Source organism: Sparus aurata, chromosome 22 (assembly GCF_900880675.1).
Source record: "Sparus aurata chromosome 22, fSpaAur1.1, whole genome shotgun sequence".
Classification (NCBI taxonomy): Eukaryota; Metazoa; Chordata; class Actinopteri; order Spariformes; family Sparidae; genus Sparus; species Sparus aurata.
In genome coordinates this window covers 21,084,269-21,228,447 of record NC_044208.1, presented here as the reverse complement: position 1 = coordinate 21,228,447, position 144,179 = coordinate 21,084,269, and the positions used below count along the sequence as shown (strand labels likewise).

The following is a 144,179-nucleotide window of genomic DNA, read 5'->3' as shown; positions in this document are numbered from 1 at the left end:
TCGTGTTGGATGCTGCAGATGAAGCCAAGATGTGGAGCTAGAAAGGGTGTTGAAATGTCGAGGGTTCAACAAGCTGAATTGTTATTTCTCTGTACGACTTAAAACGTGTTATCACTGAAGTCACGAAGTCTTTGGATGTTCTGCTATATGAGGTCTTGTACTGAAAACTGATCATCCAACTATCGAGTACAGGCCATCCTCTCTGCTGTCTGTCTTCTGTTCTGTATGATCGTCTGCTGAAGAGGGAGGCATTGTTTGGTGTACTAACACATAGCTGATGCACTAATCCATAAAAATAAAGGGGGCCCAAACATGTTTGCCCAGTGTCTGTTTGCATCTAGATGTCATTCAAATGGCTAACATCTAGATGTGACCTTCTCCCTTCCGCCTGCCAACTTCACAACATTTAAAAAAAACTGTCCATATTTTGAAATATCTAGTTATAATTTAATTTCTCAAAAGGACTCCTTCTAGAAAGTCAAATGGAAATGATCAAATGCACTGCTGTGCTCAGTAAATAAATGCTCTCACTATATAAAAGACAACATTTTGAGTATGGAGATGAAACGTTGTTGGAGTTGTTGCTGAATAGCCCTCGTATCAATCCCTCCTCTGTCTCAGGGCTGCTGCAGAAACATGGCGGTGTAACATGGCAGACTCCGCGACAGAGGACCTGCTTCTTTTAAGGTAACAAAGACACAACTATTCTTCAGGGATTATGCACTAATCAAAACATAATTATGAATATTATGTATTCCATTTCTGCTAATAGAGCCTGCTGAATCCTACACGCTGGACATTTAAGCGAATAGCCGTACACATTGAGTTGAAACTTTTAAGTTCAGACGCAAGCATATCTTGTGTTTTAGAAATATTCTGGGATATTTTAATATACATGTTGAGTAAAGGCAATGTCTATCCTGCTTTTCTATTCAAAGACGGCATGTTCAGACTGAACAGATCTCTGGACGGTTTATCAGTGGGCTGAGAGGGTGAATCTAGATGAACGATTACTGTAATGTTGAAGGCTGCACATTGTTAATAATTCAGGGGCTAAAATATAAAGCCTGCCTCAAGTCTTGTCCCAAAATGACACACAATGAGTTACATCACAGATTACTTCCTGTGAGGAGCAATAATATGCGCAACAAGTGTGCAATAACCTCGGTTACATCATGCAATATCTGTGCTAAAGACCACAGGAACACCAATTCAGTTGCTGTGATCTTGCTTCTACTTTTTACTGCATGTGCCTAAGAGGCTTAAGACTGAATGAAACTCATGTAATGACTAAGTGGGGAACAAGTCCTTTGGGGAACATAACATTTTTTCATTAAATATCGTGCATATTCTTTTCTCACCTTTCAGCCACAGCAGGTGCGTGGCTTTATGGATGTCAATGTCTGTGGGTCAGTTGGCCAACACTGAAATACCTGAACATCTAAAAGTTGGACTGGCATAAAATTCTGTGCAGAAATATAATGTTTAAAGCTGTATTTTTAAAAGAAGATCCTGCAGTTTGGTCACATTTGAGGGTTGAAAAGGAGACAATTTCCTCTAATAACATTTGTTGTGTTAAAACTTGTAGACCTTATCCCTCCTCTCTGAACTGCTGACGAACATGCACTGCACAATTCATTATTCATGATATCTTCCTCTGAAAGTGTAAAAAAAAAAGTAAGAACATCCACATTGGGAGCAGGAGTTTGAAATCATGAGCATGACAACATTGTGCTGTGCTCGTTCTTCTTCTTCTCTTCTTTATTGATGGACTGCAGTCCAACTTTAAACGGCATGCCAACATTTACTGTATTGGAGTGTGTAAATGCTGCACTTTTTGAGTCAATGAAAGCAATTTAGCCTCATATTATCAGCTCAACTTATTGGCTTTAATTTCAGTAATGCTTATACATAGCCAATAATATACATTTCCCGATGTCGGATGTTGAAGATCCCCTCACTTTTCCTCTAGCGCCACCATCAGTTCGAACATACCTTGAGGATGAATTGTAACAACTTCGGTGCCTTAACATTCCTCTCGCTCTGTCGCCAGCTTAAAGTTTAAAGTCTAAAACACTTTGCTTTGCGTCTTAATATCAGAAAAACAAATTACATTCCCGTAAGCCTTGGCTGTACTTTGTTTGCGGTGCTAATCATGGTGAGCACATTAAAAAACTGCATCTTAAACATCAGCCTCACAAACCTCAATCTTTGTGAGCATGTTTAGCATGCTAATGTTAGCATTTAGCTAAAACCCTTGTTTCCTGACAGTGACCTCAACAGAATTAAATCAAATCTTCTCTGTGTCATGAGAATTGAGCCATTTAATAGATGTGTGATCTATTTTCTAATCACTATCCAAGGCCCTAATAACTTGAACAAATGCATTGCCATGAATGTTTTAAAAGCTTAACAGTAATCACAGAGTAAACACCTTTTCCAATCCCTCTCTCATGCCTCTTTGAGATGGATAGTCATATGATGTCATAATCTATAATCTCTGCTTGAGTTACAAAAAAAAATATATCTGAATGTGTTTACTTGGAGTTATATAAAGTCAAATACTTGCTGTTAGTGGACGTAAAATGCTGACACACATACTGTACGCACTGAATGAGTTTTGATTGAGTTGCCTGAGTCTGATCAGCTGCACAGTTATTTCACAGCGTGAGTGACATTTTGACAGTATAATTTCTACCACTGCCTTCGCTGTGTCAACTGCCATCAGAACCTAATGAGCCTGTGAGATAATTTGGGTAATTAGCCGCTCTGTGCCCTTTGAGGAATATTAATGTTCCCTCAGGGGAGCTGTGAGACAGTTATAAAGTCAATAAGATCAATCAAAAACACTAATTTAGATTAATGTTTGTGCTATTTTTATCAGAGAGACGTAACACCATTTGTGGGTCTTCAAACAGCATGAACGGCTCCCAGTTTGAATTCATTTGTTTTAAAATGCTTGTTAAAGATGTAATCAATCAAAAGCATGTGACAGTGGGTCATATAAGGGTGTTTTACCAAGCAAAATGGCAGTTCACTTCTTTTTGGTGTTGTACGTTACGTATATATCACAGATTATGGAACAAACATAGCACTTGTTGAGTTAATTGGAAATAATTTAATAGCAGCTGAATTAAACCCTCTGTATTACCGCGCCACTGATGTAAAACATTTATTTTTCATGAAACTAAACAGACGCAACAAATAACAACCACAAGTGGAGAGTACCATCTGACTCCTGGCTGCTCTCTTGTCTACTCACTGTAATTAAACTGTGAGTGGTGCTGCTAGGTTACAGGGATGATTTGCCGCTGAGCCGGGGGACCATCCAGCAAACACTTGAGTGTGTCCACTCATCTTAGACTGTTGTTTGTTCCTAATCTCTGCCCTTCAAAACTCACTGATTTTCAAATAAAATTTCCTTTCAGTGAGATTTTTTGAGTTTCTACTTCGCCCTCAGGAGACACAACTGCCAACCAAAAGCAACCCTCTCCTCTCTCTCATACGGAATCAATACATACCAAACTGACTGCACATAACCGGGGCAGACGTGTGTGTAACGATAAAAAGGAGCAGGCGGCGCGGCAGATGGGGTTGTTTCATACGCTGCTGAATCATTGTAATGAGAACGGGACACATCCGCAGCTTATATCCTGATCTATGCTTCTCACGACACAAACCGACAGGACAGATAAGGGCTGCAAATGAAACCAAATTCTGACAATAAAGCCAAATGATTAGTGCGGTCCCTTATGGTTTCAGGTGTTTCCATTCATTAGACAACAAAAGCCTTTTGTTCCTTATTGTTTTGCAATTATTTAACCCTTCAATGGACTGTACATTTTGGTTCAAGAGAATCTTTTCCTGACATTTTATCTTTACCTTTTTATGTAGGTAATCCCAGGAAAGTCTGGCTGGAGGCTGGAGACACGTTTGTCAGGAAAGTACGTGCCTGATCTGATGTGACCCCTCCAATCATCAAACTGTCAGATATGATTGAGAGGGTAGAGTCCACTGCTCTGACTGTATGGTATATCACTACGTTGGTGATATGAACTGTGAAGGTATTAAAAAGTGACACTTCACTATGTTTTGCTGAGGGCAGAAAGTGTGTATTTTTGGTGAAACTCGCCACTGCATGTCAATCCTTACTGAACACAAAGGGCAATGTTTTGAGCAATTGGATGACAGAAAATTATTAAGTTTTCTATTAGTGTGTATTTGGCCTAAAAGGCGATTAATCATTGTTTCTAAGGGCTACAGTTTCAGAATAACTGTGTTCACCCTGGAAGGCGGCATGTATCGTGACATATTTGAACTGTTTGATTTAAAATGCTTTTCACTTCATTGTTTGGCCTGTTTAGAATCTCCTTCAGTATTAGCAGCAGAGTGCACTTGTGTGGGAGCTTGAGAACAAAAGGAGATTCTTGCATATTCTGGGCTACACTTTGGTCTAAATGAACGCAGAAAGCAATGCTTCCACTTCCAGAGGGACTTCAGCCGTCCGATTGAGCCGACTTTCTCCATGGCTGTTCACACTCAACATTTATCTGATGTGACATAAGTGTCAACCTTCAGCAGCTACAGCCGTGTTATTGAGTGACTTTGTCAGTCATTTTGGCAGCCGCCACTGCTGATTCATGTCTCTCTCTGCAGAGCAGTTTGCACCTGCTGACAAAATCAAGTTTCACACATCAGTTCAATGTCAACTACCACTGCCTTGAGTCTTTATTTTAATGACGATCCTAATTGCAGGTGATGGTTATGAACCTGACGCTGACACAGTTAGTCAGCCGTGATGAACTGCACCGCAATTGGATAATGATGACATAATTAGTTTGACGAGGAGTTATCCCTTTTAATTAAACTTTTTCAAATTAATAATTCAACAGAGAATGTAAATGGGTATATCTCAGCGTACATATCATTTGTGCTCAGAGGATAATAGCCAACATATTGATAACCTCACCATCAATTAAAATACATTAAACCAAGAAATCATTACACTACAGTTTTACAGCTGACAGTTGAAGTGATTTAGAAAATAACTGCTGAATATACTGGTAAATAATTCTCTGAAATGCATAAAATTATAATGCATTGCAGAGCCAAAGTGGAAAATTTCCCCATGAGAATGAATGGGAAATTTTTTTGCAGAAAAAGCAGAATATTTTAAAAGCTTTAAAGGCAGAACGGCTGAGAAAGTTGTAGGGTTAATGGGCTTAAAAACCTGAACATTTTGATAGGAGAACTGTGGAATGGGGGAGAACGAATGAGTGGAACCAATTGGACCGGGAGAGGAGAAGGAGGGACAAGATGAAGTTGATTGAAGGCAAAGTGTGTGAATGTGTGAGAGAGAGAGATAGAGGGAAAAGAGAGACAAAAAAGAGGAAGAGAAAAGAAAGGCAGAAGAAGAAACAACTGAAATATACATGTAACCTGAAACAGATCAAAGTTTGACCTTATTAACAGTTAAACTGACTAGAAAGAGCTTAATCTCAGTCCACCAATCAGAACAGAGAACAGCCCCTTGGAAAAATGAATTGCCCACCCCTGCTCTGAAATATCAATGACATCATGATGACATCATTTATGACATCATCATTGGTCTTTTAGAATGTTGAACAGTCAGCAACATACGGAGGCATCAAAGCTTTTTGAGGCACTGATCTTTGAGAATGTTGCAAAGTCATTCTAAAAGATCAAATTCAATTGTGCATGAACGTTTCACCGAGCGAGTTTAACAAATGCGAAGACATGAACAGGCAGACAGACAACCAGGTGCCCAGCAAAGCTAGCACCAGCCAGAGCCAAACCAGCCAGGAGGAGAACCTCTTACAAGAGGATACACAAAGCCCAGGCTCAGAAATCTGTGAGTCATCTCACTTAACGGGAATGTCATCGCCAGAGATGACAGAAATGCCAAAAGAATCCTTAGGTGATCTGGAGGAGCAAAAGGACAACGTGAAGGTCTTCTGGGAGGAAGAGCGAAAGTGCTGTCTCGAACGCATAAGGCTGTTGTCCCATGATTTACATGAGCTTGAATTGGACCTGAAGAGGGCAAGGGCATCTAAAGCCCCACTGCCATACTCATCTCGTGTTGTCTGGAAGAAATTTAGAGTTGCCTTGAAGCACAATCTAAGGATTGAAGACAAATGCCAGGAACTGAATGTCTTCCTTGGAATATATAGCGAGCTCAAGGTGGACTTTGAAAAACAGGTGCAGTACTTAGAGGAGTTAGAGAACAATCGCAAAAAAATACAGGCTCTGGAGTCAGAGAAGATCAGGCTTGCACAAGCACTAGAGACTGTGACACCTAAGCCATCAGGATGGCGAAGATTCATTTTGTGCAGCAAAAGGAAATGAACAAATGATCTCTGTGCGAGTGAGGCGTGAGTGTGTTGTGCTTCTGGCCGCCTGATACATGCAGGTCTGACTGGGTCTCCTGAGTTGAGTGACTCGATGTTCTCTGGGTTTTTGTACAGGTTTTCTCCGGGGTGCTCTGGTTCATCTACTAGCATTCGCTTAAAAAAATAATAAAAAATTATAATGATAATCTGGATAACTAGCGGTAAAACTGGTGAGAGAAAAAACATCATGTAGTGATAGTAGTAGTAGTCTCTGTACGAGATGAGAGCAAATGTGCTGATGGATGGACAAACTTGAGAGCTCAATGAGAAAGATGGTCGAGAACGTGAGCGTCAACTGACCGTCAACTGGCTGTCAGGAAAGTTGAGATTCATACACTCCTGCCAGACACAAATACAAGAAGTGGACATTATACATAGACCTAAAAATGAAGTATATAAAAGCTCTGCCTACTGCATTGTGTTTGCCACAATTACAGTAAAGGAGTGTGTAATGAAGGGAATGTTAAATCAGTATATTAAGGGTGTGTTGGAGGAGAAAGTGAAGAGGAAATGGCGACACTGTGTGTGTGTGAAAAAGAGGGAGTGTTACACTCAAGGCTCTGTCTGTCATTCTGTCTCTGATGATAATTTTTGATTAAGTATTAACTTTGCAAAGTAGAAGGATGGGTAATGGGTAACCATGATTGAAAACAATGGTGTTGATCTGAGGTCAGGGTTATTAGCCAGTGAACAGAGAGATATTGAGAAAATGTCCTAATAAGGACATAAATCCAAGCCACTGTCCAAAGCAAGAGAGTATATAAACCGAGAAGCACGGACTAAAGTTTGTTCTTCCACTTGCTTAAGCCTTGAAGAAACACCTGAGACGGAGAATGTGAGCAGCCTAAACGTCGTAGAAAGGACTTCAAGAAGTCTTCAGCATAAACAGACCAAGGAATAAAGAGCACAACGGATTAACAATTTTTGCCAACATGCCGTGGATGACAATTTAGATATTGGAGTACTTTTGTTCACTCTGCTGGCGTGAAGTCTGGACTTTGAGAAAATTACGAGACCTCGGCCGGGGTGGTGATTTGCCTCAAGGGCTTGGACTTTCAGCGGGAGGGTAAAGGCAAGCCATGGAAAAACCTGACCCCCTCCATCTCACCTAAATTTAGGTATTTCAAACCAGGCCTCAGCCCTTTTAGATTAATTTGTTATTTAAAGTATTGTGATTTATCAATAAGCATTTTTGATAATGATTGATAGTAATTAAAATAAGTATTACGCTGTATGCTTTGCCCTTGCTAAAGTCTCTGCAATAAAACCTACATAATATAAAGTTGTGAACATTGATTTTATGTCTCTTTGATGGAAGTAAAAGTTAGGTGTTAAGTGTGCATAATATCTTAAAGGTTCTTAAAGGTTACTCTAGCCTACCAAATTGAAACAGTCCCTTAGGGTGTACCAAAAGCCCTTAAAATACCACCTAGCACCATAACAAGTGCACAGATCATTTAGAGGAGAGCTGCCATAACGGGCGTGGCTGGTGGCCATATTTGACTCAAGGGCTATTCATGTCAGGTGCCAAACGAGAAGAAGCAGGGTAGATGTTCGGATTCAGGCAGTGAGAAGCTAGGCGAGTCTCCTCACCACCAGCTTAAGAAATCCCTACTTCAATTCCCAGTTTTTAAGCAACCTTGTAGGTTTAGGGATCTAACCCTCTATAACAGAGAGCTGGTCGAGTGCCTCCCGGACAGGGGTAAAACTCTGGATCTAACAGTGCGCACTGGGCAGAGCGCATTCAGGTGTTCGTGGAGGAGGAGGATAGAACGCCGACAGCTCAATAGGGCGGCATGACAGTGTTGGGTTAAAAACCTTGGGCACAAACGCGGGGTAGGGCTTCAGTAAAACCTTTGAGTCCCCCATTAAAAATTGCATGTATGCCGGGTTCACAATAATGGATGTCACTCACGCACTTGGCCAAAGCCAACGTGAGTAGCAGAGCCGTTTTAAGGGAGAGCAGTTTAAGCTCTACCTGATGCAAAGGCTCAAAAGGTGGGCATGACAGTACATCAAGCACCAAGGATAAATCCCACGAGGCAGCCAAGCTCCTTGACACTGGTCGAAGGTGCCTAGCTCCCTTCACTAACTGACAAACGAGAGGATGCTGACCTGCCGTCTCATCTCCAAAGCCTACGTGACATGCTGGTATAGTGGCTAAGTACACTTTGACAGCGGAGAAAGCCAAAACTTTGTCCAGCAGCTCCTGCAAAAACGTCTAAAAGGTATTACCTCTGTTTTGACCAACCAATCCTCAAACATGCGCCACTTGCCATCATAAGCGCAGCTCGTCGAGGAGGCTCTGGCACTCTGAATAGTGGCAATGACACTCTGTGGGATCCCAGTAGTAGCCAGATTCAACCTTTCACGGGCCAGGCCCATAGAGCCATGCGCTCCAGAGTATGCGCGCCTGCGTCAGGAAATCCCTGCAGAGGGGCAGAGGCCACGGCTGTCTGTGCAGTGCTGAAATATCTCCGCTAGCAAGTGTTTCCCCTGCCAGCGGGGAGCTATCAGGATGAGAGTCAAGCCCCTCTCCCACACTCTGGCGAGAGTAGGAGTGATCAGCTCTAATGGGGGAAAAGTGTACAGGCAGACATGAGGTCACTCGTTCGCCAAGGCATCCACCCCCATCAGAGGAAGGAATAAAACAGAGGGCACGAGCGCTCTCTTCTGACGCAAAGAGATCTACCTTCACTTAGCTGTATCTCTCCCAAATCTGAGCCACCACCTCGCTGTGGAGTTTCCAATCCTTGTAGCGAGGGTTGACCCTGGACAGCAAGTCCGCCCCAGATTCAATACTCCCAGTAGGTGAGTGGCTCTCAGAGATGATAGGTGTGAGCTGCTCCACATTTTCAGTCTGTGTGCCAGCATATGCAGATGATGTGAACGCAGCCTTCCCCATCTGTTGTATGCCACTACCGTGGTATTGTCTGTCCTGACCAGAACATGCTGCCCTTTCAAAAAGGGTAGAGAATGTTTCAGCGCCAGAGACACAGCCTGGAGTTCCAGGCAGTTGATGTGAAACAACTGCATCTGTGAGCTCCATGTGCCATTTATTATCCTGCCCTTGCAAGTGGCTCCTCAGCCCACTAGAGAGGCGTCTGTACTAATGACCCTTCTGGACAGGATAGTTCCCATGGTAACTCCTGTCGTGAGAAAAGTTGTGTGTCTCCAAGGGTGCAAAGCCAGGATACACGCCGTGAGGATTAAGACCTGGCACTGTCCATGGCATGTCGGGTTTAGGTTGAGCTACGCCACCCACCGCTGAAAAGGTCTCATGTGCAAATGGCCGAGCGAAATGACCATCAAGGCCGGTGCCAGTCTGAGACATATTCTGAACTTTAGCCTCGCCCCCCTGCGAAAAAGTGTCGGACAAGCCCGAAAGGCTTCCACCCTCTCCGCTGACAGACGCCAGAGCCGGCCCTGGGCATAGGCAGTATAGGCAAATGCTAGGGGCACCGTCATCCGCAGGGGGCGCCGAAAAGGGGGGAGAAATAAAAATTGAAAGAATATATATTTTTTATCAGTGCCATTATTACTATTATTTCGAAATATTATATAAGCCCACAGCAATATGACGTAATGGCAAGGACGATCAAATAACAGAGAAGCCTTTTTTCTGGGTTCTGGCTCGGTGCACTGTACCTGTCTTCTGTGAGGGGGTCGGGTCGAGAGGCGAGCTGCCTGAATCTAACAGGTACCCCAAGACCAAGAGAGAGATCTACTGATACTGTAGCGGAATTACAAGGTCCAAAAGACTGAAACCATCTGGCGCCCAGTAAAGGAAAAGACGGAAAGAAGAGGAAGAAAAACGTGAAGAAGATAGAGGTACAGTAACGTCAATTTGATGAAGTGAATAAAATCAATAGTTTAATGATCGTTGTTGGAGCAGAGTGTTAGCTTGCTAGCTTACTTCGGACCATAGCAGCATCATTTACTAATCAATAAATAGCTGAGTCGACATGTGTTAATGTTACTCCACCTTAAATTCATCAGGGACGTTTGGAAAGTTAACGTTAGACCTGTTCAGGTGTTATTACAGGTGTCTTTACTGTTTGTATGTTAAAATGCTATTAGTTTTCCATCCCCTTTGTCACAGGGTAGATGTAAGCCTTTGGTTTATTGTGTCACAGTTTATGTTTGTTAAAGTTTACATCAGTGTTAAATAGGGGTGTGCCAAAATATCGATACTACGATATATCGCGATATTTCGTCTTGAGGTACGTTATCGATACACTGGTGCCAAATATCGATATTTAAAAATTGGCCCACCACCACCACCCCTCTTTGGAGGACAGCTTTATCTTTATTCAAACATAGGTATACAACCAAATAAAATTAAAAAAAATTGTTTAAGTAGCTCTGAAACCCACACATATAGATATTTAATGATAGTTGTAGTCAGTGTGTATGTTAAGAAGAGACACTGTGCAATATACTCTTTGTTTACTTGGCTGTCATTCATGTGAAATTGATTGACAATGTTTTGTAATTCCTGTGAAATGGATTCAGTGCAGTCAATAAATTCTGAATTTCTTCAGTGACACAGATATCGTGATGTATCGTGGATGAAATTCCTTGCAATATATCGATTATCGCAGAATCGCTGTATCGTGATATTATCGTTATCGTGGGCAAAATATCGTGATAGTATCGTATCGCGAGGTACCTGGTGATACCCAGCCCTAGTGTTAAAGTGCAGTTAAAGCGTAATACACCCCACACCTTAGCTTTCACATATCATTCATAGGCGAAATATATACACTGCACTTGTACTCTGGTTAGACTGAATTGCTTTTCAATGACAAAGTTGAATGAATCTCATCACATTTTCATTATTACTCTATATTAGTCTTATATATAGCACACATCAAGCATCTGTTTTTTTATTAAAATGTAACATGCAGTGGTCACATATACTTCTCTTCTCTCTTCAGATGCACTTTTCACATATTTCACCACCAGCAGCCCAGTGACACAGCATCAGGTGCTCCTGTCCCTCTACCTCAGCACAGCAGAGTGACACAGCATCAGGACTAAAGGCACCAACAGACCTGCTGACTGGACATCTCTTCTGACTAGTTCACAGAGGACCAGTTCAAATAAAAAAGCAGTTACACATTTCCCAAAAACAAAGATGGGAGAGTGTCAACATGACTTTTGTAACAGTCTTGCTGAAAAAATCAAAAGAAGCTGGCTGATGTACTCAAACAGAAATGATAGCTTGCACTGCTTCTGCTGCTAAATGTTTTCTCCAAAAGAGTACAGACTAAATAAGGAAGGACTAAAGGACTGGAACAATGCAAGCCACTTGCTGAAGGTTCATGAGGATAGCCGGGAGCACAATACCCACATGGCAACATGGAAGAAGTTGGGGGTCGTTTTGCAAAGCGGCTTACAATATATAAGCGAGAGACGGCACTCTGAGGCTGAGAGATAATATGTTTGTACAATGCCTTACTTATATTGTATTTTTATCACTTGTTTCTTTCCTCAGTTTTTATTTGGTGTGATATTTTTGACTTAAAAGGAATAAAATCTTGAATATATACATGCAGTTTCTGTGTGAGTGTATGAAAATTGATTGTGAAATTGACTGCGATGCAAGGGGGCACCACCTAAGATTTAGCCTAGGGCACCAAATTACTCAGGGCCGGCACTGACAGACACACTCTGAGTGCAACCGAGTCCAGAGACAGGCCGATGAATGTGATGTCCTGAGTTGGGAACAAAACACTTTTTCCCAGTTCATCGTAAAACCCAGGGTGGCCAGATGCGACGTGAGCAGACTGGTGTGAGCCTGAATTTGTTCGGGAGACTGTGAGGCTAGAAGCCAATCACCTATATATGTCGTTAAGTGCATTCCCCTCTCTCTTAGCGGGGCAGTGGCAGCTGCAGTGCATTTTACAAACACCCGTGGACTTAATGAAAGACCGAACAGGACCACCATGTACTCATATGTTATACCCTGGAAGGCAAATCTGAGATATTTTCTGTGCGGGGGATAGATAGGGATGTGAAAGTCAGGTCCATCGGGTCTATGGATATGATGCAGTTGCCTGTTGAGCCCACTCTGCTAGCGGACCTAATGGCGGTCTTGCTGCTCTGCTGTGCTGGGCAGCTGGTTGTGCAGCCGTGGCGCTCAGTCTGTGCTGTCCAGCAGGCAGACTGGTCCGCTGCACCACGAGTGGGGTCATATCTCCCCTCTGTGGTGTTATATGGGGCTTTACAGCCATGTTCTGCTTCTTTTTTGTTAACAAATGTGGCTGCTCCCTTGGCTTTAAGCCTGGCTGCGCACCAGAAAATATTTTTTTAAACATTTCAGGGGGAAGGGACACTGGTGTGTGTTTGTGCACTGCTGTCTGCTTTTGTGACACAGCTGCCGCTCCACGGAGTTCCCTGCTGGTCCAACCTTCTTCCTCTTCATCTGGCTGTGAACTGTGAGTGCTGGCACAGCCTCTGCACGCCTCTTGAGGGGCCCGGAACATGCCCTCTCTGAACATGGCGGGAACAGAACATCTTTCAGCGGATGTAAGGCAGTCATCTGACTGGATAGCGCACTAGTTGGCGTGTTGATCCCCGAGTGCGACCTGACAGGCAGGAGAGTAATGGTGAACCGCTCCTCAAGCGTGCCTGTCAGGTCGCACTCGGGGATCGACACTTTTTGTCTGGCATGACGGCGATGCGCAGGAGGTGCAGCAGCTAACGTGAGTAGTTCAAAAACCTTCTTTTTAATAAACTATGTGTACACAAACAATGTTCTCAATGCTCGTGTTCATGAGTAGAGTCCCTGGTGATGCTACGAGCAAAGTTTCATGTTGTGTCGAGCCTTCTTAGTGTTCTAAAAATAGCGATTTTGATGCTAGCGTGTCCTGCCCCTAGCTCTCCCGTTCAAAATTAACGTGCCCAAAACCAAAACTACGGTAAATCTTAAAAGTGCCTCTTTTGTCGTAATTATGCTTTTACACGAAGATTTGACTCATATTCAATCCCAAATAAAGCCTTGGTTCCTTTTTGGCGCGAGTTTCGCTTTAACTGAAATGCCGATTCAAAGACTGCTGCAAACCTCATGTAGAAAAACTTACAATCTAGGTGAGTTATTAAGTTAGTCAGTAAAGCAGCTGTTGCATTTGACCCAGCAGTCTGTTAGTGCTGATTAGAGAGGCCCCTTGCAGAGATTAAATCAGAATCAGTCCCAGATGGTTAGGAGCATTTACCATCTTTTAATGAGAGGATGTTTTCGCTAAGGAGGTACATATGTTTTTTACTGTAGGTATGAATCTCTTTTAAATGTGTTATTTTCTGCGGGTGGGGAAGTTTTTCAATGAGTGACCAGTGCCAATTTTAAAGGAATCTGATTTATAATATAGGAGAATGATGTGAATGCACAAGGACCTGTTGTTGCTCTACAGTGGTTTGCCTGATCAGACAGGTTGAGTCTGCTCCACGATGCAGGAAATGATCCCTGAAGCTGACGTGTTCTGTTGACGTAGTTTTCATTTGTCTGGCGAGGCTGTGACCTCTTTTCTGAGCTGTAACAAAAGCAGCAAGGAGGAGGAGGAGGAATGCAGCATGGGATGAGAAAGATGGATGGCCTGTCAAGGCTGAGGATGTGATTAGTGTGAGCGTGGAACACAGAGGGAGGGAACAGTACGCGCGACCTTCAGACCCCACCCCGAACCCAGCTGTCCATCATACTACAACCATGGAAACGCTTCACTGAGGGGTCATCAGGTGGCTCAAGGCTCCCTGCTGCTTGTCTCCTGTCAGAAAAACTGTGTGCCAAAAAGCGACGTGAACATGACTGATACACACTAGTTTACAGCTGAAACAATTTGTGAGAGGGAAAAAGATTCGCCAGTTATGTTGACAATCAAGTAATTCAAGTCATTTAACGTAATCTTTTCAAGCCAAGAATGTAAATGAATTGTCGTCTTTGTCTTGTGCGGTATTAAATTAAATATCCTTGGTCTGTTGAAACAAAACATTTCAAGTAAAATGGGATGAGTACATTCTGTGCCCACCGCGATGTCCACCACTGGTTTGTGGGCAACGGTCATAAAGCATCTTTGTTGGCATCACTGCCGTCACATCTCGTCTTATTAGAGCCAGAAGTGACCATATATGGAACCCACTGGCTCGCTGTGGTAGCGACTTGTCAATCACAAAGTAAACACGCAGTAAAGGATACCCTACTTTATAGTCTATTTTACTCTAAATAGGACCACAATTTACAAAATGAACATCATGCTGTATCGAAGAAGACTTGAAACTACAGATTGAGACCAGAAACTCATTAAGTAACAGTTCAGTACTGAGGTAATAAATCAAGACAGAAGTAGGCTAATTTTCTCATAAGCTTTAAAAACCAGTAGATTCGCCCCCTGCTGGCCATTAGAGAGAATTCAAGTTTAAGGTTCTTGGCACATTGGCTTCACTTTTCAGTCCTAGAAGCTTCATCCATATTTTATACAGTCAATTGTTTCAACCCCAACGCATTTAGCTCAACTTCAGTATAGCAATTTGTAAATTGAGGGATGGTTTGTAAAATGTTTTAAGGGGTTGTAAATGTAATTTCCTCTTTCCCCGATTGCATTCACCAGCTATTCTGTAAGGAGAAGCTTTGCAAGCAGATGGTAGTAGTGCACCAAGTGACTGCTATAAATTGATTGTACTACAGCATGCTGGGATATGCTGACTACTGATGAATGAGCCTTGTTTTTTCTGTTCTGCTCGCACATAATGTCAGTTTCCCCTGCCCTAAAAGTATGCAGCAGAAAACAGGGATTTACACAGGTAAAAGTCTGACCTTGTGTTTAGGTTTGAAGCCTGGGATTATCGAGCCTTTTCCTGATTTAGTGTGCCCCCAGACGTGACACATCAGAAAAACCCTCGTCCTTGGTCTTGGAAATGTCATCGACATAAAATTGAGAGAGAGAGAGATTTCGCCTGGTCCCATCCACAAATCTCGGGCACTATTTTCTCAGACCACTTGGGGGCAACAGTGTCTCATATGGTTAAGGTTGACTTCAACACAAATAGTGTGGAATTAAATAGAAGTAACTCAGTAAGACAAGACACATCAAGCCCATTGTGTTTCCTGCCAAAGTAAACGCACCACTGATGTATTATCACAGAGGTAAGTCTTACAGCTGAAACACCAGAAACCTTTCTTATTGGCAGTTCAAGTTAAAGATTGTTACATTACAGTGTAGTCATGTGGCATACAACATGAATGCATGACTCACACTATAGGCAGCAACGATCAGGGCCATTGTAAGAGAGTGGTACCACAAAAATGTAAGAGTGTCGTTGGAGGGGTTTTTAAGATTTTTCCACTACTCTGGCAAACTTAGAAGTAGCTCATGCAGTTTGGTCAGACGTCGCCATTTCCTTCTGCTTTTTCTGAGTCTGTCCAACTACTGAAAATGAAAAGTGCTGAAAGCTCTGAACTGAAATAACACATTACTGTATGTGGTGATTGATCACATTTTTTTTTTCTTTTGCCCATTTCAGTTTCCTGTGTTGGTTTTCAAAGCGGTTTCATTACCACTTTGCCTTCACAAATAAATTGGAAGTGTGTATACAATGATTTTTCTTTTTTCACCCATACTGAAGTGAGTGTTAAATTGATTTTTGAAGGGTTTTTTTTAGAAAATAATGGCAGATTGGGGCACCAGGGTAGCTCAGTTGGTAGAGCACACAGCCCATGTACAAAGGCCCAGGGTTAGAGCCCAACCTGTGGCCAATTTGCTGCATGTCCTCCCCCCTCACTGTAATCTCTAAGCACTGTTATGTCAATAAAGCCATAAAAAGGCCAAAACAAACCTGTGGATTTTGGTTATTATAATTACATTGAAGCATTAGAGTTTCAGTCAAAGGCTAAAGAAACTTACTGTTATTATTTCAAACTAGGGCAAAAGCCTGAATGAAAAGGACACAGAACCACAATACAGTATAACTAGAGGTTGGAGAGACTTTGTCTTTGCCACAGAAAACCCACAGAACTTTCTGAAAAAAATCATCTTCTAAAACAGGAAATTAGCTAATTTAATGGTCTTCTCTTCAGCCCTTTACTGAACCATCGCACTGAGCACAACATCAAGCTAATAATAGAGCTCATAGGAGCAACAGGCTCTCAAGAGTGAGTAATTACCAGCCTGTGGATGCAAACAACTCAATTATCCACCGTTTCATTTAATGCAAACCCGCTGTAACCTCTCCGACTGAGTTTCCAGCAGCATCACTGATATTTTATTTTGCCAACTCACATGTCATGACATTTTCTCTTAAACACTTCATCGATGAAACATGGCAACCAGATTCTTAAGTCTAAGTTCAGTGACATGGTTTCAGTCCTGTTTTATGCCTCCGAGATCTTTTCTATCCATTAGACGCTTTCATTTTACCTCCCTCCCCATCCTGTTTATCTTCACATCTCTTGTGGCCAAACATTTCGATTTCCAATTACGCTGCTTTGTCAAAAATTCTCAAGAGATACCAGTGCCACGGTTTGTTTTAAGCAACTGAAGCCTGACGAGATGTGATGTGTGTCAGATCAGTGTCATTGTTCCTGTCAGTGCACAACACGGAACAACAGCTCTAGAAACTCTTGCTTTTCAACTTGGAGCTAATTAAGTTAAGTTATACCACAATCTGAGTGTATATTCGATTTTGATTGGCCTCCGGGTATTGACTAATTCCTAATGAACAGACAACTACGGAACAACTATGCAAGAAGCAGCCTACACTGTCCTACTGCACTACTACAGTACACGTGGCCACCATTTGCTTGTGAGAATCTTGATATTGGCTGGTTAGCTAGTCTTGTTGTTACAAATTCCGTCAAAATTATATTTAACGTCCATGTTATTGACATTGAATCTTGCTGGCGTAATCTTAGCTTTATGGCTCTGAGCCACAGGTTTCTATTATCCGAGTGGGACTAGTTTTTCTCCATTTGCTGAGTTGTATGCATGTTGGTTCTGTTTACCAGAGGGGTGAAGAACACTTCCATTGAACTTGCAAATTTAACTAGTAACGATGGTCAGTAATAGCCGTGTATCAACGTATCCAAGTAATGTACAATTTAACCAAAGTTTGAGAAAATCAGCAAAGAAAAATGCAAATGAATGCTTGTTTCCATCCATTATATTAATGTGATTATCAGGAATTTGGTTCAGTGATTGGCGCCAATTTAGGAAGAGGCTGCACCATAACGATGTAATTACAATAGTGCCAATCAAATTAGAAACTGTAACCAATGATATAGAGCACAAATGAATATCACTTTGCTGTTTGTTTCATGTATTAATGTGTGGAAGGTTATATCAGACCTGTTTTAATGTACCACTATTTTTCATCTCTTTTTCAGAAGGGAAACAGGTAATCCTTCATGTAAGTTCAGAGCCTATTCGGAAAATGTGCTTTTTTGAAAATGGCATATAAAGCAAAGTTAAAATCTTGTTTTTCCAAATTGTGCCAGTTCCATCAAGCTATTCTAATGGAAAAATGAGAATGACAATATGTTAATAGAAAAATGTTCAAAACAATGAAGACAAAGTTTGACATTTTGGGATAAACTCGTGTTCGCTTCCTTGCCGATATTGGGGTGACGATACTTTCATAACTGTCTGTTCAATATGAAGCTAGAAACTGCAGCCAGTTAGCTTGGCCTAGCTAAGTCGAGTGTACATAAACAAAAATATAAAAAGCACAAACAAGATACAGTTCTTTCTAAGTATACTTTAGAGGGGCTGGTAGGTGGATTTTGTTACTTTTAGACATAGACAGGCAAGCTGTTTCCCCCAGTTTTCAGCCTTTTTGCTAAGCTAAGCTTACAGGCTTCTGACTGCAGCTTCATATTCACCATACATGAGAGAAAGCAAATAAGCATATTCTCCCAGATTATTTAACTGTTCCTTTTAGAAACAGTAATTGCAGATGGAGCTAAGCTGCGCTTCAGGAACAGCTTGAATGTTAATGTGTTAAGCCAATATTCAAGTATCGCTGATACATTTTTCTCCTCTGGCCCACAATTTTTTCTCTTCTGAAATTAAAACCATAACAACACTGTATTCAAACAATATAAATAAAAAAAATCTATTGGATGTGAAACATCAGTGTGTTATTTGCTCCGTACGCTCCCATGCAGCAAGCCTATATGTAGAACAGAGCCATTTTTCAATTATGTTTTGATTTCAGTACAAGAGCGTATTAGAGTGAGTAGAGGGGGAGCGTGTGGGAGAGCGGATGTGATAAAGGAGAGGGGTGACGTGAGGTAATTCACCAAACTTATTAAACAACATCCGGATCTATTGCAATCAGCTCTCTTGGCCTGCGTCTCAGCCACCTCATATCTATAAACTATCTGCTGAAGATAGTTTCTTGGCATTTATAATCGCATATTCAGGAATATCGCCGCACACTCCTGCTTTCTCAAAACTGGCGATAGAGCCTTTTCCTTCAACAGTATCAGCAACAGCCCGTGTGAAGAGCGAGATAGAGACAAGAGCGGCTGATTACGAAAGACCTTGATGCTTATTAAAGTTCACTCGTCTCACTGGAGACTATAAACTTTTTAGAAGTTGAACGTGTGAATCCGAACTTGTCGAGGGGGAAATGCCTGTTGTTTATTCAAACCCTGTTGTGGGGGATTCTCTTATTCAGTCAGATGTATCGATTCAAACTAGAATCAGGCAGCGGGCACGTCCAGATAATTTTGACTGGGGTGGCAAAATGTGGGCCGAGGACTAAAGCAATGCAGAATCACGACACAGAAGCTGCTGGCTTAAAGCTGGCAGTGATGGACAAAGGATTCAGATCCTTTATTTAGGTAAAAGTAAAGTAAGTCCTGTACTGAGAACCCTACTACTCAGACTTGTGACTGGAATTATTACATATTACATCATTAGATTGTGTAAGAAGCATTTAAGAGTTAGTTATAACTACTTTACATACATTTTTATATAAAGCTATGTTGTCATATAAAAGCTGGGCCCCTACAAAGGGTCCCAAGATTAAACTCAGGGGTCGTGAGATGGTTAATGAGAGAGAGGAGAGAAGATGTAACAAAGTTCTGATATACACATGTCTATTAACTTTTTGAGCCTTTGTATAATCCTAAAAATATATAATACAATACAATACAATACAATTTAATATAATGGATATAAAAAAGCAGTTAAAGTCACATCCTTTGGACTGTCGTAGAAAATCCAATCCGGATTCGTTCACTAAAACAAAATCCACAGTCCATCAGCACTAAACAACTTAAACAAATCCACCACAGGCACCTGAGAGACACAGGGCAGTCTCATTTTTCAGGCTACCTTACAAACCACTCACATGTGGCCAGTAAAATGTGATAAACATGTAAATGACCTCAAATTGTTACATAAAGCTCCCTTAAAGGAACAAAATGCCATTTTAAAAGAAACCATTTGAGAGTGATTCTTTGGTGAACCGCTCGCAAATCCTAGACAAAATGACAAGCCTAGACACTGTTCACTGGTCACAATCCAAAATGCCCGGTTTAGTCTAGGATGATAAATTGCATTCTTAAGCTTATCATATGGCTCTTTAAGCAGATTTGCTACTCAAGAGTAGCTAGTAACTAGAGCTATCAGACAAATGTAGTGGAGTAAAAAGCACAATGTCTCCCTCAGTAATAAGTAGCATAAAATGGAAAATACACAACTACTAACCTTCAGTTTCTGTGTAAATGTACTTTCAACCTATGGAAGGTTATCGGGTTATGAAAAACAACCAGAGAGACAGCCAAATATTCTCTATCCATCACTGTCTCCAGTAAGCGTATTATTCAAATCATACCAACATAATCTCATTCCATCATCACCGTGTTTCTTCTGGAAAATGACAGTTTGCTCAGATACTTTTTTGTTGTTTTTTACACAATATAAGTGACTTTAAGGAAGCATTTCCCAGCTGCTTCTTTTTTAAAAAAGAGTTTATCAGTTCTGTCTGGTTTCATCATTGGCAAATGCACTTGACAACCTCTGCTGTTAAAAAGTGCACCCTTGGGCTTCTGTGATACAATTGCATTTAAGTGCCCTGACTCTCTGATACACAACCCACCTAATCTGCATCGACTTGAGACGGAGGCTTCCGACCGACAAACACCATCTGAACATATTAGCAAAGAATAAATTACGGTTAATTTCAGAATCATAAAACAGGGCAGTAAGACTGCTAAGACAGAGAGAGAAGAGGCAGATTTGGGACATGCTGAGAGAAACTTTAAAGCATGCTAAATCCTCCAGAGTGTAATAAATGTTTTATTCCTCCGTTAAGATCAGCAGATAGCGTCTGATGTCAGAGACATGGTCCTTTTATGGTTTAATGAGGCTGCTTTAGATGGCCGTGACGATAATTCACTTTAACACCTCTCTGATATTGATTCTAATAGGGATGAATTATCTCCCAGACTTGTTGCACTCTTCCTCTGTCATGAATGTCAGTGGCACAAAACAACTAAGGACGCTGTCTGGCACACACAGCAATACAAAGTGGAGCTGCAGCGTTCACCTCCCGACCACCACAGCTACTGTGACTGAAGTCATCCACATCACATCTGCGCACTTTGACCTCAAAGGACATTGTTACTCACCTCAGAGGCCAATTAGTTGAGAAAATGTCACTTTGTAATTTTTCCATACGAGCTGATTCAAAGCATTTGTATTTTGCACGTTATAATGCTCCTAGTTGATGTGAAGGTGTGCTATACATGTGCAAGTTTTGGACATATTATAGAGACGAAAAGATAAAACCACAGGTGAATGTTCCAGCATGTGGAAGACAATTGAGTCATACAATGGCAGATTGACGAGCCTCACCTGCGTGCCACACACACAGTGTAGAAGGTTGGTCAGAGCATGTGTGGATTTGGATTTTGTTTTTTTCACAGTCAGTGTTGAACTCTTGAGTTCTGAAAATCTGGGAAGTACATCCCCAGACAAATTGTTTCTGCACCTGGGATGTATGAATATACCACATACAGCACCTCCTACTCCATGATCCTATACATTCATGTTCGTCTGTCCTTCCTAAAGGACAAAGCTCTAAAATGCGCAGACGTTTTAATCTGGGGAAACATAACTATACATACAATTCATCAATAGTACGACCTAGAAATGAGTTCTTTCAGAAAAAGAAACGTAGCATGGAAATACCCTCATCAACTGGATTCCACTCTGCAGCATTTTAGTTTTTCCTCGGCCCCTTTTCAAACTTCCAGTTCACCCGGATGAATGTATTATCTTTAAATAACCATGAACAAAAAAACAAATTAGTCATATGGCGGACGGAGGACCTTAACCTTAACTGTGTAACAGATTTCACAGTCCGCGCGGCTCTGCTCGGACTTTAAAGCAAGTTAATGCGGCGGCTTTGGGACAAAAGCAAAGAGCAAAACGAATTAAAAAATAGACATTTGGTTTATTGAATGAAAAAGGAAAGGGGGAACATAATGAGGAGAGTGATGGATGGCACCTGTGCTGAGCATTTTTTATTCCTTTGAAGCCCTTGGTGTCAATAAATTGAAATCACCCCGCTGCCTCTAAAGTTAACAGCTCAAATCTTTTTTCACATGTTGCATATCCCTGTGAATTTTTTTTTTTTTATTAAACTTCCAATAGACAACTTTTTTTGCTTTAACTTAGTATTCTGAAGTAAATACTGATTGCACAGTGTAATGGTTGTAGAAAAATGACAGCATCGACAGGTATGCCATTGCTAAACACAAACAGGTAGAGGGATAGTTTTCCCCGGTCGCTGTCCCCGGTGCAACTGGAACAACCGTGGAAACCCCTCACTGCGAAATAAAAAAAGAACCCCACAGAGGCAGAGAGGGCGGAGAGGAAGAGTGATGAAACCATGGTATAATTTCTGCTACATCAGCAAGAAGACCTGCCTGCTTATGTTGTTTTATTGTGTGTTTTCATAGAACTGTGATCGGCATTTCTAGGTCAAATTGGCATAGCTGATGGCTGAGTGGTCCAAAACTTTGTTAGAAAAGTGTACGTTAATATGAACATTTTGTTATTTTCAGAATGCAGAAGAGTAGACTAAGAGGATCGAATCAATAAAGTTAGGTTATGTTTGTGGTTGTATATCTGTTAAACTGGCCATATGTACTCAGTTTGAAGTCTTAAACAGAGCAGAATCCTCCATCAGTATGAGGAAAAAAATAAATGTTTGTGTCACGGACTTGTAATGCTGATTCATGACGTTTATCCAGCTGTACCTGCTCATAGATTACGGCTGCAGCTCATGTCACGGCACATTTTTCTGTGTCAATGTTGTAATATTTAATGTAAAAGTGGCTGCCTGCCTTCAGCTGTGAATTATAGAGCTTTCAAAAATCACATGATCCCACCCGTTGAATATTCACTATCTGACTGATGTATGTGCTGGTTTGTAAATGCATGTAAACCAGCGGAAAATTGGCAATTCTTTTTTTTTTTAAAAAAGGCATAGACACCTTTATTTGACAGTAGATAGATGGGAAATGGGAGAGAGAGGGGGTGTGACATGCAGCAAAGGTCCTCCGGCTGGGATTTGAACCAGGGTCTGCTGTGTATGTGGCATGCACTCTTAACCACTTGACTATCTGCGTGCACAATTGGCAGTTCTTCCATCCTTTCCCATTGCAGCAGATGAGGTTGCCTTTCTGTTTTGTTTCACACTCAATGTCAAAACCTATGCCAGAAAACACAGGACAGCGGAAAGCAGCATGGAGTCTAGTGACAGTGTTCTTTCAGTCTTCTCATTCCAACTAAATGCAGACAACTGAACAGTGTTTCAGCGGTGCTTGAACGTGTTATTGACAAAGCCGATCAAAGCTGGAGGCGGTAAACCCCTACGACTACTGCAGAGCCATTTGACCCAGGAATGAATGTACGCTTTCCCACTGAAGACAAAAGCCAAATGTTAGTGGGTGTCACTGTTTTTTTTCTCCCTCCAGTGTGAAAGGGGTTTTTGTTCGCAAACCAACAACTCCTCATTGCGCTGTAACAATGGTTGCACTGCCGGATCGATGAGAATGATCCTTCCATTATCACTCTTAATCCGACTGATCTGAGGTTCATTATTAAAAACCTGAGTTAATAACACTTCAATTTGTGGGTGAGCACTTGGTGGGATAGCGAAGGGTCTGCAGCCATCCAACTGTACAAAATCTCATCTTTATCTCACCCATCGCTGAGCTCGCTCGTCATTCTCCTTTAAGAAAGATGAAGTAAATGTTGTGCAGAGCATACACATCACTCTTCTCGCATATATGTTGTTGACCTTTTCCCAGGGATTACAAGCTTTGATACAGTCCTACTTCCCTTTGGTGAAAAACCCAGACTGTAGAAAAGGTCACTATTTAACTGTCGGGCAAAGCGCTTCAAACATTAAAGAAAAAAACATCTCTTTGATTATCATTCACTAGAAATTATGAAATAAAACCTTACAGGCAAAAAATTTCAACTTCATTGCAGACGACAGCTCCTTTTGTTAAATCCGCGAAAAAATGCTGCCAGGTTTTTAAAGAACAATCAAAGAACCCGCTTGTTATTGCAGCAGAAACATTCGCTTTCTCTGTTCCATTCATACCTTTCCTGGTTATCATTTCCCAAACACAATAGGCCAGAGGACATATTGTGTTCGTGATACAGTGGCTCCCCCGAGGAGTCTGTAGATGTTTGTGTGTTTGTTCGGCCAAAACACAAAACTCCCCCTCTTGGAAGAGAGCAGCTTTCAGAACCAGAAGACTGCTGTTCACTACTGTACTGCAGTCACGCTCTGTGCTGAGAGAGTTCAACCTTAAATGAACCAGAGGGAAGGGAAACTAGACAAATATATCCTAAAATGATTCTTGAATATGTTGCAAGACTCCTATAATTATGGTTATTCTTTAGAAGACGGATCATTAGAGACATTAATTATTCAAATCCGTTTACATTCATATCCTGGGTAGTAGTTTGAGTGACTTACTGCAAAACAATGAGTTACTTTCCATTAAATATTGAATTTACAATACATAAGGCCAAGAGACAAGAAGCAGATAAAAATGTTCCCTTTCCTCCATGAGTGAGAGTGAAGGAGAGGTTGAGAAGGATGTGAAGAGCTCCCTGTCCCCGCAGAGATGGCTTTTCATGCTATAACAGGGAATTAAAGGTGACTGCAATTGGTCGGATGGGGGGTGGGGGTCATTCCATCTTGAGTGAGCCGGGGGGAAGAAAAAAGTCCAGTCTGGCCTCTTCACTTGCCCATTAGCAGTGGTACTGTAGAGACAGGACGGAGGCTGTGGTGTGGGGTTAAATCTGTTCTCGCAGCTTGCCTCGTAGGTCTGCATCTGCCAGTAGCAAGGTTCGGAAACATGGATACACCCAACCACGGAGAGCTTCAGGCAGGGGAGCATTTTGGGTGAGATTAAGAATTAAAAACAACATGCTCATTGCGCCCCCCCCCCCCAGAGTTACATATTTAAGTTTCTTCATCTGACACCCACTGTTGAGATGTACAGCACAGGAACATGGAGCCCCTCTCCAACTGGGGCTCCTTTAAAGTTTAATCTATTGAAGAAATGGATCACCAGTTAAGCTTCCTTTTCCTGGGAGACTGCGATCCCAGTGGCTGGCAAAATTGTATAGTGAGGTTTAAAGGCAACTAATGTAAACGCTGATGTTTTCGTTATTCTATATCCAATCAACATTCACGTCATGATGATATGTTGAAACAGAAAACTTGCCTGTTTAAGTATAATTCTAAAAGCAGAACTGTCACAGTGTGTGATTACAGTACTTTTACGTACGTAAATGATCTGAATACTTCTTCCACCACTGTTGATAGCCCTTCAGCGGGGCCACATTGTGTGTCAGTGTCTTAGAAGACTTATAAGTGATTGCTGAGAATGAAACTGTTTTATTATCCCACAAATGGTTATGGTTTGATGTGGTTCTGGCACGCAGTTCCTTGCACGTTATCCACCAAAAGGATGCTTGTGGTTGAAACACTTTGGTAATTTGTACAGATTAAACAAATTAGTTATAAAATGATAATCACCAAGCTTTAGAAACACTGGTAAGTGTATCCTGTTATCTTTGGATGGAGCGAAGCTAGCTGTTTCCCTCTGTTCCCAGTCACTGTGCTAAGCTAAGCTAAGCTAATTAGCCATTGACTGTAGATGTATAGTATATTAATGGGATTGATGTGAGACTGTTATGTGTTGCATTATGTTGTGTTGTGTTATGCAAGACTGTGGCTCTGTAACACCATCACACTATTGCCTCCTTTGCTCCCAAAAGTCATATATTCTACATCCACTTGACTTCTATTTTGGGTTTGTATAATAACTGACTGACTAGAAGTATTCTTTTAAAATATCACATTATTCTTTAGGAGACACTATAATTTTCCTTTTCAAGCCCTCACTGATCCCACCTGTTTTACCGTTACAACATACAGCAGAGAGAGAAAAAGGTTTGCACTTTTATTGTACTTACGTCCTGATCATTACACCTGACAAGAGCTTTATTTGTTATCCACTGTATTTATACTGTCGCCTCTTTGTAATGGATACATGAAGTACTAGGCAGGAAGGAAAGGCCACACTCACTCTTTAAACCTGGAGCGAAAGCGCTTTAGTGTGCATAAATAAATTCAGCTCTCCTGGCTGGCGGCTCGGTGTGGTACGAAAGCCAAGAGCGGCCGTTTTCAGTAATGAACAAAGGTGCTGCAGAAACGAGCTCCAACCTCACGGTGCCAAGATGTGTCGGCACATTTGTTGCCGTTCTAATGGCACTACTTAAACTAAATGCAGAGTCATTTCAGACAGTCGACTCTAATAATAGCTCATGGAAGCTTTTTGAAAGAGAAAACGCTTAACTTTGCTGCTGCTGACGGCACACTAATTCAAAATAAGTCATAAAGCATCCCAATTAACCGCCTGGATTTCAGATACTACTACTCATATAATAATAAGAGATGATGTGCTAATATTATCAATAGGCTATCTTATTACTTAAAGTCTGAAAAGCCTGGCGTCCAAGACAGAAAATTAAAATGACCTTTTAAGTAGCCATTAAGATAGAAGACAGAGATACAACCCAGCGTTTCATTATCTTTTATTCTGCTGATTATTTTCATGATTAATATTTTTTTTAGTCTATAAATGCAAATTGTGGAATAAGATTGCTTCTTTTGTCCAACAGTCCAAATCCCAAGGACTCTACATTTAATAACACAAATGACAAATAAAAGCAGAAAATCCTCGCATCTTAAAATCTGGAGCCAGCAAATATGAAAGGCAAAGGAAGCAGAGACACTAAAACAGTGACACTCAGCAAACAGAAACCTAACAGGCATCAAACAGAATAGATCCTGATGAACAGCCAGGGAACACTAATGTACCTTCAGTTCCTCTGTGTATTAGGTCAAATAATAGCTAATGATGTTTTCTATCACATCGAGCTTTGATGTGTCAAGAGCACCAATACTCAACGTCTAATCATACCCTCCTGCTCCTAACTACTGTAATGGCTCTAAAAAACCCTGCTCTTCACTTACTTTCTATCACTTTTCTCTGCAATCCTTCTCTTTGATCATTCCGTGGTCTAATACTGTCACGACACAAAGGCTTTTACTCTTGGACCTGCTGTAAATGGTTACTTATAGATGAAAAAAGTCTGCTAATTCAAGCTTATTCTGGAATTCGGTCTTATTACAAAAGCCTATAGAGTACTATGTAAATACCAAAGTATTTTCCTCCATATAAATAGTTTTTGAGCATATTTTGGGGGAATGTTGGGTCGCAGCAACAGGCGTACTGGACCTCCGCCATACTGAATCATCACTGTTCCACTGCAACACAATTACTTGGTTGGGTTTAGGACAGGATCGCGATTTGGTTTAAAATTAGTATGCTAGTTATGAAACTTAAAGCGAAACTCTCGCCAAAAAGCAACCAAGGCTTTATTTGCCTTGGTTGCTCGTAGCATCACCAGGGTCTCTACTCATGAACACGAGCATTGACAACATTGTTGACAGGCAGGAGAGTAATGGTGAACCGCTCCTCAAGCGTGCCTGTCAGGTCGCACTCAGGGATCGACACTTTTTGTCTGCCATGATGGCGACGCGCAGGAGCTGCAGCAGCTAACGCGAGTAGTTCAAAAACTTTCTTTTTCATAAACTCTGTGTACACAAACAATGTTCTCAATGCTCTTGTTCATGAGTAGAGACCCTGGTGATGCTACGAGCAAAGTTTCATGTTGTGTCGAGCCTTTTTAGTGTTCTAAAAATAGCGATTTTGATGCTAGCGTGTCATGCCCCTAGCTCTCCCGTTCAAAATGAACGTGCCCAAAACCGAAACTACGGTAAATCTTAAAAGTGCCTCTTTCGTCGTAATTATGCTTTTACACAAAGGTTTGACTCATATTCAATCCCAAATAAAGCCTTGGTTGCTTTTTGGCGAGAGTTTCGCTTTAAGTGACGTAAGCTAAGCACATAATGCAAGTCAAAATATGTCAACCATGACTGCTGATTTTCCACTGGACATGAAACCCAACCTCCTCCATGTGTGGACTTATGTTGCTCGTTATATTAGGTTCGCTGACTTTTCCTCCATTGCTCCTGTTGTAATTACATCGGCCACTAGAGGGCGCCCACCTCACAATGAACATAAATATGGGTTCGTAAACAGGACTGTGTTATAGACCTGCGACCCCCAAAAACATTTTTCCTATAGATTGACATTCTAATAAAGACATCCATATAACTGTTGACATGACACTGTGAACTGCAAAAAGATTTCCTATAGTCAAGAAAAGCAATTTAAAAAAATCTGTGTTGCCGTCATAATGTAAAGTCTATGGGCTGAGCGGGAACTCGTAGGTGAGACTGTGCGAGAAACACTACTGCACATATTCAGCAGGCCGCATAAACCGGAAGTAAACCCAGAACATAGAAAACATTTTTTGCCGTATGCACCAGATGAGCAATTCTTACTGGAATGAAAGGGTCTGTCATCATAATAAGCTGTTTGCACACAACCTATACGACCATTTTTCTGGCGAGGATGGGCTGAACGCTACACTACTGAACACTTTACTTCTCAGCACTTCCTGTGGCGTGGCATTTCATAGACTTTGCACGTCATTATTGCGAAGACATAGTGACGCTGTTTCACTCAAAAGTCACTCTCTCTGGTACACATTTTCCCTCAGCAGCAAAATCAATACAACACAAGTTAATTTCCTTCAGTCTGAAATGCCACATGTCAAACAGTCTCTGAATTCCTCACTACGATCCGAGTGTCGCAGATCAGTTTAATGAGATCTTTCGATTTACATGATCAGCTCGGTGTGGGGGTCACACTGATATTGTAGGGCATGTGTTCTGTTCTTTGACACAGACATGTTGACCCGTGTGGATTTAAATGCTGCTCTGATCTTGTCCCCATCATAGACTGATAAATGGTTTGATCGCTTATAAGTTTTCTACAATGGATAAAAGCTGGTGACACGGCAGCTTATACACTTTAAATGTTGTGTTTTATAGGCGTGAAACCACAAATGTAGACGTTTGAAAGTGTGAGAGTCGAGACTAATCCTTAGCCCTTATTGAATTGTTCTCTGCATCCACTTTAAAAGCCTTGAAAACGCTGTGTGTGATCACTGCATCTCCACTGAAGTGTTTTACAGAAAATGTGTCTGAATATTAATTGAATCTGCTCTCTAGAACCCTGTGGCAGCGATTAATAAATGCAAATGACTGAATGAGTGAGAGGCTAAAGATTGTCACTTCATTGGTTAACCATCCCACAATTACAAGGCTCTATAAAAAAAAACACGGTTCACCCACCTGTGACATGAATGGTCTTATAAAGTTGCCATGTGGCTGTGAAATACGACCCATTTACGTGCAGATCTGAGAAGAGCCATCGGTCTGTGTGGGTTCAATTAACCTACGCATGCAAGGTGGGGAATGGGCCAGGGGAAGACGGAGTTCAATTAACCGAACATGTCTGCATGGGAGAGGCGCAGTTGCCTCGGTATCCACCCAATCCATCACATCAACACGGATCGATTCTTATCGTCAAGGATGGCGTGTTATTGTGCCAAAGTGAACATTAGCCTCCAAGTGTTTGAAAATGTGATCCGTCTTTCTTTCCAATAACTTTTTGATAATTAACACAGAGCACAGAAGCTATTCGTTTGTTCACAATTATGCAGCAGGGTACAGTGACAAAGCCCTGTCCAGTGTGTTTCACTGCGCATGCTGATAACTTACATTCACCGAGTCCTGAATAACAATAACACAGGTGTTATGAGATGTGGTTAGCCAAGCTCACAAAGTGTCACACACACAAAAAAGAAAAGAGAGACAAATCAAGGGCAGCACTTGTCTGACATTGCGACAAGGAAAGTTTCCGGCGCGCTGCCCTTCTTCAGCGTGTATTCTGGCAATTTCACAATCAATATCAACAGGTGAGGTAATTATAGGTATCCATAATCAGCACGACGTTTGCATCCCAAAGAGGAAGAGCCACAACCTTTAAAAGCACAGAATGTGATAATATATGGTATGTAACCTGTAAAATCACAACAACACAGCAGGAGCTGCCACACAGGAGATTAAATATTTAAATGGGAAGGCTGTCTTTACCTTTCTGATTATTCAATACATGGATTCGCACCCAGTATTTGGGTCTTAATGTGAGTTGAGCACATTCTGCCTTTTTTTTTACATTTTGTTTTTTGATTACAAACAGGATTTCGCCTGAAAATGGTGTCCCTGTTTCTATTCATTCAATCGATAACCAATTGTGAATGGAAAATCTGACTTTTTAGATCTTTGTTGGCATTTTGACAAAACAGTTCAACTTGTTTGACAATTTTGACTACAAACAAGAAACGTGTCCCCTGCTGGAAAACAGGCACATGGAGATCGCAATTACACAACATTCAGAAAACCACTGGGATGTTTTTGTTTGTAATTCATTGAATTAATGTTGTTTTTAGGATATCTGTTTGCATAAAACATACACTACATCCCCCTATGAGTCTTTTAAAGCATCCTTTAAAGATTAAAGACAATGGAGTAGGGAAGTGTTTTTGTTGCAACGCTTCCACCCATAAAAACGCTCAATGCCATTTTATTAAAGTATTATGACATTTAAAGAGCTTTAGACTCATTTGGAAACTAATACCCCAGCTTACTGCTCTCCACTCATTTCAGACCATCAGGTAAGATGAGAGGAAATACCGCCATGTGAGACTCTCATCCTGAAACATCTCTCTGTCAGGAATGCTTGTGGAGAGCTTTGGGCGCTGCACGTCTAACAGTACTGTCTAATGTTGCCCCTAAGTCTTACCTGCAGCGACAAACTCTTACAGGCACGTCCAGATTCAAGTTTCTGACAAGAGGATGAGATACAACCCGCAGCACATCACACATCACTCACCGTACTTCCCCCTTCTGTCACACCTGATATATTGGGTGTGCCTTTTACAGTTTTAAAAGTGACAGATGGGAGAGGGAGAGGAGCTCTTTAATGTTACTGAAAGGTAAAAAGTCCTCTTCTAATTGTTTAGCTACGAGTGAGCAGCACTTAACTCGTTTGGATTCCTACAGACCCGATAAATTCTGACCCGTGCAAACTATTTTACACCTTGTTTCCGGTTCAGGCCTTTCAATGTATGGACGATGTCTTCATTAACACTTTGTGCCCAGCCACAGATGATACATGAACATTTGCATCACTGTAAAACAGAGATAGCCAGTCCTGGCTGCTTGAAATTTAAAAGTGTCTTTGGCTGACGACAACATTACTTTTGGCCCAACTACGCTAATAACAGAGTGCCTGTGCACTATTGAGCAATCAGTGTGATGCAATCAGGAGGGAAATCAAGGGTATCGAAGCTCCTCATATCTCACCCATAACCTGATATTACAGAGGCTCTGTGTGTGAAGATCTGGGTTCTCTTTTTCTTTCATACTTCATAATAACCCTTTCCAGGGTTGGGGTGGATTTGTCACTTGACCATAAACGTTTTTGGGCACTAAATGAAATGACTGATGTAGTCTGTTAATCCATATGATCTAATCTATAAAATTGAGGGCTGCATTATATGGTAAAATAGTTTTTTTTATATTATTCATTATATTGACAGATATTGTGATTAGGATATGATTCACGTGCAGCCCTTATTAAACTGAATGATTAACTATACAATTATAATACTATGGTGAATTAAAGCACATTCCACTGTACATCCTGAGTATTTGTACCTGTTCTGAATGGTAGCTAATGTTTTCACACTGTTAATGTAAATATTTCTGAGTCACATAATCAATCTACCTTTCTGCAGCATTGTGTGCCTTCCAGCTTCAATTTCTCATAATGAAAACAAAGTAATACATTTGCTCAAGAGACCCTACAAAGTTGTCGCTCCTCTTGATAAATAATTCATACTGTTCATATCAAAAGATAATCAAAAACCCAATTTAAAGCTGAATAATTTAAAAATGGGCCTCCCAACAGGGGCTTCATACCTCGAGTCGAGACAGAGATAATTATGAGTAAACCCTGCACACTGGTCCCTGAGTCAAGTCAAACATTTACCTCTGACGTTAACAGGCCAAGTGGAGCATTTTACACTTTGACTATTTCAATTTGTTTTTCTTATCTCACAAAAAGCTTAAACGACTCCTAAGTTCAACAACTGAAACGTAATAGTGTGAGCTGAGTTGGTAAGTCAAGTTACAACTGTTCTTTCAAATATTTCATGAAGGAAGGTTTCTTGCTTTTGTAAGGAGATGTCTCATAACGTACGTGCAGTTTTATCTTCCACGGCCACAAATGTCCCAGAATGGCTGGTTAATTAACTTTCATCACCTTGAACTGGCAGCTTCATGGTTTGACCATTATACTGAATGGTGACATCAATCATAGCCATCATGGGTTGTGGTTCTCAGCACTGTGTCAAATGCAAACCCACAGAGACTCTGCATGAAAAACCAACATTCAGTCTGAATCCAACACTAACCCTATAAACCCACTAAAATGAAAAAATGTTGATCAGCAACTTATTTTTTTGCTCTTGGTGAGAAGACATGTGCAAAAGCTCTTTCTCAAACTTGTATTGCATTCATGGAGTGCTGACTTTGTTCCCACGATTTGACAAAATGATTAGAGTTGTCTGTCAAAACAAACTATCAACAATGTGTATTGTAGAGACTTCAACAGAAATGTCCCCCCCATCTCCAGTTCACATATCATTTTTCAAAACACAAAGCTTCAGAAAAATGAATAAAAAAGAAAACTGGAGCACAGAATAATGTATAGGTCTAACAGGGTCACTCAGAAAAGATAAGTGCGAACCAAATTCTTGTCGTCGAATGACCATAAATTGTATCCGGCTCTTGTGTTTGTTGTCAGACAGTTTGAGTGACTGTGGGAGACAATGCTTTGTCACTGTAGAAATGACCGTGGACGTTTCAAGGACAGAGCTTCCGGCAAGAGTTTAACCAAATGATGGCTCGAGTGGAATCGGTTCTTAAACATACTGTGACTGTATTGCTCCAGTCAAAATTGACACATTTACTGCATGTTCAGTTCAATTATACTGAAAAAACTGAAGTGAATTACTCTGACAACAAATAAATGTAGTCTGGTCAATCTCAGCTCAACCACTAAAGCAATCATTCCAGGTTTTTTAAGTTAGTGAAACAGGCTGTAGTCAAGACCGTTCAGCTTCATATCAGTACATTACAAAGTCTCTTGAACATATTGGATCCACCCCCACAACATCAACAACCCTGTGTGTTATTGCAGCTATATCACCGTAATCCCCATTGTGTAGAAGGGGGGCTCCGTTCAGCGCGGCTGCTGATTTTACTGTTTGCCCACGAAGCTTTAACTCTCAGAAACAGGCCGGTTTTATTTCTGAGAAAAAGAATGACATCTAATTCCCCTCGATTGCCCAGTGGGGGCAAACAAAAGCTGCTTTGAAAGGGCACTGATCTAAAGAGCCTCTGTGATAAACACGCGCTGGCTTATTTTCTGGTTTTGATCTATCTCTTGGTCGCAGTGGGTCTCTGAGAGGGATTTTGTACATTGTTTGAGCTGACTGACCAAACGCTCGGCCCTCAAGGTATTGTATGTAGCATACTGTGCCGAAGATGGAAAAGCATTCTCCCTTGACTTTTTGAATAAGAAATGTTGATTCGTGACTCAAGTGAAGCAAACAATGACATTTTAACATGTTTCCTTCTCTCATTTAGCCATCATATTCACTTAAGTGGTGCAGATTTTAATAGTAGCACAGACAGGGTATCTTTATGGGTGAGCATGACCACCAGAGTACCTAAATTGGAAGTCAGCATTTGCTTAATGTATAGAGAAATTGCATTTTGTTTTTTTAGTCCAAGGATTAACAATTGTGCATTAAGCTCAAGGGGAAAACAGCGGAGACAGATAATAGGCAACCGCTCATCACATGATTTACTAGCAGGCTTAACGTTGACTGGGTTATGTGATGACACGGGGGCCTAGAACATTAGCCACCTAATCACAAAAATTGTAACTGGAGAAATGCCCTTCTTAAGCTTTGGGGAGGGGAAACACTTCCAATCATCATAATTTAATCATTCTGAAAGACCCCTAGCATCTTTGTCTGCATTACGTTCTGTAAAAAAAAAAGAAAAATACATGTTTTCATTTAGGCACAAATAGGTCAACATTGGCTGATAATAGCTGCTGACAGGGTATATTGGTCGTGCTCAAGCTAGTACCACTTTTAATGGTGTTGCCGTGTGTCGCTGACCATAAATCCTTCCTAAATTTTCGCCTGGGCGTTCGTTTTTTAACCCTATTCTCTCATTCAATTCTTTTGTGAGTCTTCGAAGACTCTGTAAAAATGTCTGTCTTTACTTTATACCCCCCCTATTAATCAGGGAAGAGTGTCTCGCACTGAGCTCAAGCAGCGTGACTAAACAACATTAACGCTGATGCACTGGCAGGAGATACAGTAGAAGCTGTAAAACTCAGAACTGAGAGCAACAATAACACTGCTTCTTTTAAAACGTAACAGATTTCCTTCCCGATTAGACTATTAGCCAAACTTGCTGATTAATAATAACTATGTTACTATGTGATAAATGCCCATGTGCCCAGTCATTCTACAACTTCAAAGTGCTCTATCCTACGAGACTGTCATCCAACTTCAACAGCAAGTTTGCTACAGTCAGTTTCTTAGTTTGACTCCTTGAGTTGGATCACAAGTTTTGGGAAGCATCAGCCAAAAAATTAAAAGGAATCTTAAAATATTCTTGTTACATTCAAATTGCAGTAAAATTAAAATTGGATAAAAGGAGATGTATGCACACACTGGGGAGAGTGTTGCATTATGAGTAAGCCTACATTTTTAATTGAGTTGTCCTTCTCTTCCACTTCATATCTTGAGACAATATGCACTCAGTGTAAAAAGATTCAACAGCTGATTCATATCAGTTTGATTTTAAGTGCACACAATATGTTTGTCATGACTTGGTTTGAAACACCTAACAATGAGCAGAATTAGTTGAGATTAAATAGATTTTAAGGTTAAATTCAGAGGTTGGAAGTTGCTTTTAGACCAAGGTTTTTGCATCTTTTCCATTTTACCTGGGACCTTCTTTAATGCATGCTGACATTATTATATGTTGGGCTATAGAGGGCACTTAGGACATCAACAATGTATTTATGAAAGCTTACAGATGATGAAGGCCATTTGACATTTCTTTCTTATCTCATCTCTGTGGCTTAAGACTGGAGGGAAATACGCCTGTGAGTAAACTATTCCTCCCAGCCCTCTGTTCTCGAGACCGAAAAACCCCTCAACACCTGTCTTGTTACAGCCCTGTTGTGAAAAACTTCTTAAGGAATCTACAATCAGTTGAGTGAAGCTTCTGAAAGACCAAACAGCTCAATTCACACAACAGTTTGGCGCAATCACTTTCCTCCATCCCATACTGATTGCAGAGCATCGTAGCAAACGGGATTGTTCTGTATATATAAATTTTACATATATACAGATTATTATGCAGAGCAGGTGAAATCCAAATACAACATTTGTCAGTAACATTTCTTCCATTATTTGCAAATATTTGCAAATCGTACAATAAAATTTAACACATTACTCCTGAAAGCAATTTTGTAAGCAGAAAAAGTTATGTTCTGTTCCCTCAGAAATATCCTTCACCAAGAGTAACACCTGAATAAACCTTTTCTCTCTGTTGTCAGGTCACATCTAAAATGTGTGTGACAAAAGCAGATTTATACTCCAATAAATGACATTCAGAATAATGATGAAAAACTGCACACACATACAGATGGCCCTGACATATGTTCTCATTTTAGACTCACTGTCTATCCAACATACATCCCTAACTCTGACCAGAAAATAAATAAATGCAAAATAACAAAACAAAAACAGAATAATTCTTAACCAGGAAAAAATGCTTTGCATATCAGTTGGTGTCTGTCCAATTACATTAGATCTTCTTGGGGCTCCACCCTTGAGGAAAGAAAAAAAGATAGACAATTCACCAAATCAGTCTCAGAATAAGGCAATCAACTGTCAGTCTGTAACTCTGATTAATAATCAACTTAATAACTATAACCAATATTACCATAACAGATACTAATGGTCGAAGGATTTGAGTCCTTGACAGAGTAGAGGTCTGCAACCTTCACTCTTGTACAATATCAAATAGAGAGCATAAAGGTTCAAAAGTCTTCTATTTAACACAGAGATGAAAATACACAATCTAACTAACGTGTTATATACAGGTGTGATCAAATGGAAATATACGACAGTGACCACACTAATCATACACACGTCTAGGCGTATAGCTTGATAAATCACCTGTTGAACACCATATGTAAAGATAAAAGCTGGATTTTTACAGGATCAAAACATGTGTCTCTTTGATTAAAGATTGAACAAACAAATAAATAAATAAATAATAAACATCAAGCATTTTAATTCACAACCTGCTCCCTCCGCTTTGAAGCCAACAGATGCATTTCACCACAGGGCCACTTGCTTTTTATTACAAAAGATACATTTCACACTCATCATTTGTGATTTATAAAAAAGAGTTGGCTGATTTTCAAGAGAAACAAAGGAAATTATTTGCTTTATATTTGTCTTTACGGCTGCACTGAATGTACTTGTGTACTGCCCTCATCTACTCCATTTTAAATGCAATAATTATCGCGCCAGAATGCTGGATCAGTTGGTCTCATTTCTCCACTGTGAACACTGGAATTGCCAAGTTCATTCTTATTAATTTTCTATCAAAGAATATAGCATGACACTTTAAGGATTTATTGACAAATAGTTGGGCCTTGTTTCTGTTTTAGCACTAGGTATTTCTCCCCCTGCATGTCCGTGACACAGTAAATGTATGACTGAATTGTTCTGAGTATTATTTTTGTTGTTGTTCCTCCTCTCTCTTAAAAATAGGACATTAACCTTTATGCTGCGAATAACCAGATAAAGTCTGGCAGTCTGGCATTTTAGCCATATTCCACATATTATACGAGACCAACAAGAAGTTTATCTGCTCCCTGTCTCTCTTATGTACTTCCCAGCAGTAGGAGCCAGAGAGAAAAACCTGAAATATAGCAGCTTGTGGTTAATTAGGTGAATGGTTAAAGCACTGACAGGCTAGGAATGGAGGATGTTTTAAAAGTCTGTGTACCTATAAATTTTTTACAGTTTACGAGCCACTTGAAGACGATGCAGTGTCTTAACGGTACAAATAAAGAATGAATATGGTTTCTTCCAACAGTGGGTAGACATAACCAGCAGACAGCAGGGCGGTGTGAGATGGCGCAGAAGCCAAAACCGTCCTCTGAAGTACCATCCACAATCAACCATCATTGTCTTCCCTTCACCCAGACCTCCAAACCACACTATAAATCAATGCATGCTTAAATGGGGTCTGACTATTCCACTTTTTTTGGACAATGATTATGATCACCTAAAAGGTACACACGCTCATGATAAAAGACAAAAACCACTGATGAGGTTTTATTTTTCCTTGAGAAATGTGGAGCGGCCGTGCCTGCAGGACGCGATCAAAGCCAAAGTCTATCAAAGACCAATTAGAGTGTCCAGTGCAAACTGAGCAGAGATCAAAGACGGAGCTGCATTACATGACAGCCACTAGGATAGAAAGTAACTGGAGCCTATTATTAGTGCGAGCACATCCACTAATGGGGCTTTGAATAAAGCCATCCATTATTATTGCAGGGATGGTGCCAGTATCTGTTGAGGTGTCTTGGCCAATCTCTCGGATCAGTGAAGCAGGTAGTAGGTTTTTATTTCTCCTTTTTTAACATCGCTTTGTATTGTGATTGTTATCGTTATTTCTGATGAATCACTGAAGGAGCAGTTGAGATGAATTCTACACTACAATCTCCACCAATACAGTGAAAGTCATACTGCAGAACAGCTTCCTTGTTATTGCAGTGACACAAACTGTCTCATCTAATCCAGAAACACATTATTTGATGAATGAAGGCGAATTTCGTAAAAAGTCTGCAATGTTGTGTATGAGAATTATGTAAGTCCCAGGTGACCAAATATGAGCAGAACTGGATTACAGGCTGGTGTGTGCCCTTGTTCCACAAACACTGTTTGCGAAACAAGGCGATATGGGAAAAGTCAGGGTGATGCCACAGTTTTACTTTGTTTCCTCAGAATCAGGTATGTGGACACAATTTCAGCAAGGTCACACAAAATTCAAATTGGTCAAAAAGAAGCCAAATTTCTAAAAATGTGGACAGAAAACATTTTTTCAGTGAATAAACATTATTTTCAATTCAGTTTCACACCATGACGTTAAAGCATCTATGACATCACTTTCATTATGTTCTTTCTGCTGACCCCTGTGGACAAAAGTGGTCTGAACGTCACCACCTGCTGTCATAAAGATTTGGATCTGGCAACATATTTTTAATACTATTCTTCAGTTGTTTGCATGATGCATGGCAGTGAGGTACAATATCTATTTTTGGCTATGTAAGATTAATAACTGTAATATGACAATGACAAACCTACATGGGGCCTACAGCTAACCGATTTGTTTGCTCAGTAGGGAAAAATAATCTCTTGTAATGATGTTGCGGGGGAATCTAGCCCCTTGACGTGCATTAAGAATACTATAATACCTGTATAGAAATAGTCAATCTTCTCACTAATGGTCTTGTTTGTTTATGTAGGTCTTTTGGCAGCATCCACATTAAATTGAGACCGTTTCATAACCAGTTAAAAAGTCATTGCAGGACGTAAATATGGTTATTTTAATGCAGTTTACATATTTCCATTCTCCCTAAAACCATTTGGTTGGAGGGGATGTTACGTTTTGAGATTGACCAATCTGGTATGCTATAGCAACACCATATGGATTTTTAGAAAAAAACAAATCTACATACTGGTATGATCTCAGCAGATGGTAATTACCACTGTAGTGGCTGCTCTGTGTTACAACTCAGTGGCACTTTTTAAATTAACATCTGGCTTCATCAGTAAGTCAGACACACATGAGACAAATAATGTTAATGCCAAGTCATGTTCGACTTCAAAAAAGGTCCATGTTGACCATGTCAAAGGCAAAGCATCTTCCTATTTAATCACTCTACCAACGCAAACGTGTGATGATGACTCACCTCAAAAAAATCTCCCTTTTGTCATCCATGTCAGATGGTGCAGTCGCTGGTGGAAAACAAAAAATGCAGAAGACATGTAGGTCAGGTAATCAGGGCAAAACATCTCACATCTGTATTCTGGACCCGTCAAATTAAAAAGGCACCCTGTGGGGCTCCAATTCCTCACAAATAGAATTCTGTTTGCATTTATCTCTCCTCATGAGAATGCATTGTGTGTCTTTAGGTCTTACAAACACTGAATGCATTCCTCAGAAACCTGCATCATTTGAAGGAGTTTGCTGTCTCGTTTGTCTTATTGGTGCACTACTGCCTTAGTGGCTCTTTAATGCCTCCAAATGACAATAGTTGATCTGTAGGTGACCTGCCACCTTTGTTTTAGTGTAGGTAATAAAATATCTTGGTTGTGGTTAAAAGAAGCCAATATTCTTGGTACGTGACAGGATTCAAACAACAGTCTCTGGAGTAAAATGTAAAATACCTTAATATAAATCTGTATATTTTATTTATTTCTACTTTCCTACAGAGAACCGGAACTGCTGAGAATTGGTTCGCAAATTGTCCCATTTATTGGAAACATCATGCCACATGCCAGATTTCTTCTTTGACTGACAAAATGAATGCTTCAAATACTAATTTCTTCCATTTCAGATGATGACAGATATGATGACTGTTGCTACAGTTAGCTTTTGGGCTACAGCAAGCTCAACTAAAACTGATCTGGTATCATTAAGGTAACTGATAAGGACTCCTTAATGGCAAAAGTATCAATGAGATCATCTTATCTAATTAATAAAAGTGATACAAAATTCTGTTACCATTAACACTTTGCAGTTCTGATTTTGAAACCAGTGTCATGTCTAAACGAGTTTAGCTGATATCTGCATGAGCCATCGGCATACAGTTAGAAATAATTACATGGTTACCGTTGAGAGCATGAGATCGCTCTCAAAAAGAGTGCTAATTAATTGAGTCTGTACCACAAATGCACTGCGCAGAATCTGTACTGTACCACAATATACACGTTTTCGGTGTATACTGTGTTTCAGCCTGTAAGCCACACTAAGTTGTATCACTACAACTTAGTGTCATGTGTATCTATTAAACTTTAGCTCAGATGGTGCATTAAGTGACTGCATTACAATCTAAACTCACAGTGTCTCTGAATGTGTGTGACTACAAGGATGAGACAGCTATGAATGATGGTTCTTCAGTGTGTTGGCACAGGTGAGCTCTATCAGTTGTGGTGGCAAGTCCCTACTCTGAGCGCACCTGCTGGCATCAAACACGGCGGCCAAACTTGACGCACCACCAACAGCCGCTGTTAGCCAGCCGCCAATCAGTCTTTGAGGTCACTGGAATCCATGAAATCTGAACCCTTCCAAGTTTCCCGGACAGACGATAATTAATAATTAGATCCCCCGGGAAATGGGTCCTTCAATCAACCTCCATTATTGTGCAGGGTTTGTGAGGGTTTCTGGCCATCAGCACACTGTGACTGATCATCTGAGGAGCATAATTACCATCAAGGGAAAACAGCAGCTTGTTTTGTTTTGTCCACCTCCTCACCCCAAACATCCAGAAGATATGACATCTGTCACATCTGCAGGAATGAACTTACTTTTCCATTCCATCATCTTTTTGTCACAGACATTCAGATATAAACGAGGGTTAGTGGGCTGGGTCACCGCTTAATTTAAATACACAACATTTCTTACAATATAAAAAACCCAAATAAATCAAATATTAACAGTCACTGCCAGTCAGAATAGCACACGGTTTGTACCAAGTTTGTCACTCCATGGTTGTTTCCACATGAATCTGCTGCAGAGGAAAGATTCTCTTCACTTCATATAAGAGTTTAAGACGTGTATGTACCTATAAACCAACCAGGGTCTAATATGTAACTTACACATATGTGGAAGCTTGAATCCTCCATTGTAGATACACTGAGAATAAACTTATTGTGCACAATAGCTTAATAACCTTGGAAAATATTTGCAAAAAAGAAGAGGCTGTCTGTGGTGAGTTCAGAATCTATATGATGTGTTCATAGAAGAGGTAAAGTTTTAACATATATTCATCTTATGTTTGTCTCGTTCACCACTTTCCCTATCCCAGAATTAGTGACAGGTGACAAAATTAAACACATTGCTATACTGAGATACCTTTAGGATAATGTAGGTACCCAGCTCAAAAAAGTATACACACTGGACCACGGAGCAATGGAACAAGGTGGCCTGGTCTGATGAATCACGTTTTCTTTTACATCCCGTGGATAGCCGGGTGCATGTGCATTGCTTGCCTGGGGAGCACATGGCACCAGGATGCACCATAGGAAGAAGGTAAGCCAGCGGAGGCAGTGTGATGCTTTGGGCAATGTTCTGCTGGGAAACTTTGGGTTCTGTCATCCATGTGTATGTTACTTTGACACGTACTTCCTATCTAAGCATTGTTGCAGACCATGGACACCCTTTTTAATGTAAATGGTATTCCCTGATGGTTGTGGCCTCTTTCAGCAGGATAATGCGCCGTGCCATAAAGCAAAAATGGTTCAGGAATGGTTTGAGGAGCACGACAGCGAGTTTGAGGTGTTGACTTGGCCTCAAAATTCCGTAGATCTCAATCTGTGTGATGTGCTTTTAAAGAATTTTTTTGGCCCTTATATGGCTTTTATTGATAGTTCAGCTGAAGATGTGACAGGAACCAGGTTGAGAGAGAGGGGAAGTGACACGCAGCAAAAGGCCCCAAGAGTTGAACCCAGGTCCGCTCCAGCAAGGACAAAGCCTCTGTACATGGGACGCCTGCTCTACCAACTGAGCTAAATGGCGCACACAAGTTCGATCCTTTGAGGACCCAGCTCGCAACTTACAGGACTTAAAAGGATCTGGTGTAAACGTCTTGGTGCCAGATACAGCACACCTTCTAGTGGAGTCCATGCCTCCACAGGTCAGGACTGTTTTGGCAGCAAAAGGGGGACCAACACAATGTTAGGAAGGTGGTCATAATGTTATGCCTGTTTGGTGTATATTTGCTATATGGTGTGGCATGAGACCTCTGAGACTGCTAGTACTGAGGGATTTCTCAATCCTTTACACCACAGCACTGTCGCACAAGGTCAAATAAAGGTACGAGTTTAAACCCCTTTTTTAGTTACAAATGATCCACAGTCATAAGATGGATAAACGCACGTAATCAGCCTTCATATTCCACAATACAGTTTTTTAAGAAACAACTTTCCAGGCTCGAGTTACTGATAACAACAATGCTGCCACCAAGAGAATTCTATTCCCTAAAAATAGCTGCAAAATGGGAATAAGAGTGAATTCCGACTGTAGCCAATCCTTTTGGCACGCAGTGATAACTGCGGAGGACGGGTGGCTCAGCTGTGCAATAAAAGTGCAGAATTTAGTTAATCTCTTCTCATTGTACTTGTATCAAGCACTGTCTGAAGCAATAATCTCTCATAAACACACTGTCTATCGAGAGGTGAAAGGATGAAGTCGTGTTTAAACATGCAGAGGCCCTCCTGTCACCATATTACTTATGGAGCTAATAGAAATGTTGCTGTGTTCTGTTCAAAAAGGATGTATTACTGTTGGATTGAACACACTGAAGGCACAGGGATCAGGATCAGGAGCAAACTAACTTAACTGTCCATTAGCTTTGCAGGCCAGATGTCTCCTATAGCAGGCAGCTATGACATTATATCAACCAATTACCAGAGCTTCTTAGACTTGCTGAGGAAGAGGATGGTTTCTGGGAAAACGTAAAAAGAAAAATGTTGTCATTAATTATATATGAAAGAAAACCATTACACAATGATTTTGCATCAGGGCCAAAACTGTTAAAATACATTTGTGATATCAAGTCTTGAAAAAACATAATTCCCCCATCAAATCTAACAGTACACGTACAGTAAATTGTCTATTTTACTTGTTCTGTCATAGTGAAATATTGCTTGAACCTTAACTGGGTGGCCTGGGCAAATTAATTACTTTAATTCTGCACAAGCAGTGTGTTTTATGGGTGTGCACTTCATGATTATTAACAGCTCAGCAGGCTTTGCTTTTGCTTTGCAGAACAATTTTCATTCAACAACAGTAAAAGCTATATCATCCTCTGGCTAGCAATCCAATTCAATTCAGGTAATTTAACTCAAATGGTGTTATTACCTAATTCAGGGGGGGAAGGATGATATGACATAATTTGTTTAGGAAATTGGCACCAGCTTCCCGTTTAACAACTCAGTGGCTTTGAAGTGTGAACAGTCATATTTTCTTCTGAGGCTGTCAGAAAATACAGACAAAACTGGGAGCTTACACTTCAGGGAATAATCTCTTTACTCCGGTTGGCTCAGAGGAATCTAATTAAAATTTTATGGTCAGGGAGTCTGTTTTCAGTCATTTTTGCTAAATCTGTTATTCCAAATTGAACATACTGTATACTATTCTACAAAACGTTTCCTATATTGAGTAATAATATAAATCAAGAATAAAAATCGTACAGTTCTGAGAAAGATCGTCTACTCCTTATGTGCAGTATGTGTTGGTATGTTCTTCTCTGTTCATGATTTGGTTTTGTTGCTTGTATCTCCACAGTGGAGGCAGTTATATGTGCACAGCTTTGGAGTTCAAGACAAATGTACCTGCAGGGACGTTAAAGTATATCGTATTGCATCATGTCCTTATGTTACAATAATTTATTGTTGAGTAATGCTGCATGATTAGTTGATTAATTGATAGTCATTCGAAAGAAAATAATAAATAGATTAATCATTTCAGTTGTTTTTCCAAGAAAAAAATGTTTAACATTCACACATTTGCAAAAAAAAAAAAAGGGGGCGGCTGTAGGTCAGTGGATAGAGCTGAGGACTAGTGACCAGAAGGTCCACCTTTTTCAAGGTGGTATAAAAGCGGTAACATCACCCGCGACCCGCATGGATAAAGCGGAAGAAAACGAAACGAAACATTTGCAAAATTTGGTTGGTTTGATTACACAAAACCAACTGAACGGACTTAATGATACTCGGCCCAGAATAGACTCAAAAAACCTTTGGTACGGATCAGGGAAATGTTTTCTCACTTTCTCGAACATTTTTTTATTTTCTAACATTTTTGTTAACTTCTCCGAGAACAATGCATGGATCTTGATGATCAGGCGTATTCGGGCTTGAAGGAATAAGGTTAGAGTTAGAAACTCGGATGCTGATAAAGGATAAAAGGAGGGATCCAAGACTTTCTTTAACATTGCGAGGTAGGGCATTCTTCAACATTTTTGTTCATTTCCAAAACAATCAGCCACATTAAGGTGGCTGGTATCTATGACTGAGTACAATTTGAAGTGGACAAAGGGGACTGACAGTTAGCAGAGGTATACACTCTACTTAGTGCCATCCTATGATACATGATACCTATAATACATGACAAGTCTCTGGGATTTGAACGAAGGAAATACACGTTTGGCGTTCTAAAAGATTAAACAAATTATCCTAAACGGCAGATTAATCGATGTTGAAAATTATCATTATTTGCAGCCCTACAGTTGGGATAAACTACATATGTGCAAACTCATCAAACAGCACAGAAACAGCAATAACGTTGTTGGTAGGATGAAACATTGTAAAGTCTGCACTATTATGAAGGACTCATTCAGTCGAATGTCGTTATTGACCTTCAACACCCATGTATAGGCTTACAACATTCATCAAGTAGCACAGAGATCAATAGATAGATTACCTTCAGAAACACTAAACTGAGTGACACATGCCAAGGTCAAGCTATTTTTACTGGTATGTTGTAGAGGACATACAGGGTAACACAAAATGGATTTGAATAGCACTAGATTATGTGTCTTTATGTTGTAATACACACAAGAAGTATTTGGTCCTCTAATGATGAATGAAATCACAGCTGAAGTTTTTTCCATTCTCTCTTAATATAAGAGGACAAAATTGTGGATAGGAGGGAGATGCTGTAAGGCATCAGGTGTGAAGTTAAGAAACCACTTCAGGGAAAGAAAAAAAATAATAAAAAATAAAAAATAAAAAATAAATAAATAAATAAATAAATACATACATACACACACACACACACACACACACACACATATATATATAAATAAAGGATCAGTTCCAATCCGTCATCCAATCAGGGGCTTCCGCTATTTGAGCGCCAGTCTCATTTGCCACTCGCCAATTCAATCCCAGCATAGCCGCTGCATTCAGAGGCAGGCGGGCAGGTTGTCACTTTGAATATGTTTATTTATTCTCACTTGAGGAACATGAAGACAGCCGGTTCAAATTGATTCTCCTGTACAAATAAGTTGGGAAACAGAAAGGGAATGAACCGTCAAGAAGAAGCATGCCGGCTGCATCCACTGTGCTTTTTCTGCTGCTCCTTACAAAACGAAAAAATGTAATCATTCACAGTATATTGGCCTATATGATTTTTTTTTTTTTTAACAAATACTTGCAACATAAAGTCACATTTTCCCTGAATAATTTATACATTTTACAGATAATACATCAACTTGTCAATGCTCTGTAGTGGCACCATGTAAGATCACTGTGTGCTTACTATGTCACAATATGAGCAGATCCTGTGTTTAATACATGTGCACTCCACTTGTATATAGTTTTTGTACTCCTTGATGTTGTTAGTTGTGTTGAAAGCCAGAAGAAGCTGCTGGTCCAAACCTTGTATTTGTGCACATGTAGTGTTGCCCGTGTTTCTGCATTTAACAACTTACATCTTTTATTTTTCTTTGTCTACATTACCATAAACAATCTTCAGCAGTTCTGTATTATCCACCATATGCTGATACCAAATTCTCTGCAATTTGCTAATAATTATCAGTACATTTATTACAGAGTAGTTTGCTCTGGAAACCGGAGGATGACAGAAAGTACTGCCGAGTGCACATTTGCTTATAAATCCATACCAATTGTCACGTAAAAAACAGGTAGGGCTGATTTCTGCGAAGCTGAGGTTATAATGCTCAAGGATCCCCTTGGGGACATTTCATTTGTGAGATAAGCCTCACAGTATGTGGCAGTGTACTGTAGGCTCTGAGCCTTCAAGACCACAACCATACTGGCACTGTCCATTATTAACATTGATGCTTTATCATCTTGTCACTGCTGTGGATGTTGGTATTGAACAGCTGTCAGGACAGACAGATGAGGAATTGTTTCTCCTTTGAAGTACAGCATCATTATGCACACCTAATGATTGGACTTCTCGGTGGAATAAATAATGTATATTCTCAGAGAAATAAGATGAATAATGCTCTTTCATGCATTTGCACCTTATATACACATTGATTTTTGTACAAATGAGTCCAAAGTCATGCAGAACATTGAATATTTCACAAGGTAAACAAAATACTGAATAATACTCACAAAATGTATTATTTATGATTGAAAAGCACTGTTTAATTCTGTCCAAAATGCTACAAACAGCCCCGCTTTTCTGTCAAACAAAGACCATGGCAGTGAACAATAAATGCAAAAGTCAAGCTGAAATAAACTGACAGAATTTTGCTTCTTCAATCTTTATTTCACCTACTCTATTGTGGGTACAGTCTGCTCTGAGGTTAATTCATATGCAATCAATTTTCTAACAAAAGTCCTGAGTTAAACTAAGAATAAGGTTTTGATAGACCCCTGTGTTATCTATAAATCATCTGCCACTTTTTCTTTTTTTTTTACTCCAATGTAGCTATGAAATATCACAGTACGATGGTTAGTAGCCCACAACTTTGTTTGATTGATTCATCGAAAAAAAATTAAATATACTTGAAGTGTAAATGACCGACATGTTCTTTAGCAAAAAGCAAACATAGCCAACAGTGTTTAATATGATTGAATGAGTGCAACACTTGAGGAACTACGTCTTCCCTTATTTGACATTGTCGACTTGGCAGTCCTAATAGACTTCAGGACAGATTGCCATGTCAAATGACTCAGCAGGGTGGCTCCTGCTTAAGTAAAGTGTGTGTGTGTGTGTGTGTGTGTGTGTGTGTGTGTGTGTGTGTGTGTGTGTGTGTGTGTGTTACTATTGTGGAGAGAATGAGCGCCCAAAAGGAGAAAGGAAAAAGCAATAAATCAATAGCAGTTATTGATGCAGAGCCTTGACAAAAGCGTTCCAATTTTTTTGGCTGCACTCTGTTAAGGAGCTACTGTAGCTGAGGGCAAATATTGATCACACACAGTAATCAGTGATTGGAAATGACAAATTAGAGCGTGTCAATAGATTCAGACCAACATAGGGAGATGCCAAATGTGACTTTGTGTTAGTGTGAGATAAGAGATCTATAATGAAGGTGAAAACAGAGTTGTTGTTTTTTCATCCTATCTCCTGCAAATGATATGCAACTTGGATTTAATTCATTTTTGCAAAATATATTTTGTGAGAAATATAATGCTGCCCAGATTGTTGTTCTTCTGTATATCCAGCAAAATGGATTACATAATTTTGACCATATTGCAGAATATGTAACTGCCAATATTTTCAGTTGGGTATCCATCTCAATCCAGGACAGTATGCCCCAATTAAAGTAAGTTTAAAGCGACTGTGGTCAATATTTTTTATTTAACAGAGGATCAAATAATAACATGCATGTAAAACTCTGCAGCTCCAGTTCAATTGTATGTATTGTTTCAGTGTCTTACTGTTTTACTGAACTGTCACCATACTCAGCAACAGCAGGCTAACCTGATGTGGCAGATGTTTTTTTTTTTTTCATACAAAACATCTTGAAAAGGGGCGGACACATGGCAGGTGATTGGGGTGGCATCTTTTTCAAGGAAAAAGGCCTTCAGTGACATTCTTTGCTCGACTTTCAATTAAATATTCTCTCCAGTTATGATGCTATAGCAGTTATGCTAACCTCTCGAGCATCCGCTGTTATTATTTTCAAGCATTATTTTCAACTAACTATGCCGCATCTCCGCATCTAGCTGTCAGTACTTCCTCAAAGAATGTTGATAAGAACAATGCCTGTGTGTTCAGCTATAGTGCATAGCTTAAAGCTTGGCAGGATTGATGAGACACTATTATTATAGTACTATTATTCACAAATCCAGCTGCCTTGCAAGATAAACACCAGGCAGCTGTTCAGCAGTAATGGAGAATGCAGTGCAATATTTTAAGGCGTTGATGGTGAACAAAATTGAGCTACAATGAGAGTGAATATTGGACTTAACATTCATAAGGTGGACACCAAATAATTGCTGGCAGATAACAAGTATGCCTTACTAAATGAAAATGAAAAGTGTGTCAGTGTGGCTGCATAATGGTGGAAGAATAACACTGGGGACATGAACTTGTACCACTAGTTGAAATATTTCCCTCATTTCCCTGGTTTTGTCAAATGCAGTCCTGAAATTCACATTATAAGCGCAGATGGCATAAGATACAGTAAACAGCTTTATTGTCCAACTCGCATGGATGTCCACGACCATCTGTCCTGTATTTCAGATTATCATGATGTTTAAATTACAATATTTCCATCACTGTGACCTCACATTATCTGTAAACAAGACATGAAAGTTTGCCACCTTATTTCTTCTCCTACTTGCCTGTAATTTATGTAACATACTACATACAAACTTTTTTTCTGTCATTGCAGAGATTTAGGGCGCTGTTTTTCCTACATTCGTTAATCATCTGATTACAGTTTATTGTGAGTGAGGACATATATATAATTTTTTCGGCAGGCTGTCAATATTTCCTAACCACAGCCCTTTATGTGAGTGTCTGATGCTGAAGGCCTTTCAGTGGAATATTTCATGTCATCCACAAATGTAAGAGGGATGAGCCTCACAGTAATAGGTGATGACTGGCTGCTGTCAGGGCTACAAGGTAACTAATTTATCTTTGTAGACATTCTCAGACATGCGGGTCACGGGACTTCACCACTGGCACCATGTTCTTTGAAAAGCTCAGGTACCCATGCACACAAAGTCAAGACCTTGCAAACATGCATACACACTCACACACAAACCATTTTAATTATCATACTGGCTCAAGTCAGAACTAAGACAGGCATTTGGCATTTTCTGACATTTTTGAAATTTCCTACACAGTTTTTGTTCTTGGATTTCTTGCACTTTTCTTTTTTGGGCATCTCAGACTCCATGCGTTCAGTCAGCCTCCTTTACAACCATTTCTCTCACCTTTCTGAATTGCAGTGACAGTGTGGTCTTAAATCATGGCCCCTGGCAGTAGAATTATAAGTGGGGCATCTGCAGAGGTGACTCAAGGCTGTGGCCTGACCTTGGGGCCAAGCACCACTCTTGTGTACATGTCACCCAGGCATTACTGATGTGATTGGTTGTTTGTGTGTCATGTGTGAAGACAGGTCATGACACCTATTTTTCAGCCCTTAATGCTTTGACCCTATTTAGCTTGAGATGCCAGCTTTTTGTTTTCTGGACTACACTTTTCACTTAAAATGGACAAAGAACTACAAAACTGCAACCCATTCATGAGAATAACTGTAAACAAAATAAGTTTCTACAAAATAAGTTAAAACTGGATTTCTCAATACCACAGATAAGTCAGTTTGGTTGTTTAGGTTGAATTTTCTATTTCTCTTTTGACTGAACGGTGTGCTTATGCTCTTTTCAGGTTTGGGCACAAAAAGCACATGGTTTGGGTTAGGAAAACATCATGCATCATGCTTAAAATACCAATTTTTCTCGCCACAAAACCCTGTCAGAAATCTCTGCAGATCTTTTGAACAATTTTACTTTGACGTCACAAAAACAGACTGAAATGTATCCTCAGCTGGTTAATAAAAAAAACACTGAAAGAAGTAATAATAATGGATTGGATTTGTATGGCGCATTTCAAGACACCCAAAGCGCCTGACAGGGTTCCAGGTTCCATTCATTCACATCTGTGGTGGTAAACTACGATAGTAGCCATAGCTGTCCTGGGGCAGACTGAAGGAAGCGTAGCTGCCATTCAGGGGCTACGGCCCCTCCGACCACCACCTCAAACATACAGCATTCATACACATTCACTCGAGGCAAGGAGGGTGAATTGTCTTGCCCAAGGACACAACGACCATGATACAAGTGGCAAGGACGGGGATCGAACCGCTGACCCACTGAACATCGGCCAACCTGCTCTACCACCTGAGCCACATTCGACCCAAGTAGAATTCATATCTCTCAAAGACATCCTTATATTAATATTTGAGATCACAGTAATCATCCCCTTGAGTTCTTTAAGGTAATAGGATTGTTTATCTGTTTATACTTTATTCTGTGACTGTATCTGACGGAGACTTCCTGTCAAAGTTGATGACATATTTCTATCCCTCGGGCAAGGTTATATGTGCTCCGGTGTCTGTGTATCAAATTACATATTAGGGGACGCTCCTGAAAAGGCAGCTGGGAATACGGAGGATTTCTCTCTCTCTCTCTCTCTCTCTCTCTCTCTCTCTCTGTCATCCCAGCCCTGTGATTAATACTGACTGAAAGTATCTGTGCCAGGGTATTAAGGATGTTGGGCTGGACACTGTTTCATCTGTTAAGTGAATGATAGATTAGGAGCTGCCTAGTGTTAGCTGTTGTTGCTCAGGGGCTTTGTTGCCCTGTTTCTAAAGACAAGAAAAGGAACAAGGGTCGTCAAATGTAAATAAAAATCACAGTGGTTTGCATGTTTTTGAATCGAGCTCTCTCTCTCCAACACTCCTCTATGATCGGGACACTGAATCGAGGTACAAATGCATTGATTGTCCTGTAATATATGACTCCTCTGGTTAAGCCATTGATTACTGTCTCAGCAGAAATGTGGGTATGGGGTGATAAAATATGCCACCATCAACATATTAATTATGCTTCATATCCAAATGGCCCTCCTCCTATTCGAGCAGTAAGTCATATCACAGCCACAGGACATTCCACAGTGTCGCACTGGTGATCAATAACAGCAAACAGCTGCTTCAGAGCTGATTAATATTGAGCCAAAGAAGTGTGGTCAAGGGGAATATGTGAAGAAACTTCTTGTTGCAGACTCAACATTGCACAGATTTACTTTTTTACACACTCGTTCTCTTCCTAACAACAACTCTTCATTGGAATTGACACATCATAGAAGTGTCCAGAATCCACTGCTCCTAAATGGCTTTGACGGCACGGCTTAGATTTATATTGTAATTGCATCACAGACGAATAAACGTCAAGAGTTTTGTTTGGCAAGGTTGAGCGGGTGAAGTATTAAGTCACTAAATTTCCCCTTGGTGAATTCTGTTCCCCTTGTCAGCATTGCAAACAAAATGACAGCTAAGCATCTCACATACCTACAGCAAACTGCAAACGGCAGCAATTTTTTTAAAAACAGCCTTTAGACGGGGGCAGTTTTGATGTGGGGTGTTGCTATGACACCAGTCACCTCGCCGGCTGACTCTGATGTCTCCCCAGATGAAACAGCCTGCTGGCTGGTCAATATTAACAGCCTCCCACGTCCATTTCAGAAAGACGCAATTACCTCTAATTGTAATCACAGCTGTCTGCATGTCAGAGGGAAGCGGAAGAAGAAACGAGTGGCCGGTGACTCAAGGTCTTCTAATTTAACAGCAGCATGAGCCTCAAAGTTAAATTGACTAAGATTACAAACAGGTTGGATGAATTACTCAGATCAAGAGTAATCCCGGCCCCAGGTTATGAGGAGAAGTGGACTGTACATCAATCATTTGTCTGCCCAGTGATGAGAAATGTGTTTAGGCTTGGATTCAAGATGGTAGTGATAGCTGTTTGTTGGGGTGTTTATGGCGGGTAGCCACATACAAAATGGGTGGATGTGGGAGGGAGGAATAATTGACATGTCATTCATGAGATAGTGCCTCATCCTCTTTCTCCCCTCTGAAGTTAAGAGATTTATGATGCAGTGATTCACAGACATTTACAGGTCTGCCATCATGCACTTATTTTGCAGGAGACAGCCTCCCACTCAAGGCTTTGCAGTAAAGAGAGAATAAAAAAATATTTGGCAATGCTGTGCACACGTGACGGCAGAGAACATGTTCTGTTGTCCCTGACAGGACGCCGTACACTAACAGAAGGTGTGAGGTGTTTCAGAAGGGGCTACTTTTCTCATGTCCATCCATTACTTTTTCAGCAGTAACACATCAGGTCATCTCTGTAACACTAATTAGACAAACTTCAAGTTGATGGGAAATAAGGAGTGTCCTTTGTCAACACATCAGTACAGTGATTTTAATTGGATGAGTATCTTTTGGCAAGTAAATATCTGCTGACATTCTGTCCTTGTTTGAGATGCAAAACAGATCAGTTATTAATTAACACCGCAAGATGTATGTGTGCAGGCTAGCATCGTGTCCTCTGTTTAGACTCCATTTAATAAAAGCCATTATAACCTTCATAGGCGACAAATATGGCATTCAGAATAATGGCCAAATTCCTCAGTGTTGACTGCGGCCATAAAAATCTATTGGAAAATGTCATTTGGTCATGTGAATGGAAAATATGGCTTTGTTAATGGGTGTGAATATTACAAGGGGGAGAAAACAGACAGCGTTTTAAACTGCATCCATTTCAGACGAATGACTTGGATAATTAATAACAGATTTGCATTAAGACCTCATTCAGGAGAAAGTAAAATTAGCTGTAGGTCATTTGTACTACTCAAAAAAGGTACATAATATTTACTGTCATCATAAACTAACTTGCTGCCTCCAGTGTACATGTCAACCTTGAATTTGTTTTTAGTCAAAGAACATATTTAATAACAAGAGTAATGCTGCAGGAAATGCATCATTTGGGATTTAAAACAATGATTGCTAGTGTCACAGGAAGATTGTCTATTTGTGGAGTACAACACTGTTTTCCTTCTGCCCTCATTCTTGAACACATTTCCAATAAGTTTTGATTAAATCAGTTGGCCTTTGAAGTCTTTGCTGGGAGCAAAAATAGTATTGGACAGCAAATTCAATGATAGTGAGGGCAAATTAAAAAAAATAAAGAAAAAAAAGGTACTATGCAATAAGCGTCTACAGCCCTGCTAGCGGCACTGTGAGGCTAGACTGTGGCACAGCTGTGCTTTGAGCTAAATGCTAACATTAGAATACTATCTTGCTTACAATCACAATGCTACCATGATGAGTTTAGCAGATATAATGCTGTTAATTTGTACATATTTGTATAGACATCTATTCTATTTCTTACCTTTTTAATTATATTGTTTATTTTTCGCTATTGGTTTTGTCTTTTGTAATATTTCTGTCCTTTGGCTGCTGGGACAAACAGATGTCCCTGTTTGCGGGACATTAAAGGATTTCTGATTCTGATTCTGATCAAGCTCAACATTTAAAATGAGCTTGTTAGCATGCTAGCACAAAACACAAGTGCTGCTAAGGCTGATGGGAATGTGCAGGTATATGGTCACAAAGTATAAAAAAAATTGGAATTTGGACCTGATTGTTTTGCTGTAAAGTTAAGGAATTACTTTGCTTTTTCATTTTCTTGTTAAATATTTTTGCTGTTTGTTGCAGATTTATCCTAACATTAATATGTGTAGAAAATGTTATGACAACCCATTTCAAAGTTATGCTCATTTCATCTTGTTGCACCCTCTTCTTCTGCAGTGGTTTCATGGTCCTTGACTGGAGAATTACTGCCACTAGCTGTTTATGTTAACTATCTCCTTATATCCACAACAAAGTAGTGGACGGAAATAATTCACATTTTACTTTACAGAAACAATGGATTTGTGATAGCTAAATACGTGATACAACCATTATTGATAATTTATGGTAGTTTTTCAGTTGTTTATTCAGATTGAAATAACTTTCAATCTGAATTTTGATTTCAAGTTCGGAAACGAGCATTGGACATTGTGCCAGTGCCAGATCTGGTGTATAAATCAAGAAACGATGCAGTAATGGATGCATGCGCTGTTTTCAAAACCACTTGTTCCTTCACTAAATCCCTACTTCCTATCCCAGAGAAACTCACTAATTCAGTTGACGGTGAGCAGTAAATTTAAACTTCTAACACGAATGTACATTTTCAATGTCATCGGTGAAGTTAGCACGACAACAAAATGAGACTCAGGGCAATACAGGATTAGTAGCAGTAGTAGTAGTTGCACAGTGGACAATACTTGATATTTTGTTCACACAGATTTCATATTCTAAAATAAAAATGGTTAAAAACTGTCTAGTGCACTTTATTGTACACTTTTTTTTTTAATTACCTCTTTTTCTATTCTAATACTGTAATAAGTCATTGAGTCGTCTATAGTGGAGATCCCATGTTTAATATATTGTAATTTATACTTGTGCAACACAACAATTACTGTCACTCATCTAAGGCCTCCTTGCTTTAGTCATCCCTTACAGGACATCAACATCCAATTACCATGAATCCTATTCAACACATCATCGCATGTCTAATGGGGTTCATTACAACTGCTACTATTCCCTTTAAATTATGGTTCTCATTGATCAGCCAAGAACCATTGACCTTGTATCGTGAAAGGACACAGGCTACACAGATAAGGACTACCAATCAAAGTAAAACAGGGACCCTGGTGTGAAAAAGGCTACAAATGTCTTTATTAAAATGTTATATTGGATTTTAAGATAGAAGTATATCTCAAACTGTTTTCTGTCACTGTTCCATACTCCCATACTGTGAAGAAACATTCAACACAGGTATTCAAATTACGATAACAAGGTGAACTTGCTTTTGAAAAAAATAAATTAATACTTTGTTTGTCCTTGGACATAAACACCGTCATTTATTCTGTTTTTTTCCTGAAATGTAGCAGAATAATGATATCCTGGTCTAGGACACGGTTAACGAGATTGTGACCCTTGGCTAGTCCAAATGTATTTAATTTCTGGTCTGGAATATTACACTATGGTGCACTGGCAGACCGAGATATGATACTGAAAAAGAGCAAATTTCAATTTCAACCTCTGATTATTATTATTTTGCATTTCATTTATTATTTTCTCCACAGTGTTCATTATTTACATATCCACTGACAGCGGAAAACACACCTAGCTAATGAGAAACCGTGCTTGCCATTCTCCATCTCCACTGCTTGAGGCCAGGTTTAAATTGGCCGAGTATAACTAGAAACATATACACATATTGTGGCTTTCCTTTTCTTTCATTTACTTTCCCCCCCGCATCATTACTTCTTTATCACTGACTTGTGCGCTGCATGCTTTTCTACGATTTTCAATACACTGCTACATAGCTAAAAAAAAAACAAAAAAACAAACAAACCCTTAATATCCTTCTTTTAAATGTCTATAACACACAACACATATCCATAAATTAATTTAATGGTATATTGGCTGGTCTGAGCCAACTTTGATGCCTCATGCATATTGCATGCTGGTTATTTTAGTGTTTCACAAGCATTAATATCGTCATCACTGTTGCATCCACGGCACAGATTTCTACAAGATACATCAGCTGGGAACAAATTCAAATGCAGTCCACTGAACATTTACATTTATCTGCAAACGCAAAGACCTTGTATTGATGTTTGTGTAAAAGAGACAATATAAATAATGCATTTTATCTGAAATGAAATTGGATTCCCATTCATAGCGATGGGAGCTGGGACGTATCGTCCTCTAATCTCTTCGCTGACTCCTCAGCAGCAGATACGCCTGGTGTTGGAGGGTGTATACCACATCTGATTAGTACAATCACTCTGCTGCGCCAGTGTAAACAATGGAAAGGAGAAGAGTCCAGGACAGCAAAGTGGATTTTAATGGTGCCAACCCTGCATCAGCGGGAGAGAGGGCACAGAGTGTGTTTGTGTGTCTTTGAGGCTCAGAGTTGACTAAGCGATGGTGAAAGGCTGCTAAAAAATTCCCACCTGTGATGAACTGTGTCTACACGTCTTTGCTATGTGCACCTGAGGTACACTCAAATGTGTTGTCGTGCTGTTCAGGAAACAGCTTTCAAGATAACTGTGATAAAATCTATGATAACATCTGTGTTGTGAGATCCATCATGTGCAGAGCCAAATATAGCAAGACACACTGCATGTTTACAGTGACTCTGGTGAGCTGGTTCATCGCAGTGTTACACACAGTTTCTTATGTTAGAGGGATGTGAGCCTTTGGGAAACAGAGATACAGGAACCGTGTCTATCAGGCGCAGCTACATTAGAGATTCTGCTTCGACCCTAACCTGACATAGATATGAGTGTACTACAAACGTGGAATTTAGAAAAAGTGACACAGCATCAGATAATGAAGACATGTTACTGAGGTAAATACTTGACCACAGTTGTGTCATTCTCTGTGGTCTGAGTGAGCGGATCAATGACTCACAGTAACTATATCCATATAAAGGGTTCCTATTGTGATTATATGACAGATTTTGCAATTACACTAAGAGGCAATGATTTATCGGGAATGGAAAGTTTTGCATTTAATCCTTCACTGAAAAACATAAAAATTAAGATGATATGATTGTGTTTTTATATTCCCTCTAGTCTGGAGAACATGATTTGTAGGCCAGGACACAGTGCCTCATTAATAATACAATGTTGTGACACATTTTACCGTCATCAAAAAATTGCAGCTCCTAAGATTTGAGTATTGCAATTCCAATAATATTTCAATTAATTGTTCCGCCCTTTATATATGAATCTGTCTCATACCAAGTTCCAATCTGCATAGTTGTTAGAAAGTGAAGACTGATTACTGCGGTGGACTTTAGAACTCCTCATCTAATCAGCTGGCTATCAACAGCAGCTCATTTGAGATGCACTGACAGTTGGACAGACCACACCAGTGTGCTCTTCTGCTACAGAGAGGTAATACAAAGTGGCATCTTGACTCACAGGGCACAGGAGAAATGTGAAATCACCCATACCACCTGCCCATGGTCTTTGCCACGCTTGCTTTCAAGATAATGAATTTCTGCAGGCAAACTCATTGAAGGGGCGCCACTTCACCACACTGCACAGCTGCAGCACTTGAGCAGCAGAAATATTTCTAAATAGGCTCATTTGGCACAGGTACTTTTATAGGAAAGTCCATTTTGTCACACTGCGAAAAAGTTCAGAGTCATCATGTCGGAGCAAAACTTAAACAGGGGCAAAAAGGTCAAACGTGTCCTATAGCAAAATGTTCTGTTCAATTATTTAGTATTTAGCTTTTATTCTTATTATCTATACTCGTGTCTTTCCAATTACAACTGGAGACAGTGGAACATGGTACAGTTAAACACCAATCAAAGTAAAGATAATAAAAATTCAAGCTCATTCAGTAGCACATAATGAGGGCTATTTACATAATTTAGGTTATGAAAACAAGATTAGTCTGCAGCCATGTTAGCAGCTGTGTGAGGCTGTGCTCGCACAGAGGTGCTTTGAGCTAAATGCTACCATCAGCATGCTAACACACTCACATGACTATACAAACAGGGTGATGTGTAGCAGGCAGTTTATATAATTTGATAAAATTATGAGCATGTTCACCATATTAGTAAAATGTGTTAGCAGCATTTGCAATAACCACATTTAATTTCCGTTCATCTTTGTGGGAACATGAAGGTCTGTGCCAGACTCAATGGCAATCCGTCCATTAGTTGTCAAAACAGTCCTACAAACATGAAGCTGTGTCTACTTCCACATTATGACTGCTTCATCCAGGAAAAAGCAGATGAAGATGTATATAATTGCGGCAAAATAATCACTTTTTAGCATGACCGTCCTGCCCTGACAACAGCTATGATGGCAGCTGGGCTGTCTGCTTGTGAGGAGAGCAGCTGCAAACACACTCCTTCAATCAGGTTGTGGGTTGTCGGGTTGTGGGTGAAACTGTATCAAGTGTGTTAACAGACATAACATATATGAAGAGTTTCCTGGGGAGTGTTGGCACGTCTGTTAAACCACAACTGTCAGTCTCACAGTGGTTCTAGAGGAAGAATCAGAGGATCGCCAGAGTCATTAAGATTTATCCTCTGGGAACCAAGAACGTTTGAAACAGATTTTATGAAAATCCGTAAAAGGTCTGTTAGAAAATTTCACTAAAACCCAAAATATCAACAACATGATGGTGCGGCTGTCACCAACATCAATAGAATTCATCCTCTGGGCACAATAAATAAAAATACTTATTGCTACGTTGTTAATGGAAAACAGAAACTAGTCAGGAAGCAATGCTGAGTATAACACATAAATGCAAATATCCTACATAATTTCAAGAACACACTGAGGCGACAGAATACTGAAACAGAGTGTGCACTCGTGCCTCAATTTGTCAGTGTGAGGACTGCCTCAGGCCTCCCAACACAAATAATACTGAGGCTCCAGAAGCCTGCTTAGTTATTACATTTGTGAAACACAAATACTAGCAGAGAGAAACAACTGTTCGGACGACTTCTCCATTGTTAGGGGGCTCTTTCTGAGTTTAATTCATTTCTCAGCCCTGGGAGAATAACCTTTCTGGGGTTCTGGGAAAAATCTCTATTGACGGTGAACACTGGAGGCTATCGAAACTGTCAGTCATGAGCAAGACTTAAGGGCTAAAAACATTATTAGTCATGCTCCCTGTTTCTCCTCACAGTGGAAGTACATCCTTCACTCTGTCACTGCTTTCCATCACCTTAATCTAGGCCTAATTAGCGCCTAATAGGTCCATTTGTCACACTACAGGAGCATGGAGACATTTGATAGACTGTGATTAATCTGTTTTAAAAGAGCAGTTATTGGTGCCTCGTGGTCTATTTTCATTCTAAGGTTTGATACATCAATTATTTGACCTCCAACTACAAAATTTGTTGTTTCTGCATTTTTTTGTAATTCATTTTTTAGTGGACAACAATTTTACATGATGTATTGTTTAAAAAATATCTCTTGGTGTTCAAACTTAAGTAAGGTTGGATGTAAACTATCCAACTGCCAGACTCATGTTAGCAAATTATGTTCCTGCCATCCACGGATAGGTTGAAACTTTACATTTCTTTATGTTGCAACTTCACGTTTCTTGTTCAACATTCTGCTCATGGTCTGATTAGGTTTAGTAAAAAAAAAAAAAAAAAACACCACTTGATTAGGGTTAGGAGAAGATCAAGTTTTTAGTTAAAATACCTGCTTTGGTTACCATAATCACAGCTGGAAATTGACCAGAGGTCATCTTAAAAATATCAAGTGGTGTCATGCTAACAAATGTTGAAACACAGTCTTGAACTGTGGTCACTGGCTTGGCATATAACTCCACCGCCATCGCCTCCACCTCTTGTCATTAAGGTCAGGTCATGTACATGAAATACGAACTTGATATGTTGATAATATCACACTCACAAATGAGTAAGCGTATCAGGATTATTAGAAGTTTCAAAACAAGTTTGAGGCTGAGCATAATACACTTCACACTGTACATCTGGTACTTTTCTACTAGAGAAAAGATGAACATGTCTTGACTTTACACCCTTGAACTGTTTGTCTTGATGTTTGTTTTTCAGATCAAGAAAAAGGTTCAAGGGTGTAAAGTCAAGACATCTTGGCCTCTGCTTCCTCCTTTCTCTAATTTGTCTCTTCTCGAATTGCTGAAGTGTACAATGTGTGCTCACATCAGGCAGTGTTGTACATTCACTATTCAAATTAAATAATATTTTATGCCATTATTTTTTTATTTCAGCCCCAAAGACACATCGACTGTTTCACACCGCTTTGCTATAGTTACCTGGAGATTTTAAAGTTTTACTCATTAAGCATAAACCCTGTAACTGAGACAATAATTTGCCATGAATTACTCTATCAAAGTAAATTTTTCATTAGTATATGAAAAATTATTTCTGGAACTTCTCTTGAAGGAGTAGCATTTATTTGCATACAAAAGCTGTATTTATTTGGTCTAAATTAGATGCGCTTCATACTTTGTTCACTTACAGTTCATTTGCCCAATTGATTGAGACATATGTTGATAGGATCAAGATGTTTCCTTTGTCAGAGGGAGATGAGATTGATGGATTACAGTTCACAGTTCAATTATCATAAATCTGTGTTTTACTTTGTCATAAGCTTTCTTTAGTGGTGGCTGTGAGACAGACGTCCGCATAGTGCTGCAGAAGCATTTACGATAAAACCTATAGGCTTAATTAAAATAAGTTGTAAAATTGGTGTCAGATGGGAAATATAAAATGAATTTGCAGCGGACAATAAATCATCCGGGATTCCTTAATTGACTTTCCCTTTAGGGGACTTAAATGTCCTCTCACTTTCACTTACTGTGATGAGAATGAATTAGGGAATTGCACTGAGCTGCGGACTGCTCCCTGAAAGTCCTCCATAAAGTGTGTGACTAAGAACTGCTGATAAGAAGTTGGGGATCTTCACAGATGTAAATGCACAAAGCCAGAAGAAGCCATGAATACTTTTGTGCTTCGGAGCTCCGGATAAATTACTGCACACCATTTTCAAAAGCACCGCAGCTTTTAGATGAATTAATCATCTTCTTACCTTTAAGACAGCAGGTGGTTGCACTTAGCAATAGTTCAGTATGAAAATTTCAAATTCAAACTTTTCACTCCAGCATCTCTGTTCCTGAATACAAGCCAATTATCTATTTATGACATGTTGAGTTTAAAACAGTTTTGCATTATCATTTAGCTGTTGATTAATCCACTGATCACTTCCTTGATTAAGCAATTCAACTTTCCATTAGTTATTGTCTCCAAATGTCTTGTTTTGTCAAACCAACAAGAGATAATTAATTCCTTACAACATCAGACAACAAAAAGCAGTACATTCATTATGAAGCTGTATAATAATTATCATTCATCATTCAAACTGCAGATTAATTTTGATTTATCACAATCGGCTAAATCTTTCAGTTCTAAATTAATGCACACAATATTTTGCCTTCATTTTCAGTATTCCTGGTGTTCTATGATCATTCAGATTGTATTAAGATAGTTTGTGTTTTTTCAGAGAAAAGCCTCCACCACTATTCACCTTGTGCCTCTCTCATCTACTGGAAGTTTTGAAAAGCAATGGCAGCACTACATACCTCCAAAGAATTTCAGGAGAGACTCCTCCACCTCTGAATAACCTTTGGCACTAATATTTCCACAGAAATGGTATCTCCTTTGAGTGGGCCTCACTCGCCTCTTTCCTGTCATCATCACTCCTCCACATCCATTTGAATGCATTTCTAAACCATAGTGGAACATGCAGAGAGGGAATTTGAACTGTGACTTCATAGAGCTCCAATCTTTTCTGAAACACATTGGTCCTGATAAATACATTTCAAAACCGATTTAATGAGTCATTTTTGTTTTCAAAGATAATTGCCCACAAGCTTATGGTCCTTTTACCAGTGCATTGTCTGTGTATTTGACATTCTATAAACAAACCCAGTTCATACCCTTCAAGGCTAATAAGCTTGTGTCCTATTTGCATAATTGGAACGTTTTCTGTGACTCCAACTTAGGGCTCAAAGCGATGAAAAAACAAAATTGGTAAACAGAAATGACACCGAACAAAGTACGGCAACCTTGCCAGGTTTAGCCCCAATCAGCCGTGAATTTGAACAACTCCTGCCAAAAGATATACCCTTGTATGGAGTCAAATACTCGTCGCAGTTCTTTTTAAAACGATGCATTCATGCCGTTTTTCAATGCCGGTTTTCATTAGAGCATCTGTGCTGTTATTTGATGCAGACGCTTCTGTAAAATGTTACATTAAATAACTTTTAGGGTGCAGATGAATTACTGAGGACATATGTCCTAGCCCTAGAACATTTTGAAGACTATAGTATAAATCTGCGCATTGTAATGCATTTTGAGGGTAAAAATCACTTAAAGGGATATTCCGGTGTAAGTTTAATGCATGGTCTAACACACCGTGAAACTGTGTTAGACTCCCTCTCGAGAGATCAAGTTAGCAGACCGCTAATTCACGGAGTTTTATCAACCTCAGAAACGACCGCACGACAACAATACACTGCAGTAAATGGATCCAAATATAAACTGCCACCAAAAAGCCACAAATAATGCTCAGAACAGCACCAAACTTCAGCAACCGTACAAATAGGGTCTCAGCACATAGTCTGGGGCATCTAACCTCCGCTAGCTTAGCTAGATTTCTATTGTGAAGCCAAAAACAGTTTTCAACTCTCCTCAATCAGCTTCTGGGTCGGGGAAGTCCCTATGTGACGATTACCGAGTGCGGTTAGAAATGCTCAATTCCGTTCTTTTCCCTGTCCGCTCGCGATAATAACTGTTATAAACTGGCAGGTAAGACACATATGAACTTTGATTGCTTTTCCATGGAGTCATAAACATACATTTTCATCCATGAGCCACGGAACTCTACTGCACTCGGTAATCGAGTCGTCGGGACTTCCCGTCAACAGGTAGCTGCTGCAGAAGAGTGGTAAAGTTTTGTCAGCTTTTCAGTAGAAATCCAGCTAAGCTAGTGGAGTTTTAATGCCCCGGACTATGTGTCGAGAGGGAGTCTAACACAGTTTCACGCTGTGTTAGACCATGGATTAAACTAACACCGGAATATCCCTTTAAGAAAAAATGTCAGTGCCAACACGAAGAGGAAAATATTGGATTAGAATTTAATGGAACATAATTCACAAATGGCCAATTTTGAAATGACTCTTAGCTAATATGTAACTGCATAGCTAATGTACTGTAGCCCACTGCACATATTGCAAGTGTGGGGGCCATCGATTATATCAGGGTGGCTATGTCCCAAACAAATATTGTATTCTGGAACGATTATCAACATGTTCCAGAGATTCCATGTTGTAAAAAACTGTTAAAAGGAGAAAGGCGTAGTATGCCTTTAAATTAAGTTTACCAATACACAATAGCGTCTTTAGAACAAGAAATAAAACACTGAAAAATGTAATTATTATTTGCAATAAAATATAAAGAAGTGTTTATCATTATTGATCAATTAATAAGTGACAAATGAGGTATCACTGAAACAATTATTTTATCACTGGATGCACGTCTCTCCACAAGTGCCTCCTTTCCTACATATTTCCTGCTTTCATGCTGAGGCATTAAAAGCTGTAAAATAACACAGCAGAATAGAAACCACTCGATTAAATTATTGTAACAGTCAACAGCTCAGCATGAAAGACGTCTTCAGACATTTTTAGTTTGAGAAAATGGAAGATTTTCCAAAGAAATCAAATACAGCAAATCAGATCTGATACGCCATTTACCACACCAGTGCCTGGCAGCACCCTCAGTCCCAATAATCAGTCTAATAGAGAAGTGGCTCTCAGGAACAGAGCGTCCAGCCGGAGCCATTAGTGGCTATAATCTGCCAGTGTGGGGAATGTAAACAGAAAATCCTGACAATAACCAAACCACCAGTTATTAACTCTTGCCATACCAATCAGCACTTCTACATTATACAGAAAGAAATACTAAAGCTTGTGAAATGTGAAGCCAAATTTCTCACAACGTCCATCTTTCTGGTATGAGGAGTCCCTGACAGTTTTGGACTGGTGCCTTCAAATGTACATGTACTGTCTACCTGCACTGAGGCATAATGAGAGCTAAATCATACTTCTCTGCAGTCAACATGGAATTCGATATAAAGAGATGGACGACAGTGTTTGACCCTGACTAAAGCCATGCCATCAGCTTGTTTTGTAACTAAGCACAGTAATGTGAGAGGAGCAAGACAGCATTGTCCTGAACTGAGCCCTTGACCCAGAACAGTATACACAGACAGAAGGGCTTGTTGACCATACTGTTTAGAAAATGTATTGTATAACTGCCACCAATGGACACTGACAAAACACAGTGCAAGGTTAATGCAAGGGAAGGGAACATGTTTTAGAAAAGCTTCTTCTGACACACGTTTCTTTGTGCAGAATGACAGACAGAAAGAAAAACTTTGAGGGGTGGGCGATATAACCTATAATTTATGTTTGTTTTTTTTGTGGCAACAGTGTTATAGCAGGGTACTACAATTTTTAAAGGGATACCCCACTCAAACTCTATTGGCAATGTAAGAGAACATATCTTAAGAAAGAAAAAAAATATGTTATCAACTACATTTATATATGTCAGTGTCAACTGAACTTACTTTGCAGGAATACGTTCTACAAAGAGCAATGTGAAAAATGTTCCTACACCGCACACACAATTACTCTTGACCTTCCCTTATTACAAAATACTCTGGTGTGCTACAATAGACGGAAAATGGCGAAACTTCAAGTTTGAACTCAAGTGACGATTCATCTTTCGCTTGAGTTTTGAAGCTAATCCTGCTTTATACGTTTCTGGACCCCTGTTGAAAAATCAGAGAAGTAAAATGGTTCATGCCAACATTTGAGAGATTTCCAGATGTTGTTATTACATCAAAAATAAAGTTAATCCACTGGGTCCTCAATTCTTCAGAGGGTGGGAGTAGATGAAGTTTGGTATGTGTATGCAACAACAAAAAAATTGGGGCGCTACTGAGGTTGGGGTCAGCAAGAGAATCAAGTAACTGGATGCAACTATGAGCACGTCTTCAGCCTTTTTACTGTATGCTATTGCAGCCACATTATTTTCATTATATTAAAATACTTATGATGGTAATTATTGCAAAATACATGTCATTGCAGAACATGACACTGGTGACAGTGATGAAAGCAGTATACAGTATACCGGCCACCCCTACCTGACAGCAAGACACCAAACCTCTTTGATCATCTGGATTAGATATTCATTCATGCATGATATCCTGAGAACAGGTAATCAACTCCTCATGACAAGGCTGACATGTGAAGTTTGACAGTATATCATGCCTTCAATTAAGCTTATGGCTGTAGTGCTTCAACTTGGTCATCGCATATACCATTAAATGCGTGTCCAATCCTTGAAGATGGTTTTACAGCGGCCAAAGGGAGGCTTTTAACCTTGGGAGGAACACTGACTGCGATTCACCGAGACTGTTTCTGTGTTATGTTGAGCCACAGCTGAAGCCTCAAATAAAAAGCAAAACAAGGTGATTAGACTTCTCACTGATGGCCCCAATGGTTGTAGCTTCCAAATGCTAACTGCTGACTACTACTGACAGACAAATTAACACTTAACATACCTGACAATGATGAATGAAATCAGACATTCCAAAGAAGAACAAGATTAAATGTCAAAGCTGTGCTTTGCAGCAGCTCACAGAGGCTACAATTTAGACAAGAGCCCATACAATAGTCTTGGAGGGGAACAAACAACATACTTGTGTTGAGCTTGAAGGTTCATTCCTGACCTTGGAAACAGCAGTGTGACAGACAAACAACTAACAACATACTAATCATTTTTTGAGAGCCTCAACAGCACTAGGGCTGCTATAAAATGTATCCTGAGGTTGGAGCTACATTTACTATTAGCACGAATGTCATCATCAAATTTATATACAGGCCTCCTTTTACATAATGACACATCCTCTGTGCTGACGGTCACTTTGACCTGAAAGCTACGGGTGAGGTAAGAAAATAAACATCCTGAATGAATATCCCCATAAAATGTCAACTACAACAAGGCCAGCGTTGTTTCATTGGTTAGAATTGGTGTTTTTTTTATGGCTAATGTACATTAATCTTCTGTTTGGGGTGGATACACCATTAAACATGCAACCTTCATTGCTGATAAAAATCTTTGTGGCATGACTCAGGCACAAATACTCACAGATGAGGTAAGTTTTATTCACGGTAAATTTCGCCTCATTCTCCAAACTTTTCCTACCTTGGAAGTCCAAATGAAACACACCATTACCTTGAGTAAACTTATAGGATTTCTTTGGGTTTGCACATTGTTGAAAACATTTGGAATAAACTACACAGCTCAGCAAATATTCAAAAGGAGTAGTCAGTTTTGGACCCTTTTAACTCTCACATATTATTTCTTGAAGGGCCAATTTCTCATATGACTAAATAAATATACTGGTGCAGAAAAGTATGCACAGTAACTCTTAGCAGAGTCAAAACTATTACCACCAGTGATGGTGTCTCATTGTCCAGTAATGGGCTACAGAGTGATCACTCAGCAGTTCAGGATACTCTCACAGACACACACGCAGGCAGAAATGTACTGACATCATCGATATAAAGTCTCTCTCTGACAGTTTTGTCTGACCAGTGTAGCCCATATTTTAGTTGACAAACTGGATGTCTGTCTGTCTCCTGTTTCCTCCTGTTGTCTCCCTCGCCTTTTAAATTTGGAAGGCAACAGACCTAATAAACAAACTAAATCACCTCAGTGGGGTTTTCTTCCCAAACAAAGAGCAAGTGGAGGTGTCTGGACACAGTGCCACAAAAAAAAACAACACAGCCCATCTGCTCATATATATATATATATATATATATATATATATATATATATATATATATATATATATATATATATATATATATATATATATATATATGTAACAACATTTGTGATTCTAGCAAGAAAACCGCGCTTGAATCCAAAATTAAGACATGAAAGATGCATGAGTGACACTGACCATTCTCATAAAACAATGCACAGGAAAGGCTGCATCGAGACATATTCACGTGGGAATGCTTTATCACAGAGTTGATTCAAGCAATATCTATGGTGATTCGATGCACATTCAGAACAACCTGGACAAATACTTCCTTCTACCTTGACTGATGATGGATCTCATTAGGATGCAATGGATAGATTTTATGCAACATGATTTGTGTGATGCTTGAGGCAAAGCTTTGTAGACAGGTAATGTCCATGTGTTAATGCGATCACTGAGCAAACTCAGCCGTTGTCAAATTTCATCAAACATTGTGCCACTAATGATTGTGTGAGGGTGTGTGTGTGTGTGTGTGTGTTTGTGCAAAGGTGAGAGCACAGGAAACGCGAAGGAAATGAGGAGCAAGAAGCCAAAACAGCAGAAATTCCAAACCCAGTGTGCTTCTGGGTATTAGCACTTAAAGTGTTCGACCACAACATATTTACAGTAAGCAGATCAGCTAAAAATCATGTGTTAATGTTTGAACTGTGCTCGGCCTGGCCCAGTGTGTGGCAGAATCCAGAGCGGCACCACCGTTTAATCCTCTGCTCGGTGCTCGGCTGCTCAGTGAAGCACGCCATTATTTCCTGGGCATTACACGTGCCACAGCCTCTTTTTAAAGTCAATGTAACGTTGTAAATTCAATTTGGGACTTGAGTGCACCTTTTCCTGGAAAATATTATTCTCCCACATTAGCGCCCACTGAGTTTGTATGTAATGTGTGGAAATCCCATTATTTAGGCAGACTGACGAGAGCCTGAAGGACAGCCTGATTCCCTCGAGCTATCTTGAGTGCGTTTGGCACCAGTGTGATATGAATGCCAATGGCAGCTAGCAGAGGGAGTGTGAATGTTTGAAAAACTGACATCAAGTCAGAATGAAGGAAGTGTGATTATTTTTCTTTATGTCTGCTCTTTCCCATCACATGTAACTTCTGAGACAAACCAAATGCTGCCGCGTTGAGAGTAAAAGGTAAAAGTCCAAAACTTCTTTAATAACTTATTTTTGCTGAAACCCAAAGTAAATTCTTATTGAGCCATAGGGGAGGAATAAAAAAGATTCTTTCTGTTCTTCTTCATTCAGATAGGTCAGCACTCAAAGACCCTCTGGAATCCCAACATTCAATTTAGCACTCCAGACCGGCTTGATATTTGTGACCTTGACCCGCGCTGTTCTCAACATGGCTCTTTCTGCTGCCTGGTATTGATTAAGAGTCCCTGCCTGGATGAGGGCACAGCTGGGGTCTCTATTCTCACTTTCCTCTTGCTGACCTCCCCCTATTACCCTACCAGAGAGGCACAGAAGGAAGCAGCGTATACAGGTGGGAATGAGCTGACCTGCAAACGTTTCCTGTCCTGCTCCTTGTTGGAGTTTTAGAACTGATTATAAATTATTACTTTTATCTAACCTCAATCAATTTGTTTAAAGCATTTTCTGAGGTGACATCCACAAATTTCTAGAACATCCTTGAAACTTGCAGATTTTTCAACAGCTTTGACTGCACAGTATGTAATTTCTGGGGTCTATAGGGGTCCCTCAAAACAATGGACAAAAAAATGTAGTTTGATGTTGACGCATGGATTATGTGGGCTAATGGGTGCCAACTTCCTTCCTTACTTGTTGAGGAATCGCCTGGTGTTACTGCGATAGGTGACCAAATAAGAGGCGAATGCGTACAATGACAGATTTCTCTGGGTTTTGACATTGTTGGAACGATTTGGGATAATGTAGGTAAATAACTAAATCATCCATAGCAAAAGGAGAGTCGTGTTTTTGTTTTACATATTATTTCTTTAAGAAAATAGGTTTTTAATGGTGTAATTATAGACAGAAATTAGTTGGAAAGATGGAGCTTTTACACAACGATAATCAAATGGATTTAAAAAGCAAGATTATTTAAATGTATCGTGTTATTTTCTAAGTTTATTCTTTTTGTATACCTCTTAAGAAAATACGTAAAATAAAAAATCTGGTTTGTTGACAATCGTTTTAAAGTTTGGCACTATGGCTGACACCATCTTGGTTATTTGGAGCTACAGGTGACCATGTTTGGATGAGATGGTGGAGCTGAAGAGACAACTAGACATGCCATGGTAGTGACTTGTCAATCACATGCCACGCCCTAAAGCATACCCTGCTTTCTCATATATTTTACTCTAAATGAGACCATATTTTAATAATAGAACCTCTTGCTGTATTGAAAAGGACTTGAAACCAACAATTTAAACAATAAACTCATAAGGAACCAGTTTACTGGGGTTATAAAAAAGCCACAACAACGGCCCTTGAGCAACCTTGCTCTCCAGCAGCTGCTAACAAACGTTTTATGACTTATACTTTTGCTATAAGAACAGTCTTTCAAGTACAGTTGTGACACATTCTCTGTCAATTGCTTTTTCCCTCGATGAAATTTAACTCATCCAAGTATTCCTCTATGATAGTTTGGCTCCTCAAATCATTTTCATGTACAGTAGATGTATGGAAAAGATCAAACGTAGCATAATCGTAAGGGGGGGAAAAAAAGATCAACGTGTCCAACCTTAATCAAACAACCTCAGCAAGTGAATCTCCAACTGTGACTTACATGGTATAACAGACTTAGTTTTTTACTTGCTATATTGAGTAAATTGTTGCCTAAAGGTCCCTTATCGCTTTTCTAACAATATTCTTAACTTCATGGATATTTGCAAGGAAAGAGGGAAACAGGAAAAAAAAGGATGATAAAAACCAGGGCCAAAAATAGGCGTCTAGGAGACTGCAGGAGACTTAAAAAAACACCACAGAGGAAAAAAAAAACACTAGAAAAGTGAACAAAACTTTAAGGAGTGCTGCCTACTGAAGAGTTTTACTTTGCCATTTGAGATTTGTTATGCTTGACCGTGGCGAATGAACACCAAGTGTTGTTTTCTTTGGAGTTTTTTTACTGTCCTCCTTTGATTCCTTCTATTTACTTTATAGACTACAGCAAGCCAAGTTGCCATGGGCCTGTAACACTGACACCATCACATCAAACAAACAAATGACCCCATCAGTGGGTCAGACAGCAGGACCATGCACTAAACCTCTCCCAGTGGGTGGGATTCAGGGTGTGCATGATGAAGTCAAACAAGGTTTTTCAGTTTAAAAGCTCATTTTTCACTGTTCAACTTGTGGAAGTTAATAAAACCCTCTAACAGAGGCAGAGCACAACAAATCTAGTTCAGCTGAAATGTGCTTTGCCTTGCTGCATGTGCTGAATCTTTGATGTCCGTCATTGTGTTTTTGTATCAATCTCTTGGTCACTGTCTTGTGTTGCTTTCACTGACATCTTACTGTCTTGTGTTTTGTTTTTCTTAACTTTTGTTTGTTTTAGAGCATCTTGCCAAAGGACTGCAGCTAAAAATCAGCAGGCTTGCTAACACCAGTTACCACAGAAAGACTGATAAATGTGTTTTGTCCTTAAAAATAAAGACAGTATGAGGCATAACTTCTAACAAGGCTGTGTGTGTACGTCTTTCAATTAATTTACATTTATGCGACTGTATAACAAAACCACCAGGTGCCAGCTTTCATTACTAATGGTGCCATTCTATTCCATCTGAGAAATCCCTTTTATTACCACTCCTCTTAGGGCTGCACGATATATCGTTAGAGCATCACCATCGCGATGTACGTGTGTGCAATAGTCACATCGCAGAGCCTGCGATGTAGGACGCAAATGAACTAAAATCTAATTTCAAGGGTACCTAACACACATCCACCAATCAAGTTAGTTCTTAATCAGTGTGCCGAAGCAGACCATGCCCCTGCACATGGAGTGAGTCGCTGGTAACAACATTTAAAAATGAGAAACGAACAAGAGAAAATCAGCGAGAGGTAACACAACTAATTTTTTTTGACCATTTACGTCGGTACCACACAGCAGAGTCCCGCACAGGTCTTATTTTGAAAACCCGCCCGTACACGCCATACTTACAACTGCATCCGACCCGTTTTCCTACAGTAGCACAAATTACATTTCGCACCCGAGCTGACCCGCTATAAATTGTTACCAACGCCCAACGCCCAACGAAAATTAGATGGACGTAATTTTTAAAAATGAAAGTAAGCCAGTCGGGGAATGGAAGTTCTGGGAGGGCGCAAGCATGCATGAATGAGCTCATATGACATATAAATGCTAATCATTTTGAAATGCAGCATAACATAAAGTACTATTCAGGTCATCTGATGAAAATTCCTGTATTTTTTCATATCGCAATATATATTGCAGGGTGAAAAAAAATCGCAATGTCAGTTTTTTCCAATATCGTGCAGCCCTAACTCCTCTGCATATATACATCATTTCTGTTTTGGCAAAACATGCAAGGTAATTATATGCACAGCTACTGGTTAATTTTGAAGCACGAAGTCCAATTAAAACCACCAGCAATGGGCACAAAGTCCTCATATACTGTGTGTGAGGTAGACACAACTTGAACATCTGTATTACCAGAGAAAATCCAATACAAAGCTGCAACTATAAAGGGATTTTTCAAGGCCATACTTTGTGATGTTGTTGACTTGGACAGTATATCATATCTGTGTCAAACGCAGTGCAATATTTTCCTTTGTTTATACACCACGCTTCAGGCAACGGTGGTAGTAATACTGTTATTGAACATCGGAACATTGATATTAGCTAACAGGACCCCACCTCGCCTTCATTTCTCCACAGCAGTGCAGCATGCTGGCAAATAGGATCTAAATTCAAGATGAAAAGGAATCCTCCGAGCCTTCCCCACTTTCTCTTAAATTGTGTATTTTTTAAAATTGAAAGGGTAACCAGTACACAGGTGCTCAGTACTGTTGCTGAGCATCTCTGTGTCTTTTACTGCCTACCTATCCCTCCTTTTGTTTTGATTTGGTACAATATAAACCAGAATGGCACTCAGTAGAGTGCATACCTCCACCAAGGCCAGACAGTCCCCTTTCGTTGCATCAAATTGCACTAAATCATAGTTGCCACCCACCTAAATATGCCTGTTTTTTCCATCAATATCCACACATCATTCCTTTAAAACGAACAAAAATGTTGAATGTTCCCTCTCTGTGTTAAAAAAAAAGTGAGACAAAAATCCTGGATCCCTCCATTTATCTGTATCCACACCAGTTAAAGTTAATGGGGTCTATTCTGGGTGGGGGCTCATCCTCCATTCAAGTTTCGCTGAAATCTGTTCAGTAGTTTTTATGCAATCCTGCTGACAATCCAGCCAACAAACCAACAAAAGGACGCAGCTGGAAACTCAAAATCCTCGATGTAGGTAATACTTGTTACTTTACCTAACACTCAAGTCGGTTCTTTGTATAAACACATCACTGCTACACCTGTATTTTGCTTCATAGAAAGAAAAAAAAAAGAATGCACCAGCCTAAATAAACTTAGCATTTAATATTCTTTAATAAGGCTGAAATTGGATGAGCTAAGCTGGAGCTTCCTTCTAATTATTCGTATTTCAGTGCATCGTTTTCTCAGTGACTGTGTGACCTAACCTGAGAACAGGTAAGTGAAAGACTAAGACCACAATAAATATCTGGACACTAAACCGCACCACATGTCACACACTCAGCATTTGACCCACTTAAATTTCTGTGACACAAAAAAAACAGTTCTTGTGGAATTAGTAACCTGCAAAATCCAACACCCCATTGACCTTCCACCTTTCAGTGTTGTGGAGGTGATCAAAGCCTCTTCTGGTGTCTCTCCAGCAGTGTATTTCCCCCACTGCTGAAACAACACATCTCTCCCAAGCTACATAAATCAATAAAAGAACCACAGGAAAAATTGTGAGTGAGGAGTCAACAGTGCTTTATCTCCCTTGAATGTAATGATCGGAGAGCGACACTGTGGAAGACGTCCAAGTTTTTAATGATATTGCAGTCAAATAGACAACAATTTTTCAAAAATTGTGCAAAGCTGTCTGGAATTGGGAGAACAATTTCACAAATTGAAGTGTTACATCGGTTTCAAATATGTGTGTAAAAAGTGCATCATAGATGATAGTATATGGAAAGAAAGATTCAAAGACATAAAGAAATTCTTTGTAATGCTTGTATACAATCTTAAAATCCAAAGAGAACATTTGTATCTATCATTCAATTTACATGCAATTTTGTCTTAGCTTTTTGGTAAGTGGTGACAGAGGATGCAGTCACACGATCACTTCCATTATGTGGTCATCTTTTCTGTCCTTGTGGTATACAGGAAGCATACAAATGGGCTAATTATGTTTGCCTGATTAAATTTTGGCTGGCCTCACAACCATTTATATTATATTTATACTTAATTGAATCAAACATAAATGAACTGGGATGTAAAAGAGCACTGCCTTTGATAGGTGCAGATGCTTGTATTTCCACTGCTCCAAACCAGCGTCAGTCTGATTGATCTGTGTTCACAATATCCTCAGGCTGTCTCATTTCCTGCTGGTTGACTTATATAGTGAGGTCTGGATGGAGGTCTGTGCTCTCTTTTTCTTGGGTGGGGATACATATAACGTGGCCCAGGCAGCTCGTGCAGAGCCAGGTGCACTTTGGCTACAGCTTATAACCTTTCAGTTTCCACTTAAACACCACCAAGCGCTATTGTTTTTGCGAAACAAGACATGCTGCTTTAAGTGTGGTCAAGTGTGCAGTTTGCAGAGGCCGTGATGACACTTTTAGTATCTATGTGACCTGTCGCCCTCTTGGAAATGGGGTGAGATTAGAGGGGACCGGTATCACAGCAGCAGCGGGTCCGTAAAGGCACCGACATCGATCATAGCCAATCACAGCTCATCTGGTTTCTTTGAAAGTGCTGCTATTGCTTCCATGACATACTGATGATTTGGTAATGCTGCATCAGCAGAGTCCTGGCCAACTTTTCCAAAGAGCAAACTCATATTTTGTTCAGGATTGTGCAATATAATCACCCAGCAGCTCAAATATAAATACTCAGCAGATAAATCCAATGATCTTTTTACAAACGCAGTCACAAATGTGCATAAAATGACGCAGAATGACAAACAGGTTTGATTATGGTGCATCTCAGGTTAATTACCATGTCCAGTATAGCATTAGGTCAGTGGAACTAGCAAGCATAGTCTCATTTTGAACATATGTTGCAGTCAAATTAGTTAGTGAGTTAGTTGGTAATCTGTAATTGCTCATCATTTCTGAAAGTTTACTGAGGTGGACGAAACAAAGCAGGAAACAGTTCAAGCAAGAGCACATGAATGAGCCTTCATCCTCCCAGCTGTTTTCATTTCCAGCTACCTACAGCAAGTGAGTGTGTATGGCATGTCAGAACGCGTGTGTGAGCTGGCCGTCGGCTGCTTTGTTGTGTGTTCAACTGCTGCTTTATTGATGTGCCCTTTGTTGGTGCGTGTTGCTTGAGGTCAGCCTGTGTGTCAGGGCCTTGAGAAAGAAAATTTGTCACCATTACAGAATATCCACTGGCGACAGCCCTAAATTTCACAGAACATTTCCGGTGACAGATTTATTAATTGTTGGGCACAATCCAACATGTTACAGATTTTAAAAAGTGAACGTTATCACAAATCCCTGCCTGTTACTCCAAGAGCTCCGCAATCGGTGCTGTTAGAAGGAACATGGATAAAGTGGCACACTGGTTCTGAGCACTAACAGAAGCCTGCACTGTGTTGGGCTCCCTGAGTGGATTAGCAGAGTTTATCAGCACCAGCACACTGTGGCACTCATTGCTCGCGCACTGCTCTGGATAAGTGGCTGCAGAGAGCACTGAGTCCTTGGCCTGGGTCAATAACAGCCCTTGGGGTACACTGGGTGCTGGTCAATTAGAAAATGCTGAAACAGTTTCGTGTTCAATATATTCACGGTCACAGTCTAATCTTATATGTATTTTGTAAACACTCCAGTGGATCGCTGCATGAGTTCATATGCTGCATTCATTTTGAATTGAATTCACATTAATGATGTTAACATTGGAGCCAGTGAAACAGAAATGAAGGGAATTGAATATGAAAACTACGTGCAGAGAACCTATAAGCTGCATTTTAAATACCGAAAAATTATCTTGTAATATGCTGAGCAAATGAACCAAACATGGATTTCAGACACAGACAATAAAAGCAATCAACAGAACAAGTCACATGTCTCCAAAAGGTTAATGTATCTGCCTTAAAAAACACTTTTCTGTTCTTAATGGAAATTTTGTTCGGCTTCCACCTTTCATGAAGACATCCTTATTCAGTTATGGATGGCTGCTTTTGCTACCTGTACTGAAATTCAAGCAGCTATCTCTAAATCATTCTTCCCCACCTACTGCACAAACTGCTGCAGTTCATGTAACATTCATTGCAGATGTCAAGGATTTTACGGTCACTTATGTGACACGGTTTACATTGACAATGAAAAACAGCTTCCATATGGTGCCTTCCGGTCCTTTAGGGCAATATGGAGCATCTTGAAAACACTACATGCATGTCCAAACAAAGCTGAGGGCTTTCAACACTGAGATATTTGACAAAGACCAACTGGCCCTCTGCATTATGAGGATGACGTGTGTGGCTCAAAAGCAGTGTTGTTAAGACTCTTTCAAGTGCTAAAGAAAGAGGTACAATACAATAACTACCAGGGTTTTCCCTGCCATTATACGGCTTAGGCGCGGCGCCCAAGCGTTTTTGCCTACCGCCTAAGCAGGGTTGTCCCCAGACGGTGGAACAGTGGCGCTACTCCGCTATACCGCTAGTTCAGCGGCGCTATACTCCGCGCGTGACGGTGACGAGCGTCCGTCCCCCGGTTGACGGCTAGGAGCTCCCGGCTGACGGCGATGCGCGTCCGTCCGTTCCCCGGCTGACGGAGTTGATGACCGTCCGTCCGTGTCTCCCCCGCCCCCCCCCCCGGACTTACGTTGACGAGCGTTCGCGCAGTTTTGTAGAGTTTGATTAAGGCTTATTTGCGCTGATGATGCAGGAGGACTAAGGCCAACACTGCCAAATAAATGAGTCACCATATGGAGTCAGTCCACATGAATTCATGTTTACTCCTGTTGGTGTGAACACAAACCAAATAACCAGAACTAAAAGGCAACAGTACAGCATCTGAACAGCTGAATGACAGATGTGAGAGCGACTTAAATATAAGTTGAGGTGAAAATAAAATTAACAAAAACATCTGTGATTTTAGATCCTAATTTAAAGTTGTATTACAGGGTGATTTATGCCGTTATTAAACCCATCCTTCCTTCAAAAGGAACTGTAAAAAGTACAAATATCCTATCAACAAAACAGTCCTGATATTGCACTGTCACATGTGCATATCAAATATTTGATTAACCGTGACTTAAAATGTGTTTAATCCTCTTCTTGGATATGTTAAATTGTGCCAGAGACCTGTCAACGTTGTAACGTCTTGGTTGCCGATTACGGGTCGATAAAAATCATAGATCTTTTCCATGCCCTTTTAAAATTCAGCCTCCGGTGGAACAATGTTCTGCAGCAGGTATCATGAATCATTCAAATCATAGCTGATCTGTATTACTGGTTGCCATCAGCAGCTGTCATGGATTTGTACCTCCAAGATTAAGATTGAATTTCTCTTTTTTCTCTCATCAGTGAGCCCACCTGCCTGTGGCACTTTTCCAGAGACATGTAGGGGGGGGACTGAGAGAGAGCCATTTCTACCTGGTGTTAAAATGTACTCGTTGGATGTCTGTCAGTAAAACAAACATAGCAGGGTCATTTGATGTGAAACTGTGCAAAAAGTCAGTTTTATTTTGGTAATCATCGTCTTTTATGACTTTATGGTCTTTTTTCCAATTTGCTTTACAGCTGCTGTGAACTGACCATGTAGATTAAGGATAGAACCATGAGTGGAGGGAGCAAAACAAAAGGTTGTTGGCAATTTTACACAGAATGTTTTTTATGTCCTACACTGAAGTTTTTAAAATTCTAGCACATTTTGCGACTATAGCATATTTACAGACAGGGAAAGGAAAACTATGGTAAGGTATGATTAAGGTTAGTACACTACAATGAAAGACATGGTTACAATTAATAAAAAGATTAATCAATGAACATGTTAAAACCTGGCACTTAATGTTGGTATCTCACATCATCCAACTTGGGCATAATTTCTACAAATGCTGGGCTGAAATTAGACACCCCAGCTGCTCCTTCCATTTATTTTTATCCTTTTCTTCCTCTCCTAGTTTTTGATTTCATGCTGATTAATTTCGGGTTTCAATTTCATCAAGTGCAGTTTTTTCACTGTAAAGCGCTGTTTATCTCAGCCCTCCGGGAGCACTGCTTTCCAATACAGTCTAACAGGGCAATAATTAATCCCCAGAAGCACCCAAAGTATGTTGTTTTTCTACAAAATAACCCTCACACTGTAAGGAGATGTGCTGTATTGAATTTTCCAGTTGGCATGAAGCTAAAGAAAAATAGATTTCAATAGCTATTAAGTGAATTAAAGCCAGAAAATCACACATTTTCATACATAATTAGCCTTCAATGATGGGTGTCAATTTGATAAAAGCTCCTTGGCCTTGCATCAATTATTGTCTATACTGTAAGTCGCACAATGTTCTTGGCCCAATATATATCACAGATGTATTTACTTAGTCCAAGCTGGGCAGGTCTGACAGATCTGGGGGGACTGGTCAGCTAGTGGAACCCAGAGTTAAAGGGTGAATGTAAAATCTAAGCTCACTAGATGTAGGATATGCATCAAATCACACTCACTCAAAGATCCGCCCCTTTATCCAGATCAGCACCAGAAGTAATGAGGTCCAATCTGGGTCAAGACCAATCCAAGTTTCATGGAAATCCATTCAGTAGTTTTTGTGTAATCCTGCTGACGAACCAGCAAACAAACAGACACAAAGACATAGGTGAATACATAACTTCCTTGCCAGAGGAAACTGAAGACAAGACTACTTTTAGCTGATTAGTTTTATAATGCTGTTATTTATTTTTATCTTAATGATTTTAAATGTGTCTGTACTTTTAGATTATTTTATATTTGTATTTATCTCATCTTTTTAGTTTTGTTATTTTTGCCTGTGAAGCACAGAATAACCTTTCTAAATGCTGAAGTAACTTGCATTGCCTTCAATCCCACATCTATGATTACGTACTGTATAGCTTTATGGCTTATTATCTTAAAATGGACAGACTAAACAGCTAAAAAAATTAATTTAACTGGTAAGCTACAAATTAGGTGAAAAGCTACACTCCAGGACTTCCAAATACTCTGTTTCCTTTAAGACATTTAAACATTTCACAAAAGGTAAATACAGTTCAATCACATTAGCAGAGCTTTATCAACCCTGCCACCCAACATAAACTAAACTTGACAATGTATCTTTAATCCATCACCACTGTCTTGTTCTGGAAATTATAAGTGCTGGGGTTACATTTTTTTCTCTTTTTAAATCACCTAAGTGCATACTTCAGACATTTTAACAGGACCATTCCTAGAACAAATAGGAAATGTATATCCTGAATGGTCATAAAAAGACATTTCCCCCCATACTAAGAAACCCTCATGCTTCCTCTGTCCCCCACCACAGCCCACAGATGTGAAGTAGATTACGCCCCCCTCTTTACGCCTCCTTTTGCCTGCCCCTCTTTCCACTGCAAAGAAAGAAATCATTCAGTTTCAGCCTCTTCTACAAACACCCCCTCCCCTACCTTCCCCTCCCAAACAGCAGACAGGGGCACACAGACGACCACACTCTCCAGCCAAACCCTAATTGTGTGTGCGTGTGTCTGCATTTTTTCCCCCCCTGACATGAAGAAGGAAACCAAGTGAGTGTTTGCTCTCTGTGCCTGTGAATGTGTAGTCCTGAGCCTTCTAAGTCGTTCTGCTCGACTGAGAAAGTGGAGGTGGCAGAATTTAGCAGTGAGAAATTACTGGAGTTAGGTAAGTTTGGATTTTGGATTCATAAAACTTTAGTTACAGCAGAATGGAAGGCTGTGTCTTCTGCACCTGGCACAAACAGCCTACTGTTACATTTTCACAGCACTGAATGCATTACACAGCTAATTCTATTATAGTTTGGTTGTAAAATAGTTTTATTTTTTGATGTGGACATATCTTTAGGGTTGAATATAAATTTCGATAACAGAAATAGAGATGTGACCTTCTCTTTAAGTCTGATGGTATTTATGTACGTTACATAATAATATATATGTATAGGGTGTGTGCAAACACATCAATACTTATCTCTCAGATTATTATGCTGCCACATGTGCTTGCACCTTACATGATTACCTATGAGGCCCATGTACCTGTGAGGGCTCTGTATGCTTTGCTGGCTTAGTGCCAAGGACCTTGTTGTCATAGCAACACTGAAGCGGTTGAGTGTTGTGACACCTGTGAACCACACCTGTTCAGGATTTTGACAAGAGTGGCCACAGGGCTGAGCTACAGCTACAGCACGAGACTTAAATTAGTTCTGATGCACAGCTACAGGTTGGAGGAGCGTTAAATCTAAGATATACTTCTACAACGTAAGGATTGGATAAAAGGGATTTATCTTCTGATAAATGTACAACAAGTCATACATTAATCCTGGTGATTTTCGAGCCAAAACTAATTTCATCGTTAATTAATCTGTCATTAATTTTCTCAATTGATCGATTAGTTGTTTGATCGACACAAAACTGTACAAACTGTCAATCACTATTTCCCAAAGCCCAGGATTACTTTCTCAATTTTCTTGTTTTGTCCACAACCCAAAGATATGTAGTTTACTGTCACATAAGAGCAATAAAACCAGAAAAACAACACATTTGAGAAGCTAAAATCAGAGAATTTTTTGTTTTAAAAATGACTCAAAACAATGAATTAACTAACAGAATAGTTTCCAATTAATTTTATAGCTGGCAACTAATTGATTTATCGACCAATTGTTTCAGCTCGATTTGCAACTTTTCAAATAATTGACAAATCTTTCATTTTCCAGGTAAATATGCCGAACATTTCCCTTGTTCTTACTTCTGAATCGCGTAGATTTGCTGCATTGGGATCATAAATTGAATATAATACATTTTGAACAACTGATCAGACCAAAACATGTAACATTTCAGAACAAACAATAACTCAATTAATTAATTAACCCATTAATTGGGACAGTTATCTGATGAAGCATTAGCGTGCATACTGGCCTAGTCTCGGCTACATGTAAAAAGTTGTTTTGTATGTTCAATTAAGAGTTATTTAATTAATAGTTGTTTAGTAAATCAATCAATCAATCAATCAATTATGACTGCACTGCTGTAACAGAAACCACTAAACAAGTATTTAAAGTAATCTGTACCTTTCTGAAAATAGAACTGAAATATCCTTGTCGTGGTCTGAGCTTTTGGCTTTAAATTACTCTCCTTCTGCAGGCGAGCTTCTGCTATTTTAAGCCAAAAGAAAAGTCAGCCTATAAAAGCCACTTCCAAATGACAGATCCTTCACAGTGAAGCCAAAAAAGGTCACTACAGGCCACAGGGAGTCTAACACAAACAGTGTTTCAACTCAACCGTAAGACGCCAGCGTGGAAACTGTGCAGACATTTTCCGAAGACAAAGGCAACTGCTCCTGCCAATCTGTGACACAGAGACGAGCATGTGTGCTTCTTGTTAGCGGGCCCTTTAGACACCGAGTTAATGTCACTTAATGTCCTCTGACTTGTGCCTTTTACTGCCGCACTGGTAATTGAACACAGAGACGATAAAGTTATATTTTAAGATAAATTACATCTCCATTTGGCAGTATTCTGTCATTAGGCTGAAAGTTTGTCACTCTAAGCCATCGGGTTTTGATTTATTAGAGTCCAAACAAGTGCAATAAAAGTTCAGAGTAATAAAAAGTGTTGGACACACTGTGCTGTAGCGAGACAAGGACAATTAACAGGCTTTAAATGTCTTTGAAAATGGAGATGCCATTGAACAGTCAAGTGTTTCCTGTTTATCCCACCAGTGTTTTCTGAATGTTATTAAACCATCTCAAAATTAAACTTAAAGCACTGAAAATCGTTAAGGTTACATTTTAAGATATACTTGGGATTAATTAGGTTGTTTGGGAAGTTAATTATTAGTTTCTATCTTTTAATTTATAGTAGACTGTATTCTTGAAACAATCATGAATATGACACTTCAATTAGTCTGGTAATCTTAAAGTTGAGCAATCTAATAGTGAAACAAGCTACATTATATCATATTATATTTGATCTCAAAACCAGTGTATTCAAAGACAGACTAGTTACAGAAAAGAGGCACATATCTATTCGAGTAGAAAGATGTTTGTAAATAAAGTATATTATATCTATTATATTCAAACTGTCCAAATAATAACGCTTGACGCTTGTCAGATCTGGGAAAACTAATAAATTCTGTTTTATTCCAGAGTTTGATATCAGCATGTCTGTTACAATGCACATGTCAATCAAAAGAAATGAGCTAATTTACTAATCTAACATCATGTTGCAAAGCCTCTGGATTGCATCTCTGCTTACAATCTGTGCTGCCTTGAAAGCGTCTGTTTTCTTCTCTTCTTACAGCTGCTGTAACATGTGTGAGGTCACCATTTAAAGTAAACAGAAACAGAGGGAAGCAGGAAGGGAGCAGCCAACAGTTGGGTTTTATTGGTTGGTGCCACACCACAACTCATCTTAAAATAAACAAGACAATTTTTGCGGTGTCCGTCCTAACAAGCTTGACTGGGCATTCATTCCGTGTTTCTTGACGAAACATGGCAATAGGTGTGAGTCAACCAAATCAAACTTTAATTTCAGCTATGAGAAGCTGAAATAGTTTCAAGGCTACTGCAAAAGCAAAGTGCGGGTGAAACTAAATGTGCCCTGACAGCAGAAAGAGCTCTGCAATGCCTCCATCTCACAAGCCTGGTTTAGGGGTTTAAATATATTTCCAGATGCAGGGGAGAGAAGCATGAATGCCAGTTTGCAAAATGATAAAGTGAACACTTTAACACATGCAGGCAGAAGGGGCAAACAGTTTGAGAAAACAAAACCCCTCTGTGATAAAAATCACACCTGATGTTAAAGATTTTGCAAAAGCAGCTCCATCTCTGTTATCTCATGTGTTGAAGGGATGTACAAGGTGAATAGATGTTGTGAAAGATCCCCAGACAAAGGCTAGTTACCAAAAACAACACAAACACTGCTGCAAGGGGCTATGTCAGCCTTCACAGTCCTAGCGTGACAAGGCTCATGCTTCTGCTACAGTGAGCCAACCACAGAGTGTGAGGCTCCTTTCCAGTTTGTAAATGCAACACAACCAGCACACGGCTTCAGGCAGCATTTTTACAGAGCACAACAGCAGAAGAAGCATGAACTATCAAAAGCACATTTAGAGATGTTGTCATGGGGATTTCTATGAAATCTTATTAGGATTGAATACTTGATAGTGAGATTTGAAAACCATCTATCCTCCATATGAACTTACCAATTTCTTAACGTTATTTAAAGCAATTCCAATCAATTTGAAAATCTTAATTTTAAGTGTTTCAACACACAAAAAGGATTTTTAAACTAGTTTTGAAATGGTCTCAGTATAATACCGATGGCTTTATATGACCTACTTGAGCAAACAAAAGCAGGATTCTCTTTTTCTATCTTAGTCTTGAGTCACCGGCTCAGCTTCTTAACTATGTCATAATATTAAAAGGGATTTTTTTAAAACTAGCTTTCTGCCTTTCAAAAAGAAAAATAAGCAATGTAACAAAGTGGAAAATTGAATTTATTTCATTACTCATATTTTTATTACAGTAACAGAATTTATACCGTATATTACCAAATAATAGCCGGGTCTCAATTAAACGCCTGTCCAAAACAAAGGCCTGGTCTGTTAAGTGGTTGGAACAAACAAATAAACGCCCGGCTATTATTTGATATTTTACGGTATGCAAAAAAAAAAAACTTACTGTTCTATTCCCCTCAGACGTAAAGGCTCTGTAGATATTTAGTGCATTCTGAAGTGAGAATGCACACTGGTACGAGGCCAGGGTGGTCTGCCATGCAGGAAGGTGAGTTTTGAAGCTGATTTAGTCTTCTTATAACCTGTAAATGTGAAAGGTTAAGTGACGTTTGATGACTGATAATATGACTGAATAGTTACATTTTCATTCAACAAGCAGACATTCTCAGGCGCTGTATGCATTGTTATGCATCTAAACATAAGTACACACCTAAACCAGAGGGGAAAAAGGGAACATATCAGTTTAACGGTTTTTTTATTTGAATATGTTGTTAGCAATAACGACTGGTCAGCATGTGCAACGATGTAACGTTATTAATTGGAATTAGTGCATTATGTTGAAACGCAGTACAAACGGATAAACAGACATTACTATGGGGGATACGGAGCTGGCAGACAGTCGCCCCAGCCCGCACTACATCCCCCGTTTCACAACTTGGTTGAAAAATTAGCACACACGTGAAAAGTGTATGGCTGTGAGTTAGATGTCGGACAAAATAATGACGTAACAGTTAACATTATTATGGCGTAGCTGAGAATAAAAGTGCTACATTCCCACTCGTAGCTGCCGAAAAAACATTGCGGACTTGTGAAATTTACTCGTGTAACGGGAATAGCATGCTACTTATGTTTACTCAACACATATCTAGATTTTTATAAGCAGTGAGTTACACATAGAGCGGTCAGCGGTCGACCGTATTTAGTCAGCGACCGTATTTACCGACGTACAAACATACACATTTTAAGAAAAAAGTAAAATAAAGATCATAACTCACCATTCAGAAACGTCTTGTTGCAGTCTACATTGAGCAACTTATTCGCTAGCTCCTTCTTGTTCAGGGTCTGACTCTGGTTCAAACATTTAAGGTTGGACAGCAAAGTTTCCTCCTGCAGCCATGTTTCTCCCAGGGTTCACGCTCAGTTGTTGTCATGGTAGCATGAGCGTGCCGGCGTCGTCACACCTCCCGGAAGAAGTGGGTGGATTACCTGTGTCTCATTTGCATTTAAAGAGACAGGCACTCAAAACCGACTGTTCTGAACAGGGCTGTTTTGGCAGGGTTATTGAACTATTATGAACTGCTATTGTGCTTCATCCTTATGGTATTTTGACCAAAGCATGTCACAGACATTTCATTAGGACACCAGGGAACTAGATTAACTTGTAGAAATAGGGTATAATATGACTCCTTTAAGTACTTTCACTGAGCACTGATAGATGGTTAGCAAAAAAAGTCATAAATTCAATGGGATTTACAGTCGGTCTCTGCTTAAGTTAGTAAATCTCTCAAACAGGTGTATAGTTGCTTGTAAAAATAGAATTATTACATCATATTCATTCCATCTCTGGTAATGTGGTTGTGGGTGAAAGCAATAAGTCCTCCACATATTACTTCATCAAACTTGTTCAATTAGTGTAGCACAGCAGCCTGGGTCTTTGACTGAATACTTTATATTGCCTTTTATAAGGTTAAACAGTATAATTTGTCAGGGACATATTATAAAAGTTTAATAAAAAGGAAATGTTAGCATATAAAATACACATCTGTTTGAATTGATCACTGCTAAAATATGCAGTGTGACATTCAAATGCCACATTTTTGAGGCAGTACAATATCAAAGATTAAATTGAAGTCATTATTATTTTACTGAAAGGTACAATGTGACAGAAGGAACGTCTCCTGGGAAATGCATACAATAAATATCTAAAAGGTCAGGAGACAGATTTAAGTCTCCATTATGTGGTTTAGCCTGTGAGGCCAACAGAGCACCTTCCTTTTGGCATAACAACCATCCACAATATTTGTGTGATTTAAATGAAGCTGTTTGGAACAAGGAGATGGGGGGTACCATGGGAAACCTTAAGATTAGGCTTAAAGCTGTGCTAATGTGCCTAATAAACAGCATGTGGTTCTTTGGATTCACAGCTGAAACATGTAAACATAAAACTGTTTATCCTTGATGACTGAGGACAGCAGAGTGCAGGGGCTTAGATCTTAAAATGTGACAATTCACTTTGTGGAGCAATTTAAATGAGAAGACTGATACCACCCTCATATCCATCCTCCAAATGTACAGCTACAGTCGGCCAGTTAGTTAGCATTGCATAAAGACGGGTAAACAGTAAGAAACAGCTTGGTTTTGTGTTTTTTCTGGTGGAGAGATTTAGTTATTTTTGTTTGGAACCAGGACAGATGATTGTTTCCAGTCTCTATGCTAGGTAATATAACCAACAGCTAGCTATAGCCTTATATTTACTATAATGACATAAGATTGGTGCCAATTGTTACATCTCTCTCTCTCTCTGCAAGAAAGCAATTAGCACATTTCCCAAAATGTTAAACAACTCCTGTAACGTACCTGTTCACCGATTGATCAAGTTATCCACAGTCGCTCATCTTCTTCTCTTCTCAGGTTAAAATGTGGCGTTGTTGGATGCCCCTCATCTTGGCCTGGGTATCCATGGCAACCCCAACACTCTGCCAAAGTGGAGATTGGGGTTCAGGCTTTGACATGTACTCTGCCACCAACGACACAACACAGGAAATAGGTGATGAGCCTGCAAGGATGAGAGACAACCAAGACTGGATGATATCAGCAGCTTTCTCACCATCACCCTCACCTATGCTGCAGTATGAGCCTCAACCTGACAAGTGCTCGGTCCACTTCAGCACTAATGCTGCTTCAGCTCGAAGGCTGAAGGCCCAGAAAGAGGAGCTGGCCTTTTTGCAGGCCATCCAGCACGGAAACAAGGCAGTGATGGAGAACTTGGTGCAGTTTGTGGGGGCAGAGCTGGGAGATCAGAGCTACGAGGATGTGATTAAGGAAAATATAATTGGCATCCAGGAGGACCAGAAGAGTTGCCACGAGGTGGTGGAGAAAGCTGAAGAAGATCTAGAGACACAGCTGGAGGGGGAGGTGTCGGGTGCCCTTGCTGGGATGCAGAAGTGAGTGTGATAAATTCCTTTTTTAATAAGAAAGAATGTGTTTCTGCTGAGCTTCATGATGGTTGAAATGTGAAGAGCAGCTACAAAAAGATCAGCCCTGGTTGTTGGTTTTTTTTAGACATAATCTGAGGGTGGTAACATAATTGGAAATCTTGTGGTTGAATATTTGTGTTAAAATGATACAATGCAATATTTTGCTTTATATCAGAATTGACTGCTGTTTCATCTCATCTTTCACAATGGAAGTCAATCAAAAGTAATATGTAAACAAAACACATTACCATCCTACAATGTGTCTCTGCTTAGTTCCAAGGTTTCTGCTTGGTATACACATACATATATTAAAGAAGGCACTGTGTGTCCAAAATTACCCTCTTTGCTGTCTGTCAAGCTTCAATGTAACTTCTTAGGCACAATGACTCTGTCCTCCACCTTACACAATCTTTCCATTACATAACCAACTTTAACAGCAACCATATGTATCACTCCCCTTATAGTGTATTTAATGTTCCCAGCTCCTATTTCACTTACTATGTCTCTCTCAACATCTGCCCCTGTTTTTTCCTCATCTTTACTCCACCTGGTGACCTGGATGATGCGTCCTCTGGAGCAGAATCAGAGAAGAGTCCACGGCCTTTGAAGACATGCTCCACGCTGCAACAGACATCGCCAACAGGCTGGAGATCTCATCACAGGCCCTGCATGCTTCATTCACCAAGCAGCTGAAAGACATTGCCAAAATTCGTCGCTAAGGAGGTGTTGAAAAGATTTTGCAGACTGCTCATGTCATTTCTCTCGTGAATGATGTTTAGTATCCTGTGTGAGAAAATAAGGGAAATAAACCTTCTTGTAGTTATATATTTAAAAGTAATGTAACTGTGTGCTTTACGGCAGTGGGAAGCAGCAACGTTTCAAGGTCAGCCATGACATCAACTGTCGCCATCTACACAGATCGAAAAAAAAAAAGGCACGAACACTGACAGAGTAAAAAAAAAAGACCTGCTGGGTAAAAAAAACGTGTTTCCCTTCACTGAAAATATAACGCAATAACCCATAAAATATGATATTCCGTCGGAATTTGGTGAGGTCAGATGTGGCAACAGTATGTGGCGCAGGTTTAAGCCAAGTTGAGTGTTTATGGATCATACTAGATTGGCCTACTGAGAGCAAACATAATGGCTCTGTTAGTCTTCTCCAGAGGAAGCTATGCAATGGCCATCTGGTTCCAGGGTGAGGATGGAGACCGGGAGAGGATGGCTAGTGTGCACAAATGGAAGTTTTGTTTTTGCAACAAAAAACAATGCAACTGGAACAATTTTGTTATCAGGCATTGTTGTTTCTCTATTGTTTGGAGGAAACTATGCAGTAACCTGTAGAAGAGGGACAAGATAAACAATTAAACGATTCCTATGATTAGGAGGAAATTATCAGGGAACAGCATAAGAAATCTTGATAAAGCTCTTGAAACAGAAAGTTTGAACCTGCACATTGTTTAAAGGATTGTGTACAGATTTTACCGAAAACTATTTGTTTGAATGTGGATTTTTCTGTTTAAACATGAGAATCAGGCTTTAGTCCTATGTCCAGCTCTATTGTGCTATTCTCTTTTTTATCCCTGCCAGGACTCATGAGCATGGTTCGAGTTATGTGGGAGCCAGTGGGTGCTGAGCTCCTGTAATGAGGGGTCTGAGCTCCCATGAAAGCAGTAAAACTGCTATTATGTCATCAACGAGACACATTTTCAAAACAATGTATTTTTCAATGTTATGAATTAAATTGTTGATACGAAAAGACTGAAAGAAACATGTTTTGAAAAAGAAACAATGCCTTGATACCGCACCTGATTCTGCTGAATGTGGCACCACGACACAGTTTGAACAGTTAAGACGAGGAGCAGGATGTGGCAGGGGCATTACACATTATTTATTTAATTATACTCACCTCTGACATTAATTATTTTAGAGACACCCACAAAGCTCAGATTATAACTTGAACCCTACTCATGAGAGAGAAGGCTTTCATGATTGCAATGTGTAATCATATGAATGTGTATAGTGTATAATATTAAGTGTTTTATCAAGTAAAAAGCAGCGAACAACAAATTGACCTTTTGATATCTATGTATAGAAGGACACATTATTTTTTCTATTTGTTGGATGCTTTCATATCCTCTACTAGTGTGAATGAAAACTTCACTAAGCATATTAATTCACCTACTCTGCCCTCTAGCTGTTTCCCACAGAAATACCCCTGCATGTGTGTCTTTATTTACACATCCTGTTCCATGTTTTATAAAATAAATAAAAAAAGTCATAATCTTATTGTCATTCACTTAAATGCAAGTTTACACTTTTACACTGATGCGTGTGTGTGTGTGTGTGAGAGTGTGTGTGTGAGAGAGTGTGTGTGTGTGTGAGTGTGTGTGTGAGAGAGAGAGAGAGAGAGAGAGAGAGAGAGAGAGAGAGAGAGAGAGAGAGAGAGAGAGAGAGAGAGAGAGAGAGAGAGAGAGAGGAGGGACTGTTATAGGTACCAGATGAAAGACGCGAGGCGGTCAGATGTGTCCCGTCTCCTCACAGTGGATGATGCTGTCTTTGCGGACCTCATACACCAGAGTGACCCCTAACAATGCCTCCACTCATGGAAAAGAACCAATTTTAAAAATGAAAATGGATATCAAACTCTTAGATCAGGTTCACCAAGGACGCGTAAATTCTTGGCACCGTGCGTAAAAAGGCTGGAATTGCTCGGATAATGAACACACAGCAACAAACAGGACTACTATTCTTTTTTTAATGAATATTTTGAGGGTAGATCTGAATAGGCAGTATTATGAGCAGCTGTGTGACACAGTGTTCCGGTGCCGCTCCCTGATTCAGCACCCTGTGATGGAAAGCTCACCGACTTAAGTGCGCGGACAGGCTTTTGGAGCGCGGAAACTAAAGAGGTAGCCTACATCACGCTCCAAAACAGCGCTGATCATTATCGATGCTGAGCTTCAGTAAAGTTATTCAGGCGGGGTATACCGTCATACTCACTCCCCGCCCACTCATATAAACGCAGCTGTAGTAACAGTAGTGGCGGAGAAGTTGTCCTGATATGCCTCCCAGCTGCGAAGATGACAGATTTTGCACACACATCACGGCTTCAAGATAACGTTTTGACAGTGGACGGAAGCAGCTCCGTGCTCCTCGGTGAAGTTGGACTTCTTGCAACCAGAGTACAAAATGGGACACAACCACCTGTTCTCTGTGAGGACGGCTATTCTCTGCTCGCTGCTCTTGTGTCTGTCAGGTAAGCGTTTAGAAATTGTAATAATTAAATAGACCGTGCTTCGCTAGCACTCCCACAAGTGAATATGTCCTGCAGTCTCCAAGTAAGTAACTTAAACATGCTAGCAATATGTCGAGTTTAACTACCTCAATATTTTACCACAACAATAAGCTAACTCCATAAGACACAACGGTCAAGAGTGCTACTAAACATTTTGTCCCCACTAGAAGCGATACTTGTCAATTAAATAAAAGTTAACATGGTTTTAAAAGCAGTTAATTTGTTAACTCACGTTTCAATCCAAACCGCTAACGTCCAGGATCTAAACACCTGCGTTCGCTGTCAGCTAAAACTCCCACAATGCATTTCTCATATTTAGAGAAATCGCGCCAATTTGCCAAAAGCTACTTATCATTTACCTTGTGTTGTGTGAGTATGATTTACATTTGTTTTACATCTTAATAATGTGATACAATGGCCAAACATTGATTAATTAATTAAATGAACTCTGTAGCCCTTCATCTTTCTCATTTTCAGCAATGTTCGCTAATTTTTGTTACTTTCATTTTAAAAAAACACAAAGCTAGTGTTAGCAAGATGCTACATTGAGCTAGCTTCTCCCTCCTCCTTCACCATGCAATGTCATTTCCAAAAGAATCAGCCCTGCTCCACAATTAATGTCAAGAGTCCTAAAAACAGTGTGAGAAAATATTCTACACAATATGCTACAAAAGCTTAGTCATACTTAAAGTTGCAATGATCAGTCCATTAATAGAGTACTCTAGGTACAACATTAATCGCTAACTGTTTTGATAATCGATTGATCAAAGCATATTAGAAGCTGAAACCAACAAATGTTTGACATTTTTGCCGGAAATGACTTTTTGTGTTTCTTTGTCATTTATGTTAGTAAATATATTCTTTGGGATTTGGTCAAAAGAAGCAATTTTAAAATGTTTTTGTAGACAGTTTGTAGATTAAATGATTATTTTTTGAAAAAACTCAGCAGATTAAATTTGGCAGCTCCAATCTTACCGCTGTTTCAGTGGATGTAAATGTAAAGATTTGTTTCTTCAAAACAGCAATGAACAAGAAAAAGATGAATATTTATGGTCAGAATTTGAGCTCTGAGCTTTTTTTTTTTTTTAAGGGGATTTAACCATTTTGTGGACATAATTGGAAACACTGTCTAAAATAGGCTGATCATAATTAATTTCATTAGGAATTTAAATCCATCAAGCTTAACAGTGGAACTCGTGGCAGCTCCATTTTGAACTCAATTCCGGAGCTTATATATTGGCATGTGTGACATCACTCCTCCCTCAAATGCTAGAAGTGTAAGATAGCATATCTTTTTGTGACATACGTGAGCGCCGGCTTAAAAACAAACCTGACACTGTAATATCATTGTGATACATCCCTTCCCTCCATCTCAACATACTACAGCAATCAGATGTGCAGGTGCTTGATCATGTGCCAACATACTTCTCATTATGATTCTGACAGTTTCACTTATTTTTAGTCAACTCATGCAGAGTTGTTCCATGTTGTTTTTCATAGTGAACTTTTTACACTTAAGTATTTGACAGCCCAATTTCACGAGAGCACCTCTGGCCTGAGAAGCTGCTGACTCGATCATCCAAACTGGTCAGTGTTTTATACACCTCTCGCCAAGGGGCTTGGCCACAGTCCAAAATCCACGGCCCAGTGTGCTGGATGTTGGAGGTGTCATCTCATTTCAAGTCTCAGCTGGCAGGAGGCTTTGATCTATGGCACCCAAGAGCCTTTTCTTTTTTTTAAGCCCCACATCTGGTCCTTCCCAGATGCACGGACAGATGAACATGCACCGCCCTGACTGTCACGAGAACAGATAAGAAATCTCTGGTGCCTGCTTGTTTGCCAGAATGAAATTAGTTCATGATGGCAGGAGCGGAGCCCAAGTGAACCATGGGCAAATTAACTCTGAATTCATACTATTTATCATGCCTAGTGCCTCGTTTTTTGTCTTGTCTGAATAGGGATATTCACAGACCACATTTGTCAGACAATTGTGTTACATAGAGACTTGTTGGGCGTTGTATGTGAACATTTGTCAAGCCCCTCTCTGTTAAAGACCCTCAAGCCTCGTAATTTGCATGTGCAATAAATCATTTACACAGATTTGCATGTACACCCTCGGGTTAGCTCCTTGCAACATTTATGCTCCTCAGCTGTTTACCCTCCAGTGGACTGTCCTGCAGTTACGGGATGTAAATACTTGTCAGTGTGGTCATCAGAACCACAACTCACCCATGGACAGGTAATGATCTGGCCTTGGCCAAGCAACCATGACTGCTACCAGATGCAGGTGCTTCAAGGTCCCATTTTAGGATCCTTGATGTAAGCACACTTCATTGGGTTGCATTATACCATCACACTGTCAGACAGACATCCAGAGGCAGTGGGTGTTAATGGCATGTAAATCTAACCTCTATAGATTTCTATAGATTTTTTTCTAATATTGATTTTTGAGGTTTCGCTTTGGTTTGATGCTTTGAATATTCATCCACATTACCTTCCATGAGTCAATAAAGAGAAGTAGTCAACAGATATTTGTCATAAAGTAAGTTGTTCTTCTGTATATGAGAAATTAATGCATTTGTCTACTAGAATGGCAGTCAGTAGAGTGCATACCTCTGCCAAGGCCCAACAGTCCCCTTGACATCGGTCAAGCCTAATCCAAAACCAAACCTGTTTCAGCCAACCACGAGGACAACAAAAGAATGTAAAATGTAGATTGTCTCAATTCTCCAAATATTTGTATTAGGATCGGCATCAAATTGTGTTCAGTCTTAGATACCAGCAGCCTATTATATATACATTTTTTCATCAAGATCCAAGCCTTAATACCCAAGAAATAACAAAAATGTCAAAGTCCCTGGATCCACACCTGGATATCCAGATCAACACCAAAAGTTAGTGGGGTGTACTCTGGGTTTCATGGAAATCTGTTGAGTAGTTTTTGTGTAATCCCGCCAACAACCAAAGAGCCAACAAACATACAGACATGGATGAAAACATACTGTCCTTGGTAGAGGTAAAGATATGATTAATGAACATGCACACATACCTTATACTCTACAGAAGGAGCTATAATTGGCCGATATTAGCTTCTTCTTTTTATCAAATGAATACAGTCCATATTTCATAACTTCCACACTTCCACCTGTGTCCACTTATGCTAAGCTAAGCTCACTGAGTGGTAGCAATCTTCTCGCATAATTTTTGGCATTAAAGTAAGTAAGTGTATTTTCTCCAAAGTTGGACTATTTTTTAAGTGAATAATGCAGGTCCATAAACACTACACTGAAGCCTGACTGTCAGTTCTGCCAATAGTAGCTTAGGGCTGTTATCATCTACATGATATTAGTCGATTGCTAAGAAATAACTGCAGTATAGTAATGTCCAAAGATATCTTTGTGGTAGTCAAGAAACGCTGACACCATTATATAAATATTATATAGTTTAGAACATAGTTTGCCAAGCAAAGGGTATTTTTTTCTTATATGTAAGATGTGGCATTTCAATTACTAGAACTAGAATATTGGTAATATAATATTTATCTTTTTTTTTACTCTAAGATATAAATAATATTGTTTTCAAAATTAAGTGTCTGTCGGGAGATAGCATCCACAAATGCAAGCAAACACTATCGTCACCCTCTGCTTCAACTGTCAGTTAATTGTTTTATGCATCAGCTGCAACACAGAGTGACAGACAGCTTGATAGTAAACACCCTTCACTCGTGAGAAATTAGCTCACCTCCACTTAACACAAGCAAGTAATGATGTGTGTAATTGACTCTGACTACATTGATGAAGGTGGGAGCGATAATCCCCCAAGGGACGGGGTCTCTGTCTATTTCCATGCTATTCATACTGCAGAAAAATAGCACACTGAGTCAGTCGGAGCTTGTACGCAAACCCGTCTAGACTGCATATTCAAAATCAATTTGATTAAGCCACCTCTTGTTTTGAAGCCACACGTACATAACAATAACACTTAGGAGATAAAGGAGCTGTCGAGGGAGGAAAGATTCTTCCTCACCTCGGTTCCTCAGTCTCACCCTGCTCACCTCAAGAGAGTTTAGAATGCGACCCACATAGGGACTTGGATCAAAAGATTTGCTAAGATGTGTAAAAGTCAATAAGTCTTTACCAAGAAAAAGTCTTAGATGTTTAGAATAGACTTCAGTGCTGATGTTCACAACACGTACTCTCACCCCCAAAAGCCAATATAACATGCCATCCTGATTTACTAGTGTTTGTGAAGAGAGGATTAGGGGAGACATGGATGAGAGAACATGGATATGATCCCAGCATTCCCTGTGCAGTTAAATCCTGTTCGCTTTCCACAGTACTCACTTTCCATTCTTCATATATCTTACCATTAAATATCAACTTCTGAATCCCAGCAAGTCACAATCTTAAAGTTAAAGCTGTCTTATTTCTTGTCATAATGTGAGGACATTAATTACTTTAATTTGATGCATTATGTTGAAAAAGTCCATATTACATATTACAAGAGTGATAATTTTTCAAGAAATATTTTGTAGATCTATTAAATGCATATTTAAATGAATAAAAGATGGGTGTGGAATTTAATAGAATCTGGAATTTAATTTATTTGGCGTTGAAAAAATGTGACCAATTTTTAGATTCTATTACTCTCATATTGTATCTGTCTTCTATAAATGTTTCACACTTAATAAAGGAAGACTTTTTAAATTTAAAATGTCTGTATCTGCAGCTCTTTGTGACGAGAAGACCCATTCGCACGCTGAGGATGATCTCTTCAAATCACTGTTTGCCGGTTACAACAAGTGGTCCAGACCCGTGCCAAACATCTCTGACGTGGTCATTGTCAAGTTTGGGCTGTCCATAGCGCAGCTCATCGACGTGGTGAGTCATCATGAGACCAACACGTGATGTATAAAGACAGTAAAGGCCCCATATTGTGGAAAGTGAGATTTGTGTGTGTTTGTATCATAAAGCAGGTCTTTAGTATATGAATAATGTGAATGTATAATAACACACAATCAATGGTGAAATGCACACAACCCATATTAAGATCTTTACCTTTAAACAAGGCATTACAACATAAGGTTGTAAAGTCACAGCTTTACAGTTGCTGCCCTAAGAAACATAAGAAAAACTTATGAACCTTGAAACGAGCATTATATTGGACCTTTTAATTGAGGTGATATTAAGTCTTTTTGATGATGTGGAAGCTTCCTAATAGGATTATGTAATATCTTTCTGTCTTAAATGCACTTTGTCTGTTTACTAAAGACAAGGATTTTTACATATGACTTTGGTTACATATGAACAGAATGCTTCAAGATTCAATGTCAGGGAATTTTTTTAAGTGCAAGAACCTAGTCCCTTTAATTTGATGAATACACCATATTCCTCCCTATACAAAACTTAAGGCACTGCAACTTTAGCCCCTCTACCCTTTAGGTTTTACACTACACATGCAGATTTTCAGCACTATATTCTGCCATTTTTATATATAGTCACAAAAACAAACTTAAGAAAACAGATCATGCACCCTCTGCCCTGTCACTGAAAAAACTGTTTCAGAACACGTCTGAAGTAAAGTTTCTGCAAGCTATATTTGGGTCTGCTCTGACAAACCTCCAAGAACCTCTTTCATATTTTCTTCTGGCCTGAACCCAGAGCTGACAGCCTTAACTCGGTCTGTCTCTCTCTCTCTCCCTTTGTGTGTCTGTTTGTCTGCTAGGATGAGAAGAACCAAATGATGACAACCAATGTGTGGCTGAAACAGGTCAGAATCATTTGTGCCAGTGTTGTGTCTGTTATGATGTGACATATTGTTGAGATAAAAAGTGGAAAAACGTTAATGAAGAATTGAAAAGTTAGTGAAGAATTGAATTACTTATATCACAAATAATAAATAAAGTATCATAGCCCTGCGAAGACATACCTGTTGTTTGTATCTCCCAGGAGTGGAATGACTACAAACTCCGCTGGAGACCGTCCGACTACGACAATGTGACATCAATAAGAGTGCCGTCAGAGCTCATATGGGTACCAGACATCGTCCTATACAACAAGTAAGATTTAAATGAGACCAACACAATAGAAACAGCAAACAGTTGTTTTCATTACATTCATTTCAAATTACTAGGTGTTCAGTTTACTGTCAAAAGTGACCGATAATATATTCAAATATTCACATCTGAGGAGGATGGTCAGAGGCTTTTTTTGCTTTTTCCCTTTATAAAATAACTTAAATGAAGAATGGATTATGTTAATTGTTGCAAATTAATTTACCATGCATGAATTATAGATTAAAGATAAATCAACCAATCCATTGAGCTCTTCTTAACACAAGCATGTGCCGATGGTATATATACCATCCAGTGAACAGGCATCAATTTTTCATATATGGTATGAAGATGGCACCATCTAGTGGACTTTCTACTCTATTCAGCTCTAGAACGAAATATAATTTCACTTGAACAGTTCTTCCTGTCTCAAATTATTAGCGATGTTAAACATTAATATGTTATTGAGCATCTCTGTCAGTGTCTCTCAATGCAGTTTATGATTATCTTCACATACATATTGCTTCAGTATGACTCTATTGTGAAATGGATTTTAAGAAACCTCTCCTTTCTCCTAAATTGACCTCTTGGATATAAAACCGAGAGGGTCGATGATGGAGTTCTGCTCCATCGAGCCAGAGTAATCATGATTTGTAAGTTAAATTAAAAAAGGTGTGAAACTGATGAAATGATAAGGACTCGTCATTACGTTTTCAGCAGGAGCTATTATCACCATTAAAGTGATGACTGGAGGGGAGATCACTGGAGAAGATAATAACAGGGATATCATAACACTATTTCAATGCATAGTTTCTAAAGAAAAAAGTTTAATTAGAGCAGGATAAGATAATATTATGTGTAAAATTAAGGGGAATTTCTACATAAACAAAATGGAATAAGATGGAAAATTAAATGGAATTTAAATTTTGAAAGTCACTTCTTTTGGGCAGATTATTTCTTCGAGTGTGTATATCACCATGGCTCATATGACATCTTACACTTTTCCAGCGCTGACGGTGAGTTTGCTGTGACCCACATGACGAAAGCTCATCTATTCTACACCGGTAAAGTTCGCTGGGTCCCGCCTGCCATTTACAAGAGCTCCTGCAGCATCGACGTCACTTTCTTCCCCTTTGATCAGCAGAACTGCAAAATGAAGTTTGGCTCCTGGACCTATGACAAGGCCAAGATTGATTTGGAGCGAATTGAAAACACTGTGGACCTGAACAACTACTGGGAGAGCGGCGAGTGGGCTATCATCAACGCTGTGGGGACATACAATACAAAGAAATACGACTGCTGCCATGAGATCTACCCAGACATCACCTACTTCTTCATCATTCGGAGGCTTCCCTTGTTTTACACCATCAATCTCATCATCCCCTGTTTGCTCATCTCTTGCCTCACTGTTCTGGTTTTCTATCTTCCCTCAGACTGTGGTGAGAAGATCACCCTGTGCATCTCTGTGCTGCTCTCCCTCACTGTCTTCCTTCTCCTTATCACAGAGATCATACCATCCACGTCCCTTGTTATCCCACTCATTGGCGAGTACCTGCTCTTCACTATGATTTTTGTCACTCTTTCCATCGTCATCACCGTTTTTGTGCTCAACGTGCACCACCGTTCTCCCAGCACTCACAAGATGCCCCGCTGGGTCCACTCCGTGTTCCTGGACCTGATCCCACGCTGGCTCTTCATGCGACGCCCCGCGCCAGATGGCCGGCGTCGAAGGCTGTTGCTACTCCAGCAGGAAGCAGTGGTGGAGCGGCGGCAGGGCCGGATAGCAGCGTACAAGTCTGGCAACTGCCTCAGCACCTCGGCTAACTGGCTAAGAGATGGGACTACGTCAGAAGACCCTGAGAGAAGCAGTTATGAGGATTTAGAGCTGGGAACGCTGACCTCATATTTCTCCTTCCGTCCTCCCTCGCCCAGACCTCCAGGGTCAACTCCTCCACCACAGCAGAAAAACCCACAGAACAGCCTGAACCGACAGGAAGGGGCTGCAAACAGACAGTTAACAGGGGTCAACAGAGTCAATCCAACTCAGAAGCCAGCTAAAGTCGATAATACAGTATCGACAGACTCATCATTCTTGCTTTCACCAAGTGTTATTCGCGCTCTGGAAGGGGTACATTACATTGCAGACCATCTGAGGGCTGAGGATGCTGACTTCAGCGTGAGTATAGATGAAATACTACATCTACTGTTATCAGAATGTTGTTTGTGTCAGTGTTGGTTTGTGATTTACTGTATCCAACTTTCTCATAGTATTTATGAGCCTGTGAGAATGTGTGGTATAAAAAAACTTTGTTTCAAATTAGGCAAAAACGATCAAAAGAACAAAGAAATAATCTCTGTCCATGTCTGTGTCTCTTAATGCTCCACAGGTGAAAGAGGATTGGAAGTATGTTGCCATGGTGATTGACCGCATCTTCCTGTGGATGTTCATCATCGTGTGCCTGCTTGGGACCATTGGCCTCTTCCTCCCCCCTTGGCTAGCTGGCATGATCTAGCGCTTATCAGAAAGTGTGAAAAATCCATCCCCATGACTAGTTAGTAAAGTTTTACAGTCAAAATGTAGCTGAAATCCACTGCAAAACAGGGAATGTGACTCAACCATAATGTTGCCATGTTTCATTTATTTTTAATTTTTAATGAAAAGGGTTCATCCTCTGAACGGACTTGGCTCAACTTTTATCCGTCTAAGCTTCACCTTGTCAGCTTCAGTTTACATGTGCTGTAATGGACCTGAATGCTAACATTAGCATGTCAACATGCTCAAAATCCTTACCTAACTAACCATTTATTGTAAAAATGCTAATGTTTAGCATGTAAGATTCAGTATGTTAGCATGCTAATGATTAAATTATTGTCTCTTTAGCATCTTGGTTAGCACACCATGTTAGAAATAAAACATGGTGCCAGCATCAGTGTTGGGTACGATGTTACAATAGTGTAATTACCAGCCGCTACAGCAGCAAGGGAGCCCAAGGGAAACCTCTTGTACCGGGAACTACCACAGAAGCAGTTTTGAATTTGCCAGGTGTTTATATGTCTGTCTGTCTGTGAACAGATTTTGTCAACACAGTAGCGTCACAACCATGCAAGATGCAATCTCTAAACTTTACAGTTGTGTAGTTGGAATCATAAGGGAGGCCAAGTTCAAGGACACTTTGAGTTCTGAGTACTTATGTTATAATGTAGTAATGACTACTGAGTAGTCATTGATGGGAACATCAACATGTTGATGGGCATTGTGGCTGGTGTTATCCAATCACAAGATAATCCCTAAGTACTGTTGTATTAAGTAAATGCAATTTAAAATTTAGTAACTTAATCACTTTGTGATCAGTAATAGCAGCAGTATTACTGGGAGTCAGAGGGTGGGATCACATCAGAGTTTTGTCTCTGTGCTTTCAGTGGAGAGACTGGTCCACATCATGGACCTTTTAGGTCCACAAATGCTAGCTTAAGTTTAAGCTAACATTTAAACTCAAACAAACAAATTTGTCTTTACATGTTGCTAGCTATCCACTGGCAAACATGGGAAACATCTCGGTTTTGTTTAGAATTTTAAAGCATGATAATTAAGATCTTTGAGAACCGGACTGTAAAATCTGAGGTGCGGGCTGCTCCACAAAATGTGGAGTTAAACACAAGCCTGGCTGAAAATTGGAAAGAAACTAAATACTGCCTGTTTACATTTACTTTTTAAATTAGCAATAACAAATCAGGTTAATTAGATTTAAACGTTGTTAACATTAAACATTGGTCTGCAGCATTTATGTAAAAAAATACCACTGTTGCTGACAAGAATTCATTCTGTTGTATCTATTCATGAAGAGAAGTGGAAATTTAAGTCTGATGATGATGTTTGATGGACATTGTAAAGGGGATCAGAGTCATTAGGATTCATCTTCTGGAGACAATAAATGCATTATATTTCCATCCATCCAAGTTGTCAGCGTCACTCCACCTAGAACGGGATGACTTTACCTCTGAGTTTCTCAACCTTCTTTGGTTGTGACCAACAGTGGCATGCTGCACTACGATTCTATATCACACTGGATTTTGGGAAAGTCACTTTCTTTTGTTTTTCTTTCTGGCCATGCTGCCATGATAACTTATTTTTGAATGATCACACTATGTAATAAATACCCTTATGAAAACCTTTAAAAATCTGTGTATATGGCTTTTATTGAGTGATGCGAGTGTGTACAAAAGTAGTTTCATTCCTGGAGTCCAGAATACACGTGATACTGTACAAGTTCACACGTCCTTTTGTTGTACAGTATACCAGATTAAAGAGACATAACATCTTGACATTAGTTATTTAAAATCTGGTCCAAATGCATATACAAAGATATCATTCATACTTAAATATCAGCAGCATGTACTGACTTTAAATTTGGTCACAAAATTCACTGTAAAAGTAAACGCAGAGCATTTATACTTAAATATTCAAAAACAGATGTGCTTCAAAGAACAGGCATTATTGTATGTTGCACATGTCATGATATTTATTTATAGTCATTGATTTACATGCTACAATTTCATATTTCATAATAATTGTTACAAACAATACCAAAACCTCTGACTGTTTAGAGTCGATCTTGACACATCGATCTGACAATCCACTGTCCTCGTCATTGTGGTCTCATAATATTAAGTGAGATATGAACTCCACATATAAAAAAAGACTTGAAAAGTTTACTGGACCTTTTGGTTTTGTCATTTTTTTTGCATTTTCAGTCAGGTTACATTTGACAGGCTTAAAAGAGTAAACATTTACCTGTGTTTCGATTTGCTTTACATGATTGCTCCATTTTCTCTGCGGTAAAGCCTATTGTACTTATCACAAGACACATTTTGTATTTACAAAGATTCTGAGCAGATAATAACTCACCAATCACACATAAGAACACGCGTCAATGTCTGAAATGACGGCATCTTCAAAATGATGCCAAAGGACCATCATCAGTCTCAGTATACACACTATGTAGGTTAGCGTACACTTTTTCCCGAGTTGTACACATACAGTGATTTTTCTTTGTAGCATATTTAAACCTGGCAACACACATTTGACTCCAAACTCCACCACAGCTGTGCGGAAATGTTATTCCTAACTGAGGGAAGTGAAAACGTTTACAGTCCACTAGGGGGCCACTGGCTTGGCTAAATTGGCTCTGACCCTGGCTTGGTCAACAGCGTCCAACATGTTCTTGCTGTCCATAGCCAGAGTGTGTGCTGCAGCCAGCATCTGTTTCTTACACTCGTCCTTCAAAGAGGTGATGGCGTTCTGCTGGGCCAGCCGCATCTTGCTGATCAGCTCCGCCATGTCGTTGTTCAGCAGCTTCTGGGTGCCCTCGATCTGCAGAGCGGCGGCGAACAAACATGGGTGGAAGGACACATTTTCATGGATGACATGTCACAGGAGGAAAAGCACAAGTGTAAATAATGAACTGAAGGATGATTTAATTGTGTTTAGCTGCTCTAGTTTCAGTGTCTGGGTCTTAGTATTGTTTATGATGACTCACTGTCACACTATAATGACTTACTGGGACACTTGAATATAACCGAGTCTGCAGCGAAAAACGGCCTATAAAAAAACCTGTAAAATAATATGTAATCTAAATTCATAGACATGGACACTGTCTTTGTGACACTTGTACACATTTTGGTTGAAATTGCTTCAACAAGATTTTCCATCATCAACTGATTGTTGCAGCTCTGCTGTTAGCTGATCGTGTTATTTTGTCCATAAAAAACCTATATGATCATTTATGTACACTTCATTGTCCCCGTGTGTGCATATCCTGCCTCCGTGCCCTCCTTTTTCAAAACACCACTCGTAGCTTACAGTCTGGACTGGTAGCTGCACGGCTAACAACAGCTACTGTTAGCAGTAGTTAGTGGTTACTCTGGTGTTATGCTGCCCCCTATTTGTTGGGAGATTTAGGTAAAGAGGTCAATTTCTTACATATTGCACCTTTGAGTAAGTAAGAAGTGCATCAGATTAAACATTTATCTGTAGCCTGTTTGATGAACTGATAAATATGACTGTAGAAACTGCTTCTGTATGCAAGCTATGGATTCTGGCTGTCCTCACCCACAACAGTAAGCATGAAATGATCAATTCCTCTTTGCTTTCTTCGTGTTTGGGGGGAAGTTCTGTAACTTTTTGTTTCAAGGACAAGTGGCAGCAACAGCATGGGGGGATCAATAGAGACAGTGAGTAAGAAGATGAGAAAACACAGCAAACAAGCTGCAGACAATATACTGTACCTCCGTCCTGACAGACTCGTGTAAAGTGGGCAGTATGTCATCCACACTGCGGATCAGGTCTCGTAAAGCCATCCCAACAGACTGTGGGCCCAGATCAGTGGGGGAGAATTAATCAGTTGCATGACTCAATGGGTTTGGCATAACTTACAATTCATAAACATTAAGGTCCAAGTGAAAAACAGATTTGTCTCAGCGTACCTGGACGAGGGTGATGTACTGTTCCGGCTGCAGCTCGGTGACGTCATTCTTGAGCTGGACAACGACTTTGACCAGGCCCATGACGGACTGGTACACTTTGTCGTCAGAGCGGTCCAGCTCGGCGGTGGGCGCGGGCTGAAGAAAAGAGAACAATGTCTTTTTTAATAATGGAAAATCCTCATTACTTTACACAAAGGACCACTGGACACTATTTAAACTGCACTGAGGCGTTGGTGCCCTTTCAACTACAGGGTAATTTAACTTCTTTGGGGTGACAGGCTTCATTATAACTTCTTCTTTTTTTTTTTATCTTAAAATCAAAGCTAATATAATTAAATGGTCTGAAAAGACATTACAATAAAAAAGCTGAAGAGATATAATTACGTGTGCTGTGAGCCGCGGGGGCTTCTCTGGAACTGCTGAGAGAGAGAGAGAGAAAAGACAGACAGGAGCGTTGAGAGAGGAATAATCATGCTCTGAATTAAAAATATGCATTTGTGGATTTTCTTCAAGCACTCACCATGATCGCTGTCAGCTTCAGGGGACTGAAAAGAATAAGAGATAAATCTTATGAGGACCAGAGAACACAAACAGGCTGTGTGCACTGTCACTGTCAGGATATTTAACAGCTCACAAACACTGTAGACAATAATGCACCAAGGTAATCCAAACAAATCTTTTCAGACTGTACGTGTATAGAGAAGCACAAAGTTTAAAGTAAGACCTTCGCTTGTTTTCATTCACATCGCCGAATATCCCCAAATAAGGAGCGTCGACCAATGTGCCTCTTGTACTTTGGTTGACTGGTGGTGTCCTATATTTCCCATCATGCCTGTGATATCCCCAAAGAACAACACGCAAAGCTTTTGCATTGCGCTGACTGATATACGACTTCAGTTATGATTGTATTGGTTTGCTGCAAATACATAAAAGTGCTTCAGCTGATATACTTAAGGAGGATGGAAAACATGTATTTTTATGAGCCCTTTCTCTTATTCTTATCTCTTATTTCATTAATGAAATGTTTATTTCGAGGCAGAAATGGAACACAATAGATTGCAGGGCGTATAATCAACTGAACATAAGAATAGTTGTGTTTTCATCATCTTAGGTTGAGCCCTTGGTATCAACAAAGGGGGCAAATTGTCTTCCAAAGAGTCGGCCATGTTGCACAATTATGTTTCTACCATGGATGTATAATGAGAACTGGACACGGTGTTAGAGACTGGGCCATATTCATTCCTATAAAAGCTGCTCAGTGGCGCATGTAGGCAAAAAAGTTTGTCCCCGGCTAAGTTCAATAGGGAAATAATCATTCAACTAGGCAGGTAATTTGCTTTTCTTCATGTTATTGGACTGAATGGGTCCAATTATGACAATTTAATGGGGAATATGGCCTTAAAAAACATCTTGCACTGTTTTACAGCCACTTCTTTCACATTGTAAGCTTATGAGAAAAAGGTTTTTTTGGGCCACAGTGCATCACATGGCGTTGTTATTACATTAAGATTGTCCTCAAAGCTTCGCCCTTGTCCATGGCTGCTTGGTTTCAACAGCAGCCTAGAATAAACAAACCAAAGGCGAGTTCTAGAGAGGGCCTTTCGCATCGTAAGTGGTCACTGTAGGGGAGGGTGAGGCGAGGGGTGTTTAGTTGGTTGCAGCAACACCACAAGATGCCACTAAAGCCTACAGACTGGAACTTTGATTAAATATAAAGGAATATGTGCTGTCTAACATGCGGTTTTACCTTTAAAAGTGATTAGAAACTGTCTTAATTGCACTTTCCCTGATTTTCAATTTTATTCATAAAGCATACTGCTGCTGCAAAAGTAAAAAAAAAAAAAAAAAAAGTTTTACACAGCAGAAAAATAAGTTTAAAGCATTAGAACTAGTTTAAATCATGCTGATTTCATTTGGTCACTATGTTACGGGCCCAGATATCTCCAAGAGTTTTAGAGTTGAATCGTCCTTTAATCTAACTCTAAAATCACAGTTTCTATGCGTGGACACTTACCGCTGGGTTGGCATGGTCCTCCAGTCCCATGGGGTCCTGCAAAAGAACAGGTAAGTTCATTTTATAGGATATGGACGTGGACCCCTTCTTTGGAACTGTTACGATTGGAACATTCAATTTAAGACTAGCGGGGAGCCGGGAGTGAACGAGCGGGTTGATATTGTCAAAGGACGCCTCGTTCAGCGTCGCCTCCAGGGCCACATTGAATTCAGAGGGACACAGAGACACAGAGAGGGTTTTGACAAAAGTTAATGACGCTCTGCTTCCCACCAGGAGTCTCTCCTCCTTCGCCAGCCACTTTTTATCCTCCATCATCTGCTCCTTCTGCTGGCGGAGAGTGTCCTGCATGTGCTGCCGCTCCCTCTGCCACAGGCGCTGGGCGTCCTCCTTGCTGTTGGCTTCCACTCGGACAAACTCGCCCTCCTGGTATCACAGAGGTATTCCAGGAGAAAGACGGATTAACATGGCAGAAAGTCTTAATGCATTCTTTAGTGTTGCAGGTTTTATCAACATTGAACATGTGGCACACAACCGAGTCTTTCTTACCCCCATGCTTCGGCGCCGAGGGGACCTGACCGGCAACGCGAGAGTGTTCATGGAGTCGACAGGGGACTGATATTCACACGGGCTGGCCAGGTCAGGCGAGCTGGCACACAACGCCTCGTTCAGCTGCACACAAACACATATATCACAAAATATGAAAAGTAAAGCTTGTAGTCTTGGATGAATCATCTACAGATGTTACCCGGTTTCACTACTGTACCTGAATGTGCAGCCCGATACTGAGCGTGTTCCCAAAGCGCCCCGGTTTCATTCTTGAAGGCTGCAGTAAACATATTGAAGCGATGTATCAAAACACGCACGAACACATCTGAATATTGTAATGTTTCGGCCGAAGGGATTCCCACCTTGGGAGGAGGCTCGTTAAAGTTGAACTTGGGGTCGAAGAATTTGGTGGAGCGCGCTCTGTCCCTCTCTCGCTCCACTTCCTGCTCCTTCTCCATCTTGTGGACGTCGCTGGGAGATGAGCCAACAAGCTACGTCATGTCTCAGTAAAATAGGTATAAACATTTTAAGTGGACGGAAACATTTTAAGTTTTTTTACAGTTTAAAAGCAGACCTCATCCTACACTGAACTTGAGAAGATAGTTGGTGTTAGTTAACACATGATGTGAAGAGCATTTCAGAGTCCTTGCAAAGTCGGCAATGAAACATTCAAACCAGCAGTGAGAGGCCTTTATCTTGACTCGCTGAATCTCCAGGTAAAGTATCTCTGACATCTGTCATCTTTTCTGTTGTTAGACCGTGTATTTTGCTTTTTATTTGGTAGTCTGTCTAATGAGACATTACTGCAAACCAATCTTTCTACCTGACATCATCCGCCATACTGTTGGAGCTACAAACCGACACATAAGGAGCTGCCTTTTGAATGTGCAAAGAAGATACGGAGTTGATATTCATTTATTTTCTGCGGAACATATGTCGATATGTCCTCGGATCAAATTCCTGTGCTCAAGCCAAGTGCTCTAGCGATTTATAAACAACAGCTGAATCTTGTCAGACTGAAGGGTTGTCTAGACTGAGTGCCTAATTGCCACAGGCCTCTTCTCTCGGGCACTTTTTCATTGCTCAGGAATTCAAAAAGTACACATTCTGAGCACCCGTCTTCATTATTCATTTGATGACGGCTCTTGCAGGTCCCTGCAACACAGCACTTCATCGTAGTTATGCACCGACGCATAGGAAACATCACACAGTGGTCCTCCGAACAACATCATTTTGTGAAAGTAAAGCTCCCTTATTTTTTTTTTTTGTTATTTACCTGATCTTGACCACCAGCTCGGTGAAGTTGGGTCTCTCTCTGGGGTCGTAGGACCAGCAGCGGGTCATGAGCGAGTAGAGGGCGGGAGGGCAGTTGTCTGGTTTGGGCAGCCTGATTCCCTGCTCCAGTTGGTTGATCACGTCTCTGTTCTCGAGCCAGAAAAACGGCTGCTGCCCGCAACTCATTATCTCCCACATGCACACAGCTATCGAAGAAACACAGACAAAGGAGAGGCGTCGAGGATGAGTGCAAGTCTGTGCACGTGGCGTTTGTGGAAGTTGAAGGTTAACAGTCCACCTTCTGTCGCCACGTGTTAGCGAGTGTGCTTCTGTGTCACGTGCCCCTAAATAAACATCTCCATCAACGAAACCTCTTTGCGTCGAGGAGTCGTGTCGTACGCTAGAGTATCACAAGCTCACCAAACATCCAGACGTCGCTGGCTGAGGTGAAGCGTCGGAAGTTGATGGATTCTGGTGCCATCCACTTGATCGGCAACCGAGTAACAGACGCTGTAGAGAAAAGGGGAGACATCTCAGTTTTGAACGGCAACATAAACAGGCCACTGAAGTATTTAATGTTCCCCCTTGTCTATCTATTTTGACAAGGATATGTGTGAAATACGAATCCAGTATGTTTACGACTCCTACCTTTGTAGTATTCTTCATCCTCGATGTACCTCGACAGGCCGAAGTCTCCGAGCTTCACGCAGTCCGGACTGGCGACTAACACGTTCCGAACGGCAATGTCTCTGCGAGGAAGACGAACGAGACAGAACAGTTGACACGCGTACAGGTGAAGGTGATAAAAGCGTATCATCACTCAGCTGATAGGCAGGAGTCTTAATATGAACCTCACTGATCGACCTGAATTGGCCTCTCGGTTTTACTGCGGCGCTGCCATGACTGCAGCAGAATATAAATCAAAAAGAATGTTTGCATTTTCCACACAGGCAGAAACTCATTTCCTCTGCTGTGTTCTTTCTTCACGGGAGATTGAATCCACAAGCTGCTGCTTCGCTGCCTGAAACCTGTTGATAACATTCTGTAGAAAACACTCATCTCTCATCAACTTTTCTGTAATTTGTGTGTGCTGGTAAAAAAAAGAAAAACAGTTTGACCCAGCTTTACATTCAGATGCTGTTTCAGCCTTTTGTTAGGGATGCACAATATATATATTTTTTTTGCAGATGTGCAGATATTTCCCAACTCATTTCTGTCTGGTTGCATATGGCGATATATGTACATTTGTTTTCCAAGTAACTGCAGAAAACATCAAGTCTCTCCTGTCCTGGATTAACATATAACTATGCCTACTTTTATCATAATGGCCAGCAGGCAGGTGCAGACAAAAGCTGCTTATTTAAAACATACACATTCACCTTCATCTTTCATTTGATTCATTTGTAAGCTTTATCTGCTGACGGCATGTCATCAGTTTTATGAATCCCCTGCCTTTGTTTTTCTATATTTTTTTCTGGCTACATCTAACGTTGCGACTGTCTTTTTCTTCTCTTGTGACTTACCACTGCACACTAAATCCCAGGAAATTATTTCAAGAAACACACTGAACCTGTAAATCAGCCTGATGGGCCCAGAACATTACAGGTTGTGCCTCTTCTTTTAGGACCCAATTTATCGAAGAGCTTACTCCTCCAGGTTCAGCACGCACAGACTGTACAATCACTATCTTTTCGTACACAAAATCAGCTCAGGTTAGCTGGTCACGGTGACTCAGTGGTTCTGTCAAAGTGACAAAAGTTGTGTGACGCTCTGAACGCGAGGCTTCTGTTTTCTGTGTAGTGTTTTAGGGAACTGTTTCAGACACACTGTAATCAGTCAGCTTGTTCCTTAGAAGACAATGAACTCACAACTTTCATTATTCACAAATATCAAGCCCTCAGTGCCGTGACGTGTTACATAGAGCTCACTTTTTGAAGACATTTTAAAGGGTAACTCCAACAATTTTACGCGTTGAAGTGTGTTTACAGGTCCTTGGGTAATGAAGACGCCGTGTTTTGAAAAGCAGTCCACCGTCCACAAACAAATGATCAAAATCCATACAGTTACAGATATCACCTTTTTTATTCCAATCACTCTTCATCCTTTACACGCCTACATTACCCACAATGCAACTTAGCCACTGAGTCACATCACTGGAGGCAATTTATCAGATTACACGCAGCTTCCTCTGAGCCACAAAAGGCTTCATACTTCATATAGTGGTACTCTCCAAGACCCGTTAACACACTTGGTGGCATTACCCTTTAATGTGCATTATGCTCTGTGTTATCAGTTTTCCCTGTAATAAAAAATCTCACAGACAGAAGCAATAGCGGTGTCTCCCGGATATAACAACACAAGCCGGCTCACCTGTGCACCATGTTGACCCCTTCGAGGTAGACGAGAGCTTTGCAGATCTGCAGGCTGAACAGCACCAGAGTGATGTTTGTCAGTTTGCTCTGGTTCTGTGTCAGGTAGTTTCCCAGCTGCAAAAACATCGAGCGAGACATGAGTTCACTTCAAGAGCCTCCGCCACACTTCAGTGCACGAGGCTACTAGCTGCGACATGATCACACAGCGTGATCGATGACGTTAAGACTTGCACTGACCTCTCCGTACTGATACAGCTCCATGACGATCCACACTGGATCGTCCTCGATGATTCCAATCAGCTTGACGATGTGCTGGTGATTGAGGTTCTTCATGATCACTGGCAAAACGCACGGAGTCCACAATGTTACCATCAGAGTTATCCACATGACCGTTGTTTCATCGTTTTCGGCACATGTTTCTGATTACCTGCTTCACTCATGAACTTCTCCATCACATCAGGTGAGCAGTCTTTGCAGGTCTTCACCGCCACATTAACTCTGTCGCCATTCTGTCCGGTCAACAGCCGAAAAAAGACATTTTAACAGAAAGTAGTGCAAGCAAGCATGCATCACTTAGAATAATTGTTAATGGACACGGTTGTGTCAATGGACAGAAAATAAATCTGAAACTATTTTGACCATTGATTATTCTTCACTTTTCAAGGGAAGTACCAAACATTTTTTGGGTTACAGCTTCTCGGTTTGGAGGATTTGCTGCTGTTTTTCTTTCTTTTTCTTGTCTTATGTGATGGTAAAGTGTAACTTTTTGGGGTTGTGGTCAGTTGGTCAGACAAAATAAGCAATCTGAAGACCTCGACCTGGAGTTGACACACTTGTGACAGGCAGTTTATTCTATCCTCTGACAATTTATAGACCCAATAATCAATCAATAATGAAAATAATTGTTACTTTCAGCTCTGCAATATACTTTATTCTATTATACTACACCATACATGTAATTCAACTCAGCATGTATTAAATAATGTTTACTACATGCTTTATCCAGCTAGTTATTTAAAAGCTGCAATATTCAAGAACTGGACATCTGGTAAATTCACACACCAAACCAACCAAGGGCACTGCATGTTTCAATAGACACTGCCAACTGCAGCTGCTGTTAGCTAGTTAGCTCAGTTAGCAGTGCAGCTAGTGGTCCAGCGTGGGAGCTCGGAGCGTCAGGTCCGTGTTGGTCTTGTTGACGCCACTAGCACAGAAGCGTTGGCAGAGGCTAGCTGGTTAGCATGCTAACGTTATTATTTAAAAATGTTTTAAACTAATATCTTACAAGGAATTTTGTTGATATTAATTTGATTTTTTGTTGCAGGGACCGCATGAAGATTAGCGATCACCTTCTGGAGTTTAATGGGAATCCTGATCAAGAAATCCCGAAGTGTGACCACTGGCAGCATTTAGACTTCAACAATCTTTATTCCTCTTATCTATATTATAATTTATGGACAGTTTTATAAACAACATATTCATATATAATAATTACTTTGACTAGGAAGATACACTTACATCTTTTTTGTAAATTCCTTCGTAGACTTCCCCGAAAAAGCCCTCGCCGAGGATTCTTCCCAGCTCAATGTCACTTCGGTCGATCCCGTACTTAACAACTACAGAACGAGAATCACATTCACGAAATTCAAGAGCGAGTTCCCTCAGTTACTATTCTTGCGGAAGACGTGAACGCAAACTTTCAACAAACCTGATCTTGGCCTTTCATCCAGAATCTCACAATAGATATCCGACCCTGAAAATACAAGAGAAAGAGTTTGTTTTCTTAATCGTAACCTCATAGCTTCGATTAATGAAGTAATTAATTAATGAATTAAGAACATGATATGTGTTGCTTTATATGTGGAGCTTGTGTATAAGTAAGAACACTGTCTGCTCACCCATGCTGTGTCTGATCGTGCTGTCTCTGCTGCTCCAGAGAAAAGACAGAATGAGAAAAAAGCCCTCATCATAAATTCTCAAATTATGGCTCCTCAGAGCGCCGACAGGATGATTCACTGAAGCGGCCTTTCTCATCAATAACTCTAACTTCTCATTTCATATTACAACCACAGAGGGGATGAGTACAGTGTGGACTCAGCACCTGCACTGACGCTCTGAGAGGTCACAAATCACTCAGAGCTGTACAACGGCCAAAACCCACTCACCTTGTTGGGATCTCAGGGAGGGCAGTCCGTGCGTTGGCATCTAGAGAATGACATGAATTAGTATTTATAATTCAGATTTTGTTAAAACGGCTTCACACAGGCTTTACCGCTTATACTCCTGCTGTTTACTGTAGTAAGCTTTAACCACAGCCATGTTGAGAAAACAAAAAGAGGAAGTAGCTGCGCCGTACAAACCTTTGTTTGGTCTGTAGATTACACTATCGTCCGTGTCTTTCTCAATCCGACAGTACCCATCAATCAGGTCCATCATGTTCTCCGCCATGGGGACCGTCGCCACATTGATTGATAGGCGCTATCAGAAAGGGAGTGACAATGTGAGCATGGGTGCCGGCTCTAATCTCCTATGCAAACACTCTCTGTAGTAAATACACTACTTTATTCTAATCATGTGTGATGTAACATTATTCAACAGTGTTGTTGTGGCGCTTACTTGTCTGGCCCCCTCCACGTCCATGTTAAGGAGAGCCTTGCCGTCGCTCTGAGACAAACACTGTATCCTCTTGATCTGTTTGAAGTCGGCTAGAAAAACAGGCTGAGGCACAAAATCAATTTTAAGATATTTGTTCACATAAATGGACTGCGTTTGTTGGGGAAATTACTGGAAAATGTGGTCATTCGCTTTCTTGCCTGAGTTAGGTAAGAATACTGAATCCCTCTCATGTCTGTACCATATCTGTGAAGCAGTCAGTTAGCCTAGCTTAGCATTAAAAACTGGAAAAGTAACAAGATCTGCCTACCAGCACCTCTAAAGCTCACCAAGTTGTTTATGTTGCTTGTAGTTTCAGTGGTACAAAAAACAATCTACAAATTTAAAAATGATGGTTATATGTGTGCTTACCGCTGAATTCTTCTGTGTGCGTTGGCGAATTCCCCTCCCACCGATGACCAGCTCCACAGACAGACTCCAACCTTGCTGTTGACAAGTGAGAACGGTTAAGTGTTTCGTAAAAATCCACGTGAGCAGGGGCGGAATACGGTCTGGATCACAGTGTCGATACTCACCACGAGCTCGCAGGGGAAAACCTCTTCGTCGTAACTGTTGAAATCTTTGAGGGTCTCAAAAAACCTGACCATGCAGTCGTCCTCCTTGAGCGTCGCGTACTGCTGAAACGTTTGCTGGATCAACTTCCGTAGCTGCCGTGACTGAAACGCAATCAAATATTGTGAGTAGTAAAATACGCGTGTGGCTGTCTAGGCGTCAAGAACTGAAATCATAGCTTACCTTCATGCTGTTAATGAGCTGTGGAGGAAAGAAAAGGTCCAGGCCCACTTCTTTTCTTCATTTATAAAGCAAAAGTCAGGGGAAACAAATTTAAACCATGCCAGATTAAAACATCATAAAACAACACCCTACAAGTCAACTTTTATTGAAGAGAATGTAAATCAAGCTGCTCCGGCAAATTCATGAAAAACCGAAACTCACTCTAGCAGCTCAAAGTTGGACTTCTTCTCTAGACCTTTTGCATTCATGTCTTTGTAGAACCTCCTGTTAAAGAGAGAAAAAAGAAAGAAAATAAATCAAAACCGTCTCAATAAATCGAATGAAATTACAAGTTGGACCAGCACGAACGGACTAACGGGAGGAACGCAGTGACTCACCTGATCTCCAGACAGCCGAGCTGCAGCGCCATCCCGTCACTGACCTTACTTGCGTGATACTGCATGTAATCATTGCGCACCTGCAGTCGGAAAAGGACAATATAAAGTCCATTAACTCTGGACTAAATACACTTGAACGAGTATTATTTTGCCTTTCTGCAGGATCAAATGGTCTTCAGCAGCCTGGTACCAAACATGTTGCGTCCACACACAGTAATGATATACATAATTATTTGTAGATTTGACACAAAAAGGAGTAAATGAAAAAACACATTAAAACACTGGATAAGAATCTAGTACTAATCTCTAATGTTGTATGAGAACAATACTTCTTATTGCTGAATATCCATCTGCAAAAATATGAAAAGAACAGGTAAATTCTTTATGAGCCAAAAAGTTACCTGTTGGTAAAAATACACTAACGTAGATCGGTCGTCTTTGAATTTTTCCAGGAAATTGACAGGAACGTATCGGATACGAAGGTCGTACCTGCAGAAACACCAAGCAAGTTTATCAAATGACACTGTTAATTTTTTTCCTTTCCTTCAGTGTTTTATATACGTTCTTATGTATGCATGTAAAAGATCTTCAAAGTTAAAAAGCTCAAAGTCTGCGCCAACAGACCAACAAGGTGCTCCAACACCTCATCAGTACTCTTGCTTTTAATTGACTTTGTGACACCATGCCACACATTTGCATAATTAATGCTTAACTAGATTTCGCACAGTCGCTGTTGTTGTTAGCATTGCTTGCTCAGGCGTGTGTGAGCTGACCAATCGGAGGAGACTGGGTGTCCGGGATGGGGGGGCCTTAAAGAGACAGGAGCTAAAACAGAGTACAATGCTTCTGCACTGGACAGTCTGAGAAAACTGATGTAGTTTTTGAGCATTAAAGCATGTAAACACATTTCTTGTTGTAATTCTTGAAGTTAATGAGCACACTATGTCTCCTTTAACATACATCTCATCATCTCAACAGATCACATTCAAACACTCACTCTACAAGATAAAAAAAAAACTGATACAAACATCTGAAAACGATCTTTACCTCCACTCAGCTTCCACGTGATGGCTCTCGTAGCGTTGCTCCACCTCTCCGACTGTCAGGTCTGGATGCAGCCAGTGAAGTTCTTCTGACTTCAGGTGCTTCAGCAGGAGACCGTAGCATCCTGCGTGTTGGATGTTTGGCCCCAATCGACCGCTGATCAGAATCGAACGAATAATGGCCTGAAGCAGAAAGGAGAGTGAGCAACTTTGAAACTTTTATCACAAACTTTTAGCCCAACATTTATTGCACTTTGTGGATATACTGGTTTCTTCTTTAGCACTGGAGACAACATGTTAAACTTTTATTTTTGGCTGTTGCTGCACACTCAGAGAGGGAATATGAGTAGTTGTGCGTTGCTCAAGAATTTATCATCTTCCCTGGATGTTACGGATGCCAAATTAAACACATCTCTGGCTCAAATACAAAACACCACCTTCAAATCCGTAGTCTCTTTATCACAGCCTTCTGACACATCACCACCCTTTCCCCCCCCCCAAAATTTTTTTAAGATGACTCTCACCCTAATTTGCCAGGAGCTGTCACATTTCACCAGCTTGAAGTTCTTGCCCAGGTTGTTGTTGGTGCAGAAGCACACTTTGAGAATCTTGACGGACCCTTCATCCCCAGTGAAGTTCAGTTCGGGGGACTCTACCCTACTTTCTCTCGGACTGGGCACCTTCCAGCCCATGGTGTCTCCGGACATCACCTCATACATCGTCACGGTTGTGTCGGCACCATCATATCCAAATCATCCTTCAGACGGACAGAGGGGAAAAAGACTTTAATTAAGATTTTAAAATGATTAGCGAGGCCTCAGTGGTCTACGTCCTGATCCTTAGCTGGTAATCTTGAACCCTAAAGAAGGAAAATTAGAAAAAGGAAATCTGTTTTTATATTAAAGTTCAGGTTTCAAGGATAGTGGCCGGTAAGAAAGTGTCAAAAGTGTCTTTAACACAACAGTACACACTGTTCTGTGACTCGTCTCATCGTAGAACAAAAGTCACGCTGAGCTTCACGTCGATGCTCTGATCTCGTGCCACGCGGTGTCTGACTCACGCCATTTGACTTCGCAGATCCGTCGATTACATTCTTTCCTAACCATGATTTCAAGTGAGGGCCTGTGTGATTCATGAAGCAGAAAACTGTGACAGTGTGCAGACTTGTATCATCTATGTCAAGAAAGCTCTAGAAACTATAGAAGGACATTCGGTTCCTGTCCCTGAGCGCACATTTAACTTAAAATTCCTTACACACCCGCTAAAAAGAAGGAAAAACGTGGAAGAGGAATCTTCCTGTCAACAGCCTGACGGGGAAGACAAAATGTCTTAGACCCAAACACCCGGATATATTTGTAACCGAACGACTAGTGAATAGCTGAGAGATGACTAACCGACCCATGCAGTAGCTCCTCTGCTGAGCCGTTATGCAACTTGTGTTGATTCATCCTTAAGACAACAATCTGAGGTGAGAAAACTCCAAAAGGAGCGGGAAAGCAGCTTTTCTGTTCTTCCAAAAGCAAAGAATTCACATTTTGGGAAATACTCCAATCCTTTTCACACAGCCGCTGCCAAAATGTTAGATAAAGGGACTGATAGCATATCTGTCCTTTCAGTATTAAACACACAACAAGGAACTTTTTACCGGTTATCTTCATCTCATACTGATGCCTCTTGATGACTTACATAAGCAAACCAGACCAGCAGCGAGAGTAACGGGGGACAGGCTATTTGTATATAGTGATTCTTAATGCCACCCCACAGGGTCGGATTCTGAAAACTGAAAAATTAATTATGACTGAGCGCTGAGGATTCATTGAGGAGTCTCAGCTTGAGGGAAGAAGCTGTTCTGTAGTCTGAGGGGACAGCAGCAGAACAACTGGCTTATGTACCTCGCTATTAGCTTATTGTTATGAAGACATTAATCAAATCAAAATGACCGTTAGGTGCAGATCACACAGACTTGGTGTTCCTGGTGCGGCCACTTTTAAAATGCCTCGGAAAAACCGTCACTTTGGACAAAACAGCGTGGAGCGCTGTCGCTTTTGTCCACAGGAGGCGCCAGAATCAACACAACATTTAAGTTCTTTGTAGCTGCTTTAAGCTCGAGTCATGGTTAGCTTAGTATAGCTTAGCTTAAAGACAGGAAACATGAGGAAACAAGCCATCCTGGCTCTGTACAGACAAAAAAAAATCTTCCAGCATTTAAATCTGAATATGTTATCAATATCTTCAATCTTGTTAAGTAAAGACTTATAGATAACAGCAATTTTGCCAGTTTGTGGTTATGGTGGGCGTGTAGCAGATCATTTTCACCTCAGATCGACTTTTCCTGAAGTCACCATGAGGTCACTTTCACACCCCTAGTTTTGAGAAACAGCTCCTTCCTTTCACACGATACTAAAAATAATTCTGCTAAATGTTTGACACCTCTTTTGCAAAATGACTTACTCCTTCACCGTGCAACAACTATCTATTTATTTATTTATATATTTATTTATTCACTCATTCACTGCATTATAACTGTTTATTATACATCAGTTTATTTGTTTGTTGACTCAGTCACTGCACTTGAACTGTTTGCTTATTTATTCATTTTTGCACAACCACTGTTTATTTGGGTCTTTCCTCTGGCTAGAAGCTACTTCTCTGCGGATGTATTCTTTTTTCCTTATCGATTTATAGTTTTGTTGTGTCCTTTTTATACTATTATTGTGAGAGGGTGAATTGGTTACCTCTGCACAGAGCCAGGCTTGCTTGTTTCCTCCTCTTTCTGGTCCGTGTGCTAAGCTAACCGCCTCCTGGCTCCAGCTTTAAATCTAACACACCAACCTGTGAGTGAGCGAGTGGCATCGATTTTTCTCATCTACCTCTCGGGTAGCAAGTATTTCCCAAAATGGCGAACTATTCCTTTAACAATATAAACACCTCACATGAAAAACACCCCGGCGGCAGTGGGTCCTGCTCCGACCACTCCGCCTTAAACAAACATAGTGATGGTTACTGGAGATCGTAGAAAGAAAAAAATAAACTTCAGCAGCAGCTGCAACCACAGCCGCGAAATGCTCAACAGGAAACACTCAAGTGAAATCTTATCGCTGGATTAAAAAAAAAATATTAAAAACTGAGAACTTGCACGCACTTTGAATGAACTTTCAGGCTACATCTGACATTGAGAAGGGCAGCGACCCCAGTGATGCATCAGAATAAAAAAGATCAGCAAAAAAAAGCTTGTCTGGAGCCGCTCTCACCTTAAGGACCCTGACACAAGTCCACCTCACCCCCTCACATTAATATTCTGGCCTGACAATCAAACATCTGAGGGCGTGTTGACTCAGTAAACAGAGCAGTAGTGGGCTAAATACTTCCAAAACAACCTTGACAACACGCCTCGCTCCGAGTTAGAGAGTCTGCCGGTTACCCACCTCACAACGGCGTCCGTCAGAGAAGTGCCCTTTGGCTGTCACAACGTGTTTCCCTCACAAACGAAGCATCACGCTGCGAGTCTGCTGTGAGGGAGCTGAGCTGTGTTGGGTTTTTTTCCTCTCAGGGCTTTTTCTGCTGCCGCTGGACGGGGGTTGTGTTTTGTTTAGCCCGAGGCCATGAATTCCCCAGCAGGGCCTTGTGGGAGTGTTTGTGTGTGTGTGTGTATAGTGAGAGAGAGAGAGAGAGAGAGAGAAAGAGAAAGAGAGAGAGAGAGAAGATAAGTGTGCAGCACGGCCGACATGTTGCACCATCACCTGGGTGTGGGAGGCCTGACGACGGGGGGGGGATTGAGGAGGTGAAGTTTAAGAGAACTTCTAAGATAAGAAGACATCCACGAGATTACAGTGCGTGCGGAGGTGTGGATACACAAAAACATTCTCTGGCTCGTGTGGAGGAAGTGATGAGTAAACCCAGTGACATATATTCATGGCGGATTGCAACATGCGCTCGGGTCACACTCTGAAACCAAAATATTTGCACGCACCACGTCTCTAAGAAGAATGACGGAAGACAGAGAAAGACGGTGGCTTGTAAACGGCCCGTAACGCAAATAGATAAGATAGGTGAGGTATCGTTGAGGAAAAAGTGCTGTAGCGGTTGTGGCGCAGCTCTGAACACCGTTGAATGACCTCTGTGCTCCTTCAGGTAACAAGAGAGTGAGACTTGAATTTAGGTTTTTAACGCTTAAACACTAAAACACTGAACAATGGGGCACAGAAGCAGAAGGACAGAGCCTGGTTTAGAAATACGGCTGAGTAGAAAATCTAAACTCACCTTTTTTGTGGCAGACATTTTGACTTGTGACAAACAGGAAAATATTACAGTAATTGTCCCATTATGTGTCCTTCTAACACCTAATAATGTCCTGAAAAATGGCGTTTGTGCTGAACCTGATCGAAAATGTAACGAAACCAAATGAGGTGAGAACTTTGTATAAAAAAATTAAGTTATTACAACATCAATCAGGATATTTGACACATTACTGGTCACATAAACTGGCAATTGCTCTTACTTATTCTATAAAACAAGAGCGAACAGACGGGCGTTTACTCGATGGAGGACGCTCCGGTGTTGTGTCAAAGTCTGCTCCCTTGTCTGATATGTGTTTCCTCCTATGACTTGAACATGAGACCGAGCAAAAGCAGCTTTCTTGCTACTACAGTAAGTAACAAAACCTGCCCACTTCTTAATACAACCAGGTGGTTTACTATTTAATTTTTAGGGTTTCTGGGTCAAATTGGGATTGTTAGGGTTCTTTTTTTAGGCTTTGGATGGTTGCCAGGCTGCTAGCCGTAGCCGTGTTGCTAACACTATGTTCCCCAGGGAAACACTAGTAGCTAGTAACGTTGTGCAAATTCACTTCATTTCACAAATTCAAACCACTTTTTTGGTCATTTTACAGTGGGAGGAAATTACTACATTATCCGGTGCTACGGTTCTCACGGAGTGGGCGAGCATGCACGTTACCAATCCCTGGAACTCGCTCTCCCGTCTGAAATACAGGCATCAATGATTTTTTATTAACCACACCTCTGCTCTTTCCTGCATTGACATGTCGGGACGACTACTGAGAAACAATTCATTACCACAAAAACGCGTCACAATGTGTCAGCAGACTCAGCGCTGAATAAGCGAAACCTGTCGTTACCTAAAATTGCAGCCGAACCAGAGTAGAGTAAAAGACTTGTCGATTAGCCAAATGACATCAAGTTTATTGGTGACAATTCAGTAAAATCAATCGTGTTGAGTCATTCTCCTCAGAAAAGTGCCAAACATTTCCTTGATCCTTCTTCTTTGCTGCTATTTAATCACTCCTACGTGATTCTGATCTGACAGGTGATCGGAAGATCTCACCTCGGAGGCGTGATGGACACGTGGTAGAACAAACAATTACCAAAAATCCATATTATTATAGATATTATAGCTTCCTTTACGCAGCATTTAACAATCAAGACGTTTGGTTGATCTTGCTAAATATATAAAAAAGGGGTTTTGTAGAAAATACATGCTTATACATCTGAAAGAAAGGTTCCTGAGCCGTGGAGTCCAAAGTGTCTCAAACAATCGCCCTGGTTTGAACAAAAGCGACACTTTCCAAGCTCGCCGTGTTGTTGTCTCTTTCTAACACAGTCATGCTGGCACTTGAGTTGTTATGGTAACCGTAAGTGATCCCGGGGGGGAGATTTTTATCACAAACCGAGAAACCGAGGTGGAGCGAGCAAACTCCTCCAGCACTCAGCCACAACAAACACCGCAGCGGGACGATAAATAGGAGTATTCAGCACCCAAACATTTCATCTGGATTAGGAGTTATTTCTGTCATTCTTCCTATTTCTGAGCCAAGCGCAGTCAGAAATGTCCATAATCTACTGGGGAGATGTCTGGAGGTGAATGACAGAGACCGACTTGGGGGTGACAAATGAGAACAAAATTCCCCAGAGAGAAGAAACACACTTCAACAAGGCCGCACTTGAGAGAAAGAGGAGACTACCTTGAAAGAATTCTGAGACATTTTGCAATACAGTTTTAGAGAAAGAAGTCTCACCGCACGCAGCTGGGGAAGTGCCTGCAAAAATGTTAACCGCACTACAAGCTCTTGGTTAGAGGCTGTTTCTCTTTTTTTTTTTGGTTTGGTCATCATGTGGGCTGAGCTCTTAGCAGGAAACTGACTTTTTTCTCGTAATATCATTTGGCTTCCTGCACAGTTTAACATGAATGATGGACAATTTGATTAATGTGCAAACTAACTGCATATCCACCACATGGTTATCCATCTATTAGCTGCCAGGCTGTTTTGATACTGCGGCTTTGCTGCTCCTTATAAATCAGTCCATTCAGAAAGTTCCTACTAGAGCTGGACTGATAGATCTGCCAGGGACAATTAGTCGATTAATTAGTGATCAATACTTGATGACTGACATGTGGAGAAAAGGAGGTGGGGATAAAAACCTTCAACGGTGTGATCAGTGGACGACCTGCTCGCTAAATTACAAATCCTTACTGCGGTGAAGGCAGGCGGTTGGTTAGATTTAGACATGAGGAGGGACGATAGGTCAAGGTCAGGGTAATATGTCATGGTAGACCAATCAGAGGCAGAGGCGGGATGCGTATACACATTTGCCGCCTGCTCAATAATCAACTGATTTGTTAAAGCAAAAGTGTCAAAGTTTTTAATGAGGGATTTTCTGCTTTTCTCTGCTCTTGTAAATGTAAAGTCACCATATTTAGGTTTTGGCTCATTAGTCATACAAAACAAGGATACCAACCATAAAATGTTTTCTGGAACTAGTGTGATATGGCATTTTTTTCCACAATTTTCCGGCATTTTAAAGGTGCTCTATGCGACAGTTTAAATGAGATTGAATGAATGATATATAAAGTGCTACCATGAATGACCGTGGCTGCACCCCTTAACTTGTCGCCTGATAAGTAACAAGAATTTGCAGCGCAGAGATGGCGAGCACGGTTAGATGTCAATTAGAATCGTGTCGTTGTTGTCCACAAGAGAGCGCTGACAAGTCGATATATCAGCTGCGAAATGTCCGACTTGTTAACTGTAAGCACATTTGTCGTTATCGGACACTTCACTTGTACAAGTATCTGTATCCCTCATCTGACAATCCCTCATCAGAAAAACAACCATCTAGTCGACTTTTAAAGCAGCTTATTACGAGCCATGTTGATTTGTCTCGTTTGGCAGCAGCCTCTAGTGGCTGTAGCAGTTATTACAGCAGTAAAGAAGGTGGTCGGGCGAAGCAGTTAAAGCGAAACTCTCGCCAAAAAGCAACCGAGGCTTTATTTGGGATTGAATATGAGTCAAACCTTCGTGTAAAAGCATGATTACGACGAAAGAGGCACTTTTAAGATTTAGCGTAGTTTCGGTTTTGGGCACGTTAATTTTGAACGGAGCGCATGGGGCAAGACATGCTAGCAAAAAAATTGCTATTTTTAGAACACTAAGAAGGCTCGACACAACATGAAACTTTGCTCGTAGCATCACTAGGGTCTCTACTCATGAGCAAGAACATTGAGAACATTGTTTGTGTACACAGAGTTTATGAAAAAGAAGGTTTATGAACTACTCACGTTAGCTGCTGCACCTCCTGCGCGTTGCCGTCATGGCAGGCAAAAAGTGTTGATCCCTGAGTGCGTCCTGACAGGCACGCTTGAGGAGCGGTTCACCATTACTCTCCTGCCTGTCAGGTCGCACTCGGGGATCAAAACTTTTTGTCTGGCATGACGGCAACGCGCAGGAGGTGCAGCAGCTAACGTGAGTAGTTCAAAAACCTTCTTTTTCATAAACTCTGTGTACACAAACAATGTTCTCAATGCTCGTGTTCATGTGTAGAGACCCTAGTGATGCTACGAGCAAAGTTTCATGTTGTGTCGAGCCTTCTTAGTGTTCTAAAAATAGCGATTTTGATGCTAGCATGTCTTGCCCCATGCACTCCCCGTTCAAAATTAACGTGCCCAAAACCGAAACTACGGTAAATCTTAAAAGTGCCTCTTTCGTCGTAATTATGCTTTCACACGAAGGTTTGACTCATATTCAATCCCAAATAAAGCCTTGGTTGCTTTTTGGCGAGAGTTTCGCTTTAAAGGGCATGAAAGTCAGCATAGAGAGGAAGTCGGGGACGGATGGCGGTGTCAAACGAGCGCAGGCATTTCTCCCAGGAGGCCGCTGTGTTACGTCACGCACATAAGTGTAGTAACACCGGTACGTTTGTAACAGAAGTTTCATAACTCACACAGTTATCTTAACCCAAGCCACGCTGTTTTCCGAAACCTAACCACGTAGTTTTTCTCACCTAAACCCGACCAAACTGCGAGCACACGACAAAAGTCCGATACACCTGTTGCCGGTTTCGTAATCATTTTGGGAGTGACTGACCATCAACCTGCTCGGTCGTTGAGGTATGAGGACGTGCTGCTAACTGCCTCAAAAATAGCTCCAGTGTCAATCAGGCTACAGTTTCCCTACACAGGTACAACCTCTGGCTGTCAAAGCAAACTGCATAGTGGTGCAATGGAAGACACTCTTGTCTTAGCGAGAATCTGTCATGACACGCAGCGCTGACTGTGTTAAAACCCATTCCACCGAGAGGTGTCAACACATGCTGATTCTGGGTAACAACTTTACGCGGAAAACTGGTGTCGTGCTTTTACGAGACTGTATTTTTCTCCCTCAAAGGTAATCTGAGAAGATTATGTTTTGGAGATAAATGATCTTGGCTTGTATAACCAAGTGAATCAGCTGGAAATCTGGGCTATCACTGAATAAAACAACTGCGTCTTATAAAAGCTGTGAGGAGAAACTGCAGGAGTTAACAGAGGAGCCTCTTTTCCTGGTTTCCAACAGAAGGCGGGCTCTGCGGTCTCAGCAGCGCTCTGCTGAGGGGGGGTCTGCATAACGCAACGTCATGACCCCGGGCACTGGAATGTGGCTCGCTCGCTGCTCCACCTGCACAGACATGCTGTGATAATGAACAACTCCTCTCTCTCTCTCTCTGTGAGAGGAAAAAATGGATGTTTGCGCTTCACATTGATCGCCTTGAAAATAAACCCCACACATTCAAGCATTGTAAAGCAGGGTTTCACATTCTGCACGGTCCTGGCAAGGACAAACAAATCTCATTTTTTAAAACAAGGATAACACATGTTTTAAGAGCAGGTTGAACACTGAACGCGCACCTTTGACGTGTAAATGCAGCTCTCCTCTGTTTATAACCTCTAAAGAAATGTGGGCCCTTGTGAGTGGGACTGGCTTCATCAGGCTCCAACTGAGCAGAATTCAGGGAGGGGGAAGAACTCTGCTGAAAATAAAAACACATACATCTGTTTACCTAGTGATCAACTTACCTGATTCTGATTGAATTCCGTCCCCAAAGAACCAAAAAAAAAAAAAAAAAACAGCTGGACACAAAGCGTTATTCCTCCCGGAGAGCTCGGGGCCTGACAGCTCGTGTCTCTCTCTCGCAGCTGGCCACTCCCTCACCTGTGCAGCGGTGCAGTCAGGTGGGCCCACTTCCTCATGTCACGAGTCTCCAGGAGGAAAAAAAAAACTAAAAAACATGGCGGACTGCCCCCTGCAAAGTTAAAGTTAAAGTCACAACGCATTAAAACAATATGTCTGTGTGTGTGTGTCTGTGTGTGTGCCTACTCTCGTCAGACTCACGGATGGTTATGAAATGATATGGCAAAAGCTTTTCTAGTTGCAAAACGCCCCCCTGAAAAGAACTCTTGTGTAACTTAAGTTCTTCAGCAGAAATACGACTTTAACACAATGAGGGGTTGTTTTGGTTCAGTGCCTGGCACTTTCGTTTTTGCTTTGCTCCTCCATCTGTACCTTTACACGCACCATTTCCTTCTATTTTTCAGTCATTAACCGCTGTAATGGCCGTTATACTGGTGCAATAGCACCGCCTGGGCGGCAGATGGCGCTGCAAGCTAAACAATGATAATGATAATAATCAAAATAAATAAACTTTCAAACCCAGCCTTTTTTTTTTTTAAACTGCAAGCTGTTATGTAGTACTACAATTGAAAGAGTGCATGTAATATTAATAATCAGTAATATTTTCTTTATTTTTTATTCTGTGAACAGTATTCCCTGCAGAAGAAGGCCTACAGTGACCAACGATTGAGCGATAAATTGCAGACATTAAGACAAATAACTATTAAAGAAAGAAAGACATGAAAGTTTTATCTGTAGTGTCCTACTAATAGTTGTATACTTAAGTTCATCATCAGAGGATGTTGTTAGAATTAGGTTTCCTTTTCTGTACGTTTTTAGCACCGTTGCTACACAACCACCAGCTGTGGTGCATTTGAAATCTCTCTGACAATATCATGGTGTAAAAGTAATGCATTAAAAGTTAAATCCCATCCAGCTGAACGTAGAGAAATATTATTTGCAAAAGTATCACCAGTGAAATTACTCATAATGTAGCAACACGGCTCCAGTGAAGGTCATATTTTATTTATCTATGAGTCTACATGTTAGTGTGTGTGTGTGTGTGTGTGTGTGTGCACAAGCTGTACAAAGAAAATTCCCCTTAATAAAGTTGTTTGAATCTGATATCAGGATGTTTAAAGGGCCGGTTCGTAAAAAAGAGGGGGAACTGTAATGTGGTGGGGCACCTAAAATGGGAGTCTTTAGAGTGTATACCTCCACCAAAGCCCATCAGCCCCCATGTGTACTCTCTCATAGATACCAGCCACCTAAATACACCTGATTTGTTCCATCAAAAGCCAGGTATTGTTGCCTGAGAAATTAAGGGAAATTTTAAAAAAACACCTTATCATGCAACACTAAACGAAGTGACAAAATATTCCTGGATCCATCCTTCGTATCTGGACCTACACCAAAAATGAACTGGGTCTATTCTGAGCAGAAACTCATCCTCCATCCAAGTTTTGTGGAAATCTGTTCAGCAGTTTTTGTGTAATCCTGCCTACAAACCAACAAAACCAACATTCACGGATGAAAACATGAAAACCTCCTCTGAAGAGGTGATAAACATGCAGCTTTAATGTTCCAGGCAGCAGTATCTTTTAAACAGGGGTCATCTTCCTTGACACATCCTTCTATACTGTATTAAAAAAACGCATTGATTTTCAGACTTGTCGCAGTGGCATCTTTTATTCACCCCGTCCTCTCTTGTCCTTCCTCTCCTTGCAGTGTGCAGCGCTGCTCTCTCCGCCGGAGGGTTTGGAATAGCTGTGTTGAACAGTGACAGCTGTAAGGGAGTTCAAGTCTGGGTCAGAACGAAAGTACCAAACCACACCCACCATCCAGCAGAGCACAGCAGTGTCAAGGGCAAGAATCCGCACAACAGGTGCCCGTCGAGCTCAGATGTGAATGCATTCAGACAGTAGCAGGCATGGGGCTCTGCAGTGGTTAAGGCAGCTCCAGCAGTAACAATGGCTTCACTGTTCACTGGGCTCTATGCAATCATTAACACTGACTTTTTAAGACCCCTCCTGCACTGAGACCATCACCTCCTCCTCCTCTTCCTTCTCATCTGCCTCCATTCGCAGCCTCGCTGTGTGCCAGTGTTTGGAAACATGAGCTCCGGGCACACAGGTGGCTCCGTGGCATGCTCATGCAAAATGTCTCCTCGGGGAGTCAGAGGTGATGAGGGAAAAGTATCAGATATGTTATGGCAGCAGAGGGAGCTAATAATATGATTCGCTGTTATTGTTGTCACTGGGGGTTATAGCATAATGATGATCACACGACGACTGCTGTGTTTTGTCGATGTTTGCGGTCATCAGTGTAATCTTTCATAGTTGGAGTGACAAGTTAAGACGGAGTTACTTGACCTGAACATGCATACGGGTGTAATCATTCAGACAATATTTCTTAATAGCAGTGGCGGAGGAAGTACTGACATTTCAATACAAGCATGAGTCTGGCCAAACATTGAAGCAACAGTGAAAATTTGAATATAGTGTAAAGTGCAATGTTAGAGTATCAGTGTAAAAAAGCAATGGATGGAAATGCTAAAAGGGAACATTGTGTGATCAGTGTTGATAGTAAATGTAGTCAACAGCAGCAACAAGTACACAATGTCTGCTGTATCGATGGAGACAGCTGAGCCGTGCTGCTGCGGAGATGTGCCGACGTTGCCTTCAAAATACATCCTTCTCCATAACATCCTCAGCACCTACCTGTTTTGAGGATGCCTTTTTTTTTGCAGGTTGTTTTTGTCAAGTTTTGTTCGTGAGTGGCAGCTCGCCTCCGGGGCCAGCAGGGGTTCCTTGAGGTTCTTCCTTAACATCAATACATCACTGAGGTCAGAAGGCGAACGAGATTTTACGGATTGTACAGCATTATGGTACACGCTGAGGAATTTATTGCTTCTACTAACCGCATTCACCGTCAACATTTGTCCCTGCAAGTGGTTCAAATTCAAGAGAAATGTTTTAAACAGTACAATATTTTAGTAAACGTACTGAATTAGAGTCTAATAGCGGGGTAAGAAGTAGTCTGATGCTTTTCTTAAGTTAGAATATGACAAAAATATTTTATTACAGGTCAAAATCCAGCATGTGAAGTCTTAAAAAGTTAATAAGTATTATCATTAAAATGCACTTAAAGGTCCAGTGTGTGGGAGTCAGGGGGATATACTGGCAGAAATGGAATATGAAACTAAGAATCAACCTTTCTCTACCTTAAAATAAGCAGGTCCTCTTCAACATTGCACCGCCATGTTTCTACAGGAGCTCAAAATGGACAAAAACACTTGCTCTAGAGATCTAGAGAGATCTGCAACCGCACGGCTGACACCAAAACTCATTGTACAGTTCAAGGCAATATTCTGTGTTTTTGCTACCGTCAACAAAGTCCAGCAACGTCCATGTGCTCCCAAACCACATAATGTTGGGTTTTGTATGATAAAAGCTTTATTTGTAAAGTAAGCAGTAACTCCAGCTGTCAGATAAAGTACCAGAAAACAGTTTACAGGTCCAACACTTTGTCATGTGTGTGTTTGCCCTGGCTGTGTCGTGTAGTACTTCTCCTCTGTCGCCAGCCTCGTTGCTGTCGGTCCACCAGCAGTTCTGTCTCCGTCCACCAGGGGATTCACAACACAAACTATCTGATGCTGCATAAAATATGGAGTGTCATGTTCAAAACCCCCTAAAGAGTGTTTATGTTCCGCCGGTGTGACACTTTTTTTTACCCGGAACATCTGAAGCTGCTTGACTACCCACAATAGCAAATATTGCTATTTAAGCCTGCTGGCCAGGGACGTCGCTTTGTTTGACTGAGGCCTATTTCTAGAGGCCGCTCTTTTGATGAGGGATGAAGTGTTATACAAGCTCCGATGACTCCCGCTCCCTCCCGTCCGAGCAATCCCACCCTAATGACCGAGGTCCCCGCCCTGAGAGCTCGCTGTGCAAACAGCTGACATGGTATGCTTTGATCTAATGGGTCTCCTCCTCTTACTAACTCATTATAGGAAATCTTCACCCCCACCTCTCGTCTTGTTTTATAATGTCTAGAACATTTATCTTTCCCCTGATGGTCATGAAGTCCACATTCTTGCAGCGGTGACCTCTGAGGTCAGAGTGCTGTTGACATCACCTCTGTGAGTAATGGCTAGCAACGACTTCGTTTCTCTATTTGCTCACCTTTTGACTCGGAGGAGCGGACACCTGCAAGACAAAGAGACGGGACAGCAGAGCAGTGGGAGTTATTTGGTTTGGGTAGCAGGTGTGTGGGGTCTCCAGTGTTATTTGTGTGTGTGTGTGTGTGTGTGTGTGTGTCCTGTAAAAAGGGGGCCGGCCGCTGAATCGCATCCAAGCTCAGTGGGGGGCTGCAGTGTTCACCGAGGTGTGAAGTGGCCCGGGCCAGGAGTGGATTATAAACCCTGCGCGCATTACAATAGAGGTGAGAAGCAGCAAGGGACCCACGGTAAAGGCTCAGCACACAAGACAAAATGCACAAGAACATCCCGTGCGTCTCCTTAAAGAGCCCTTTTGTATAGAGACCTGCTGTTTCAAAATGATACACAATCAAGCCTCCAGGGAAGAAAAGAATAAAGGTCACAGTGGTGGTTAAATAGGTCCTCAGCATGTCATTAAAGACAGGTTAGACTGGAAAACAACACAGGTTAGATGACATCACAAGGGCTGGTTAAGTTTTCAAACAGACTTTCAAACGCTGTGGAAATGACTGTAAAAAAAAAAGCTCTGCTGAATAGGCAACATGCTAATTTAAAGCGTCTCAGAACAGAACCGGTCATTTTCTATTAAACAAAACCTCACAGCGATTTAGATTGTTAAAGGTGCACTGCATAGTTTTGGGGGAAGACATTTTAATCAGAAAAGAAAAATCCACATTTATTTGAAGAAACAAACCGTCCTCTAAGGGCAAAACTATTTCACACCGTATATATATTTATATCTGCAGGACCCGTCTAAGCGGCCACCTTCCTTGTTGAGCAGTATCGAGGGGGACTTGTTTACTCAGTGGTGTTTGTACTAATACCTCATCAGTACTATAAATACTGCCTTTTGAATTTCTTTCACAAACTACTCTACTACACCTTCGAGATAAACTTTATTGATCAAATACAGAGAAATTAAAAAGAAACGTAGACTTCACCCTTTCATGCTGGCTTTTATCTAGTGTGTGTTTATTTCCGCTTGCATTTTTTACTTTTATTTCTTATTTGATTATTGATTGATAAAGTATTTTATTCTTTGAAATGTTTTTGGTTCAAACTCATGTTCTTTTCAACTTCTTTTATGTTTAGCACTTTGGTTTGACTTATGCCATATAAATGAGGTTTAGCTGATTGAACGCAGATACGCAGTCTAGAGCAGTGATTCTAAAACTTCTTCACATCAAGGACCTGACAAAAACCGCGGACCCCAATTTGTTAAGAATTTTGCTCTTTGAAGTTTTTTTGACACAAAGTCTGAGAAACCAGTGACATCATACATATAGTCATACACTCTGTCATTGTGTTACTTATGGATGGAATTGTAGAGCTCAATTTCAGAACCACTGCTGTAGGGTTACTTTACATAATGAGATAAAACTGCGTACACTAAAGTTTACTGAGACAATAACTGTCAAATAAGCTCATGTAGTAATCAAAATTAAAATGACTCATGTCCATCAGAAGAAACTGGTCTGATCCGGTCTGATCTGAGCGACTTCATTAATCCAATCAGGAGGGCTGCTGAGCAAGAGGAAAACATCAGTAATAACTATGTGTATGTGTAGTAACTGATGTAACTTAAACTGATTATTTAATATAATGATAAATATATTCTTTCTGTGTGTGTGTGTGGGGCTAAAATGAGGTGACGTAGCTTTTGAGAGGGACGTAAACACAGAACAGGTCTGTGATCCTAAGGCTTTAAGGATTGGTGCACGCCTCCATGTTTGAAACAACCACATAAGGAAAGGTGTATAGAAATAGTTTCTATTTAACCACAGCTAGTCATCTGATCCATAATAAATATAAAAATATTGATTTTAGAGACTGTACATTAACCATTGCTTTAAAACATGGCACAGCTCCACTGGCATGTCGGAAAGGGGCGTTGATTTTGTTGACCCACAAGATTTTTGTGGCATGACCTAAATGAGGTTTAAACTCCAGCTCATACACCTGAAAAAGCTTGAATACGCAGTTGTTTTTGGTGCAGCAAGTTTTCAGATCTTTGTTTTGCTTTCCGGCGACACCACAGGGCCAGCAGTTCCCCCTCATATTTGTTGTGGAGTGATTCAACTTCACGGACTGTAACAGAAATAACCACGACGGTATAAAGGTTTTCACAAAATAACCAGAGAACCTGATTAATTCCCGTCACACATGAGATGTGTGGAGATGAGATGACGCATTTCCCTTCCATCCCCCCCGTCCCCGCCCTCTCCTGAACACGATCTAAACGTGGCATTCGCGGGATGTCACTCAGGGTGAGTACATTCGGGGAGTGTTGGGACACGCACAAAGGGCAGCGATGGCATGGCTGGCATGCTTCGGCGGATTTCACGAGCGTCAGCTGCGGAGGGGCATCAGATAGTGTAATAACATGACAGAGGTCAGTCCTCAGAGTGCTCTGCTGAGACACATGAAGACAGGAGCGGCGGCCTGATGGGTGGGGGGTAGGATTTGTTAGGTTGTTTATGTGCATCTGTGCCCCGACATGGATTGTAAACAAGTTTTGCGGACATAATTATAGGGCAATTGTATCATTAAGGCCTAATAACATACCGTAGAGGACATTTGAGAATAACAGTACACTCAGAGAGGCTTATTACGACTTTATTAGATAGTAAGATGCGGAGAGGTGACAGGGAATGAGGGAAGAGAGAAATGAGGAGTGACACGCATCAACAGTCAGTGGTCTCGCCCTGTACTGAGGGAGTACGGGCAGGAAAAAGCATTTGGAAAGGACATGAAAGGATCGGTTCACAAGAATAAAAGACAACAGGAACTGAAATGGACTGTTTTCTCAGGACTGTTATGGATTACCCGTGTCAAAAGAGATACGGTCTCTGGAATGAGATGAAAGAAGAAACTATCTGAATGGATCAATAGCGTTCACACACAGCTAAAATAGTCAATAAGCATTTTTTGTGAGAGCAGCAAACCTCTGGAACATTTCACCAAAAATCTAACTCGAACACACAGTCTGTACGACTACGCTCTTTGGGGTCAAACAATTGAAATAAAAGACGTAGTATGATGATGTCGAAATGTAGCGTGGGGACGTCAGACAACCACCATGACTGATGAAGAGCTATTGGACACAGAAATGTTCACAGAAAAGGCAAAGTTTTCAAGTCTTGCTCCTGTTCTGTTTAATCCCGATTGCCGACTTCCTGATGTCGGATGAATCATCTGATGTTTTTACCAGGAGTGATAGCGACCAGCGTTACCCTTCCATCCCCACATTTTGGATAGTGTGCGACCACAACAGACTTAATGCTAAAATGTTGGAGGTTGAATCTTTACATCGTTTACTGATATGTACTGATGAGTGATCTTTTCTTTTAATAGAAACTTCTTTACCTCGTTTATAGTGTTTCATATTTGTTTGATTGTATGCATTGTATTCAGCATTTGTCTTGTTTTTCCTCCTCTTTGCACCGACACCATGAATAATGTTAATGGTCCCTGGAGGGTTTCAAGTAGCCACAGGTGCAAATTAGTGGCTAAGCTAACCCCGGCAAATTCAAATGGATACATTTAAATGCCGACGCGTGTAGTCAGGTGATTAAATAAAGAAACATTAAAGTAGTGTTGCGTGTTTGTCCCAGTCTGGACGAACTGTCTCTTTAACATGTTCAATTACTTCCCAGAATGACTTCACATATCATTTACATACTTTGCATCCCCCGTGATGTTTGCAAATTCTTTGCAAAGCGACGCGACCGGAGCGCATTCTTGTTTGCAGCAAACACAAATTATGATTCCTATCAACGCTAAACGAGGCAAACGGCGCTCGAGTGCCATTGAAGCGGGGCTGCGCTTCTTGTCAGTTTAAAGGCATGAAAGAGGGAGAGAGAGCGCCGACAAACATCCACTCATGCCTCCCTTGAAAAAATGCTCTCATGCGCATACTCACTCTCACACTCGCACGCCCGCCCGTGTGCACACAAACAAACATCCTCCCTCCGCCACATATACGAGAAACGGAGGGGGGAGGGGCAAAGAGAGGATGATGTCACCTCTGTAGACAGCTAAGCTGAGGCTTGAGATAATGGTGACATTTCAGGGAAGGTGATGTCATTCTTCCACTGCTACCTCCCCCTCCTCCCTTTCTTTCCCCCTCCTGTCCTCCCTCCCCTCCCCTCCCCTCCCCTCCTCATCATCAGCGCAGGTGGCCGGGCCAGTCTCTTTGAATCCCGGACACAGAAGAATTAGCTTTTGAATAGGCAGGCGATGTGAACCCAGCCAACCCCTCCCCACGCTGCGCTCGTAGCCGCGATGTGTGAGACTCTTAATGTGTGTGGGTGTCATGTGTTCGAACGTGGGTGTTATGTGTTTTTTGGACGTGTGTGTGTGTGTGTGTGTGCGTGTGTGTGCGTTTGGCCGTGCGTTCTCTTTTGTGCTTTTTATCTGTTTTTTTTTTTTCTATTTTCAAGGATGTCTGCCTGTCCTTAAAGCATTTGTTTACATCACTTTAGTCTGAGCATGTGCGTGGCCTCCGTGTGTGCACGCATGTGTATGTAGATGGGACTTCTGCCCTCTCATTCCCAGTTGCCCACTGAGACCAATCAGGCGGAGCTCTGCCAGGCTGCAGGGCTGGTTGGCACTAAGTCCCTCGCTGAGCTCCTCACCCTGAGGATCTGCTCATTTAATGTTTCCCTGACTTCACACAAACCCTCTCCAAAATTGTATTATATTATGTGTTACAGCCACTGGTTGAGGCTTAAAAGCTTTTATCCGCCCCAAAGCCTCATGACGAGCATACCGTGGGGTCGATTGAGAGAGGAAGACACGTGTGCAAAAACATTCACCTTCAACGAAAACACTCCTATACGATGTATATAGGCAACTTCACTTCCCAGGAAGTTTAATCCGAAGACTTACCGGGCATTTGCATATTATGGAGATTTGGTTTAACCTACTTCGGCACACTGGGCTGATTGCCACAGATAGTGATGCTTCAAAGCCCAGAGGCTGTTGTACCTCTAGTCTCACCGCTGAGCTCCAGGCTGCACACCGCCAGTATTTTTATCCCTGAAAAAACTCACCGCCAGTGTGCTGCACTTTCACTCTGCCAAGTTTCTGGTTTGTACGCTGTCTTTTCTTCCCCTGTCGAGAGGACTCAAAGCAGCGTGTGTGAGCTGTAAACAAGTTCCCACCCCCCACCCACACCACCACACACTCACACTCACACACAGTCAGTGCTGTATCTGGGCAAAAAGAGCTTTCTGAAACCATAAGCATCTGTCTTATCATATGATTGCTTTTTCACATGTCACACGCTTGGATCACGGGGCAACAGGCGGCTTCCCTTTCGCACCTAGAGGAAGTGGAGCAGAGAAACCAGAGCACATGTTACAACTGTAGAAAAAGAACAACTGTCCGCGAAAATGTGTGCGGAACATGAAACACGAGCAACAACAACAAGGCAGCGTGGCAGCTAAGCACCGCGGAAATGTAACACATGGCGTGCTGTTATTCACTGCGATCCAACGCATCCAACTGTAGCTGTGAAAATTCACCAGTTTTTGGTTTTTTTTATGCATTATTCTTTGTTATGATTATTCTTGTATTACATCATCTAAAGTCAACCCATTTAAAACCGTTTAAAGTGCATTCAACATCAAGTTTTTTGTTAAAGTTGGAAAAGTATTGAACCTTCATGCTGAGAATCTGTGGGGATATTATAATGCATCTGAAGCCTGAGAAAAGTACTGTCAAAAAGAGCTGTTATAAAATATTGTGTTGCATGATAAGATGATGCTTTATACCCAGTGTAGAAATACTCTTGTTACAAGTCCTGCATCATGAATTGCACTTATTAAAAGCATTGTGCAAGTACGTATTAAAGGAACAATTCTAACAAAAATGAAAATACAGTCATTATCTACTCACCACCATGCTGATGGAAAGTCAGGTGAAGTTCTGTCATCCACAAAACATTTCTGAAGCTATGCAGTAAAACGGCGTTCTCCTAAACAACTGACATAGATGGGGACCTGTTTAAAAACGTTAAAAACAACCAGAAAAAAAGAACATAAAAAAGCCTCCATATAGCTCGTCCATCAAGAATTGATTTGTAAAGACGTTATGTACACCGTAACCCCTGTTGCTGAAAACTTCACCGTAGCTGCTAAGCTAAAAGTGTTAGCGTGTGAAGTCGGTGCACAAGTTTGACCAGACGTCGAGGGTGTAAATAAAATATTTTCAAATCAATGTTGGACGTCGGGGTCTCTGGAGACTTGGATTATGTCAGACATGCTATATGGAATCTTTTTAAAACAAGTCTCCATCGACTTGATAAGGAGAATTCTGCAACACTGTTTTGCTGTGAAGCTCCAGAAAATGTTTTTTGGACTCCGCAACTGCACCCGGATTTCCCCCCTCTTTATGGCATCAGGGGGAGCAGATAGTGAATGAATTTTCACTTCTGGGGGAACTGTTCCTTTAAAAGTGAATTGACTCATGCAGAGTGGGTCATTTCAGACTATTTCAATGCATTATAGCACATTACTGTATTGATCCATTAATGTGTTCATCACTTTAAGGGTGGAGCTAATTTTAATTAGCCTTCTTCATATACTGCTGGGTAGTTTGATCTTAATGTTTGGTAATATTCCAGAATGCATATGTTGATTCTGTTTTATTGTATTATTGGTCTGAACTAAAGTTATCAGTTTAAGGTAAGCAGTAAAAACTACATCATTATCGGAAATGTGGTGGAGTAGAAGGATGAAATAACAGAAAATGGAAATACTGAGGTAATACTAAGGTGCTTATATACAGTACATGAGTAAATGTTGTGTAAATGTTACTTTCCAGCACTGGGTTGTAACTGAGACACATACTTTTTATAACAAGGCTGCAGGATCACTTATGTTGTTGTTATTCTTTAACGGACGCATGTTTGAACTGTGGAAATAATGTGAGGTGTCAAAGTGTGCTCAGTTTGATCATGTTTGTCAAATCTAACACATCCGCCCCCACATGCTGTTTTGTTAATCTCACGTGACCTGGTTTTACCGCCGTAGATAGAGTTACACCTGTACATAATGCGAGATAAAGGCAAATTGCTGCCTGATGACATGTGACGTGATGTTTACATGCAAGCAGTCACGGCGACTGGTGAAAAGCTTTCAGTCTACACGGGCTGAGGATTCGTGGCAAAAAAAAAGAGAGGAGCGGTGAAAATATTGACTGTACTCCAAGTGAAAGGAATGAGTGTTGACAGAATCTGAGGGTTAAACCCATTCAGCATGAAGTGCTGTGAGTGCAGGAGACGATTCCGATGTGTGGCGTGCAACAGCCTTTTGTACTATGTGAGTGATTCCGCCTCGCTGTGTCTCCCTCGGGGGCCCCCGTTTCAGCCTGAAATGCAAAGTTAAGTTGATATACATCATTTTCAGTTTGATTGCCTCACCTGATGTGCGAAAAAGTGTGATGTGACTAACGGGATGTAGCATCAATTATTGACACTCTAATATACTGCATGTGCTCCTGGGCGATGGCTGGTAAATCATTCATATCTGTGGTGGCTTTTGACACACTTTACACTCAATGGTCCTTTAACCTCGTCTTATTGAACACATTTGACTCGAGGAGAATCTGGAGGAAATATGAGCGAGATGCCAGACGAGCGACGGGGAAGTTGCTTTAATTTGCCTAAAAAAACCCCAAACAGGTGCGCTTGCTCATGAATTGCCTCGCTCCCCTGTCAGGTAAACACACACTCAGATGCGATGACAGATGGCATTCTCAATCCAGTTAACATTCATCTGCGATATACGCTGGTAATCATGATCGGAGGCTCCCCCAGGACGCCTACGCTGTCAGGCTTGATAGACTCATTAGACACGCGTTGGTGTGTGTACAGGAGTGGGCCTGCTTTTATCACCCCTGGGCTGTTTGTAACACACTGGATGGATAGCAGAAATCAGTAATTAAGATGTGGAGAGATTCTCCAGCACCTGAGGTGTCACCGAGGTATCTAATGCTAAACGCTCTCAGGGTTCTTGTACTTAGTTCCTCAATTATAAGTTGCGGCACAGGTACAGGCCTGCTGGGGGAAACTCTCCGTGTAATAAATTGAAGTCGGGGACTGGAGAGAAAGAGTGCTTTCTAATGAGGCATATTTTGTGAAGGTTCACCTCCATTATCTCTCGATCAAAGCAAAATAAAAGCTGTTGCCGATGAAAATCTATCTGTTATGTGACCAAAGCTGAAATGTTTATGGGCAAAGTAATGTTGTAATGTTTTTATTCACGCACTTTCTGACTCTCTCCCAGAAGTTATAGAACCGGGTGACCAAATCAAACGCACTGTCACCTTGATTAAAATGACAGATTTCCCCAGGGTTTGAATTTGTTGGAAACGTTAAGCATAATCTAACAGCTCAACAATATATATAACAATGGCTGGTTGATTTTAATGTACAAATGTTACATATTATGTATCAAAATTAACTTGAAATTAATTTTATAGATCATTCATCATATAGACATTCATAACCAATTTGGGTTCAGGAAAATCACATCAAGTGCTCTTATCCCGTCTCCTTCTTTTTATTTATCGGCCACTTAATTCATCTTGATGGCTCATTAGACAGTGTGAAAGCCACGACCTTTTAATGACTTATTAACATTATTACCTGCAGACTTGATGGCTTATGAGGAAGCGAGGACGCCGTTAACAAATAGTCGCGGCTTTCCCGCCATATAATAAGCCGTCAGCAGTTATCAGCTGTAAATGTTTTTGCAGATGATGAATGAATAAATAAACCTTTTACAAAGATCTTGGGTGTGAAGCTCGGCAGCAGTCAGTTCATTCATGTGTGCTGCAGCTAAGAAGACAGAGCAAATTGATTTAGTTTTTTACACGCTGGCAACACAATAAAGGCAGAGTACTTTTATTTTGACAGTGACAGGAAACAGGAAATGAGGACAGAGAACGAAGGGATGACCAAGTTCTCATTTTAAATCAATACAACCAAATCTTGTTTTTCTTCAGAGCTTGTTAATGATAAAAAAAAAAGAGAAAAAGAATCAAGAATACGCAACTTCTGTACAGAGAACTAAAACACTCAGACGATTAAACACACATTTGCTCACTTCAGTACATGTGACTGCTACAGGCTCACTTATGACCAGGCGCCATTATTTTATATTTTTTTTTACTGATCACTTAGTGAGGCTTACGGTTGCTTGTAGGCGGATTTTGTTCACCAGAATCAGTTTGTTTCCCCGTTTATGCTAAGCTAGGCTAACCAGCTGCTGGCTGCTTCATATTAACAGCACAGATATGAGGGCGATATGTTTTTTTTTCCCCCACTCTTCTTTTAACCTAAAATCTACATTTGTTTTCAACACTGTCATTCTCTGATTGGCAAGACATCCATGGGTTAGTGGTTTTAGGTAAAATTGAAATTCCTTGTTGTCTGTTTTGATCCGTCAGTTTAATCAAATAAAGCATTAAACTAATAAGGTCACACAACTCCCTTATTATCAGTCACCATTATCTGCAAAGGTCACAGTGACCCAGCTGACAGTGAAAGAGTACCTGGCATTCCTGAGGTGGATTTCCCCCTGCCCGGGCTACAACACGTATCAGGAATGCTGCGACGGTTCACACCCTGTGCACTTCTGATGATCATTGTTGGCCATCTGGGCCGCGGCCTTTCCTGTGAACCACCTCCGTTACGTGCACGTGGGTGATGTTTGTGAACTGCAGGTGGCTCCTGAGGGTTCACAGAGGTCCCAGAGGGAGACCGCAGAAGAGCCGCTTAGGGGATGACATCATTTAATCCTGATGCGTCAACGCCTCACTCACCACAAGAGTGGACGCCGCGTACTGAAATGTATGCCTGCGTGTGTGTGGAGATGGACATGTGTGTGGGAGGTGATCCTGATGTCATTGTTTGCCCCCGCCGAAGCCCCAAAGTCCCGTCCACCCACCTAAAAGAGGGGCGAAAAGGTTTTGCAGCTATTTCTGTCCGGCCGCATGCCTCTCCCATGACTTTCTACCGAGCAAACACAACTTCCACTGCTAAATCAGGGCCAGGACTTCAAAGTAATTGGTCTTTTAAAAAAAAAAATTCCCAGTCTGACAACCTTTAGGGCTTTTTTTTTTCAGGAAGAAAGAAGTCAGTTTGCGGAGCTTGTGGCAGTCTTTCATGTCCGGCCTGGACAGATGAGGTCCACTTCTGGGAATGTGGCTGCCCCGTAAGTGCTCTGGGACTAAAAATATTGAACCAGTCCTAAAAATAACCCGAGGTCACTTTGAATTTATGTTTAAGAAATGCGAGGGATTATGAATGAAAGGATTGTTTTAGAGGGTTTGCTAATGAACGCTACGGGAAAACATGACTCGTTGGTTAGAGATGGCAAACAGCGGCTCTCAGATGAGAGTGGGGTTAAAGTTCAAATCAACCGAGTGACAAGTGAAAACATTTTGAACACCATGTTTTTAATGAGGTAGCTAGTAGCCGACAGTGTAATTAACCTCTAAAAGTACAACAGAACAGATTTCTCACTTCCAACTTGCAATGGACGTGCAAATAGGGTTTCTTCACTACTATCAGCATCACCCAGCATTCTCACTTTCTCCCTCTTTATTCTTCTCTTTTCTTTCCTAGCATCCTGATTTAAATGCTCGTCCTGATTTAGCAAAGAAGATCACTCCAACATAGTCTAGCAGTTAGTTCAGATCGTAAGTTTCGTCAGGAAAGAGAGTTTTCTAGTGTGAAACAGGCTAAATTTTACGAAAGCCACAATAAATTAAAGGTCTGTTTTTTGTTTTAACATGTAGTGCTGTGTATCTTAGGTTCAACATGGTAATCATTGCTGCTATGGGTTAGGGTTAGGCATATTTATTGCTCGCCGCTAAAGAGTGCTACAGGGACGATCCTGTAGTTAGCATTATCCTGGCCCCCTGAACAATGGCATTTTTCAATTGGATTCTCGGTTACTGCAGAAAATAAGCTCTGAAACAAACAAAAGTTTACTCACAGGTTTCGTTCATAAAGATAATCTTTGCGGATGAACACCACTTTTATGATTTTTGAGGTGTAAATGAAGTTGGCAGAAGTAAGTAGCTGATCTTAGCCTGTTAAAGACTGACCTAACGGTCACATGACCCGGAAGTGCAAAAAATGCTGACTTATTTCTGGGCTATAGGACTCATTTCTGTGGCCCCAGGAGGCTTCGCCCTTCCCCCTCCACCCCTCTTATTTGTGGCCTTGTTTACACTGTTGGATAATGTTAACGGTCTTAAGATATAATTAATGGCGGTTAACACTTTTGCTATTATGTGTATGGTTTTTGTTGAGATTTGTGAGAAACTAGCCGGAGCCCTGGCTTTCTGATCTCATCATGTGCCGATAAGGACAGTCGCACAAAGAAGGTCAAAGGTCATGAAATGCAGCTTTTAAACCACACTTGTGTCTCAAGTCTTGGACTTATGGGCAGCCAAGAAGGCAAAATGGTTGTAGGGTGTAGGGCAGGATCACAAGTTTTGTGCTGAGCATCTTGGCACAGTGGTGGTAACCCATGTTTGTTTAATTCTCTATTAAACATTTTTACTGGCTTTATCATAAAAAGAAATGCAGCCCAGTAACAGCCGGCATCATCCGTATCCATAGCTGTAAATCCCTTCATGGTGGCAACAAGCAAGACCCGGCTTTATGTAAAAGACACTGTAATTAAGCGATGGTGTCATCCGTAACATAACCCTTTTCATGGCTTGTTTACAAGACTTCTTTTGATCCGACACCGGTTGTGCTACCAGACGAGGCGGCGGTGCTCGCAGGGAGGGGCGGGGCACATGCTTATTCAGAGAGACTCAGCAGACAAACAATGAGCAAAATCATCCAACGGACAGTATGCAAAATGAGCCGTGAAGGTTGCAGTTTGAATGATACTGAAACCAAGCGATTTTTTTATTTTTTTTCATTATTTGAATACTCACCATGACACGAGGCATGAAGTCGCCTGATGTGCAAAATGAATTAAAACACTCATTGCTTACGAGGCGAGATAGCTTGTGGGTGGTCATTTTCATGACATGGATAAAAAGTATTCATGACATCCAGCTGCTTGATGTTTTGTTCTGTAGGCTACAGCTCTGATATGTGCATGTATGACACTTTTCTTTAAATAAATATCGTACTGTACATGCTGCCTGACCAGTGTTGGTATGGTTCCTGGTACATATTACGAGTTATAAGATAATAAGAAAATAATAAGTAATGTATCTTTTATTTTTCGACTTTAATTTACTACTGCATTTCATTACTTTTCTATGAATGGATCATAAGTGGAGGTCCGGGTAATTTATCACAAACTAATCCTATTGTATGTTGCCTACTGGAGGGATACTGGGAAAATATTAAATAACATAGTGGGGACAGAAGGGCTTTTTTATGTGACTAATTGTGGTTATATCAACTTACCTGTAGATATTTCCCTCAAGATTGACATTAAGAATTTTAACATCTACAGCATTTTCACATCGACTGTACCCTAATTTCAGAGCCCTTATCTGATTTTATAGGGAAAATACACTGAAAGGGGTTCTTGTTTGGCCGCCATCCGCCTTGACATGGATCGTTGGTCAGAGGCACGGCAGACTCAGTTTGCACAGAACAATGCAAATTACAGACGGGATGAAGTACAAAGAGAGCCAATGGAAAACTATGCTCAAACTTGATCGCATACCGGCTGATGAGTGGGGCTTGTTTAGACGTAGACAAGCTAATTGTGAGCCATTCAGCCCACAAAATAAATCTGTTTTTTTTTTTTACTTTTCCACAATTTATAGTTGTCTGATGTAACCTTAGGCTTGCATCATGTTGTTTTTACCTCATTTTAATCGTAATGACAACATTGAGGCCAACAGAGAAAGTCCCCAAAACTCCTTTAAACCACACAGGAAATGAGGTCATCTCCTCTGCCGAGTCACTTTAGCGGCTACTGAGCACATGACATCATGTGGGTTTGGTTGCACTCGGGCCCCCCTGCAGTGTGTCTTTGAGATAATTAGGTCTTTGAGATGTCACTAAGGTCATGGGGCAAAAAATACTCTTAATGATGTCAGAAAAATATTCTTTATTAAAGCTTCTATACCTGTGATCCAATTTGACTGTTTTTCTGTATCTGTGTACAAGGTAAAACGGGTCTGTAAAACAATCATTGTCTGCATGTGACTCATAGTGCTCTTGTTATCTTTTGTCTGTGGAAAAAACTCTGAATTTTCCATCACACTTCTTCTTCTTTTATTTTATGTTTTTTGCTTCACCGACAACTCTACTTATCTCTGGTTTGACGCAGCACGCGGGCACACAGTGAGATGTATTTCCAAAAAAGCTCTTCACTGTGTCCTCATTGCACCCAGCACTGTACATCCATTCCTTCACTGCCGAAAAAAGCGGAGGCAGCCATGCTGACAGTTGCTTCTCTTCAAAGCCTCTTTAATGGCACGTCAATTCCTGCTTCCCCTGGGACGTTGACTGGGGGAAGATGAGGAGAGTGACTGTGACTGCCGGCTATGGAGGACCAGCCAGCTGCAGCTCACGCTCACTGTGCCACAATCTACGCATCCTCTCTCAAGCAGGCAGAGACATATTCGCCTTTGTGAACTCCCGAATTGAAGGCATGGCTGTCACGAGGCTGTCTGCGTGTGTGAGCGCTCCTGGATGATGGCCGTTTCATCCGCACCAAAACGCCCTGAGCAGGAGACAGTGTCTCCAGCCATTACTGCTAGTGTGGTGCCTACCTGGTGTATTCTATTATTAAAGAGACGGAGGAGAAATCTCTTACAATTAAACATATCTGCCGCGGAAACACCTTCATAAATATTTGATGCCGCTTCTTGAAAATCCTGAGACAGGCCCTGAACGCAGCTCATTAAGTCGTCATATTCTATGCCCAATCTTTGAACACAGGTGGCGCCGTCTCTTGGCTTGACATTGATCCGTAGTTTAATTAATGTGTATCCCTAAGGTGAACTAACATATTCTTAGCCAAACTAGTGGTGCGGACCTCTTTGGTTCAGACTGACATATCTAACTATTTATTGGTTTGCCCTGAAGTTTGTTGCAGTCACTCATGTTCCCCCTCGGGAGGAAATGTAACTTTGGTTGATCCCTAAAATCACAAATTGCACGCTTCATGTTTTACTTTCAGGGGAGAAAAATCAGACACCAGTAGGTAGAAATTTACATTATATATTTTTGGTTTTAAGATGGCCCTCCCTATTTTTGCCTTAATTTACTGAAATACCATTAGTTTTCCCCTGTATGTAAATGAATAACCTGTCTTCTAAAGCCTGCTACACAACAAAAGACTCATAGGCTTTGAACAAACAACCCGGAGTTGCTTCACTGCTACATGAACGCATCTTGTCTTTAAGCAAGTGACCGAACATTTACCAGTAAGAAGTACACTGCTGACGTCAGTTTAGCTAATTAGCTGTCGAGCAGCAGGAGCACATCGAACGGAATGTAAATGTACATGTAAGTGTAACTGCTGTCTGTTTAGCTGCTCGTGCGGTCCGTACTCTTCGTTAACACTCACTGCTAACAACTTACTGCCCGATCACGGGCTTGTAGATCACAGCACGTGTTTGTTGACTTGTTCCTTAGTTCCCTGCTGGTGCTCAGCCTGCCAGACACTGATGCGCCGCTTTGCTCATAGGATAAAGGAGTATTCTTTACATTTTCAAAATCCACACACAATTCTGTGCAAACCAGCACAGCAGGAAGAGCCTGAGTGGATACTTATCTCTTTTTGTGGAACTTGTGTGTCAATACATCATCCGACTACGTATCTGTGCTCCAGCCGAATATTCAAGCGAGCTACAGACAGAAGTTAGAACTTGAGCTTGGATTGGATTGTCCCGACAGATTGATTAGTTGCCACAGCGCTCTTCTCTCAGGCTCTTTTTAATAGCCTGGGTTTTTAAAAAAATGCATATTTGGAGCTGCTGTCTTCATTTTTCATTCGATGATGGTTCTTTTAGGTCCCCACACTCCACCACATCACTGTGGTTATGCACCGGCACCAGCAAAAAAAATAAAAAATCTCAGAATGATTGCTTTAGCAGCAGTGCAATCTCAATGCAGATGACCTCTTAGTTTGCACCTCCAACAGCATGCTCGATTGGTCACCGCCCATTTATGATTATTCCCCCAAAGACATGGCACGCTAAAAGGCAATTTTAGCATGCTGACACTCTAAACAATGGTGGTGAACATGGTTAAGATTAAAACTCCGTACATTAGTATATTATCATTGTAATTGTGGGCACGTTAGCATGCAGAAGTGTAACCACCGATGCACCCAAACGGCTAACAACCTAACTAGCTTAGGGCAGCTATAGTCAGTAGCAGTTAGCTGTTACTCCGTGATATGTGGCCTTGTACTTGTTTTGAGAATGAATTTGATGGTTGGCCACTTCTTATATATTGTGCCTTAAATACATGAGGGATTTTTTTCAAAACTTTGTCAGAGCCCTATTTGGAGAGTGGTATAACCATTCCTCCCACACACACACTAAATTCAGTACGACCCATTAATTCCACTGACTGCAAGCTGCAGGAATGTGCTGGTCGTCAAAAGCAGGTGGTCCCGGCCACAGGTGTGTTCGTCAAACTCTCTTCCTGAAATGGAGCCACATCTGTTGAAGCAGTAGAAGGGGTATTCCAATACCATCCTGGCACACAGCCTGCCAACATCTGCTGCCCATGTGCTGCATGCGGCGGTGACAGAAAGCCGTGTAAGGCTCAGTCACCCAAAAAGTAAAGCCCCTGGGAAAAGAGGAAGGAATCCAGAGTAAAGACAGTAAAATTAATTTGCAGCTCAGTCATGCAGCCTCCTCCTCCTTTCTCAAATTGACCAGAAAATAGAATTTCGCAAGCATTAAATTCCTCTGTGGGAAACGGGATCATTTCTTAACACCAATTGACAAATTTCCGCAAAGCCGCTGCTGAGGGGTGCAAAATTGCATTCAGTGGATTCTAACAGTCGAGGTGTGACACGTGGTGGGTGTTCGTTAAAATGCTTTGCACCAGCTAGTGTGCACTGACTGAGCGACTGGATAATGGCTGTCTAATTAAGACAACCTTAAAATTATTCAAAACATGCCCAGGACTGACATGGTTACAGTTTATCTGTCTTTCCCTGCTTGATATTCTCCAGCTCTTTTATTTTCAGGAAGACTTTGGAAATCAGGGCTCATGCTGTGTGACTGCATGGCTCACTCAAGAGCCACCGCTTTAATGCGAGGAGCTCTTGTGACTGACGATATGGGCAAAGTCTGTCCTCAGATCTTCAGAGGCAGCCGGTAGATCAGAGGGCGGCTGTCACACCTCTAGGGCACAGTGGAGATCCTTCAGAGCCGCTGACCCCCCTGAGACTCACCGGGGCAGCCCAGGAAGCTGCACCAAATGTGAGGGATTTCAAAGAAAAGGAGCAGCTGCTCCGTTGGTTTTACTTGCTGTATCTCTAAACCAAGTCAGATAGGTGATGTTGTGAAATTCCTGTGGGTACTTCTACATCTTGCTAATCCAAGACGAGATAATTGATTTGGCTGATAAATGATTTTTGGGAGAAGTTCCTATGTAGGTCAGAGCTGAATGAATAAACGGGATGCAATTAAGCCTAAGTTCCCAGTGTTTGTATCATTTAAAATTCTCTTTCCATGAGGAGCGTTTTCAGTTTTTTATTATACCATAATAACAACCGTGCACTCAGTGTGACAAGACGAAGCAGTAGTCGGTGGATTTACAGCCAAACATTTTGGACCGTTTTTTTAATATGAATGAAAATTGCATATGATAATCCCTTCCTTGGCATTTCCTGCTAAAGTAATTATTTGCATCATAATACAGCATCCCGTGGAATCAAAACCAAGAGGAAGTGTTTGTGTCAGTGTTTAGAGGAAGAGAAAGGGTTTTGCTGTCTATTCAAAGACCTGTCCAACATCTTTCATTTTTTTTCTGCCAGTCCTTTCCGGGCGATGGCGATGTGCTTGAAATGCTGAACGCACACTGTTTTTACCGAGACAATACCTTTACGCTTTATTTCCTGGAATTATTCCCCTTGGCTGTGAAGCCCAACTCGGAGCTCTGCTGTATCCAATTAGCTTCACGCAGACAGCAGAGGCGATCCCTCAACAGGCCAAACAAAAAAAGTTGAATAGGTCATTTCACGGATGAGCACAGAGTACTGCTGATCCCCCCCAGTAACCCGAGGATATGTAAATCCCTATAGCTTGGGGGGATGATGTAATGCGAAACATAAAATCTTCAAAACCGTGACACACATCAGCTTCCGAGAAGGGCCTAGACTGGTGAAAGACGGAGACACGCACTGAAAGGGGGAATTTATGTTCGCCGACGACACAAGTTTAAATTAGGTGAGTCATCAGATGCTCCAGGCAATTTGAAAAGGCCCTCAAGGGTTGTTTGTCTTGAAGTCACCCCCCTTTGACATTAATGAGGCCTTGGCAAACAGAGAAACTCAGATTGCTGACCTTTACCAAACTGGGTAAAGGTCTGTGCAGAAAATACAGGAGTTAAGTGCAGCAAGGTTACAACAAGGTCTGCAAAATCTCTTAAGGTGCTGACAGATCCCATTTCAACTTTGAAGCTCAAACCCCTCTGAGTTATTCCATGATATAGGGCTTGCGAGGCTTTCTTTAATCTCGACTGCACACACCATGTGGAGTGTGCTTAGCTCCCACGAGCTAATATTCATCTTGACAATAAGTATATGGTGGAAACACACATCTAAGATTTCACACAGGTACATGTCCCTATGAGAAATCCCCCTGTGATAACTGCTAAACGCAATGTGATCTTTATCTTGTAATTCCTCGGGCTACCAAGGACCCAGGGGACACCTAATAGCAATTCATTTGGGGAACAAAGTCAGCTTCTATCTTATACAAAAGAGCGTGCATACTGAATAACTCAAATGCATATGCACACCTGCACACACACAAAATGCAACGGATTTCCACGTTGGATGGAGAATGAATCTTGGCCCAGAATAGACTCCAGTAACTTTTT

At 40.8% G+C, this 144,179-nt stretch overlaps 3 protein-coding genes and 2 long non-coding RNA genes across 18 annotated transcripts in view; 3 read left to right on the top strand and 2 right to left on the bottom strand.

Moving 5' to 3' along the window:
* Nucleotides 1-4,071, top strand: part of LOC115573581 (uncharacterized) — a 6,420-nt gene extending 2,349 nt beyond the window's left edge. The window contains exons 2-3 of the long non-coding RNA XR_003982306.1: nucleotides 622-687; nucleotides 3,895-4,071. This is a non-coding gene — a long non-coding RNA (uncharacterized LOC115573581). The remainder of the gene's footprint in view (nucleotides 1-621; nucleotides 688-3,894) is intronic.
* Nucleotides 4,072-32,977: 28,906 nt separating this feature from the next.
* Nucleotides 32,978-89,205, bottom strand: LOC115574135 (uncharacterized). Of its 9 annotated transcripts, none has more exons than XR_003982427.1 (8): nucleotides 89,114-89,178; nucleotides 88,082-88,185; nucleotides 86,083-86,273; nucleotides 85,227-85,538; nucleotides 84,965-85,124; nucleotides 77,360-77,468; nucleotides 39,142-39,187; nucleotides 32,978-35,977 (listed from the first exon to the last, which is right to left on the bottom strand). It is a non-coding gene; the product is annotated as an uncharacterized LOC115574135 (long non-coding RNA). The 9 variants fall into 9 exon arrangements; XR_003982430.1 differs by having other exon boundaries at nucleotides 84,965-85,083; XR_003982431.1 differs by having other exon boundaries at nucleotides 86,132-86,273.
* Nucleotides 78,296-87,342, top strand: LOC115574134 (uncharacterized). Of its 2 annotated transcripts, none has more exons than XM_030405411.1 (3): nucleotides 78,296-78,542; nucleotides 85,019-85,551; nucleotides 86,165-87,342. In XM_030405411.1, exons 2-3 carry the CDS (start codon nucleotides 85,025-85,027, stop codon nucleotides 86,301-86,303), a joined length of 666 nt encoding a protein of 221 aa, XP_030261271.1. In that variant the 5' UTR covers nucleotides 78,296-78,542; nucleotides 85,019-85,024; the 3' UTR covers nucleotides 86,304-87,342. The 2 variants fall into 2 exon arrangements, with proteins under 2 accessions (XP_030261271.1, XP_030261269.1); XM_030405409.1 differs by having other exon boundaries at nucleotides 78,297-78,427; nucleotides 86,165-86,472.
* chrna2b (cholinergic receptor, nicotinic, alpha 2b (neuronal)) lies at nucleotides 88,089-99,106 on the top strand. 2 transcript variants are annotated; one of them, XM_030405407.1, is made up of 6 exons: nucleotides 88,089-88,842; nucleotides 93,610-93,761; nucleotides 94,606-94,650; nucleotides 94,830-94,939; nucleotides 95,942-97,109; nucleotides 97,321-99,106. In XM_030405407.1, exons 1-6 carry the CDS (start codon nucleotides 88,776-88,778, stop codon nucleotides 97,444-97,446), a joined length of 1,668 nt encoding a protein of 555 aa, XP_030261267.1. In that variant the 5' UTR covers nucleotides 88,089-88,775; the 3' UTR covers nucleotides 97,447-99,106. The 2 variants fall into 2 exon arrangements, with proteins under 2 accessions (XP_030261267.1, XP_030261268.1); XM_030405408.1 differs by lacking the exon at nucleotides 88,089-88,842 and adding an exon at nucleotides 89,213-89,250.
* A 6-nt stretch (nucleotides 99,107-99,112) lies between these two features.
* ptk2bb (protein tyrosine kinase 2 beta, b) lies at nucleotides 99,113-122,006 on the bottom strand. Of its 4 annotated transcripts, none has more exons than XM_030405405.1 (31): nucleotides 121,797-122,000; nucleotides 112,976-113,208; nucleotides 112,456-112,634; nucleotides 111,810-111,897; nucleotides 111,409-111,488; nucleotides 111,233-111,295; nucleotides 111,032-111,086; nucleotides 110,812-110,952; nucleotides 110,648-110,722; nucleotides 110,240-110,341; nucleotides 109,984-110,101; nucleotides 109,789-109,828; nucleotides 109,522-109,550; nucleotides 109,332-109,376; nucleotides 109,142-109,239; nucleotides 108,051-108,132; nucleotides 107,861-107,961; nucleotides 107,622-107,737; nucleotides 105,900-106,000; nucleotides 105,672-105,761; nucleotides 105,253-105,457; nucleotides 104,339-104,447; nucleotides 104,194-104,253; nucleotides 103,977-104,099; nucleotides 103,701-103,853; nucleotides 103,431-103,466; nucleotides 101,937-101,961; nucleotides 101,801-101,835; nucleotides 101,417-101,551; nucleotides 101,219-101,299; nucleotides 99,113-100,304 (listed from the first exon to the last, which is right to left on the bottom strand). In XM_030405405.1, the coding sequence occupies exons 2-31, from the start codon at nucleotides 113,168-113,170 to the stop codon at nucleotides 100,089-100,091; spliced, it is 2,976 nt and encodes a 991-aa protein (XP_030261265.1). In that variant the 5' UTR covers nucleotides 113,171-113,208; nucleotides 121,797-122,000; the 3' UTR covers nucleotides 99,113-100,088. The 4 variants fall into 4 exon arrangements, with proteins under 4 accessions (XP_030261265.1, XP_030261266.1, XP_030261263.1 ...); XM_030405406.1 differs by having other exon boundaries at nucleotides 101,801-101,832; XM_030405403.1 differs by having other exon boundaries at nucleotides 103,431-103,853; nucleotides 121,797-122,006.
* Nucleotides 122,007-144,179: the final 22,173 nt, after the last annotated feature.

What these genes read in the sequence shown, in the direction of transcription:
- LOC115574134 (XM_030405411.1), top strand. Translation starts at nt 85,025, where the DNA reads ATGTGGCGTTGTTGGATGCCCCTCATCTTGGCCTGGGTATCCATGGCA. An exon ending in GCCCTTGCTGGGATGCAGAA is followed by an intron (nt 85,552 to 86,164) that starts GTGAGTGTGATA and finishes CCTCTGGAGCAG; the next exon opens with AATCAGAGAAGAGTCCACGG.
- chrna2b (XM_030405407.1), top strand. Translation starts at nt 88,776, where the DNA reads ATGGGACACAACCACCTGTTCTCTGTGAGGACGGCTATTCTCTGCTCG. An exon ending in CCAATGTGTGGCTGAAACAG is followed by an intron (nt 94,651 to 94,829) that starts GTCAGAATCATT and finishes TGTATCTCCCAG; the next exon opens with GAGTGGAATGACTACAAACT. An exon ending in CTGAGGATGCTGACTTCAGC is followed by an intron (nt 97,110 to 97,320) that starts GTGAGTATAGAT and finishes AATGCTCCACAG; the next exon opens with GTGAAAGAGGATTGGAAGTA.
- ptk2bb (XM_030405403.1), bottom strand. Translation starts at nt 113,170, where the DNA reads ATGTATGAGGTGATGTCCGGAGACACCATGGGCTGGAAGGTGCCCAGT. An exon ending in AGTACATCACCCTCGTCCAG is followed by an intron (nt 101,300 to 101,416) that starts GTACGCTGAGAC and finishes CTGGGCCCACAG; the next exon opens with TCTGTTGGGATGGCTTTACG. An exon ending in ACGAGTCTGTCAGGACGGAG is followed by an intron (nt 100,305 to 101,218) that starts GTACAGTATATT and finishes GCCGCTCTGCAG; the next exon opens with ATCGAGGGCACCCAGAAGCT.